Source organism: Corapipo altera, unplaced genomic scaffold, assembly GCF_003945725.1.
Source record: "Corapipo altera isolate COAL_440 unplaced genomic scaffold, ASM394572v1 52b, whole genome shotgun sequence".
NCBI classification, from domain to species: domain Eukaryota; kingdom Metazoa; phylum Chordata; class Aves; order Passeriformes; family Pipridae; genus Corapipo; species Corapipo altera.
The window spans coordinates 5,812,699-5,934,392 of NW_020884922.1; the positions used below are offsets into that span (position 1 = coordinate 5,812,699).

General features: G+C 38.9%; 4 protein-coding genes and 2 long non-coding RNA genes across 11 annotated transcripts; 3 read left to right on the forward strand and 3 right to left on the reverse strand.

The window, feature by feature from the left end:
* The first annotated feature begins 17,738 nt into the window (after window positions 1–17,738).
* On the forward strand, window positions 17,739–31,625 carry TRHR (thyrotropin releasing hormone receptor). The gene is made up of 3 exons (XM_027657208.1): window positions 17,739–18,871; window positions 25,607–25,993; window positions 26,822–31,625. The coding sequence occupies exons 1-3, from the start codon at window positions 18,077–18,079 to the stop codon at window positions 26,825–26,827; spliced, it is 1,188 nt and encodes a 395-aa protein (XP_027513009.1). The 5' UTR covers window positions 17,739–18,076; the 3' UTR covers window positions 26,828–31,625.
* An 18,644-nt stretch (window positions 31,626–50,269) lies between these two features.
* Window positions 50,270–85,337, reverse strand: NUDCD1 (NudC domain containing 1). Of its 3 annotated transcripts, XM_027657060.1 has the most exons (11): window positions 85,137–85,238; window positions 80,278–80,364; window positions 76,321–76,475; window positions 67,957–68,142; window positions 65,501–65,684; window positions 61,464–61,649; window positions 59,942–60,149; window positions 57,813–57,957; window positions 56,411–56,536; window positions 54,105–54,264; window positions 50,270–52,979 (listed from the first exon to the last, which is right to left on the reverse strand). In XM_027657060.1, the coding sequence occupies exons 3-11, from the start codon at window positions 76,426–76,428 to the stop codon at window positions 52,687–52,689; spliced, it is 1,596 nt and encodes a 531-aa protein (XP_027512861.1). In that variant the 5' UTR covers window positions 76,429–76,475; window positions 80,278–80,364; window positions 85,137–85,238; the 3' UTR covers window positions 50,270–52,686. The 3 variants fall into 3 exon arrangements, with proteins under 3 accessions (XP_027512861.1, XP_027512859.1, XP_027512862.1); XM_027657058.1 differs by lacking the exon at window positions 80,278–80,364 and having other exon boundaries at window positions 85,137–85,337; XM_027657061.1 differs by lacking the exons at window positions 80,278–80,364; window positions 85,137–85,238 and adding an exon at window positions 72,327–72,544 and having other exon boundaries at window positions 76,321–76,426.
* A 106-nt stretch (window positions 85,338–85,443) lies between these two features.
* Window positions 85,444–91,323, forward strand: ENY2 (ENY2, transcription and export complex 2 subunit). The gene is made up of 5 exons (XM_027657117.1): window positions 85,444–85,548; window positions 85,881–85,974; window positions 87,656–87,726; window positions 90,098–90,172; window positions 91,056–91,323. Exons 2-5 carry the CDS (start codon window positions 85,907–85,909, stop codon window positions 91,130–91,132), a joined length of 291 nt encoding a protein of 96 aa, XP_027512918.1. The 5' UTR covers window positions 85,444–85,548; window positions 85,881–85,906; the 3' UTR covers window positions 91,133–91,323.
* Window positions 91,324–92,873: 1,550 nt separating this feature from the next.
* Window positions 92,874–95,881, reverse strand: LOC113953631. Its single transcript, XR_003529957.1, has 4 exons — window positions 95,734–95,881; window positions 95,018–95,176; window positions 94,572–94,661; window positions 92,874–94,385 (listed from the first exon to the last, which is right to left on the reverse strand). It is a non-coding gene; the product is annotated as an uncharacterized LOC113953631 (long non-coding RNA).
* A 528-nt stretch (window positions 95,882–96,409) lies between these two features.
* LOC113953630 lies at window positions 96,410–101,143 on the reverse strand. Its single transcript, XR_003529956.1, has 2 exons — window positions 100,885–101,143; window positions 96,410–96,707 (listed from the first exon to the last, which is right to left on the reverse strand). It is a non-coding gene; the product is annotated as an uncharacterized LOC113953630 (long non-coding RNA).
* Window positions 101,144–101,172: 29 nt separating this feature from the next.
* EBAG9 (estrogen receptor binding site associated, antigen, 9) lies at window positions 101,173–121,274 on the forward strand. 4 transcript variants are annotated; one of them, XM_027656955.1, is made up of 8 exons: window positions 101,201–101,336; window positions 107,236–107,411; window positions 108,333–108,430; window positions 111,701–111,825; window positions 112,032–112,190; window positions 114,608–114,715; window positions 115,750–115,841; window positions 120,727–121,274. In XM_027656955.1, the coding sequence occupies exons 4-8, from the start codon at window positions 111,706–111,708 to the stop codon at window positions 120,845–120,847; spliced, it is 600 nt and encodes a 199-aa protein (XP_027512756.1). In that variant the 5' UTR covers window positions 101,201–101,336; window positions 107,236–107,411; window positions 108,333–108,430; window positions 111,701–111,705; the 3' UTR covers window positions 120,848–121,274. The 4 variants fall into 4 exon arrangements, with proteins under 4 accessions (XP_027512755.1, XP_027512756.1, XP_027512753.1 ...); XM_027656952.1 differs by having other exon boundaries at window positions 101,244–101,336; window positions 111,747–111,825; XM_027656953.1 differs by lacking the exon at window positions 101,201–101,336 and adding an exon at window positions 101,608–101,731 and having other exon boundaries at window positions 111,747–111,825.
* Window positions 121,275–121,694: the final 420 nt, after the last annotated feature.

The following is a 121,694-nucleotide window of genomic DNA, read 5'->3' on the forward strand; positions in this document are numbered from 1 at the left end:
ACCATTCTCATTTTCATGAAATATATTGACTTCATGAAAAACATGAAGTTGCAAGGTAGCAATGTGTTTACAACCACAAAGGCTGTCTCCCTTTGCCAACTTCAGATCACACAAGAGGAGTGATTTCCCTTGTTACAGGAACTGTTGCTAGTGGGACCATTCTTTCCATTTCTTTCAAACCTGTCTTATATACGATTTTTAATGCTGTTCAGTTTAAAGAAGAAATCCTGGAGTTTGGTTTTCTAAAAAATAAAGAAAAACAACAGCAAAACACAACGAAAGAGATCTAGTTCACAGTATTTGAGTAAATTTCAAATCTTCCTCAAGACATTGCAAAACCTACATGTAAAACTGTTTTGTTTCTGAAAATGGTTGAAAAGTCATTGCTTTAATTCTTTCATTAAACTGACACATCACATGGGAAAATGTCAACATTAGCTTAAAATCAGGTGTTATTTCTTATTCTCCTTTGAATATTTTGTGTCATTCACATTTGTCTTTGAGAAATATTTTATTTATCTGAGGTTTTTGGATGCATAAACTACAACTCTGATGTTATTGCACTTTTAGCCCAAAAAATCTTTATTCTTTTTTAGGAAAATAACAAATTAAGAATTGTCAGCACTGACTGTGCTTAAAGGTCATGATCCTTACAAGATTGGGATCAATGTATTTCATCAATAGCTCATGACAGCTGTTACAATCTGCTAAAATATTGCAGAAAGAATTTTTATATTCGAATGTGCCCTTGAGCAAAATTAAAACTCATACAAGTTAACTGTTGATGCCAAAACTGTTTTTATTAATTGCTAAGAGATGCGAAGAGAAAGAGGAAAAAATAAGAAAAGGTTAGAAAATGCTAAGATTACTTTTTAGAAGCATAGAAAAAGATTACCACCAAGAACTACCTATTCGTCCGAGCTGACTTGTGGAGTGGCGGGGAGAGGGAGAGAAAGAAGCAGCTTTCGCCTTTTTTTTTCTCTGGCTCCGCAGCTTTTCAGTGTGATGTTATCTCTTTAGCTGCAGGGGGTCTGGAATGCAGCCAGGATGTGGACTTCACTGCTTGCACCAGCCCTGTCTCAGGCTTGTGCAGAGGCCTCGGTCCCGCTGTACCTCTCAGAAATAGGGTCAAGGTGGAAAAAACTCACGCAGGTAGTACGGTGGGTCCTGGTCCGCTCCAAGACGGCAGAGGTCCAGTCTTCTGGTGACGGGCAGGCAGCTTTCGGTGGCAGGAGCAAAAAAGGTAAGGGCGAGGCGGGGAGAAACTCTCGGCTGGTAAAGCCAATTGTCTTTCTGACTCCTCTTTCCCCTGCTCTTCCCAAATTTCTCTTCAGCTTTTATAGTGTTCAAAGGAGGTAGTCTGTGATGTTTTGGCACGTAGCCCTGTTCAGATGTTCACAGAGATATGATAACAGACGAACAATACCAGGATCTTTTGGCAGGAAAACTCCAGTGGGAAAACTTTGGTGAGAACTTCTGGTGGAAAACTGACACAGAAGTTTTGGTAGGAAGTTTTTGACAGGCAGAAACAATGGCGAACCATAATTTTTGGCATTTGTATGTTATCTGTCTGTTACAACATCTGAATACCATTGGGTTTAGATATAGAGATTACATCTTCCCCTAGAGCAAGAAGAAGCTGTTTTCCGCTGTTAAGAGGTAATACATGATAGAACTACACAAAAAATATTGTTTAAGTACAGTAAAAAATTTAGAGATTCCTCTTCTTACTTCCTCTTTTTACTGGTTACTATTTCACCTCATAAGTAGACTTTTGACTGTGAAACCCACTTCTCAAAGTCAAGCAGAGAAGGGACTAAAATCTTTGGGTTTGGGGGAAATAGCAGGACCTAGTGTTATAGTTAGTGATCTAGGAAGAGGCAGTAAGCAGAAAGCTGGTGGGTCAGTCTCCCTGGGGCTATTTTTTAAGTAAGAACTTCTGCAGCCCACCTGAATAGAGGGCACATGGAGAAATTCAAATCACTGTGAGGAGGCGGAGTCCAGCTCTCCAGCATGACCCTTGACCACTACCTTCTGGTACATTTTTCACATTATTTTTTTGTTTAGAAGAAATAAGCCTTTTTTTGGCTGATAGATGTGTCACTGAATTGTTTCCAAACACCTTTAATACAAAGGAAAAAAAATCACAACAGTTACCAATGACATTTTCATAGGTTTCTTATTTTTCTGGCAGGCTGTGCTTCTCCCATAAAAGAAGAGGCATTTTAGAAGATCTCTTCATTTGTGACTCATTCTGCACAGTAACATCTTCATTGACTTGAGGTTGATAAAACATTTCTGTTTTCCTTTCCTATAAATGCATGGCTTTTGAACTTGACTCCAGGGCTTTCTTCCTTTTCAGAACTGTTTTTCTGCCATAATACCATGAAACTTTGTTTTGTTGTTTGGGTGGGGGCTTTTTTCCTTGATGTGGGAACTTTTGTCTGTTCAACAGCTCTGCCCCTTTCCTCTCCTGCATTTTTGACTGAAACCTTGAGTGCAAAGTCATGGAGATGTCTGCCTTTACTTTTCCTTGACCCTGATTTTTGTCTTTTCTTTATTTGCTTTGAGTGAATCACAAGTACCCACATTTCCTAGGTATGAGATGCTGATAAAGACAGATTAGAGAAAATATGCAAATTATATTATGGAGACTTCTCTGGAGTTACTTTCAATTTATTCTAATACCTCAATTTTGTATCCAAACAAAGCATTATCCTAATCCACTTATTACTGCATGATAAGAAGTGTGAAATAGACTTCACTCAGGATTTTTAGTAGCCATTTAAATTCCTCTGAAATAATCTTATCACTTCTGTCTAAAATTACCCTTCTCAGATCATTTATTCTGTGAAATGAATGATGTGCATACTGTAACTGGCTTTTATAAATGCCAAGTTTTGAGCACCCTATGATTAATGTGTTTATTCTTGTCAGCAAAATGAAGTTGCAGCCTATGCAAGTATCTCAGACATGCCATGGAGTAATTTCTAGAACATTCTGGAAATGCCTTTGATGCAGCCATGACCCACTGAGAAATAAAGTGGTGCAACAGTAACTGACAGAGAGGAGTGAGAATACGTGAGAGAAAGAGCCCTGTGGACATGTGGTTCAGGGAAGAAGAAGGTGGAGGGGGCGTTTCAGGTGCTGGTTCCTCTGCAGCTGCTGGTGAAGACCATGGTGAGGCAGCTGTGCCCCTGCTGCCCATGAAGGTCCACGGTAGAGCCGACATCCACCTGCAGTCTGTGGAGGATTCCCATGCTGGAGCATTTGAAGAAGGCTAAAGATACCTGAAGGAGGCTGCGACCCTGTGGGAAGCTTATGTTGGAGCAAACTCCTGCCAGGACCTCTAGCCGCATGGAGACAGGAGCCCACGCTGGAGCAACTTTGCTGGCAGGACTTGTGACCCTGTGAGAGACCCACATTGTTTCTGAAGGACTGTACCCCATGGAAGGGACTCAGGCTGGAGCAGGTTGTGAAGAACTGCAGCCTATGGGAAGGACTCAGATTGGGAAAGTTTGTGGTGGACAGACTCCTGTGAGAGAAATCCCATGCTGAAGCAGGGTAAGAAAGTGAGGGGTCTTGTGCCAGGATCAATGGTCTCTTCAGGTCCCATGCCTCTACTGCCAAGACTGGTCTCAGGGTATTCACCATGGTTTGGGACAAGGACTTCTGGAAGAGTGCAGTTGCTGAAAGGGACTTGCACACGCTGCTAGAGCCTTCACAATGCCAGCCTGCCTGTTCGCCACAAGATCACCGTATTTTGGAGCAACCCTGCATGGAGATGTAACAAGGAAAAAAAGCCTGAGCCCTTTGCTACTTCATCACTATGGACTCTCAGCAAAGCTAAAGAATCACAGAAATTCAGATGTGTGAGGGTTGCTGGCTCTACTCCAGCTCCAAGCACCTTTTCAAACAGTTGTGTCATGGCAGTACCGTGCCCACTGTACACATCCACACAGAGTTATTTTGAATCCTTTTGGTAGGTCCCATAGATTTTAGCTGCTGTTTTTCTGGTGTTCAAACAATAGGAATGCTTCAAGTTTTTATAACTTCAAACATTATAAAATATTGATGTAAAGAAAAGTGGCTGTTTCTTTTGACTGAGGACTCAGAAAACTGAATGACACTTCCTGAAAGAGACAGTGCCTTTTCCAAACAGATTACTCGTTGTAAGTCAGGGGATATTCCCAGTTTTTCAGGGCCAAGTGGGATGTCCTTGATCTGTATCACCATCAGAAGGGAGAGAGGAGGTCTGACAGATAGCTGCTGCACTTTTATTTTTAAAAGATAAGAGATGTGATACCTAAAACTATTTTATCTGTGTTTACATTCAGTTCTGTCTCAGCCTTGAATATGCTACCTCAAAGGCCCTGCATTTTGTGGGTCTGCTGTTATGAAGATACCTTGTGAAGTAAGATTAAATCTTCTGGAACCTGCTGTCTTCATGCCCCTACAAATTGCAGAGGATGCATATTTCAATGTGCTACAGGTATTTAGAAAATCCACAGAGTCTCCATGAGCCTTAGGTGTATGTATTTCACTATTTAAAATAATTTCATGTGTGATAAAATGATCTGACCACTAATGCTATGTTGTCAAGGAGATCATTTGAACTCTCTGAGAGTGAGTTCACTATGTGGAAAGCAAAAGGCTCAGAATAAGAAATTCATTTTAAAATACCATCCATGCATAATCATTGATACTGTACAAAAAGAAATATACAATAATTCCTTCTTTCTGTCTTCATGAAAATTGGATAACCTAGTCAGTGTTCAAACTGGATGGGGTTTGACCTCTTAGAGAACATCTATGACAAAGTATTATAGGTTTTTTTATACCTGTCAGGGAGCAGAGATAGGGAAACAAGCTGTAACTGCTTATTATATAGTGGCAACATAAGAGAATTTATGAGAATGATGTGTTATGAGAGCAGTCAAACTAGAAAGAAAATACATCTGATGCCCAAGAATAACAGGATAAGAAGTCTTTCTTTGTTTCTTTGCACAGCCAGGATCTGATCTGCTGTCTGCTTGAAACAATGAGAAAAACTCCCTCATACTTTGCATTTTGGGTCCAGTCTGTGTAGAAACAGGATCGTGACCAAAAATAACAACAAAGAAGACCCAGTCATGAAGAAATGTCTTTAAAATCTGTAAAAACAACAGGTTGTGTGTGCTCTCAGAACAACTTGTCCATTTTGAGGTTTTCTACCAACTTGTGGAAAGGAGAGGCAGCGCGAGGTTTGGATTACCTCAGCTCTGCCCTGCAGCAGCCACTGTTTTGACATGGTTAGCCACTGTGTGCTTCTCCCAATGCATAAAGAAATGCAAAACCAGCTTGAGATACCAGCTGCTCTTTCTACAGAAATTGTGGACTGATATATCCAGATTGCATAGATCAAAAAAAAAAAAAAAAAGGTATTTTCGGGTTCGTTGTTTTGTGAGTGTGAAGTGACAATAAGGTTCACAAGAGCTGTCTGAAATTGGCTAAAGCAGCTCTGTTTCTGGCAGTGTTAAATGAAGATGTAAATGTACACAAACCACATTCCACCTCAACATTCTTGGTACCGCTTCATCTAAAGGTTGCCTGTGCAAGGAATGGTTGTTGGGGCCTGGAGCCACAAGTTCTCACCTTCTCATAGCAGTGCATATTTTCAGACATATTTTGTGCTTGTTTAGTTTAAGTCCTGGGGTTTCTAAACTGTTTCTTTGTATGAACTATATTTCACATTTTGTGGTATGTGTTAGGTAAAGGTAGCTTTTCTTTGTTGAATGTAATTTTCCATGGCCCTTGCATCTACTGTGTGTGTGGGAACAGCAGTGTCACTTAACCAACTTGCTAAGGTAGCATGTGTGTTTTAAAAAATGGCCAAGCCTTGTCACCAAACTATGACTTAATTGTTTCTTGGCAATTACATGAAAAATAATAAGTGCTTGACAAAACCCCAGAATTTTATCCATCTGGCAAAAACATATAAGAAAAACTGAACTTACTACTCTGCTTGTGCTGCTCTGCTATGTTTGACTTCCCGCCATACGTGTGCTGTTGTCAGATCCTTCACTGATCCGATCTGCTCTGCACCCAAACACAGGTCCTGGCACAGCCTCCTGGTCTGAGACCCAGGAACACACTAGTGTCTTTTCCAACATCTCCCTTTAGAGTCATGGAAGCAGGCAGTTGGGAAGACATATCTGGAGATCATCTAGTCCAACTCCCTGTGCAAAGCATTCACAGGTGCATCAGACTGCTCAGGGTCTTGCCTAGGCAAGTTCTGAAAACCTCCAAGTTTAAAGTCTCAAAATCAGTCATCCAAACAGTTTCCCGTGGAACCTGCAGTGCACTGTTACTGTGGCTACACAGCCCAACCCCACCCAGCACCACTAACTCACTATTGATTTCCAGGAGGAAAAGCTGCGGCTTCCATCCCTTCATCCCAGGTGGCAGGCAGAGGACTGAGCACCATGTGGCAGTGGGATGTTGTGGCAATGGATTTACCATATGTAGGATGGAAGAAGTCCTGTCAGAGATGGACTAGTGGAGAAAAAGAAGAAAACCGCTCAAATGTTATAGAAACAGAAGTTTTCAATGTGGTTTAAACAGGTTTCAAAATGGCTTTTGCTTTTTTGCAAAGTCATTGCTCCCTTTTCCCGACACCCCCTGTGAGGGACTTGTCTCCGATACAGGAGTGTCCTGGGAAGATGTCCTGAGGTGTTTCTCATTGGCCTTTGTTAACCCCTTCCTATTGGTTGTTGACTCTTTACCTGATTGTTTTTTTCTATGTGACCCTGAACTTGTGATTGGTCCCCTTTTGACCCTCCTAAAAGCCTTATAAACCCCTACTCCACAATAAACTTCCTCTTTTGTCCATCCCTCCCTGGTGGTATGTGAGCTCCTTATGTGAGCTCCTTACGGGGTTATCGGCCCACGTGGGAAGAGCATACACCTTCCAGGTAATGGGCTGGTTCCCAGGGCCTGAAGGTCTCCCCCTCCCACTGGATGTGTTTCTCAAAGCTGAGCAGCCTTCCAGGTCTTCTCCATCGCCCTCTGTGGTGGAGCTGGGCCTGCAAATGTGGATGAGGTGAATGGGGGGAAAGGAAACCAACCCCAGACCCTGGGAGACGCTTGGCTGGTTTTGCTGGCTTTGTGCTGCACAGATGCTCTCTCCTTCAGTTCACCCACAGCTCAGTTTTCTTCCAGTGCTGCTGTCAAGACTCACTTGCAAACCAAGTTAGCCTTTTGTCCTTTTGTTGGTGTTTGTTTGTTTGTATTGTGGTTTGAGGGAGGAGGTGTTGTTTTATTTTTTTGTGTGTTTTTTTGTTGTTGTTGTTTTTCTTTTCCCAGTTTATTTATTTTCTGGCTTATGTGGCTTTCTTAACCCTCCTGTTTCTCTAAAAAATGGTCATCAACTGTATATCCTTTCCTGCTGCTTGTCCCCAAATCTTTTCCTCTAAGGATTCCTAGGCAGTTATTTATCATCCCCTTCTGCTGCCAGTTTAAAGTCTTCTGCAGAAGCAGGGAAGATCCCTCGGAACAGCCAGGCTGTCTCTTAAAGCTGCCTTAGTGGTAGATATCAGATTGACAGTGTCTGTGGGTGAGCCAGGTCACAGGGTGCTGCTGGTCTCACCCCTGGTACAGCTGCACACTCACAGCATGCAGCCTGGAGCAGGCAGGCAGGAGCAGGGTATGGAGCAGAGCCTTTACTTCTGCAGTCCTTTCCCCTCTGTAAAACATTTCCAGATTTCCTCATGGGCCAGCATGAGGAAGGGAAGGAGGAGCTGAGGTGCTGGATTATATATAAGCACAAGAGAACAGGACTCTCTGTCATGATGGGGAGTGTGGGATCCTTCACAGACCTTCTCCAAGGGTGCTACTGGGCTTCACATGGGGCTCACCACTAAAACTCTGTGCTAGTGCTCTGCCAGCAATTTATGGGAGGCTGATGCTCAGCCAGGCACAGGATTAACATTTCTTTCAGACTATTACATCCATTGTCAATGGTACCCATGTCCTCACTCACAGTTTCTTGTCTCCTTCTTCCTTGTTTTACTCCACTCTTATTTTTTTGTCCCTGTCCTCAGGAACAACATTAATCCCTTTAGATTCCATATGCGAAGTAGGAATCTGAAGTGTGAAACATTCCTTCTGTGATATGTCATACATTTTGAACTGTTCTTAATGGTTGCTTTTTCTCAGTAAAGCCATTTGTTCTCCCATGATATTGGCAAATAACAGGAACTGCTGTTTACATCCTCTCATGACCTCATTCATCATACATGTACACGCTGTAAGTACAAAGCAACATCAGGGAGAGAGTCTATGGTTCCCTGTTATGGCTCTGTTGGTGTTAATGGAGAATTGATTTTAGCCTGTGGTGCTAACATATATTTTTCTGGTAACAACTCATTACTAACACATGACAGCTGAGTCTGACAGTTCACCTTGAAGATACAACCAAAAGATAAAAACAGATGAATGAGGAGCAGCTCCACTGAACTCTTAAATCTCCATACATCATAAAATTACTGAAACAGCTGTTAGGGATTGCAGTGATGCTCATTCATTTCAGTGACTGAGCTCTGGATCATACAACCATACTTCAGTTTCTGTCCCATTTAAAGTGTTTTACTGCCTTTTACTTACCTTCTCTGTTGACAGGTTAAGAGGAAGACACACCTGAGCCACCAACACCCCACTGTGCTACTGATCACTTTGGAAACAAAAGGTAGAGCACTGTAATCAGCTAAACCTCCACAGCATGTAATACCAGGCTGAAGTCAACTCAGCAGGTATTTTTGCCCACTGTTTTCACTGTCTTCAACTTTGCAACTGAATGGGCAAGAACCCCACGTGCCCCTAACAGTATTGACCGCGTCACACTAGGGGGTTTATGGGGTTGGAGGGGTGGGGGTGGGAGCATGACAGACTTCTTTCCTGCTCCAACCCGCTGTGCTGAGAGCAGCCAGGGAAGAGGATAAAGGTCTCTAGCTGTGAATGCATCTCTGACAGTAGAGCCTCTGATCCTCCCTGCTAAAGTGGTTATGAAAAATATCCACAAAACATATGAGGAACAGCTGAGGTCACTTGGTCTGTTCAGCCTGGAAAAGAGGAAACTGAGGGGAGACCTCCTTGCAGTCTACAGCTTCCTCACTAGAGGAAGAAGAGGGGCAGGCACTGATCTCTTCTCTGTGGTGAGCAGTGACAGGACCTGAGGGAATGCTCTGAAGTTGTGTCAGGGAAGGTTTAGGTTGGATATCAGAAAAAGGTTGAAAAAGGTTCTTCATGCAGAGGGTGGTTGGGCACTGGAAGAGGCTCCCCAGGGAAGTGGTCAGAGCACCAAGCCTGACAGAGTTCAAGAAGCTTTTGGATGATACCCTCAGGCACATGATGTGACTCTTGGGAATGGTCCTGTGCAGGGCCAGGAGGTGGACTCAATGATCCTTGTGGGTCTCTTCCAACTCAGCATGTTCTGTGACTGTGTGAAATTGTGTTTTAAACCATGCAATCCATTAACAAGTCTGGTAAAAATAAAGCATCAACTCTTAATTATTAATTTCATTATAACATATATAAATACATCTAACACGCTCAGAAAGTGTGGTGTTGCCTATCTCCTAATGAAGATATTTACTTTGCCTAAAGGTTATTAATATAGCTGTGGTGTTATACAACAAATTAAAGATATTTTCAGATGCTAGCTACATACTCACAGCTCATTCCCAATACAATTGTAAGAGAAATGAAAGAAGCTCAAAAGGAACAAACTTACCACTTTTTGCACTGCTGCATTCTAAGCAATAAAAGATTATAAGAAAACAAAATCAACATTTGTTCAGCTTTGTCTCACAGGATTACTGCTTGAGTAGATTTTATTTGATTCAGACCTATTTGCTCATCTCTAATTAATAACATAAGTCATTTATGTGTTCCTCTGATTGTCTGTTATTGTAGTGGGGTTTTTATTTAGCAGTTTCACATGGATAAGTCACTACATGGCCTTTAAGATTGCACGTCTCATTGTATTTATCAAATCTACACTTACAAAATTAAGGCAGCAGTTGTCAGAACAGCAGAAAAAAAGTAGCTGCTTTTTTGGTGAAATGCATCTTTTACTTAATTCTCTAGTGTCGAACAACTCACAAATTCTGGCCCAAGTTTCTCCCCTATGTTATGGTATTGTGTATGACTCTCTCCTGTATTTGTTTTCTGATACCCCTGTTCCAAACTTGCTCCGTTTCAGATACTTCCATTCCTTTCTGTCTTTTATGTACCCAATTGTTCTAATATTTGTCAGCTTTAATGTATTTGAGACTGATAACCTGTCTGTGAAATGTATCTGAAGTTCATTAAAGCCTCTAAGAATTACTGAGGTTGAACAAATGGACAAATGAAGAGGCACATTCTCAGTCCTTTCTCATATCAGAATGAAAATCAGTGGGCTAGATTCTAATTTGGTGTGGACCCAAAAGAAGGCAAAAAAGCGCATCACGCTGTCATTTCTGCTTCTTTTGCTATGGACTCATCCTAATTTAAAAAACAACCACTCTCTGACTCCGCTCTACTGCATTTCCAAATCTACTGTTTGTTCTACTTTTAAATATAAATGAGTAAGTGATTTTGTGATTCACTGTTTGCATTAAAGAGCAAGCATACTCAGAGAGATTAACTGAAGTGAAATCAAAAGAGTTGTTTTCAAAACTTTTATGAAACTCAGAAGATACAAACAAATAGGTTTATATTTTCAACCATGGAACAGGATTCTTTTTTGAATTATTAAAAATACTTGAACATTTTGAAATGACAAAATGCAACTGCTATTTTTATTTCCCAACAAAAGTACTTTACTAGAATTGAAAATATTTGAAAGTTGTTTTGGTTATCCTGGCTGCATTTGTTTCTACACAAAACCTTTTTTGAGATCCCTTCACTTATTTATACCAGTAGCTCTGTCCCCTTCCAGAAATGCTGCCATCTAATGATGGGAGTGGTGTGTGCAAGGAGTCATGATATAAACCAGTTTTCCACTGCCTTTGCATAGTAGAGCATATAACATGAAGCCAAGGATGTAGAACGAGATATTGTTTTCATATGCTTGTACTAGCAGATTTCAGTGTTGAGTTTAAACAACCAGCCACCCACAGCCAACCATCTCAGACTGACAGAAGTCTTTTCCTAAGGTTTTTCACCGTGCTTTGGTAAAGATACCACTGGGATCACAAGCTCCCATCTTCCACATGAATGTCTTATGCTGTGGCTACAGTGATAACAGGAAATAGCTGAGCACACCTGGTTAGTCAAATACCACGTTTACCTGCCTTTTGGTATAATTCAGTTTTACACTGCTGGTTAGTAAGAAGTTACCAAGCTTTACATTAATTTGGGATTTGGACCCATAAGCCTCAAACCAATCCGATGTTCTCACTCAGTACTTGGGCAGCTGATGGATTGTCCTTCACCTGAACCCAGCCTGATGCTACACAAGCTGAGAGTTGCTCTCTCAGACGCTTTTTCTATTACCTTTTTCTAAGATTTTATTGAGCTATATATTCATCGCTTAGCTGTCAATTGCTTTCCAAGACCAAATGACTCAATCTCCTTCCCAACTGCTGGGTTAGCAGGTTGAACCCACTGAGCACCTCATTATGGATGTGCCAAACTGCCTGTTGGTAATCAAGGTACTCAGGTGAGATGACTAATTTTCACAGCTAGAAAGAACTTGCATTAAACATTATCAAAAATATATTATCTTAATGACCGATTTAGTATCCTTGTGTTGCATTTCTTTTGAACATAAAAAGCTGATATTGTGCTGCATTATGACAAGTCTTTCTACTATGAATTTAAATTAATGTCCTCAAATTCTGTCTGATCATTCGTTACTTTACCATCTAGAATAATAGACAGGCAACTATATTCTTAATGACACAGCTCTATGCAGAGTCATGGTAGAATTAGTATTTATTCTCCTGACTCCAGGTTCTTTAGAGACACAAGACAAATGGTATAAAATTGGTTTAACACAGAAACTAGGAAGTTGTGTCCTTGAAGTAAAGCTATGGGATCTGTGATATCTAAAACTTATAAACACCAAAAACAAGACCTCTGCTTTGATCTTTCAGGCAGTTATGTTTTCTGGTTGTTTCAAATATTGGATCTCTTATATAGGCACTTGATTTTAATGCCTATAACATACATGTTTGCTCATAGAATCTAAACCTTATAGAATGAGACTCCAGCATAATTTCAAAATAATTTTATTTTTATTAAGATTTTGGGATTATAGTCTACATTTTGCCCATAATCACAGAAGACTTTCCATGGTGTTTTTTACAATAGGGTCAGCAATTTTAATTTAAAGTACATATATGAAATAAAGCAGACTTTGAGAGTATATATTTTCTTCTTTGAAATTATGCATTATCAAATAGCATTAATAGATGTGTTTAAAGGATGAAAAGACATCATATAAACCAGAAGAATGCCCAGCTTCTGCAGCAATAATTTGCCAAGGTTGGCAGAGTTTAGGCATTTCTCCTTGCGCTGAACAACGAGGCACAAATGTTGTGACTGGACTATTCATCAGATACCGTGGACCTTTTTCCCTTTTATTGGAGTCCAGGGGGTAGTTTAGTCTTTCCCAACGTTCACCTGAGGGTCTTCCAAGACCCATTTAAAATATGAGTTCCTGTGTCCCACTTTTCTTCTTAGGAAGGCACAAGACAAATGAACACAGGCACGTACAGAGGTTACAATGACAGAATCAGAGGGCACCCAGCCCATCCTACTGTTCCCAGAAAGAATCAACCGTGTCTATTACAAGTAGTTTTTTGCTCATTCTTAATGCAGAAACCTTTAGCTTCCCCCCATAGTCTATTCCAAATCCTCTTTACTGGTAAATTCCTCAGTCTTTACAATGATTTTTCCAATGCAGGTCTTCCCTGTTGCTGTTTCAGATTATTATTTCCATCATGGATGTCAAAAGCAGATAAGTCATTTTTATTTTGCAGCTTCAGCCTTTTCTTGTGAAGGGTAGGTGGCATACATTTGTTCATTGTTTTCCTATGGGTCTTGCTGTCATAGATAGATCTTTCCTCTAGCTCTTCCAAGTTGTATCCACATCTCAAAAGGTGCCACCCAAAACTGGACACAGTCCAGTGAGGGATGAGCTCATACATCATATTGGAGATGCTCCTGCTGATACACTCCAGATGAAAGTTTGATTTCACACCAGCTTCTTGTTAGCCCTTCATTCTGATGGATGCATGGCTTGGGATCAGATGAGCTGCTTCTACAGAATTGTTCCTCTTCCAGTTATTTCCCATCAGGTTTGTGTACTTGCTTGCCCCCACCAAAGTGTACCACTTTGTGTTTGTCCCTATTGAACTACACCCCTTCTTTCTTCAGATCACTTTTCTGTGGTGATTTTGACTTAGCTGATCGCGCTTTAAGAGGCAAATCCAAGTGAATGCAAATAATTCACCAAATAATAAAATCATAAAAGCAGTTTTCCTCTCTAAATGTTTTTTGAGTGATCTTTCTATATTTATTTCGGCAAAGTTCCTGCTCCTTCATCAGGCTCTTGTACAGTTTATCTCCACCTGAGTTGGTAGCAGAAAAGTATAGACTTCAAAGTCCTTCCAGCCACCTTTGCCACATGATCCCAGTTCTGTCTCAACAAATCAGTGGTTTGGTTCAGTGACCTTGCTGACAGGCAAGAGATGAACCAAATTTCGCATGTGAGCCAACTGGTTGCTTAAATCCATTTTTTGTAATTTTCTTGTTTTTTCAGAACAATTAAGTTACAATTCCTTATTATTTGCCTTGAGCCAACACCAGTCCAAGCTGAAGATTGAAAGAAAATAAATATAATACAGTAAAACTCACCTTTGAAACAGGATTTGCACTCTCGTGGAGATTAAAAGCCCCTAAATCAATAGAATTTGTTGAGTATATGTAAGAGCGCAAGAGTCTCCAAATCATAATAAGTCCTAAACCACTTAGGCATTTTTGGAAAATCCACTCATGATTTTAGCAGTACTTCAGTGTTCTTCAGTGACAGACAACAAAAAAGTATTTAAAAAGAAGGATCACTGTCTTGGGTAATGAGATTTATCTCGCAGAAAAGGTGTCTGGTCTCCTCACAGTCTTTACTCATGAAAGGCTTTTCCAGGTACAGATTTCTCCCACAAACCAAACACTTATCCACTGGCTCACTGCATCAGCACAAAAACACAGCCATGTGGTGCAGCAGATGTAGGAGGATAAATTCTAGTTCACCACAGTTGCTACATTATTTAACCATCCAGTGTAAATCCCAAACACGTTTGGAGCTGATCATGCCAGTAGCTCGATACCATCTTTAAAAGCCAGCCTTTGGATGATACCGAAACAATTACTGATGGTGGCTTTTGTTCTCTACAAACTGCAGCCATGGAAACATTTGTACAGAACTAAGTGCTCAGCAATTCATCGGAGGTGGACAGAGTAAAGAATCCAACTTCACTGTGATTTTTCATGAACCCTGAATACAGGCAGGTAATAGAGTATGAAATTGCAGAGTCGTTTTTTGAAACAGAAAATGCCAGCTGGGGAAGTGATCTGAGTTAGAGAAACAGAATTAAGAATAATTTGTAACTATTGGGTAAACTGTTTACAGTGATTCAGTGTTCCATCTCAGTTTGTGCTTAGGGTTATGAGACAGTTTGTTATGTGTTTGTTGTGAGTATGTCTGCTCAAGTGAGTAGAGATACATTTTAATTGAGACAAATGGGAAAAAAAATTGGGCACAAATACTGTTGGCTAAGCGGTACACAGCACAGGTGGTGTCAACATGATGCCTTCCCCTCTCCCTCCTACCCAAGGAGCTGTACCAACAAAAATGTACTAGCAAAACCCAGCACATTTCCAGGTCTTGTTTTTCTAGTTATTGTTGTTGACTTGCTGACTGCATCTGTCCTCATTAGTACATGCAATGTCAACTGATGCCTGACCAACAGGTATGGGTATAAAATGGGGTAACAGATACGCAGTAAAAGCTTCACAGTGATCTACAGTCCATCTGCTGTCAAAATTTCCCTGGTAGAGCTGCTGGGCTTGCATGTATTCAGCATGTATTCAGCATGTATTCATGCTGAACTGCTTTTCAAACTAGCCAGTATATTTTGACTGTTGCATTAACACAGTGTTAATGGGGAGAAAAAGTTGATTCCAAGATTCAGTATCTGACCTCTGGCTGATGATCACTTTATATAATTTGAATGTATCAGGCAACTTGCATCATACGTTTCAGTGAAGTACACAGCACCAGGTGCATTTATTACACAGAACACATTTATCCAGTCTTGAAATTCCTTCTGCAATTACTGCAGGTTTTACAGAAACATTAAAGGTTGGGGAAGTACTGCATGGAAAGAAAAGGGAAATATTTCATATAGGATGTTAATACTTTTAAAATCCTCTAAATGCCTCCTATAGATTTACTCCCCTATAGCCATACAGTGACAGCTCTATACTTTTTTCACTACCAGAGTGCAACACTTGATAAAAAGACATAAAAAGTGACTGAGACAAAATGGTCTATCCCATCTCTGACACAGACCAGTAGCAGGTGCAGAGGAATGAGGCAAGCATCAGATACTATGTTCTTGCACATCTTCCAGACCTCTGACTGTCCCATGGCCTGTTAAATATTCCACAGCTTCTCTGCATCCCATGCCCTCAACCATGTCTTCGTGCACAACAAATGCTTACATACTCTCAGATGTGTTAGTTTTTAGCCTCAACTTAGGTTATCCATATTGACTACAAAAGTTAGCAGAATATGCAGAAGCATGAGGAACAAGCATTCGTGGTAAGACAGTGTGGCAAAAAGGTGTCAGTCACCCCTGAAAGAGAAATCAGTCTAAGGAGGTGTCAGAACTTTCCAATTCAGCTGAGGTCCCTGAGGATTAAGGGGTTTATCCAAGGTGCCATTTAACTCAGTTTCTTGTTTTGAACTTCGGTTCAGTGTCCTGATGGGTTTGATCCCTGCAGGGTCCCTGAATGCTGACACTAACTCTGTGATCTTTCACTACTGGGCTACCTTGTGGTGTATTTAATTCTATGGGGTTGAACATCTGTAGCTATCCCCACTATAGTCACACAGCTTTAAAAGCATGGATTGCTAAGGGGTAATCTGTCCAGTTTGAAGGATAAAATGTTGTGCAGCTTGAAGGGGCTGGGAGGAATCCTTTTTATGACATCCAGGCATTACAGCAGTGCTGACCTTCTTTCTCTTTCAGCTGTGTGCAAAATAACAGGTTCTGAAGATTGTATAGAGGAGAATCAAGATGAGACCCATGACACATTTCTGCTGATATACTGTTGGTCAAGCAAGCAGCATCCACTGCAAGGCCAAAAAATCTGATTCTTTTCACCCATGTTTCTTCATCTGTTAAACAGGAATAATGATATTTGCTTTACTTCGCTAAATACTCTTGGGTCTACAGATAAGCATATGATTATGACTGAAATGTGAAAAGGCAAATGGAAAAAAAAAGACTAGAAAACTTTACTGAGTGGCTTCAAACCTCTGGAATTGTTTGAGTCTGTTTTCCTTCTCTGTTTCGGGTGATACTGCCTTTTTGTCACCACCTGTCATTTCAGTCTACTTAAAAATCCTAATTTGGCATCAGGTGCCTCTGCTCATCCTTCTCAACACTAAAAACCGTTCTGAAATCCAAGTTGCCCTTCCTCAGTTGTGCAACACTGTATTTTGTTGAACCCTTCCTGAGCAAAGAGCAAAAGCACTTGCCCTAACTGGAAAAAAAGGTGGATTTTAAGGCAAATTTACTCTTTAACCTTTTAATGCAATAGCAGAAGAAGAAACTATGAGTTGAGGGGTTGCGGTGGGGAGTTGACAAGGGCACTTTCACAGAAAGTTTGCTATTGTTTCATTCACTGAGGCATTTAGGTTGCCAGCAAATGAGACAGGAAAGACCTGCATTCATCTCCAGGTGCAGCTGGGTTACTGCATCGGTAAGGCTTCATTTGCATGGCTCAAAGCAGTTATTTCCACCAGTCTTTGATTCATCTGTGGTTTTTCCCAACCTGACTTATCATGGAGGAATTTATTCAACCAGGGGAGACTCTTCCTTAAGGAGATGGTGGGGAGTGTGTGTGTGTGTGTGCGCACATGCACGTGTGTGTGACTGATCTCATTAAGAAGCAATTTGTGCTGTGATAGTTTTATTGTTGCTTTGCTACAATTCAGAAAAGACCGGAAAGGGCTTGGGAGCGATGACAGCAATAGCAATAGAGGTTTTGAAGAGAATTGTCTATAAACCACATTTTTTTCCCTGTAATTTTCAAAAGCTGGGATGCGTTTCTTTCTAAGCCCTGAAGTGACTCTTACAGACCCCTGCAAAGTAGGAGGCAAATGTAAATTACCATTACTTTCACAAAGACAGGGACACGGGGAAGTCAGAATTTTAGAAACTGGTGTAATTTTGTTGCCTGTCATCTCTCCTTTGTCTGCCAGTGTGGATCAATATGATCAATATGTGAGATAGCCATCTGAGAACAGAGGGGAAAGCGGTGTGAAGCAGTAAACCTTTACAAATCCCTCTGTTTTCACGTCCTGCTGCTGTCTCCACCCTCGGCGCTTCGTGACTCCTCCTGGCAAGCGGTGATGCTGGTCTGCCCGGACTGGATCAGCTCAACCCTGTGCGGTGCTCAGCAGCTGGCGGTGCAGGAGGGCTCTGCTTTCCCTGCCGCTGCAGGGAGGAAACTCCCACCTCCACACACTCGATTTCATGAATGCCTCAAATCGGCTACGAGAAAACATCCTTTTAACCTGTGCAAATAAGCTGGAGTCTTAGAGGGATTAACCTGCCTGGTAGTTGAATTTACAAAGACTGAAAGTCCAGGTGCTTTTGGGGGAGTGGAGGATGACACAGGAATGGGACTGTGACTACATGGAGAATGTGCTTTGGAGCTGCAGATCACCCACACTCTGCTCCACTCACCCTTTTGCATGACCATGGAGAACAGGTGCTGAGATTGAGTGCTGGGTAGAAGCAGCAGTGGGCTGGTGAAGATGGAGAATGGCACAGGGGACAAGCAGAACCAAACTGTGCTGCCACTATCAAGCCAGGAGATCATTACAGTTGAATACCAAGTGGTTACCATCGTCTTGGTCCTCCTCATCTGTGGACTGGGCATTGTGGGCAACATCATGGTAGTTTTGGTGGTCCTCAGAACCAAGCACATGAGAACTCCCACTAACTGCTACCTGGTGAGTCTGGCTGTGGCAGATCTCATGGTGCTTATGGCTGCAGGACTACCCAATATCACAGAAAGCCTGTATAGATCCTGGGTTTATGGCTACGTGGGGTGTCTCTGCATCACTTATTTCCAGTATCTAGGCATCAATGCTTCTTCTTTTTCCATTGCTGCCTTCACCATTGAGAGATACATAGCCATCTGCCACCCAATCAAAGCCCAATTCCTGTGCACTTTTTCAAGAGCCAAAAAGATCATTATTTTTGTCTGGGCTTTCACCTCCATATACTGTATGCTCTGGTTTTTCTTGCTGGACATTAATACAGTAGCCTACAAAGAGACTACTGTTGTGTCCTGTGGCTACAAGGTGTCCAGGAGCTATTATTCTCCTATCTACATGATGGACTTTGGTATATTTTATGTTGTGCCAATGGTATTGGCAACTGTGCTCTATGGCCTGATTGCTAGAATACTGTTCCTGAACCCCATGCCTTCGGACCCAAAAGAAAACTCTAAGACATGGAGGAATGGTGTGGCTCACCAAAGCAAGCCTGTGAATTCCAAGATGACTAACAGAAGTTTCAATAGCACTGTTGCTTCTCGAAGGCAGGTAGGAACAGCAGTTTGAAATGTCTTTCTGAAATGTAAAGTATACTTGTTTTAGAGTTCACTATTCTGAAGCTGTGGAAAGAGGTAAAATACATTCTCTCTTTTTGCTAACTAGTCAAGTTGAAACTCTGTGATATGTATACACATACATATAAATATGTATTTTTTCTTGCCTATTCATTATTACCTACTGCAAGGACCAAAAAAGAAATAGTATTTTATTTCCCATATGAAAAAGCATTTAGGAAACATCAATTATGAATGAAATATTTTTAACTATAGTTTCTTTATTAACAGCCTGTTAGTAATCTTGTCAAATATAGAGTGACTTTTGAGTAATTTTTGGGATCTGAAGAGTAGGATCTAGCCTGGGAGTTTGGGAGACTTGAGGTTTGGTCCCAGCTAAGGTAGCATGACACTCAGCAAAACACAATCATGTTGCCACTTTTCCTGTCTCTAACTCTCCTGCAAAACGTCTGTTTAAGGAAATCTGTATATAAAAGTGCTTTGTAAATGCTAAATATCTTTGTTACTCTGTCTCTCTTTTTATGTATTGATGGCTCAAAACTGGTGTATAGGTTTGACTAGCTTCTTTTTATATTGTTAAATATGTATGCTGACCTGTGTCATAATACCAGTAGAATATAGTTAGTAGATTGATGCCTGGCTATTTGCAGTAAATCACACTGCCTCATACTCGCACAGCATGCAGCAAGTAGCACAGCTGCTGCAATGCTGAGGAACACAGGGTGCATCCTTCACAGCTGGCTCTTGGGAGCAGGCATCCTGATGTGAGTGTTGGCAAGCAGTGCTCTGTGCTGAGTGGCTTGGCTCTTGCCCCTGTATAGTACCCCAGTGGGTTGTTTCCCCAAGCTTCTGCTTCCCTACGCTGTACAGCTCCCTCAGGAAGCAAAACTGAGCTGTGCACCTGCTCAGACAACCTGAATGCCCCCCTTGGGTGATGAGTTGAACTTTATATTCTTCTTATTTTATGTAGATTGCTACTGTTTAATGAGAGGGTCCACATTTTCTTATTACAGAGATGGCACAGACCTCGAAAGTTAATTGAGCTCCTGCTAGAGCACTGAGTACTTACAGAGCACTAGAGTCCTGTTTTGAAATGCACAGCAGAAACTTGTGGGCTAGGTTATATTTAATTATGTTGCAAATTATAGTTAATAGTCAGATAAGAACTGTTTAATGTTTTTCTTTAATTAATTAGTAGAAGAAGATAATCTGATCTTGAAGTTCTCAATATCACTTGAGTACACATGCTTGATTACATGTGCTTAGCATCACTTGAAAAACAGACAAATCTTTTACGTTGAACACTGCCGAATATGGATACTGCTTTATTATGAAACCAAAAGGTGAAGATTATAATGTGATATCTTTTATGTCTTGTAAAGACAGCAAGACTTTTTCTAAAAGCCTAAGTAACCTGATTGCTTAAAGTAGCCTCATTATGAGTAAAGCCTGCATTTACATTCAGTACAACACGGGAAGCAAAGCAAGGATAGTGTGGCATTATTAGTAATATTTTTTATATAATAGCAGCATGAAAAAGACAGCTAGTGGTGTAAAGTGAGAAAACACAAGTTCACACTGAAAAAAATCTAGCACCTCAGAAGTTAGTAAGACACACAAGTGAAAATTTCCTGCTGCGCTGGCAAAGGCAGGTGTAGCTGACAGTATAGTTTGGCCTCATGGTGAGTCCTGCTATCATGTGAAACTATCTGTCTTTTCAGAACTATCCTTGCATTACAGGGATTGAGTTGTATACAATACCCAGCATGTGATCTGGAGAAAATGTGACTGAAAATGTGGTGTACACTTTCTACTTCTGTGGCAATTCTCATATTTATCCATGAACATTTCTACAAAATTAAATTTACGCAGGTTTCTGTGATGGGTTGGCTCCTCCTGAGGATGGGGAGAAAAGAACAGGCAGACAAACTATCAGTTATTGTTATAGGCAATGTAGAGTTGACTTGGGGAAAATGAATATTGCCAATTTATTGCCCACTGTTAGTCACAAGTTACACTCAGTCCCTTCCCTGAAGCAACCAGCAGTGTGGGCCAGGGAGTATTACAGTCAGGTTGCAGAGGTTGGTCTCTTGTCACTCTTTCCTTCTCACTCTTTTAGTGTTTCAGTGTGGTTCCTCCACTGGCTGCAGTCCCTTCCAGTAGTGCCAGCCTTGCCAAGAGGCACCTCCTCCTCTGACTTTGGTGTTCCCCTGCTGTTTCTCATTCCTTTGTTCTCTTATCCCCTCTTTCTCTCTTTCTAGCATTTTTGCCATTCCTTAAACATGTTTTTGCAGAGGCACCACCAGCTTTGCTGATGGGGTCAGCTGTGTCCTGATGGATCTGTTGGAGTTGGATGGAACTGTTTGTGTCCAGCTCAGGCAGTCTATGGCTTCTTATCAGAGAGGCCACCCCTCCAACCTGCTACTGTAAAACTTGGACAGGGAAATTCAGTACAGTTACATTGAATGCTTATAATTACTACTACTACTGCTACTACTTAGTAGTAGTAGTAGTATTGTCATAATTATAAATATAATTAACCTACTATGAACTTACACATATAATACAACAGAATTAAACAGTAAGTTAGACAGGTTTCTTCAATCCTCATGAAGGTTTAATTAAGGAGTTTCATAACCATTTTTTATGATTAATCCAACATGGCAGTATGTAAAGTCATTTCCCCCCCTTAGTCTGACCTGGATTGCTTGACTAATCTGGATTAAGCATGACCCAACTGCCAAGTCGTGTAATTTTCTTTAATTTTCATGGCACTTTCCACTGTATCATCTATGTTTGGAAAGTGGTCCATTGTTAAAAAAGGTCAAAACTTTTTGACCAGGGTAGGAAAGCATTTTCTCTTTGTCATACAGTGTTTTAGTTGAAGAGCACTATCTGGAGCTGTTTCCAACTCATGACAGAGACAGACTCTATTGTCCAGTTGTTTTTTAGACCTTTTTCTTTTTAACCTTTTAACTTTTTATTGTGTTAGCACATAGCTAACATATACAGCATATAGCATATATATATGTATATAACATATAGCATACTTGTGTTTCTATGTCTGCTTCCAAGGATTAGACAGTCAATACTTTCTATTGTGAGTCATACTGTTGTACAATTTCATTTGTTTTCTCCAAAAATGACAATACCTTACTTATGTTGCTAGTATGAGAGTTAGTCCAGAATTAGGAGCTGATGGACTAAAAATGCAAAGTCCAAGTTGGAAAACATCCTGAATTCAATACCTAGGATGCTTCCTCACACAAAGCACCAATGCAAAGAGCAGGTCAATGGAGGAACAACCCTGATATGGCACCTAGAATAGCTCTATGCTCAAGGAAGAAGAAAATATAGAATAAAATAACCATTTCCTTACAACTGTGGAGGGCAGCTACCTAAGCTGAGGTAAGGAGCAGTGGGAAGCTCGGCATATGCATAAAACATTATATACACACACACACACACATATATATATATATATACATGAACAGTGGGGAGTGAGGTTCTATTCCTGAAGGTGAATGGATGGACCATATTCAATTTCATTAGAAAGGATATTTTCAGTCTCTGATGTAAACAGACATAATTCCAGCACTGAATAGGGGTCAAGAGGGAAAGCAAGGTGTCAGTTCATTAATAGAAAATGTGTTATTCAAAGCATTCAGAGCAAATTTTGCAATAAAACAAACGTTCCCTAACAAGTAACAGCAGCCAATATTAAATGTTTTTTAACAGCATAGAGTACGAGGGACAAAAGCTATGTTTTTGGAGGGGTGCTTAAATTTTCTAACAGTGTTTCTTTTCTTCTAGCAGCACAAGTACTAGGATCTCTCAGCATTTCTAAAATTTTCATGTTTTTTCTTCTGAAAATCTGAATAATTTTGTTCTGCTCAGAATCAAGAAAGTGTCCTGAAGACCCACGCATTGTCACAAGGAAGACAAGAGAGAGAGAACATAAAACTGAAGGGTATAAAAAGACATACAAGAAAACTTTGAAAATGTGAGGAAAATTAAATCCTTTTTTTCTAGGAATGTCTCTTCTTGAACTATCTTGGCAAGCAGCTCATTATCTTTTAAAAGAGAGCAAGAGGACATGGGAAGCCGGTGGGAAGACAAGGAGGGGACCTCTTTTTATAGCAGCTAAGAGTCCATACACTCTCTGGCTGATGTGCTCAAGGAATCACAATCTGAGTTGTGTGCTTCCTTTTCCCTTTTGCACATGCTCCTCATCTGCCTGGTCCTCCAGATCAGATCTTGGTGCTGGCTGTGTTGAGCTCTCCCACACTTCCACTTTATGCCACATAGCTCAGCTCACAGATCCCAAATGTTTTTCTTGTGTGGTCATAATATGAACACTGAATTACATATTTGCAGGTAGATTTCATACTGTCCCCAAAGGAATTCCTAGTTTCCTCAGGTATCAAGGGGACTGTGAAAAATAAATACAGCCTTAGATCACAAACATGTTGTTTATACTTAAGGTGGGATCCAGCTCAGTTAACATTATGTGTGTCTTACAAAGTTAGTTGTTTAGTCCAATCAAATCATCTAAGGTCATCATGGCCATCATGGTCAGTTATAACTGGCAGATTGCTCTCTAGAGAAAGTCCTGTCTTAGACAGTGGTGCAGTCTGCAATGACTGCTCCCCTGAGAAATCTCTCTGTTCTGTCACAGCAGAGCAAGCACAGATTTCAGCTTGCAATGCAAGATAAGTTTTGTAAGGCTTACATGAAATCCTCAGTCTTATAATTTGGTTTCACTTGTGGTGTTAATCTATCAAGACCTTAATCCTTCTATTTGTTTAATCCTTCTCTTCATTGCATAACTTCCTTTTTATTACAAAACCATGGACTAGGATATACAATCTCTGTGCATTGCAAGGAACACCACCAAGCACAAGAAAGATATTAGTACATGCCTTTAAAACACCAGTGTGATTATCACTTTTGCCTATCAATGTAAGAAAGATTAGTGTTCAAAGGAGAAGGAAACAACTACCAAACTCTGAATACCAGTAATGAAAATGTCTAATAAAAACACTTCCTTAGAATGACAAGGTTTTGGAGCAGGAAAGAAAAGGAGAATACTAGTTCAGAATTAAAATATTGGGAATCTATTTAGTAAAATACATTTTAAATATTTTTAGAACATTCTCAGAAATAAAAAGATAGGGTTTGAAGAATGTATGCAACCAGCACCATATTCAGCCTCAAGCACTTCGTTACCATTCAAAATATACTTGAAATTTGCACTAAGCTAGATTTGCTCAAAGTCTTTTAATCATGTTTTCAATCTCCCTAACTAGGAATAATTTGTACTCTGCGTGTAGGATATGCAGTGCACATCCACAAGAAAAGAGCAATCAGTGTATCCTTGCCTTCACCCGAGCAATGAATGAGGATGCTAATTCTGCTCCTTTCAGAGAGCTTTGGTGTATATGCTTATGGGTAATAAAAAGTATGTTCTTTAAAAGTTTGTCCTCTTAGAACTCCACGACGTCAAACAATTAGTCCCCTCCCAAATTACATTTAGTTCTATTTCATATGAAGTGATTTGAAAAAGATATGGCAGTTTACCTAAACAAAGTGGACCAAAATTTCCTCTAGACTATTTCTGTGCAGCCTCATCCACATCAATAAAGATTTTTGGTGTGGACAGAAAGCAGCAATTTTTCCTTAAAGACATGCTCAGGAGAAATGTGAATCGCCAGTGATTGGTAACAAAGTGCCCTGCAGAGCTTCTGGTAGTAAAATACTCTGATGCTTGTGTAGACTATTATCTACTGAATGACTTACCTGCTGCAACACATCTGTTAGTTGGGCTCAGTCCAGTTATTCATCCAAGCTCCACAAATAGTTACTTTCTTCCTTTAGAAGAAAGTGTGGATTATTTTCTATGATGAATGATTATTCTCCATTGAATGGATTTGCTCAGTTTGGAGGCACAGGCTGAAGCTGAGCCAGGGTGAGTTGAGGAGTCCTGAGACTTCCTGAGCCAGAGCAAGTCAGTACTGAGTCACTTCACTGCTTGCTGCAATTTTCACAGGAATTGCTCTTTTAGAAGTGATTTGTAGATAAGGAAAGATCATCCTTTGAGCTACCTAGGACATTCACATTTGCATTTTTTTTCTATTACAATGTGCAATAGAAAATTAGAAAAAACAGTCTATAAGTCATAATTAAATGTATCAGGTGACAAGAAAAGGAGATAGTATTTCTGTCTCGTTTTTTACTTCTACTGAACACAGCTGTAATGAAATCAAAAGTGAGGGTGAAGGGAGTAGAATTATAAGATAAAATTGTAGCCTTTGAATATGTACATTTGAAGACAAATAGATAGATATGTCAATTTGTAGAGTAACTTTGCTCTTCATCACATTCTTTATCATAATACCTATAACAAAACCAACAAATTGACTTTTATACATATGTGTGAGAAGTTGAAAAATCTAAGGTCTACAGCAATTATCTGGCTCTGATATCACCTGGAAAGAGTAATTTAACAAAAACTAGGAAGAATTGGGAACCCAGTTTTTTGTCCTTCTTACTTTAGAAAAACTTTCTGAATTAAATATTCATTAGAAATTCCCACTGAAAGGCCTGTCCATAGTTTTGCTTTGGCTCTAGAGGTGTAGGAATGCACATGTTCATTTCAAGGTGAGTACTAACCCTCTGCCCTCTTCTGCCTACCTCTGTGTTCCCCCAGGTTACCAAGATGCTGGCTGTGGTTGTGATCCTATTTGCATTCCTATGGATGCCCTACCGCACACTAGTTGTGGTCAATTCCTTTCTCTCCAGGCCTTTCCAAGAAAACTGGTTCCTGCTATTTTGCAGAATCTGTATTTATTTAAATAGTGCCATCAATCCTGTAATTTACAATCTCATGTCCCAGAAATTCAGAGCAGCCTTCAGGAAACTCTGCAACTACCAGCAGAAACAGGAGAAGAAGCCTGCCAGTTACAGTGTCGCCTTAAATTACAATGTCATCAAAGATTCGGATCACTTCAGCACTGAGCTGGAAGATATTACTGTTACCAATACCTACCTGGCCTCCGCAAAATTGTCCCTTGGTGATACATGTTTGTCATCTGAGGTAACAGTTAATACATTTCAGTGTTTTGTGTGGAGTCCTCATGAGCTGGAGCATGTTGCTGGGCATGTGGGTGTGCTGGGATTGCTTTCAGCTGGGGCAGCACCACAGAGGGCTAGGAAAGGCTGAGAGTAGCAGGTGACGCACCAAACAGGGTATGGCAGGGAGGGAGTACTGCCCAGGTCTGGAAAGGAATGTTTTCAAAGGACTGTGTGCCAAGCATGATAGGAAGTGGAGGATCTGCAGCATGGGGAAGGAAGGATAAGAACAAACACACAAGTTAAGCCTTATTTTCTGAGGAGCAGAGGGCAATAGTGGAGCATCAGAAAGTGGAGCTCGGGCATGGTGCCTCACATATACCACTGGTAGGAGGGTGATGTGCATGTCTGAGCTCAGTGATTCGTCCGGGTGTGCTCTGGTTGCCTGCAGGGAGGGAAACGGGGCATTTTCTGGGGTCTCACCCCCTGGCTCCAGCTGGGAGTTAACTAGCCCAGTGCCACCATGCAGCTGGTGCTAAGAGAAGACAGGGTTCTGCACACCAGCACTCTGGTCCTGAGAGTGCTGAAAGCACTACCCACTTCCGTGCCAGCAGCAACATCCCCATGCGTAGCACTTCTCTCTAATCCAGCTCTTTTCTACATCATGATGCATGTTACTGATTTCATGATGCTTTTTTACACAATACTACTTAAATGCTGATTGTAGACCTGTATACTTAAGAACTTATAAATATAGATGATCTATAGAGAGGATTAGTTTTTATTTGTTTTTGCAGATGGTATGAGAATGAAAATTTTTTTTTCAGTTTACTTCTTCTCTCCTCATTTTCAGGCCTGAAACACACCTTTTTCTGTTGTACACAGCCATATAAGACCTTTGGATGCTTTGTTCCTAATGAACTGTATGAAATGTAAAGACATTTCTGCTCACAGAATTGCAGGGTTACTATATATCTCTACACATCTGCTTGTACCCTACAAGAAAAAACAGCCTCTTGGGGAATGAAAAGAATATACAGCTGAGACTAACTGAACAAAGCACTTAATACAATATAACTTCAGGAGGGTGAGTTGGCTTCCATGGAATACCCAAATACTTTGTCTCTTTAACTGGCCAAAGAGTGGTCTGCATTCTCAGGAAGAGCAAGGCTTCCTAGGATACATCCATGGATGCAGAGCAGCGCAGTGGTTGATGCTCCCAGTGAATCTGGGAGTCAAGGAGAGGAGCTGCCCTTCTGTGTGGCTGCACTGGGCAGTACCAGCAGGGCCTGAACAACAGCAGCCAGAACCACCGATAACAGTAATTACCTGCCAGTGACTCCCTCATCCCACATCAGAGCAAATCCAATTGTGGGCATCATAGTACACTTCAATAACAGGTATCTGATTGCAAGGAGTGAAAAATCTTTCTGTTCTTGAGTTTATTTTCACCTTGAGCAGCATGAAATAGGAAGACCATTGAATGAATTTGCAGCAGGGAATAAACAAAAAGTTATTAAGAAGCTTTTAAAATATCTTGGTTTTTTTTTCAGCAATCTAGTTTACAGATGTACCACTTTAAATGTAAGTCTCAGCTACTATTGAATTCTGTCAGAATTTGACACATATTAAAGAGTATTGGACAGGCTTTCACCAGTTCCTCTTACCTTGGTTCAATAGCAGTTTTGCCTAAGAGCGCTGCAGGGCAGTTATAGCATCAATATAGGTAATGTCTAGGGAAAAGAGGAAAATGCAGTGAAAAATGACAACTTTAAATTTTTTGTCTCAAAGTTTATCTATTAGAATACTTTAGGACATAAAGTATTGTCAGAACAGAAGTCACCATGGCTTCTCACTTGCCAGCATAGTCGTTTCCATGCTCTTCCCACACAGAACCATGATAAGCAGCCTGAGGCCACAGTCTCCCTGTTGGAGCTGCTGACAAAACAGCATATACTGCTTTGGCTTTGCTCCAGACCAGCTCTTGTTCTTGCCAGAATTATATTTTCCCATTTCTGTGCAGCAGAAACAGAAACTGAGGAAGGTGCCTCGTTTTTCATGAACACTTTGCGCAGCTCTTGTACATGACATTTAGAAACTCCAAAAAAACCTTTCTGTTCTAGTAAAAAACCTATCCAGAGTGGGATGAAAGAGCCCCTCCAGCATTGTAAGGCTTTCCTGTCCAGTATTACTTTGCACACCCTGCCAGTTCCCCATCACTTTCATTTACATTCAGCCATACTTGCAAACTTAGAGATCTAAAAATACCCTGATAGGCCTCCAATTTAAATGTTAAACTTGTGAATTGTGAACCTGTGTCTGCTGCATCCAAAAGATTCTATTCAACACTCTCTGTATGGGAAGAAGAAAGTGAATACATTGCCCAGAGATGTTGTGGAGTCTCTCTCACTGGAAATATTCCAGAACCATCCAGACGCAATCCTGTGCTATGTACTCTAGGATGACCCTGCTTGAGCAGGGAGGTTGGACCAGATGATCCACTGTAGTCCCTTCCAACCATTCTGTGATTCTGTGAACAGTCTGTATCCTGCTCTGTCTGCACCCTTGTTTTAACTCCTGTTTTAACTTTGCAGAGCTCCACAGGGACTTTCTAGCTTGGCAGAGTGATGGCAAGGACAAGGGAGAGACCAACAGTAGGAGGTTTTAACCAGCAGTATAGGACTGACTAACTTCTAGGAGCTGGCAGAGATTTGGCTGGAGCAGATCCAGCTACAGAACCCATGCAGGCTGTGTTGCAATCTTTCCTAAATCCTCTGCATTGTGGCTCTTCCTTATTTATGGGGGGCTGAGGCTTGCCAGCTTGTCTGCCTCAGCAGCACAGACCACCAGGCACATCCAGTGGGGTCTGTTTCTGTGCAGATGCTCCAGCACTGTGGCATCTGAACACCCACATGACTGGAAGGGGGCCATCCAAACTACTTTTGAAATAATAAGGAAAAACTAAAATGACAGAGTAAGGCACATGGCACCCAAGTGAGCAAAGTTGGCTGGGGTTCAAGAATCAGAGAGAAGGATACCAATGTATTCTTGAGTTAGTACCTAGCAGTTGTCTCATAAATAGAATTCTATAGCTGTGACATACACTTCGAATAAACTTTTGCTTCACAGAGCTTGATTTGAAATGACAGGGTGCTATGGCACTTTACCGCTTATGTGTGCTTAAAGCTACAGTTTGCCACCACAAGTAAAAGTCAAGGAGAGGTACCACCACCCGTGTAACATTTCCTCCAAAGCACCTGTCAGAGAGAAATTAAATTATCTGGGAACCTTACACAGGAATTTATGTCTGCTTAGCCAAGAGACATATTCAAAGTCAAAGCAAGTTCCTGTATCTGACTGAGCAAAGGCTTTGTGTCAGTGAGCCAGTACCATTTGGAGCTGATGAGAGAAAATCCCTGGATCTGAACTGGAGGCAGAAGGTGTGGAAGTGGCCACAGTTGGCGCTGGTGTTGGGAAATCCTTTTGCTCTTCACATACTGTTTTCAGTCAGGCACCTTTCAGAGCAGGCTCTGCTTTCCAGACTTTTTAAAGAGGTAGTAGAACTAGTTCCTTTTCTTAAAAGGTGAGCAGATGGGCAGGACTCACATCAGGCAAAGCGTGCATTACACAGAATCCTGACTGTCCAGAGAGGAGCAAAACTGCCAGGATAAGGACTGAGCTCAGTATTCATGTAATGACAGTAACACAAACGCTTTTATCTCAATGCTTTTCAGAGCACAGACTGAGCTACAGCTTTTATAGACTGACAATATCAGAAGTCAATTCTGCTTTCTCAGCCTCTCTTCCATAATTCTTTTTTCTTGTTTCAGATGTTCAAGTGAGGTATTAAAGTCCATATTCTTAGTGAGGTTTCATCAAGGGCTAAAATCTATGTAGATGGTTTTGTATGCACCATCACTTGGAATAACAAATGAAATGGAATTTTTTTGATATTTATTTGTGCAAACAGACATGATGATGCTTGCAAAATTGTGTGCAAAAATGCAATATGTAAAATTGCAGATTTTAGTTAAGGTGTGATTTGAACTCCTAACATGCTGTGACTGTGTCTTTATAGATGTTAATTATGAAATCCATGCTAATTATATACTGATTCCCACAGCTAACACTATGAAACTTTGTCAGGTATGTTAATGTGATTTTAGATATGTTTCTGTGTTTGCCCTTCTGTTTATAACAGCAATCAACCTTTTTTCTTGTACCTAGATGTTGTAAATTAGACATGTGGGCATGTGTCTATTTAAAAATTTGCATGGTTTTAAATTTGTTGATAATTATATCAAACTTCTTTTACTAGAAGTGAAAGTGACTGAATGCCAACTACTGACTGCAGTAATATAACTATCTACTATTTATAAGTATATTTGTATACTTATTTTGTGGATAGTAAATTCCTCTGACACATTTAGTTTAAAAATTGTCTGATTGGTACCAGTATTGAAATCCATGCCTATATCCTTACTTAATGTCTTTGATGCAAGAGATTGCATTCTTATTGCACTTTTATTTGGAACTTTACCCAGAATGTAACAGAAGAGATGATGCTGTAGCATCTGGCTTCTGGAGCTATGCTGCTTCCTTTGTGAAATACTGAGATTTCAGAAGCTTCTGTGTTGGTAAATTGTCCAGATGAGAAAGGTCAGGTGTACAAATTTAAAACACACTTTGGTTCGAATTATCATGTGACCTCTTCGAGGTCAAAGTTAAGGATATATCAAAGATATTGAAGCAGCTACAATGTATTGTGAAGGTGTTTATGACATTCCTGTGGAAGTAAGTGGCATAAATCAAATGATTCAGGTCTCATTAGCATCTCTTCAAAAACAACTATCTAAAAAACTGTCCCAGAGGAATGATCCTACTTCAGGAGCTGCTGCTGTAACTTCCCAGCTACACAGTAAAGGCTCAGATCAGTTACTTAGCCTTTGGAAGTAGACAAATTTTTCTTCATTGCTTTTTATAAAGCTATTTAAAAAACATCAAAACAACCAACCAAAAATCCCCAGATCTGAACATTGTCACCGGGGAAAAAAAAAAAAATGATTTCAAGAATGTGCAAAGCTAAATTGTTCTTTCAATGATGCTGTATGTGCTTATTCATTTCTTAACTATGTGTTTGTACAGTTGTTTCATTTGGTGCAAACTGCAGTGAAATTTAAAAATGACCTTTCAGTATTTTGTAATCTCTTCTTCAGACAGAATTGTTTATTTGACATTTTCTTCTTTTCAAGAAGAGTTTGTTTTCTCCTGAATCCTTTGTTACTACTGAGATAAAGTGATACTTCAAATAGCAGTGAATTGGCCCAGCCAAAGTGATTTAAATTCCGGAATTCCTTAATTTGGGAGCTGAATCCTGGAAATCTGAATTCCCACAAACCATGTAAGAGCGACTGGTTTAGAAGGAATTTCTTTTTCACCTAGGCAGAATAATTCTGATTTCATTCTGACACTGCATGTGGTTTATACATTTATTTATTAAAATGACTGTGAAATTGTGCAGAGAAATGTACTATCGATAAATGTAGAACAATTTTTGTTCAAAAGAAGCATTTTGTAATTCTTTGGTGCATTCCACTGCTGAGATTAATCTGTGATGGATTTTTGTTGCTACTCTAATAAAATGTTGAACAAGATAATTATACTGTAAGTCTAATTTTTTGAACAACCACTTGAATGCATACCTTTTGTCTTGCTGTCCTTGGCAATGGACAGATAATATAACAGCATCCTTTGTCATCTGTAGGGGAATGAGCATCCTGAAAAAAGCAAGCTTTGTTTCCTGAAGAAAGTGTAGTTTGCCAGTAGCATAGTAGTAGTTACAGTGCTTAAATGGGTGAATCCTTGCCCCTGCTACAAGGATTATTTATGCATTTTGTTGGACAATATTAAACAAAATAAAACAAAAAAGACCCAAACAGACCAAATAAACCCAAATCACTAAACCAAAAAAAAGCCAAAACACCAGATCATTGGAGTAGGGACAGAGATCAAAAGCCACTTTTTTCTTTGATGACCACTGTCAGTGTAGTTGATTCCTGTACTTGATGGGTATTGCCTTGCTTTTCTGGTGATGTCAGCCACCTGTGCTTGCACCCAGCCTCAAGAGGATGAGTAGAATTACGTGGTCTGCTCTGATTTTCCTCAATGTAATGCATAGGAAACTCAGTTTCCTGGGAATCGGGATATACACAAACTCTGAGTTCCCTAGAGGCTGGACTAAAGCCTAATGCATGTCTCTCATTTTTTGGGTAAATATTCTATGCCTAGTGAAATAAAGACAAAGGGCTCCATCTCCATCTTGCTGATTTTTGTGAATCCCAGCTAGTAGGTTTCTTAGTCTTTTCATTTGTACCCAACTCCAGTTGTCTACATGGGGCTGGATAACCCATACATTATTGCATGGTGGGGGCTGACCAGATGGAGAGCAGCTGTGCAGATATGAGGCACTGTGGATCCTGGTGAACAGACTGAGCTTGAGGCAGGGAAAGGCCTCTGCAGCAGAGACAGGCTGCACTAGACAGAGCATTGCCAATAGGTCAGGGGAGATGATCCTTCCCCTCTGTTCAGCCCTGGTGAGATACATGTGGGGTACTGTGCTGTGCCTCTCAGTATGCAAGAGAGATGGACATCCTGGGATGAGTCCTGTGCAGGTCCACAGAGGTGATGAAGCAACTGGAGCATCTGACATATGAGGAGAGGCTAACAGAGCTGGGATTGTTCAACCTGCATAGGAGCAGGCTCAGGGGGATCTTGCCAGCAGGTATAAATATCTGATGGGGAGAAACTCCAAGGCTCTTTTCAGCAATGCTAAGTGACAGGGCAGGAGGCAATAGCTTCAAATTAAAATACAGCAAATTCCACTTAAAAATTGGGAAAAAGCTTTTATTGTGAATGTGGTCAAACATTGGAGCAGATGTCCCAGAAATGTTAAGTCAAGCTTAAGTTCTGCCCTATAAACTTTACTGTTTAGCTTTCCCTAACTGCTCTAGATTGTATCAACTGAGTGTTTATTTGTTACCACTCAGATGAATTTTTTTGGTTTGGTGAAGATGCATAATTGCCCTATTCCTCTGCAGTACACTGCATTTCTCTGTCTTTTATTGCAAGCGAAAGAGGTGATTTTTCTAATTGTTTTGAGTCTTTTTAGAATGTTTATAATACATGAATTTTTATTTATGATTTGATGTATAGAGCTTAGCTCTGCTTAGCAGAGCACTGCAGTGGGCACATTCTGGTCTCAGCCAAGGGCACTGGGCTGCTGGTGGGGGGAGAAATGCTCAGCAGGATGGGGCAGGGTACTGGTGTCTGGCAGAGCATTTGCCTCAGGTGGGATCCTGAGGGCCTTGGCATCCTTCAGCCACATAGAACTCCAAGTTTTAGCCCACACCTCACTGAATTTCCCTCCTGAAAACACGAGCTTACATTCACCACTGGATGCAGTTTCCAAAAGCAATACTAATACAATACCCAACACTCTGCAGACATGCATTATGGCAGCACTGACCTACACAAATTACAACTGCCTGATGGAGCGTTCCTCTTTCATCAGAACTCCTCAACCCTTCTCGGGCATTTGGAGTCTCTTTCAGCTCTTGATTTCAGGAGGGAAAAATTGAGGGAAAGCTAAACTGCATCTGTACTGGGAGAGCTATACCCTGACTGCACGTCAGACAGTGAGGTATTCCTGCTCTGCACACGTTTAGGATCCAGGTAGAGGAGAAAAGTTCTTGGTCTGCCAAGGCTAAATCTTGGGACAAACAGACAGAATGCATGAAACCACGGAAAATAATAACAATCTCACACGATAAACTTCTATCGTGTATAAAGTATATGAATGCTCCTTCTCATTGTTAACAATTATTTATATCTTATAGCTTGTATATATCTAAATAGGGAATAATGAAAATAAGATTATAAGTAGAGACTTTCGCCCAAAAGCTTCACTTAACTCACAACTTCCAATAAAATAAGTACAGAAAAAAAGTAGAGTCTAAATTAAGAAGCACCCATCCAACATTTGTGAGGTAAGAGATATCATGGGCATACCTTTAGTTTATATCAATTTCAGAATGTAATTGTGCAAGTCTGCTGCCAGCTCCAAGGATGTAACAACGAAATAAATCCCTGTTGATCACAAACTGATTTTTTTTTCTACTTCTGGACAATAACTACATGAAAGAAAACAATAATATGAGGCAGCTCCCAGTGTCTGAGGAAACTACAGGCAGCAAATTGGGTTAACAGATTTGTCTCATTTGCTACTGATTTTTATCTGAAATACAGCAAAGGATATTTAGAAGGCAATTATGGAAAGATTTAGGGTATCTAGAAATGCAGGTCACACTGTGTTCAGGCAGGCATTGTCATTCAGGAGGAAAATTAGCAAAAATTACAAAGGATTGCTAAGTTATTTAGGGTATAGGACACACATTTAGAAGTTAAATGAGAAAAGACAGCTCTGATGGAAGGAAGCCCCTTCAAAAACTGACTCTTTATGATGCAAACATGAAATTTTAAAATATAATGATGGATCCTATCCTGTTTATGCAGAACAACACTTAAAAGAGTGAGCAACACTCTGAGAGGATAAAGTGGATGTGTGGGAGAGGCAGATGGCCATGTCTCCAGTAAAGTGAGAACAGGTTAGTCTAATTTTTTAGAAATCATGTCTAGTAACAAGTTGCACATCAAAGAAACTTCAAAAGCTATTGCTGTTACACTAAAATAGCATGCAATAAGATCTTGAAAGAGACTGCTTTGGCTGATGTACTAGAAAACATAAGGGGCTGTGGCATGAGCTCAGACAGCAAGATTGCATTTTTAAATTACAAACTCTGGTTTCTTTTCCCCAGTGCTATGCCATTCTGGAGTGTCAGATTGAAGTTCAATAGACTTCTTCTGTTTTAGCTTCTTAAAAAAATATTTTGGTGCTCAGGAATACTATTCTGCAGGTGATAACTATGTAGTGAATAGCGGTGAATTCAGTGGCAGCTCAGGATGGGCTCTGTTCTGCTGCTACCAACACTTAAGCTGTTGTACGGTCTCTGGAGCACATCTAGCCCCTGGCAAGTTACACTTTCACAGGGAAAGGATGGGAGTTAGCCTGGCCTGGCAATATTCCAAACAAGAACTTTGTGTGTTGCCACCCCTTTGTTGAAGGTAAAAGAATTTATATGGTACAGGCAGGACCATGTGGTGCCTGTTGGGTCTGAAGCTAGTGAGCAGATGGTGGTCTAGTTCGAGTGTTAGCACAGGCACAGCCACTCTTCCTCATGGGAACTAAGTGACTTACTATTTTTTATTTATGACTCCTCTTCTCCGAAACGAAGTTAAACTTAAAGTGTTTGTTTTGTTCTCTGCCAGCAGCTTCATCCTTTACATCCAGATCTGAAATTGGATTTGTGTTCTAGAAAATTTGGAATTTTATTTTTCATAGAATAAGTGTTTTATACTATTTGCAGATTGTGCCGTTCACCAGAAGCTAGTAAAAGGACAAGAGAAATGAGCTGTATAGAGCAAAGAAAGAAGACCAACTAGACATGGTTAAAAAGCACTATAGAAGGGGTATATGGCGTGTAATTATGGCACTAAATAACTTCAATTTTGTAAGTGCCTTTCTCAAAGATTCTAAGCTTGTGCTGAAGTGTTATTTAAGTTCTTTGTATCACCAAATTGAGTAAACACAAGTATATGCTTAGTGACCTCTTTGTGCTTTAGAGCTTTGAGGAATAGCATTGGCTTATTAATTACAAATTTATTTTTAAAATCGTATTCCAGTGTCATTAATCCCCTTTGCTTTTCACACTGTAGGTCAAGCTCACAACTCCAGTTGCTGCCTCTGGCAGAAAAAGCCTACCACTAGTGCCCTGTTTTCTACCACAGAAAGCACAGAACAGCTCCACCTTGATCAGCTCTCGAGATCATGACCCCTTCCTGAGATCTCTCACTGCACACAGGGAAGCATCACCAGTGCCTACATGGAGATAGCACCTCTGCAGACAACACCTCCCCCTTCCTCCCACTCTCCCATGCTGGTGTCATGAGCATGCTACAGTGTGCCTGGATAAAACAGGAGTTGTGATGCTACCAGCAATGGCAGCACCATTTGTCACATGCCTATAGTGAGCAATAAATGAACTCTGTCTTTTGTTAAAATTTAAGACTAAATCTGGAAATGGGGGTTATTTTCTCCCTTTGTCTCTGTAATAAGACGTGTCAAACTTTTCAAGCCTGATGGAATCTTAGTCCTAAACACTAATCTCATTCTGGGGACAACTGTCACAGTAAGAGAAGACACTGGAATGAATTTTCCTACTTAATGAGAGATGTCTGAAGTAAGATTTTTCTGATTATGGTTTCAGTAAAATAGCTGGACTTCTGTCAGTATTTCAGAAATCTAATCTCTATGACTGTGCCAGAAGCAGCAAGTCTACATGAGTGTATTAGATGCACAGTAGGGGAACAAGACTGCATCGAAAAATATCTCAAATGGGAAATAAATGCTTTTAATTCCTTCTATTTCAATACTCAAAAGACACTCTTTGAAGGGATACATCTCAGTAAACCAAGTGAACACATTGGATATGTAGGACAGCTGCCATCAGTGAGGTAGAGAAAAGTAAATTTATATTGTATATCTGGTAAGGCTAATCACTAAAATCTGTGTTTATTAATAGTGGATGTAATCCACATTGGCATCAGTAAGAGAAATGAACAAGAGGTAATCTCTGAAGCACGGATTTAATCTCCAGACTTTTGAGTGAAGATGTTTTTCTCTCTAGTCTGTTCAGAAGGATTTATTTTTTATTTTTCCCCCAAAGGAAGCTATCTCATTCATCCTTTCCTTTTTGCTCTAGGCTGCTTTTCATCCCTAACTGTGCTGTTCATGCTGCAAACCCCGTTTGATGGTTTGTGGTTGGGAGGGAGTTGAAGTTTGATTTCTGACTTAATTTTTTTTCCTTTGTTCACTAACACAAAATAGTGAAACTCTTGGGGCACATAAAAACTAGCACAAGCCCCCACAAGCCAAGTGTCCCTTTTGCTCTCCAGAACATCCTCTTTGTGGAGCTACTTACATTTGACAGGTATATGTAAATCATATGCCTCATTTTCATGAATGATGCTACCCTCTTGATTTTGGCATCAGTAAGGACATTGCAAGGACATTGTCCTGTGATCTGTGCTCTCTATCACTATGGTTGTAAGAATCAGTGAGTCTTTGCGGGAATACCCATGCAAAAACGTCTTTGAGCATTTATTTCCATGTGTGCTGCTCTGATGTTTTGTAATCTGGTTATCTCAGTCTCTGAGAAGCTCATGGTCTTGGCTGCACTTATTGCCACAGCCCAGGCAGAGAGAGGCCGAGATTGTGCCTGTGATGAAGGCACAACACATTTATAACCAGACACACAGGCAGCTTGCAGCATCCATTCTCAGCCACAAATTGGTTCTGCCAGCACAAGGAGGGCTGTGGTGGCCAAGTTGCTCACATCCCTCAGTCCCATACCACAGGGCAGAGTCTGCTACTGAGGCATTGGCAGAGCTCCCTGTGTTGGGGTGCCCTGTCTGTGTAAAGATCCTGAAGAAATCAGCTTCTTGGAGAGTTTTCCTGATGCCAAATGAGGAGTTGTATTTTAATGCAAATTCTTCTTGCAGTTAAAATTTCCAGTTATCTCAGTGTCTTTGTATTATTTCCAACAGAAAATTTCTCCCAGTTTGTTCATTCATTTTCAGGACGGTTTCCACTACTTAGAGAGGCTGTATAGAGCATTTCTTTATGTCCTGTGTTCTATTTAACTTATTTTCTTTAGTTGTTTAATTGTTGTTTACCTAACAACATGTCTGGAACAGGTTAATATATTAATTGCAAAGTGTATAGCTAAATAACAGAATCTTTGCATTAACAGGGACTGTGTTTTTATGAGGTTTGAGTACTTAAAGTTTGCAAAGCTCCCATGGGAAAGGAGTAATAGAAAACTGATCATCAGTAAGCCACCCTGCTACTTGTTTCCCCAGGTAACAAGTCTGTAAAATAGAAATGAGGATTGAGGGGGAAAGGGGTAAATTTTCTTATTAATTAAATTATAAACCACTGTAGTGGTTGAAGTGCTGTGTTACTGTGGCATCTTTTGCAGAATGACTAAGGGGTTTGAAACCTAATTTTTGTGACATGAAGAGAGAATATCACATGAATCATTCCCTGCCAGCAGAAGCAGGAGCTGTATCAAACTTATCCATCATTGCTCCAATCTTTAGAATGTCATTTTCATAGTCCCTCTTTTGAGGAAACTATTTGAAAATTAATTAAAATTAATTGAAAATTAAAGTAATGTTTTACTGATCAGGAATGGAAGGGCAGGGCAAAACCACCTTCTGCTTCTACATCTGTTACCATGAATCCCACCAATAAACAGGAGTAGGTCAAAAATTGTTTTGAGATTTTTTTAAGTTTCAGAAGTTGGTTGAAACAGGCAGTATTAATTACTGTCTCTTGTAGAACAGCATTTGTAGAACAGAATTTGCCTTTCAGAATGAGTAGTTTCAGAAATGCAAAGTATTGGAGCAAGGGAAACAACAAGATTGCAATACACTATATGTCCTTTAATAATACCACATGAAATTGAAGGATAAAGTTTGGTAAGAAATATTTTTAATCTGAATTTTATATCAAGGACATGGTTCAGAATTTGCAAACTGAGGAGACGAGTGTCTGGACCTAACTCCCCAAGATCTTAAAGGTGCCAGAATCCTTCACAACATGTACCATTTCCAGCTCCCTTCAGCTTCCTCCTTTCAGCTGCCACTGCTTCTCGAATAGCTCAGCATGAGGACTAGTCAAGGACCATCCTTGATTATACATAGACTGTTTCTATTGCAGGTTCTTTCACATCAGAGAAACAGTAGATGCACTCTGAACAAAACATCTGTATAGTTCAGAAATTTCTTTCTTCAAGTAACACATTTTAGCATCTCCATGATATAGCACCAAATGGGCCAGAGCATGTCAGGTCTCTTGAGAAGAAGAAATAAACCTTCATTTCTGTTGTTTTCAGATCAAATATTTGCCTTAAGTTTGCTACAAATATAATCTTTCTGTATTAAAACTGGAAACTCTTCCTAACTGGGTGAGTAATCAAAGCTGCAAAATGCTTGTATTTGGGTGGCTAATCAGAGCTTCAGAGTGCCTGGTTGCTTAGAGCTAAACATACTTTCATGTTCAACAAAATAATTAAAATGGAATGTTTTTCTGTGCAAAATGAGATACTCAGGGCCTAATTTGCAAAATATTTAAGCATTAGCAGCTTGAATCCTCTAACAAGATAAAGAGGAAGAACCAAAGAGCTTTGTAAGTATCTAGGCTTTGAATTGCCGGTGCAAGTTTAACTTTTCAAAGTAATCAAAGCTGGGGGAAGATGTCTCCTAAAAAGTACCTGTGTGTCTCAGAGATTCCATCTGTTTCAGCTAGGAAAGATTAAAAATAAATTCACACAATCAGGTGCACTGCTTCAGTCACAGCAAATATCAAAGTAATGGAGGACTTGGCAATTTTTGTCACCAATGCCTGGTTCTTGTGGGAGTGCTTTTCAGTTTTGAGCCCTTTGCAAGACTCATTTTTCATCATTGGGAGGTTATGCTATAGACTGGGCCATAAAAGTGTCTTCCTTTTGGAGTTTGAGAATACGTGACTCCAGAGTGACTTCTCTCTGATTCTCCAGCTCAAAGTACAAGAATTTTGACTGATATGTTCAGATCCAAAAATAAAGTGAGATTTATAGGCAGAAGTAGATACTCAAAATATTTGAATCCCAATTCTACATATGGAAATTTATACATCGACAATTTAAAATTTTCATAAAATCTCTACAACTTCATAGGTTGCATGGAGGCAAATTCTACTGGGGTACAGAGCTAAAATACCCAAACTGGTGGCAATTCCTCTTCAGACACAGGAATTTCAGGTAAGTTCTTTTGGTGGAATTGCATATAGCCTAACCAAGCACTGTCAAAGCCAAATTTATGGAGCTTGAGACACAAGAAGGGGGAGTAAAACACTCACATATGTGGCAGAATCCCCACAGACGTCAATGGAACAAGGATTTTCCTCATTTCAGTGTCACCTTACTTTCACTGGAGCGAGTGACAGGCTTTACAGATTTATGAATGAACACCAAGTAGTAGAATTTACAACTGTGAATGAAAATTTCAATGAAATGCATTCGTAAACATTCCTCCATAGAAAACTATACTTTGCAACAGTTCAGCGCTTTCAAAAGACAAAAATTTCATATTACCTTTGGATATGTCAAGGTAGCCCTCTGATTTGCAGTGCCCTGTAACTCTTAGTCACTTCAGACACAAAACAGGGTCACGGGCAGGGTGGATGAGCATGGGGGAGGAGACCTTTAAAGCAGTTCGATGCATCATCCAAGTCCTGTAGGAGAAAGCAGACAACATCCAGAACTGAACTGATGAAAAACAGATATGAGCAGCAGGGGAGGAAAAAAACCCAAACAAAACCATCAACAGGCATCTGGGTCAGGACCTGAAAAGGCAGAAATTTAATTAATTTCAGACCTGGATAATTAGCTAGATTTTTAGCCATGATAATTTAGAGTGTAATTTGTGATGTCTTCCTGTCATCACTGCTGAAAGTGAGCCTGAACAAACCCACTCTCTCTCAGACAATAAAGGCAAGCCATCTGAATGAACAAAGAGCACTCAGGTGCTGCGGTGTTTCCTCTTCATTGTGTTTAGCCAAGCACTAATCAAAGCAGAGGTACTCTTGTTTTCTACTCCTTATCTCATGTGAAAATCCTCCTGCATTTCAGATGTGCCAGCACATACGGAATTCATCTGTATGATGGTGTTTCTGCCCATGTAAGTTATTCACCTGCCTCAGGGTATTCTATCAAATGTTGAGTTTCTAAGATTTCCACATACAGGCTGATCCAAGGCCAGTTAGAGCTAATATGCACCAGCATCCTGTTTAAAAACTTTCCTCCAGTATAGGTCCATATTGTCCAGGAGCCCAGTATCCTTTTCATCTTCATGCACTTTCATGCTATCTCTGCAATTCAGTCGGGCTCCGCACTGACACAGACTGTGCCTGTTTGTTTTTAAGTATTTAGCTAATGATATACACATGCTTGGGAACAAATTGTTCCACAGGTATTAAGAACAGAGAAATAATTTCTGTTCCATAGAAATTTCTTTGAGGGACTTTCTGGAACTGGTATGAAAGAAAAGTAGCTACGACTGATGCCTTTGCCTAAGCTGTGGCATTTCTAGGATTTCTTTCCTCTTCCTAGCAGCTTACTTTATTAAAAGTTACAAAAATCTTATTTTGCAGAGTTCTTCATGTCTCTGCTGAACTGGGTAGAAATCAGTCAACATAGAAAACCAGGCAAAAAATAAACTATTTTTTCATTTAGTTAGAGAGCATAATCAAGCTGAAAGCATCTTTACATTTGGTGAAAAGATTTTATCTCCCAAAAATTCAGTGTGAGACAATTGTAAATGGCACTTGAAAGCTATGACATATCAAAGGATTAAAGATTTATGTCATAGTGAACTAATGGCTTGTGTGCAACACACTAGATGTAGCCTTTGTGTCACTGAGAATACAACAGAAAACACACCAATTTCCTTCTGGGGATAAAAAGATGAAAAAAAGCGAGAGAGGATAAACCAGGCTGCTGAGATCCACCTTTTTTGATGTAGCAAAAATAAAAAAAACTTTCAACTTGAGTCTTTCCAAGAGCCACAGAGAAAAAGGTAATAGGTTTTATTACTACAGAGGTGATAATTCTAGGACATGAAAGATCTCCTATCTTTTGTCCTCATTCTCAGGTTTGGATTGATCTTTTTTCCCTTCTCTCCTCCAGTCTTTCTAGTAGCCCACTGCAGGTGCCAACCTCCTCAGGCAGACAAAAAGTGAGCTCTCATGGGCTGGTTTGCTGCCAGTAAAGACATATGAAAAACACAAAAAATTATGTCTCAGTTTTGAGTGTCTTAAATATTTTGTTAGTAGAGAATATTCCCTTTCTGCTGCCACAACAGAACAGAGAATTATCCCTTGGAATGAATCCACACCTGAAGGTCTCTGAGTGAGGGTCTCAAAGTGCAGGATAGAGCTGGGAGGAACTTCCCTGACTCCACAGCAAATGGCAGCAGGGACAGGTCAGATCCATGAATAGAACCCAACACACTGAAAAGGAGAGCTTTCCAGAATAAGTGCATCTTCAAATTTAAAAAAAACCACACACCAAAAAAAAAGGTCTAAGAGCGCTGTTCAACCCATCTCAAAACAAACCTTTGCTGTGAGCTTCCAGGGCTTTCTAGAAGAACACAACAATCTCTTTTCAGCTACTTAACTGAGGAGCTATTATAAAGAAACACCTAAACCCCAACTGGAGAACCAATTGGAATAAAGGGTCTCCAGCCTCCATTCATGGCATAAGTTTTAGCACATCTTCAGTTATGGTGGAGCTGAGTATTCACCAGAAGAACAACTGCTTCACTAAGAAATGTTTCATACTGTAAATCAAATGCCTTTTTAAATATAATTTATTGAGACTTATATCCAGTTCCTTAGTTCTCCTTTGGCCTCATCCTAGAAAGACTGACCGTAAATGAGTAAGTATGAATCCTTTCCAGGAAGGAGAAATCCTAGCAGCTGCAAAGTGCCATAATCTGGCATGAGACACTGTGCTAGGTGTGTCAGAGCCAACACATGTTAGGGAACAGGCAACCCATGCATGCATTTCTCCATCTGACTCAAAAGCACTCACATTGTTCATCTCAGTCAATGCCAAGCAGACTGAAAAAAGCAAGTTTTAGCATTTCCCCTTGGGATAACTTTTTAATCCTGCATCAATAGCATTTGAGCCTAAGGGAAAATCCAACCCAATACAATTTAGCATGAGAGCTATGGCCTAATAAAACTGGTGCCACCCCTGCCACCAGAGAAGACCTGTTTTGGTTTCACATACCTGTTTTTTAAACCTAAAAATGAGAAGAAAAATAACAAGCTCTGCCAAGTAAGACACTGATTTCATATTTATCAGAAGACACCATAAATAAATGCCTCTGCATAAATAAGAATCACTGGATCCTCTAGTTTAAACTGCCAATTGGAAAACAGTGTGAGGTTGTAGTTCATCCTACATATTAATCCTCAGTAAGTGGTAGCTAAGCATTTCTATTTGTATGTACAGCTGAGTGTACAGAGTACCTTACAAATACATGGATCCCAAACAGCTCATGTTAAGGCCTGAACTTGCCAATATTTACTTTTTGGCATGCAAGAGAAAACCAGACAAACCCCCAGAAGCAAAAAGAAGTGACATCCATACAGAGAATATGCATTGAACCGAGTAGTTGATGATTTATGTCATATCCTTACCAGAAACATCTTTCTATCCATATTGGATCTTGACCTATGTTTTCACACTGTTACCCTGAAGACTTCTAGGGATTTTGAGTCTTTACAGTTTGTTGAGGAGACTACTGAGTTATTGAGTTCCTGGGCTTTGGCATCAACAAAGCAGTTCAAAAAATTAATCTGTCTAGTAACAGTAATAGACACACAAGTCTATGGGGCCAAATGGGACCTGGCAGAAGTGCTCAGCAAGTCACTTTCCATCATTTACCAGCAGTCCTGGAAAACCAGGGAGGTCCCAGTTGACTGGAGGTTAGCAAACTGACACCCATAGACAAGAAGGGGCACAAGGAGGACTCAGGGAACTACAGACCTGTCAGCCTGACCTCAGTGGTGGGGAAGGCCATGGAGCAGATCATCTTGAGTGCCATCACACGGCACATGCAGGACAACCAAGGGATCAGACCCAGCCAGAGTGGGTTTGTGAAAGGTAGGTCCTGCTTGGCTAATCTGATCTCCTTCTGTGACAGGGTGATCTGCTTAGTAGATGAGGGAAAGGCTGTGGATGTCGTCTACCTGGAATTTAGCAGCTTTTGACACCACTTCCCATAGCATTCCCCTGGAGAAACAGGCTGCTCATGCCTTGGACTTGCTGGAGACACTGAATGCTGATGGTTGTCAGTCAATTAAGATCTGATTGCATTTCCTTATAAGTCTAATGATACCACTCTCCACTCTCACATGAATATGATGTGATTTTTAACATTCCTTCAGAGTAGACCTAAACAAACAGTGCGATGCACTATTGGTGTTTACCATGCCTGTTTGTTTTCTTTCCAGGAAAGCACAACATTAAGAAGTCCACCTCAGGCGGGGTTAGGGCACAAAGGCCTTGTAAAGCCTTGGTTGAAGTGCAAAGACCTTGCTACAGAGGAGCTTTGCTGGGCTGTTTGTGTTCTGCTGGGGAGATAGCTGAAATATTCTCCATACAGCTCCCACCCTCGTGCTGTAACAGTTTCAACATATTCCCCCAGGGAGAATATTATCCCCAACAGCAAAGTAAAACATGTCCCTCATAAAATGGATATGTGTCCTGAAGAAAGAACTCCAAATATCTTTCCTTTGAACTTACCTTTGTGCAGTTTCCAGTGCATTTTTTTCCTGATAAAAGTTTGTGGTTTTGACAAAGACACAGGAGAAAGGAAGGAATCTTGTATAAAAACCTTTATAGTTTTTATGAAAGGGGAAAACATGTATTTTGAGTAAAAGTGACTGATATGTCTAAAGGATTTTTTTAATTACTCTGATTCAGTACTTAAAGATGGTAATATTGATTTAATAAAATATTTTTACAGGGTGAGACAAAAAAATGTAAACATAGGAAACATACTTTGTAGCTACAGGGTAGCATAAATATATAAAGATAAACAAGCTCATTTTAATCTTACTTGTATTTCAGTCTTAGCTGAAGCCCAGACCTTTTTGGTAAGTCGTTTTTAATGACTTCTCTCTGAATTTTTAAACTTGGTGTTGGCTTAGTGTTTTGTTTTTTAAATGTTTGTTTATTGATTCAGCTGGTTTCTTAAAACACAAGCATGAGAACATCTGAACCCCAGCAGGCCCATATATATCACTTAGAGTATTAATTTCCCTAAGCAGTACAGCCATTTGTAACCCACTACCATATGGCTCTCTTCTCTCCTCATCTTCTGTGCACATTTTCATACATATAAACACATATGATACTCAATTTATTTAAAATATATGCTTATTTTTCTCTGAATAATTTCCTCAGTTGGCAGCAATCATATACTCTGTTTCCACTCAAGTATTTTAATGTGAAAAAATCAAAACATTTTAAAAACCAACACACCTTCCTTGGCCTGGCTTTTGAAAATTTCTCTGAATCTGGGCTCTATGCTGCCATCACAGGAACTCTAACCCACACCACATCTGAAGGCACAAAAGTTTCCTCCATAAAAATGAAGACAGAATAACCAACTGAAAATTAAATACTAATGAGAACTGCTAATTATCTCCAGTTATGAATTCATGTTCACATATGTTAATCTACAAGTCTGTGAATAATTCCACTAGAAAATTTGAGTTCTGGGAAGTCATTAATTATAAACATTAAACAACCTGAAGTCAAAATCATGTAACTGATTTGTCATGGTATAAATCACATTTGATATAGAAATGTATCTCCAAGAATCTACTGAGTGCTCTTTCCTTCCAAAGTAGTTAGCAAATCAGTTAGCAAGTTAACTTACTTCTGCTATCATAGAAAATAGATTTGCGATGTCAGGTAACTGAGTAAGAGCACCAAAATCTACAAAGACCCATCGGATGGGTTCACACAGTGAAACATTGTGCTAACTAGCCCACAGCTCCCTCTTTGGGTATCTGAGACCTTCCAGTATGTTGAATCACATGGACTTCAGAGTCTGCAGCCATGCAAACAGATACAGTGAATCTCGTAAAAATAAGCTGACTTCACTTTTCCCCCACTTCCCAGTGGAACACCTAGCAGTTTAAGCAACTTGCACACTAATTTTTCTCTGAAACACAACTGAGTCAGTCACAGGTACACTGCTGTCCCCATGGCATTAAGACACACCAGGATCAAACTTTGAGGATATTGCATCTGTTTTTTATAGTACAGGACAAAGACTTTTAAAAACAGAAAGAAAACAGTATTTGCCTACTTCCCAGAAAAAACAGTGAAACAACAGTAAAGCAACCTGAGTTTTAGGTGTTTTGAGGTGTTTTTTATATTTATTTTTTTTTTGTTTCTTTGTTTGTTCAAGGTGTTTTTTTTTTTTGTTCATTTGTTTTATGACAAAACTGTGAAAAGGCAGATTTTATCAGACATCACATTGGATTCAAAGAGGTTCTGAACTGTGCTGCTACCAGTAGCAAATACTTTTTGCTTAAATATCTTGTTAACTACTATCCTTGTGAATTTTTCAGACAGCAGCAACCATCTGGAGCTGCATCAGGCAAGAAACAGCACAAAAGGAGTGACTCCAATCATACCAGCATCCTGGCAGTTTTGCTGATGACTTATCCTTGCCAAATGCATAAAAATGGCAACAGAGGAAGACTTGATCACAAACGTTCTCTTTCTGATTGATCCAACTGCTTTGAATGCAGTATAAGATTTTAAAAGGGAGCCTGTGTGTATCATATCTTGCCTAAGCAGGCTTATTCTCCTGTGAAGGCAGGCAGAGAATGTTGGGGTTGTACAGCCTGGAGAAGAGACGGCTCCTGGAAGACTTTACAGCATCTTCCAGTACCTAAAGGGGGCCTATAAGAAAATTGGAGAGGGACTTTTACAAGGGCATGTACCTATAGGACAAGGGCTTTAAACTGAGAGTAGGTTTAGATTAGATAATAAGAAGAAATTCTTTACTGTGTGGGTAGTGAAGTGCTAGGACAAGTTGCCCAGAGAAGTTGTGGATGTTGGTCCAGTGAAGTTGGTCCAGTGAAAGGTGTCCCTGCCCATGGCAGGAGTGTTGTAACTGGATGATTCTTAAGGTCCTTTCCAACCCAAATCATTCTACGATTCTATGATGATTCTGGACAGATTCCCATATTTTTACTCTTTTTAGAATCTGACATTGCAACTCATCAAAAATGTCTTCAAAGCATCAGTTTTTATTATTTTTTAGATGGTTACCAGCCCTTGATCAAATCAAGAGTCTGAGTTTCCAGTCTCTTTTTGACTAGATGTATCCATCTTGTACCTCATGCATGCATGTTAGATAGTCCATATGCAAGTCTAATTCAGTTACTCAGAACATTCTCACAAATTGTTAAAACTAAAATTACCATAAGGTACTCTATATTTATTAGAGGGGAATACATGAAACAGGGAGAACTAATAGCTTCAAAGAGAAAAATCATTAAAGGCCAATCAGCTCCAATTTTCATGCCTGAAGTGACTGAATTAGTATTCAGTGGATCTTATTTCTTTTCCCGCTAAACATCTCTTATTTTGATAAAAATAAATGCTTATTATTCCTGCATCATTTCTGCCAACTTGAGGCCTCTACTCAATACTTCGCCTCTGAGCTGTTTAAGTTTGTGTATAATGAAATATTGAGATATATCATATTTAATCCTCAGCAGAAAGAAAATGCCACAGGATTCACGACTGATGTTTTCACATAAAGCAGTTACTATGACATTGCAATATATTTATGTCAGATTTACAGGTGTTTGCATTTTGATGTGGGGCAACATGTACAGGAAAACCTAAACAGTAAAAAAGATAAACCCAAATCATTGCAGTGCAGATTCCAAGGGCCTTTGAACTAACAATCAGCATTTATTCACATTCAAGAACTTATTCCCAAGTGTAAATCCATGTTTTAGAATACAGCAAAGTATTTATACTTAAGCTTCACAACAGAGTCATGAACAGGTTAATAAAGAATCTATGCTTTGCTGTCAGTAATGTTAAAAGATTCTCCTCTCTGGAAGCCACTCCACCCCCCCCCAATACTTTAAGGTAGTATGGATACATACAAGTGTGTGCATATATAGATGTAGATGAAAATACCAATGTGCAGACACACACAACTCTGGCACATTCAGAATGTAATTAATAGATTAAGAAATGTATTAGTGGAATACACTAGTAGTTAGGGTCTATTCATCATAGCATAATGATGAATTATGTGACAGTCTAAAATGATTAATTTTTAAAAAATTTACATTCCCCTGTTGTTCTTGACAATTCTTTGCAACTGCCAATTGAATTGCCAAATCATACTGAAATATAAAGGATATTTTGCCTAGAGCATTAGATTAGTAAAGATTACAACAAGTATTTTCCAGGTCTGCTTCTGAAATTGTTAATTATATCTATCATCATATTTTGATACTCAGCTATCACTTCATGATAAATATCTTTATGAAAAAAAAAGTAATTTTTTCAGGAGTAGCTTAAACCTTTTATAAAGTAAAAAAAATATTACTCCAGCAAATACTTCTCCAAGCAAAAGGGACTAAACTTTGAGTTTGAAATGCCTGCAATAGTCTTTGAGGTAGAAGAGCCAAGCTAGCCTTTTGGTCAAGACCAGTTATCTTTTGACTTTGCTGATCTTTATCCATAGCACAGATAAAAATGGGGAGGAAAAACAAATCCCACCAGATTTCCACAAAAATGTGTTACAAATGGCACATAGGACTGGCAGCACAAGTTTTTAAACCAAACTTAATGTGTGATTGACTGCAGGCTTCAAGTTCACCTAAGCTCCATAATGAGAAGCGAAAACATAAATTGACAGAAGGCAAGGAAATTACAAAGTTCTAGTGGTGCATTATTGAAACAAAGTACAGAAAACAAATAAAATATAAGCTTCAACCTTATTTCTACTCTCACAGGGTCTACTGCTTCATTAATGAAGAGCCACTTTCTGACACAGGACATACACACAAATCAAATCCTTCTTCTCCTTCACTTTCCTGCAAAAAAGGAAGTGCTGAGGTGGGGGAGAGGAAGGAAGGGCAGATCTCCCTCTTCCACCTAGAAGGGTTTGCCCAGATCATTTGGGTATTGTACACAAAAAAAGACACAGGATAAGAGGTGCAATGTGCACTTTAAAACAAGAATATACCTGAATACTTATCAACCCCCTCCAGTAACTACCTCCGTAAATTTGTATGTTGGCAGAAACGGAACATTAACAAGATTTCACAGAGATAAGCGAGGAGTGCAATAGTGCCACAGTCCTGCAGCAGACACCCTTTAGAACTTTCCCCTAACAGAAAGCTCCTTAATGTAAGTCTTACTTTAAGGATTTATTTCTATTTTTCTATTTTATTTCAGTAGCATAGGAAGGATACAGATTAGAAATTAACATAAATCCTTTAAAATAATTAAAAACTCCTTTATTAATAAATTTTACATTTTTTCCATTTATTTAAAGTTGTAGAAGAATACATGATACATTCCAAACATGCAGCCAAGGAAAGCACTGAAAAAGAATACTAAAAGCAAATAATGCAAATCTGTAATAGTCAAATAATTTCTCAGAAATTCTGTAAACAGATTGTGATTGGGACCTCTCTGGAAGAACTGTCTCTTAAAATGTAAGATTTCAAGAAATAAAATCCTAGAAAAATTGAAGCACGATTCTCAGTTCTCAGAAGACCATTTATTTTAAAAATCCACATTCTATACTTTGTATAAGCCTACTCATGATATGCTGAACAAATGAGCCTTAAATGTAAGTGAACACAGAAATGGAAATACTGATAGCGAGTGCATCCCAGTGGCTTGCAGCCCTTTACTTATTATTGAATGGTTGGGGTTGGAAGAGACCTTAAAGACCATCCAATTCTAACCCCCCTGCCATGGGCAGGGATACCTTCCACTAGACCAGGTTGCTCAAAGCCCCATCCAGCCTGGCCTTGAACACTTCAAGGAATGAGGCAGCCACAGCTGCTCTGGGCAACCTGTTCCAGTGTCTCATCATTCTCAAAGTAAAGCATTTCTTCCAATACCTAATCTAAACCTACCCTCTTTCAGCTTAAAGCCATTCCTCCTTGTCCTATTACTACATGTCCCTGTCCAAAGTCCCTCCCCAACTCTCTTGCAGGCCCTCTTTAGGTACTATAAGGTCTCCCCAGAGCTTTCTCTTCTCCAGGCTGAATAACCCCAACTCCCACAAGCTGTCTTCATAGCAGAGGTGCTCCAGCTCTCTGATCATCTTCGTGTCCCTCCTCTGGACTTGTTCCGACAGGTCCACGTCTTCCTTATGTTGGGGAGCCCAGAGCTGAACACAGCAGCACTCCAGGTGGGGTTTCACCAGGGCAACTGGTTTCACATTTTCACCTGGTTTCACCAGGTGAGTCACCTGAATTGCCAGGTGATTCAGCTGTAATCACCTCCCTTGACCTGCTGGTCATGCTTCCTGTGATGCAGCTCAGGACATATTTGGCTTTCTGGTCTGTAAGTGCACATTGCCAGCTCATGTCCAGCCTCTCACCCACTAACACCCCCAAGTCCTTCTCTCCAGGGCTGCTCTCAATCCATTTCCTGCCCACCCTGCTTCTGTGCTTGGGATTGCCCTGTAATAGCATGCCAGGTTCCTCAAGATAACAAGTCTTTTAAATAATAAAATATCCTTAACTCTCACAGAAAGCAAAATAAGAGAGAGAGTATTTAATACATCCCTTTTGAGAACACCATGATTGCAAACAGATGAGTAACATGGAAAAAGAGATGAACCTTTTCCCTGTGTTATTTCCAGAGGTAAACAAGAAGTCCCTTGAAATGGACACACATTTGGGCAGAATGTGAGTTTTAGTCATTACATATTGTAATATAGCCTCTGAAGAGGTAACCATTTTATTTGTTTCCACTGTTGCCTGAGACAGCAGAGCATGTTTCCAGATATATACCTCACAGCAAGATGAATTTGACAAAGCTAAAATTCTCATCTATATTGAAGCTTCCTGCAATAGACCCAAGGTGACAAAATCATGTTGCCTATGAATCCTTCACTCCTCCGTTTCCCAAATATCACGTTCTTAACTCCGTGTTCACAATGATTAAATCTCAGGTTACTAAGTAATACTCATATACATGTAAAAGCACTTACTTTATGCTGCAAAGTAATAAGTTATATCAAATCTTTTCTACAGGACCTCTGCAGGAATTCTACCACCTTGTTTGACACTACTGCCCAACAATTAAAATTTAGATGCAAAACAGTCATGAAATGGTAATACATTGACTGAGCCTTTTGAAAAAGCATTTCCAAGATAGTTTTAAAAGAGCAAGGAAAAACTTTTCAATATTAGATATACAACATAACCCTGCTGTAAGGAGAAGGAAAATCAGGTTCCTTGGAAAGTTTCTGCAAGGTACAACTGCTTGCCTCCCTATTAAATTCTCACTCATTATTTAATCAGTTCACCAATACAAGTCTGGAGAATTTACAGGAGAGTAAAAATAATCACAACTAAAGAAACACTTATTTTTCTCTCAATACTCTTAACAGAGTTCTGAAATGATATCAGAAGAGAGATGCAAACTAGAAGGCCACTTGTATTTGTGACTCTCTCAGTGCTTTGGTACCACAGATAACAGCAGCTTTCCTGCCAGTACACAATATATTAGGCATTCTTTGTTACGGAGTTTTAAGCAAACTATGAAAAAAAACCCAACCCAGGGTGGAGCTGTCACAACTGACCCTTTGGTTTAAATATATTGACAATGCCAACTTAAAGAAAAAAAAAAAACAAAACCAAAAATCTTCAGACACAACTATTCAACTCAACCACAGCCATTTGTTAAACCAAAGCATCCTCACTGGCCTGAGTACTCTTACGTTGCAAATATACCCCACCGGACTTGAGCATCACAGACAGAATGGTTAAGTAATAACACAGCATTTACAGTGGGATCAGAGGCAGAAGTAGCACTTCTGAGTTTCCCATCCCAGGTTACACCACCAGTGCTTTTTACAATATTGGTGCTTTTTCTGTCAGCCATTTTCTCATTGTAAATGAGTCACTTGAGATGAAGTACAAAGTCAAATGAAAATGGCACAACTGAGAGTATAACCAGGCCTTAACTAATAGCATTCAATGTGTATTTGCCAGCTATACATTGACCCTTACTTTGCTTCTGGAAAAAGCTACTAGAAGGTATTCTAGTGTCTCTTAAAATATGAACAGATTGCACTGCAAGCATAAGTAAGTCCCAAACCAATAATCTAAATTGTGCATATGCCATGAAATTGCTCCACTTAAGTACCTGTATAAGATACATAACACTCCATTAATTTCATTCACATTTTACTCAATACTACTGAATGTCAAAATATCAAAAGTTTTTGGTCAAAAGTATTTGAATTGGGGATTTTTTTTTAATGATACATTCTACTTTGCACATCACACGCTTGTAACTCTTTATCTGACTACTTTTTTCATAGGTAAACAGTGGCATTTAAAAACAGAAGTGAATTCTCAAAATTCAGAATAATAGCAAAGTCATTTGGAACAAACAATGCATAAACCTATTCACATGTGCAGTAGCAGCCTCTGACAACTGCTTTGACAAAACTGTTGATGCAGAAGACACTTTCCCATAGCTCTGAAAAAGCTTATTTCAGTGGCAGCAAAGTTGAAAAACTTTGTCGCTATCTTACAGACATATGCTAATGAAAAAGTTTGATTCCCCTGTAAAACATCCCCTTTTTGAATTTCAGCAAATTGCACTGAACTTGTCAGATCATCTACCTATCCAGTTCTATAACAAATTGTTAACACAAACTACAGCAGAGCACACTGAATAATTAATTTCCAGAGTTCACCTTTATTAAAAACAAGGTTTTTGTTGTGAGAACAAATAATCTCTCATTTGTAGCTTGAAAGCCTAAGATAGGATCATTTGATTCCAGGGTTGCTACTAGCTGCTTAGCAACCTGTCCTACTTGTCTTCCTTCCTTCCTGTTGTAGAGAACTGTGGCCAGAGGAGTCGGCTGACGATAGATGAAAACTCGTCGCAAGCACTCGCAAAGAGCAGCGTAGGAGTAATCTGGAGCACAAGCCATGAACTTCTTGTCTTGCTTTGATGCTTGGACATAACCTGTGTAGCCCAAAACCAAGCAGAAGGGATAAGTAATATATTGGTTTCAAGAGCACTTTAACTGGCCGATACAAAACCAAGCTTAACTTAAAAAATAATATGCAATTAGTAACAAAAAAAAGAAGAAGATATAGGTTCTTATTACATAAGGTAACAGTCTCTGGAGGGATGCATTAACCAGTTTAATGCCAATATGCAATTCTTCTGTACACCATCTTAACTGGTGTTTTTTATACATATGTATGTACAGCTATATAAAAGCCCCTCAAGGTCTTTTATTTTCTCAGCAGGATCATAAGGCACAGATATGGCCCATAAGGGCAATCTTGACCCAATATTAGCAGAATAACTCTTTTCTTTCCCTTTTATCTCCTAGTGTGTAATTACATTTAAATTAAGATTTCTGAGCCTCTCTAATCTTGAACACTTAAAACCTGTTTTCTCTTTAGAACTGACTAAAAAAAAGAGTTATTTTTCAACACACTGTAACTTCCGTTAATATTCACTCAGAAGGAAAAAAACTTCCTTTTTCTCTTTCATTACAGGACTCTATTAGCAATCAGACTTATTTCAGACTGATTTCTTTTCACACTTTTGTAGAGGCTTGAAACACAATCTTTGCCAGATGATCTACCATCTTTCTGAAAGGTTATTTGCTTCACTCCCATTGAACAATGCATGGCAATGGTTATGACATGGGACAATGAGACAGTAAAAATCTAGAGGTCTCTTATTAAAACATCTTACCTTAAGTTTACATATACCTAGACACATAATCAATTAACTGTAGCTATTTCCTGGATGTTTTCTGTGTGGGTGTTAACATGGTGATTCTGCTTTTCAAGTCTCTAATTCAAGTTCACTTATCCAAGGAACTCTCCTTTTAACTGTGCAGTACTGTGGTTGCATCCTGTACATGGTCTGAAAAGGCTTATTTTCCTTCCAGAGCATAAACATTTTATTTCTATGCTCTCTTATGTCTAAAACTAAGCTACCACGCTGCTATCAACAAAATTATAGTAACTTCCAATTCAGATTTAAGTAAGAGAAATATCAACAGAAACCATACCAAAAGCATTCAGATAGAAAAGTTTCAGGTGTGTGACACAGAAGTTAATTTCCTACCTAAAGCATTAAAAGTTGCAATGTGTTCCCACATGTTCTCTGGTTGGTCAGAGTGAGGTTGCCAGAGAAGAGCATCAACATCGTGTCTCAGGCAGAAGCATGGCATTTCCCTGGGATTCACAACAACTGAGAAAAGATACGGGTTGCTTCCAAGATTAATCTGAAAACAAAACAAATATTGATTCAAAGCATAAAAAGTAGATTCTGTTACACATATGCTAAAGTTAGATGATCAACGGTTTCATGTCTGTTAGTTGACAAAATGTTTGAATACATTATGCTGCATCCCCACTGGTCAATAGCTCAATACATCACAGATACCTAACACATTTCAAACAGATGCAATTAAGTTTTTTGGGATAATATTTAGAGAAACATTACGTCTAATATACAAGCAAATGGGAATGTGTTTTGTGCAGAAATGGTTTTCTAGGATAGAGGATCCTAACCTGCAACTTCTAATGTTAGGAAAAGATTCTCTCTAAGTAATCACGACTGGTTTTCTGCAATGTCAACAGGGAAGGAAATACTGAAGTATTACTGAAGCTGGTAAGCACTGAAACAAGGGTTAGTCAGAGTACTAAAACTAGAAAATGTCAACATTTTTAATTTAGTTACAATCAAATAATTACTAAATATCAGATTGGAACACTTGTCAATAAATATGTTTGTAGGAGTTGTGGGTGACAGGCTGTACCAGCCACATTTGTGAAGGAACAGGCTCCTGAAATGCTAACAAAAAAACCCCCAAACAACTTGAAAGAAGAACTAAATAAAAATGAAAATACATTTCTGTAAGCTGAAAAATACACTGAAATACTCATATTCCTACAACACTCCAACAAGGACCAAAACCACAAGTTCACATAGATGAAGTTGAAACAAAAATTTCCTATCCACAGTAACTGTCCTTTGTCCATAATGCTTGACACACATTAACCTTTGAATTACTTTTACGCCACCCATTTTAAATACTGTTTACAAACATTTTGTGGAGTTCAAACTTGCTCCATAATATCTTGCTGCCTGCTAGAAAGCAACCTTTCTTGATCCCATGATCTCACGTTCCTCCTGATCTGGGAAATGTCTCTGGGACACAAACTTCTCACCCTTCAGAGTGAGAAGCAGTAGTTTAGGCTCAGTTATTCAGGACTGTATCCAGTTTGGGCTTGAAAACCTCAGGGACAGAAGCTGCACAACTTACTAGGCAACCCAATCCATGCTACAACAATGGTTGTTTTTCCTCTTATTCAGTTTGAACCTCTTGTTTCTACTTATGCCTGATGTGTTTGGTGTATCACTGAATAGCTAAAATCCCTTTGAAATGAGTTTCTGTAAAATGTCCTCCTACCAATAACAGATTTTATCTACTGACAAATGTCTGTCTATCACACCATATCCAGAAAACAGACTATTTTCTTGGTGGAGCCATGTATCTGTACTGCCAGAGAAAAAAGATAAGAAATTAAAAAATAATCAAGGAAGAAAGAAACCCCAAACAAAACACCAAGCTCCCTAAGATACAGACTTCAGACTTCTTCTCTAGCTTTTTCAGAGGAAACAGAAAATTATGAACTGAATCAAATCTTATCCTGTAACTATGACATGTTTGTACAAAACAGGTCATACATGTAATTTGTGTGACACAGGGTAGTGATGGGATGCAAAACCAATGTTATTACAAGCTTTATAGAAACATCTTGAAAAAAACCCCAAACAACCACAAGACAATGAGTTGATCTGTAATGTTTTTGTAAGATTTTGCTGTTTCCCACTCTAGCCAGATGACCAGATCAGGTTCTAATTTTACTGTTAGTCAAGGTTGCCTACAGCCCAGATCAAGCCTATTATTAAAGAATTTTGCCTACAATCTGTTATTTTTAGTGAGATTGACAAAGAAGTATCATAAAGTGATCTATGCTCCAGCTTCTTAGCAAAAAGGGTCCACTTTCTACCAGGCTATCTGAAAAATTACTAAGAAAAATGCAACCTAAGCCATCTAAAGAATATTATGCCACTGAAAAAGACCCTTTTCTTATAATTATTTTGACATAACTTTGCTTTTTCAAATGGCTGACTTGTGAAAGTATATATATTTTTAAATCAGAACAAAAGGAGCCTTGTTTTTATATTAAAATGACATTGAAGGACACATCTGGGTGGATGATTTCTGTTGCTACTGTGATATGATGTTATGGAAGAAATTTACGTGTTTTCAAGAGTTTGCAATTTTTCTACCTATAAGAGAATTCAACTTGCATATTAAAATGTTTTAAAGTATTTCTGTAGTAATTTGCAGTACTTACTATATGAGTGACTTTCAAAGTATCGCCATCAAATCTGCACAAGCTTGCGCCATCTTCAAGAAAAGCATCACATTCTTCTAATTCCTGAGCGTTACAAGGTGGTTTTTCCTTTTCAGGGTTTGGATTCTGAAATAAAGACAATGGACTACACTGAAAATCCAAACTACAGAAAAAAAAAATAAATCTCTTTACATAACAACAAAAAAAAATCAATAGAACTGGAAGAATCATTTGCCTATCCATACATACTGAAAGATTAAGCTATTATGAAATTATTCAAAATTAATAGAACTGTTTCTGATGTGGAGGATAGCATGAGTGGTAGGTATAACAAAATCCATTTCAGTTTGAGGAAAGGTACATAAGCCACTAAAACATGGTCAATAAATTCCCTTCTCTAAGTAGCAAAAGTATACAACCCTGAAAACCTATGGACATTTAGTAAATGTACACCAGTGTAAGCTGTTATTGAAAATGCTATTAAAAAAATTGATTAATTAATTTTGTGAGGAGCTCTCAACACATGCTTCCTTTTAGCTTTGCTAATAATAATTTTAATTTATTTAAATATATTTAATGTTTTTTAAATTAATGAAAACTACGATAAAAAAATCATCATTTTAACCTCAGTATAGGGTACAAAAGAAAAGATATTTGAAGTTCCCAAAGAATCTATAGTCAAAAGATATACTACAATATTTTACTCACAAACAGTGAGGGAGAGAGGAGAGAAATCAATTTGAAGTAGTAAACAGAATTTAGTAACACTTTTCAGCCTTATTTAAAAAAAGTAATAATCCATAACTGATCCATCAAGAACCACAAGGAATCACACTTCAAAAATTTTAGATGAGATGCCATTTTCTAATTAAACCAAAAGGGGAAGTATCAAGCAAACAGCAGTTAAAAATTACATTTTATTTTGTTTTAAGTAGAGTTCCTGCATAACAATAATGCCAGAAAGTTCATGAGTCATGTTTTTAAACATGTCATTTACACTCACAGTATGTAGGTCAAATACAGTATCCCTAAAGTATTGCTAACCTATTGATAAACAAGAAACAGACAGCCTCCAAAATCAAATTAACTGCTTTAAAACAAACGGTCACATCCTAAATGGTGGGAACAAAGTTTATTTTCAATGTTAAATCAGACTTCTGTTTGGTGCACAGACACTATCATGTAAGCTAAACTGAGTCTTACAGGAAGATGATATTACTGTTCAAAATACATTCACAACTCTAGTCCCATTTGTTTAACAGTTTCAATTAAAAATGAATGTAGTTAGTAGTCTGAATAGTAAATGAACTAATGAACCAGGTCAATGAACTGCAAATTAGGATATCAAAAGACAACATGCAAATGTACAAGAACTTTGAATGCTTTATTTTCAACTCTTTACCATTACTTCAGAAGTCAGATGCATCAGGCTTTCAGCTATTTCGGAGCATTGGGAAGGGTCCATAATGAATTCCCCTCTTGTGTCGCCAACTATTAGCTCTGGCCACCGGGATCCCTCATTTTTCTTAATTAGAGAAATTTCCAAACTAAAATGCAAAGAGAATACAAAGAGTAGCACATGAAAACACCATATCCATTTGTCAGATTAGTAAAAAAATCCTCTAGATTAGAGCACTTCTCTTCAAGCTGAATTAATAATGAAAATCAGAGAAACCATTAGCATTCAAATTATAAAATAAACCATTCTAAGAAAAAATATTCTGAAGAAAAACAGATCAAGGATTGATTTCTGAAAGCCTAAGCACAAACCTCAGGGTTTTCAATGTAAATGCAGTTTCCCCTGAAGCAGACTCATTAAAATATTTCATATACAGCAGGAGATCACCTGTAAAGCATTTTTTTCAAAGACTACCAGACTTTTACTACAGCAGTTTATATGAAACATAAGTAGTGGTTCCTAGGGGTACTTAAGTGTGGACATCTAGGACAAAAATATTTGTTTTAATAGACCTCAGAAATACTACAACAGTTAATTATATATACTGTTATCTAAAATAATATCTCAGAAGAAGTAAGATTTCTGTAACATAAAAACCCAAACAGAATAATAATTTCTCAACAGAGAATAATCATTAAATTATTAGGAATAACTAATTAACTACATGCAAAATAAGACACTTAGCCCGATGCACCAACACAGCAATTCCATTTAAATACTCTCTTAGACAAACACATAGATATAACCATAAAATTAAAGTTAGTTTTATTACACTCAGGTTTTAGATACACTTACAGGGTCTCCAGCAAAAACCGCTATAGTGTTTCTGACAGAAAACCTTTTAAGTTACTAACTACTGTATCATAGCAACAACTATTTGGTGAACTCTGAATCAGTTTCTGAAGCAATTTCACTGATATTAGAAATAGCACACTTTTACAGAAGACATTTGGAGCAAGTTTTAGACTTTTAATCAACAGATTTATAGCGGTACTTCAGTATAAACATTAAGAACCGAGTGCAACTAATTACACTGAAATATGGAATTACTATTTCTCATTAAAGTAAGCCTGAGATTCATGCAATATCACTCACTTGATTGAATAAAAAAATTGAGTTACTCAGCTGAGTTAGTTCTCAGCATGATACCTAATAACCAACAAACATGAAGTCATGAAGTTTAATATACAGTATTAGTATAATCTATATACAAACATATAATTCTTCTGGAGAATTACTGTTTTTTACATTTAACCTTTTGGGGACCTGATCTTGACATAAATGGTGGCCTTTGCTGTAGATAAACAGCTATCAAGTGTTAAGTGGATCAACAGGTGATGTACATGTTTCTCCTTGAGTTCATTATAAGAGTGTGAATATCTCCCTGAGTTAGCCCGACCAGCGTGCTGAGTGAATATATGGCTCAGTCCAGGCAGAGTGTGAAAACAAGACAACTCAAAAAGAAAAATCTGACTATGTTTTAGGGAGATCTGAATTATTTCCCCCCCCCCCATTATTTCGTATTTTTATTTCAGAAAGAAATCTAAAATTTACTTCTCAAATAAAAGCATGAATATTTCTACTTGTGGTCTACACCATATTAGTTTCACACAGACTCATTTTCTATAATGTACATAATGTATAATTGATTAGGAAAGTATAATAAGGAAATTATAAGTCAAACCTAAAGAATTTCTGTTACATTATTACTAAAAAAGCTTGTTTGTGGAAAGTTGAAGTAAAAAGAGAAATTATTAACACAAACAACAATATACATTCAAGTTGACTCTGCTTACAAATCTATGTTTAACATTTTGCTGTTTGAGTGTTTTGTTTGGCTTTTTTTTCCTGGCAAGTTAATTGTAAAAGGAGGGGATTACTTTACAATTAGATAAAAAACCAGCATTGTGAGACAGCATTGCAAAAGACAGTGAACTGTTTTCAGCAGAGGAAACAGATTCTTGCAAGAAGGGACACTGGGTGTAGCATTAAAAGAGCCCATTCCCAGAGAATACGGTATAAACTCTGAAATCAGTTCCTACCAATAGGAAAACTAAAATCATATACAATACCTTTTGTTCTCTCTAATTATCCAAGTGCAGCTTTCATGGTCCACAGATGAATAGAGTTTTCCTTCCATTAAAGGAGGCTGGTCTCTCAGCGTAACACACATGTTATCAGGAGAAAAACGTACTTTTATGTCATCTTTAGTGATGTCTTGAGGCAGATGAACTGTTATGGTCACATCATCTTCGGTCTGCTGCCAGTAATAAAGAGGGTCTACAATTGGAAACATGCAGGAAAATACAAACTAGATTATAAGGATACAAGGATTACTGGATCCCACAGCATACAATGCTGAGACATATGAAATTTTGTGAAAGAGTGGAAATTAACTTTTACTCTGAACAATTTACACAAAATATATTCTGATCATAAAATGAAGAAACACTTTTTTAGCAATCAAGTTTGTCTGTGTCCTTCATTTGGAAATTAATTTATATTCATGTCTATACTCAAATATGCTGGTAGAGTTATACAATGGACATTAACTATTACTCTTAAGTTTACTGTAGCATGACAAAATTGATAGCCAAAATGTACTTAAATACACTGAAACATTAATGATTAATAATCTGGTTGAAGAGACATCAGGTGCAGTGGTACTTATAAGCTACTGAATGTTCAGAAGTATATGCCATTCAGAGATGTGAACATGTTTTCTTACATATTTTGCCAGAGGTTATGCTGACTATTCAACAGAAATGATTTTGGAAGACCAAGTAGTCTTAATCTGCTGCAGCTAATGGAGATGAAATAAAACTGCCTGTCCAGAAGTAGTGATTGACTTTTTCTACTTGGTCTAAAATCTGTCTGATATCTTTCTTTACTATTAAACTACTAGAAGAAGTGGCCTTTTAAGGGAAATGTTTATACAAAAGGAAGGCTATGGCAACATGACTGGGTAGTGTACAGTTGGTCACAGAAAATACAAATACAGATGAATACATTTTCTAAAGAGCAATCTTGTATGAGTGACCTTTCTATTTGGAGAAAAAGTACAGTACTGGCTCCCTTTGGGAGCTCTCAAGTTCTCGCAACACAAGGCAAGGTTTTATTGATTTAAGCTTCATACCAGCAACTGTGACACTGGAAGGATTCTTGCTCTGTTGCCCACTGCCACGAGTTTCCTGTTTGCAATGGATCAGTCACAGGTGCTACAATTATACTTTGCAGAAGCTATTAGTATCTGAGACATGACAGCCTTCAGAATTAAGATTGGATTCTTAATTTGAGTACTTCAGCCAGATGCATAAATTTAGGTGTTACCAATCCAACTACTATCAAATACTTAGTATAGTTCTGTTTCCAAAATAGCCTCTTTCTTAAGACAGAAAAATTGTGTCTCCTATCCAAAAAAGCACCTCATACAGGTTTAAGCAAAAAACAAACAAACAGAAGAAATAGCCAATCTGTCTAGAAGACAGATACTAAAACAAACATTTATAGCTATAGTTTCCAAACAAATGTTAAACTGACAAGATATTTTCTAAGCCAGAGAGCAGCCTACATAACTTGCCAGGTAAGTCTTACCTTTCTTTTCATTTAATATTTTTGTATCATCATTTTCTTCTAATTTGTCACTTTCACTTTCCATAAATTTGAATGGTTTGTGGGAAACAATCATTAGACCATCTCCACTTTGCTCTATTGCTGCATAATGGGGGACTGATTTTCCTTGTAAAACTCTCCTTTTAATGATTTCATATTTATGAACACCTATAAAAAAAAAAAGTGGTAATATTTTTCTGGAAGACAAATTATTATCTGAGAAACACATTACACTCAAAAACACTATGCAAATCTACTGCTTAAATCACAGTACCATATTTTAAAAGAAAATTTCTATTTCCCAATGAGTTTGTTAAATATTGGATTATTCTAAGATTGCCTTTTATATTTATGATGTCTTTGTTGATCACAGCTAGCCCAGCACAGTCTCTGTACAAACAAGTTTTCCAAATAATTTTCAAGCTGTTGTAAAAACCTGAGAAACAATGAAATAGCTAGTGGTAATACTTTACTCATAATGGAAAATGCCCATATTCCTCAACTCTTTTAAGGCACTGCTCTCTAAAAGGGAGGTCCCAGATGTCAGCTACTGGCATCAAGGACCGTGTCACTCCCTACAGTGCTCTGAAACACATGGGTACTCCTGACTCCAAACGCCAGTAAAGTCACAGGTTCTAGCACATTTGTTCTTTCTCCATCAGAATCTTACTGCCCACAGTCTTCACGAACAACTTGATAAAATTGTCACAGGTGATAAAATCATCCCCAGGAATTGTTTAGTTTTTCACATTTCTGCTTCATCTCTTCATTAAAAGAAATCACTGTACTTGTAGTTACGACTTTACTTGCAAGAAATTAGGAAATCATTAGCAGATACATTAGACAAGACCAGAGATTATAATGGTAAAAATCCTCTATGTCCCCCTAGCTCTCCAAAATGGGTTCCTGTTTGACCTCAATGTTAAACGTAGAGAAACATCAAAGTCATAGGAGAACACAGATAATAATCACAGAATCACAGAATATGCTGAGTTGGAGGGGACCCACAAGGATCATCAAATTCAACTCTTAGCCCTACACAGGACCATCCATCCCCAAGAATCACACCATATGCCTGTGAGTATCATCCAGGTGCTTCTTGAACTCTGTCAGGCTCAGTGCTGTGACCACTTCCCTGAGGAGCCTGTTCCAGCTCCCAGTCACCCTTTGGGTGAAGAATCTTTTTCTAATACTGAACCTTAACCTCCCCTGACACAACTTCAGGCCATTCCCTCAGGTACTGTCAATGGTCACCACAGAGAAGAGATCAGTGTCTGCTCCTCCTCCTCATAAAGAAGTTGTAGACTAAGGTCTCCTCTCAGTCTCCTCCAGGCTGAACAGACCAAGAGACCTCAGGCCCTTCTTCAGCCCGCTTCCCCTCAAGGCCTTTAACCATCTTCGTTGGTATAACGATAGGATAACCCAGGTATAATTTAAAACCTCTCAATTGGTTACCTTCTTTGCTAAGCAAGAAGTGGATTAAAGGTTAGTAACTGGACTATAATGTAACTCCGATACTTAATGGTGTTAATTAAAGCACCACTCTTTTTCTTAGAAGCTTTGGTTGGACTGGAGGGAAGGCAGCATTAATTGAAGAGATTCAACCCTTCTAATTAGAGACAGAGATCCATATAATCAGAAGACTCCGAGTAAGAGGGTAACATGCTTTATAACATTAACAAATTACTTTGGCTTAGATACATAACCAAAAGGAGCATGTTTTTGTTGCAGTGGGCAGTTAGCCACTCTGTGAATAAGTTGTTTTAACTGACAGAATCTAACCATGCACTGAAACATAACAAATTACTTTGTATGTCTCTCCTACACCATTTGCTCACTGGTTAAAAGGCATTACAATCTCACAACTTACCATTGTGTGACAAAACCTTTGTAGAGTATTTTTAATCAAACATCAGAACTTCAGAAAGTTTTAAGTAAGTCTTTATGATCTTTCTGGTAAGTTTATACTGAATGATTTTTCTTGTAGAGAAGGTCAGAAGAAAGCTAATGCCACATTTTCTTAGCCTGATAAAGCAGCAAGGTGGTTCTTCATTTCAAGCTTTTACAGTAAGGATTCCTAAAACATTGGTTAGCTGAAGAAAATAACAAAGTTTGAAAGGGTATACCTTTGTTACAGTCCTCTGAGGTACTACACAAGATGTGAACAGACCTTATCGCTCCCTCCCTTCTGATTTATTTTCATACTTCCATTTTTTTTGTTCTTAGGTAATACAATAGTGGTGGGTGTGACTACTTTGTCTGGCCAAGCAGATATGGCAGAGATTCTCACAGTTTTTAGTGTCAAGAGACATAACTATGTTTTAAGGCTTTGCTTTGATGAATCACAGATTTTGGCAATTTGAGAAATGGCTTGTTGATTAACTACTTACTCTTACCACAATATGATTTGATAAACTGCACCCACAGGCAAAGTTTCAAGAAAAGTTAAGCATAGCAATTGACTATGGATGAAAGAGGATGAAAAGAATTGTAATTCCTCAGAACAGTTTTGTCTTTGAGACTGGTTCATACATCAGTCTGATTTTTGAGTTGTTTATTTAAATTAACTCAAAACTTACTTTTCTCTTCAGTTTGCTTTGAATCTTGTTATTTACATCTCTACTGACAATAATCTCAAAAATTTTGTCTGTTTCTTGGAAATGCTGGAAAACTGGCAAAACTTTTTGAAAGATTTTTAAATCCACGTCTATGGATTCCATGACTATTTGTCATAAGTTATAAAAATCACATTGTTAAAAAGAATTTGTTCATGAAAATGTACAGTATTAGACAACATAATAAAAATTTGTGTTACTGCTTTTACTAAGAAACAGTCTTAGACTGACCGTGTTACTGATTTAGTTTGTCTTCTAAGTTATAACCAGTAATGTTCAGAGTTTTCTTTTTCTTGTTGAGCTGGTCACAAAAGCATAAGGCAGTCAGTCTCATGTGGCTTTCTGTCTCTCTGAGATATATTGGCATTACCCACAATAGCAGAAAACATAGCTAAAGGCACTGAGGGCAACACAGCTGATGAAAGGGCTGGAAGGAATATCATATGAAGAGTGGGTGAGGACTTCAGGCTTGTCTAGTTCACAGAAAAAGAGGCTGAGGGGCCACCTCTTTGCTCTCTACAGCCTTCCTGAGGAGCGAGAGTGGAGAGCAAAATGCTAAGCTCTTCTTCCTGGTATCCAGTGACAGGATGTGTGGGAATGGTTCAAAGCTGCACCAGATGAAGTTCAGACTGGGCATTAGGAAGCAAGAAGGTATATTAATTTAATCCATGCACCTTTAAATCAGATAGTTAAGAATGGGGTCTTCCACCCTTTATGTAAATCATGATATTAATGTATGTATATATGGTCATATTGAACATATAAAGTACCATTTGCCAAACTTTATCAGGATAATATATTAATAGGTATTAATACACTAACTAATATGTTTTTAATGTGTAGCTCTAAAATTAACGTAATAACTTCATACTCTTACTGCAGGAAAACCTAGAATATGCAGCATTTATTTTTTTATGTTACAGCTGTTATATTTACCTCATACTAATTCCAATCCCACTGTGTCGTTAATTGGAAGCTAGAAAAGAACACCAAGAAAATCCATAACCAAAGACACATATCCAGCTGTACAACATTTTGAAAAGTAAACCAGAGATTAGTTAGGAATAGTTTCGTATAACCTCAATTTTACAAGACCAAGCTACAACAAAATTTCCTTTCATAACACCAAAGTAAAGTTCTATCTTGTTTTCTAATTATCTTCACCACACATACATAAAACTTTACTTCTTCCTGCTTTCCAAATGTCTGTCAGAATTTAGGCCTACAACCAATAGCTTGATCCCAAAATCTAAGAAAAAATTACCTATGTAAAACCTAAATTGAAGTTTTGGGGAAAAGAAATATCAGCAGTTGTCGAAAAGCAACTTCTAAGACAAAAAATAAAAGCACGATTTTTATTTTTTTAAACATTAATCACCAGTAATATAAATGTAAAACACTTACCCTCTTTGCTTATCTCTGCAATCGTAACCCATTCCAAGGTAACATGAAATCCACTTCCTTTTGTGTCCAATTCATCTTTTTCTACCCTAAGCAGCAGCACAGCTAGTGAATTTGTATCAGATTTTACAAATGAAACACTGTGTGCTATAATAAATGGACTCCCTAGTTCTTCATTAAACACAATCTAGAAGACAAAAATATAGAAAAAAGTCAGACAGTTAAACCTGGAAGCCCTGATCTTTCACAGGAAGCAGTGAAAGGTTTCAGTGAATATCAAATTAGTAGCAGTTTGCCTCCCACAAACCTCTCTGCCAATATGAATCCATGAATGTCACACATTTCTGGCTCCTCCTTCTGTGACTGTCAAAATACTATTTTCAAATGTTTTTAGTTATTATTGTTTATATTATACAATCATTATAAGGGTCTATTAAGCAAAGCACAAAGATCTCCAAACCCATCTGCATTATGGCTGTTTACTACCACATATGTGGAGGTACAACTGATCCATATGGATCCTGAGCACAATGGGATCCATAAACACTGTCTATCAACTGAGGAAACAGTCTCATGCTCAAGATGAAATTAGAGGCATTTCCCCAAGGCCCTCACTGCTTCTCTAGACACCTCAACATTCTGAAAATCTTTGTAGATCTTGACATGTGCAAACATGAAGATAAAAAGGTCCAGTGCATCACTGGACCTGCTTAATTATCAAAAATAAGGGGAGGAAGAGTCTCTTTATTTGGCTACTACCTTTTGCAAAGAGATTCCATTCTCCTTATTTATGAAGTACTATGAAGGAAAGTAAAAAAGAAAAACCTACAATGAAATTAAGAAGCTGGGGTTAGAATTCTTTTAATTTTTATTTATATATACAGATAGGAAAAGTCCATCCAATATCTGATAGGCCAAGTAGATAAGTATTACTGCCATACTGAAAGGCTAATAAGCACCACTGTGAACATGAAATAATTAAACACAGAAGGACTCCACATTTTGTAGCACAAGATATTTAGCATTTGGTACATATAACAGGAAGTTTTAATTCTAGAAACTACGTATTTCAGCTTTTCTCAAAAAAGTATCCATTCAGAAAAACCACCGGGTGCTCTACATACTCAGGAAATCAATTTAAACGATGACAGAACCTCAACATATAAAGCTCATGTTTTTGTTACACTGACAACTCCAATGTAACTTGTGACTCCAGTGTATCAGCATTCTCATACAGAACAGAATAAAAACCAGTTGGTATTTATTACCAAGCATCCAAAGAACAGGATGACCAATTTCCTTTACTGAACTCTCAAAAAGTGTAGGAAAAGGAGCTAATCCATCATCCTGAACTCTTCCACTTCACTATATACACCTATATTTCTGCCAACAGTAGAACATCCTTGATTACTTAGGAAACTTCCCCCCTAATTAAGAAAATAGATGCAAAGTGCAGGCACTTCATAACAGATTCATCTTTCATGAACAAAAGAGGAGTGCACCACTGAACAGGAGACTCACAGTTTCAGGTAGGAATGCAACTTACTTATATTTGTTGTGTCCAAGGAGGATAACTAATACCATTATTAATGTAGAGATTACTTTGATATGGATACAAAAAAAAAATGCTACTTATCAAGACTCCTTAAAAGAATTAATTATGTAAATAATTTAATCATAAGAAACATAAAATTCAGCATAAGAAACATACAATCAACAATTTTCAATAAAAATTTTGAGCACCAATTATTTTCCAGAGCTAAGTACACATTATGAAGAATAAGCCCTATGAGAGAGGTGGAAATAATATTGCTTAAACACTATACCTACTTTTAAAGTAACCCTCAGGGTTACTTATCAAAGTTTCTAATTGGCACTTTTGTTCAAGTTTCATTCTAGTCTTTGTGGATGTATCTTTAAAATAGGGCAAATTAAACGGTGAGTATTTCAAGCACAATTACATCCATGGAGAAAAACATCATGCAGACCAGAAACCTTGTAACTTAAAAATGAACATAGTTTTTAGCTTGGTTGAGAATAATTTCAAACTTAAAAAAAAATATATTATTCCAGAGGCCAATGGAAAGACTAAACAATAAGAGGTGAAAAGTGTGGGGAGAATCCCGGACAGACACATATGAATGGAGAAAGGAAAGGAGAAATGTTTTTCAGAAAAAGTTTAGCTAGATAAGCACCTAACCACCTTTTAGAAACACTCATTTTACTTAGATTCCTCTTCAGTCAAAAGGCTGTTCCCTTTCAAAAACTTGAATTTCAGGTATTTTGTTTATAAAGAAATCATTTAGTAATTTAGAACACATTTCTGTATCAGTGATACAGAGTTATGATTTAAAGCTTAATTCTTCACACATTACATACATGCAATTCTCATAAGAAATGTGACAATAAGAAGTACTTGGTAGACATACAACTCCTAAATATGTTATTGCAGGACTCACCTCCCACTTTTCAGATGCACTGTTTCCACGTTTGCCTGATTTAATTAAATACAGTCTTCCTGTACCATCAGAAAGGGTCACCTGTGTGGGGGATGAGAAGTGTATCGAGGCACAAAGGCGATTATCACACGCAGTCAAGTCTGAAGGCAGCCTGAAAACTTCTCTTGGTTTTTGTAGAGCAGTGTCCTATAAACAAACAGTCATGAACTAAGAGTCGGTGAGGTATTTATTAGTTTCAGTTAATATTACAGACAAACTAAGAATCCCAAATTTCAGCAGCAATGCACCAGCTTCTTTGTGCCATTAAGCATTTTTGGAAAGAAGTGGCTAGCAAGGGTAATTCCCACATATGTGGAAAAGGTGGTGGAATTTCAATAAATTGGTTTCTGTGAGCGTTCCCTAATTGATATTTCAGCACTCTTTTTTTTTTCTTTCTATTTTACAGCATTAATTATATTTTGCATTAAATCAAGGCTTTTCATTTCTTTTCCCCTAGCATTCCCATATAATTAATCACTTACCTCATATAATTCTAGTCCCAGTAAAAATGTGGAGACTTAAAAATAAATTAACTTGGGGAAGAGAGGTTGGAAAGCAGCCCAGTGGAAAAAGACATGGGGGTGCTGATCTACAGCTGCTGAACATAAGCCAGCAGTGTGCTCAGGTGGCCCAGAAGGCCAATGACATCCTGACCTGTATCAGAAATAGTGTGGTCAGTAGGACCAGGGCAGTGATTGTCTCCCTGTACTCAGCACAGGCGAGGCTGCATCTCAAATCCTGTGTTCAGTTTTGGGCCCCTCACTACAAGAAACAAGCCTGAGGTGCTGGACCACATCCAGCAAAGAACAGAGCTGGTGAAGGTTCTGGAGCACAAGTCTTATGAGGAGCAGCTGAAGGAGGTGGGGGTGTTTAGTCTGGAGAGAAGGGGGCTTATTGGTCTCCACAACTACCTGAAAGGATGCTGTAGCCAGGTGCGAGTCTGTCTTTTCTCCCAAGTAATAAGTGACAGGATAAGAGGTAGTGGCCTCAAGCCGCACCAGCAGAGGTTTAGATTGAGTATTAGGAAAAACTTCCTCACCAAAAGGGTTGTCAAGCATTAGAACAGGCTGCCCAGGGAAGTTCGTGGAGTCACCATCCCTGGAGGTATTTAAAAGACACGTGGACGTGGCATTTAGGAACATGCTTTAGTGGTGGAGTTGGCAGTGCTTGGTGATTCGCTGGAGTCTATACTAAAGGTGTTTTTCAACCCAAACAATTCTATGATTCTACTACCCATCAGGATAACTTTATTTAGCATTCTCTTGCAAGAGAATGATTGCACACTGCAATCTTTCCAAAGCAAAACTACAGATAGTTTTTGAGCATGAATAAACAGACACGACAGTGAACAAATTGCTCAGATGATGTGATTCTCCAATGAACAATAAAGATATGCAGATTTTTAAAAAATTATATATACCACTGTATTTAAAAAAACCCCACATTTCCTTCTGTATTATCTTTACACAAAACCTCATTCAATAATAGTGCAAAATGAATGCTAGATAACCAATTTCATCTTTATTTCCAGTAATTGTTCTCAGAAGTCCTGCTTTAGTCTTGCGATGTGTTATTTATTTCCTGCTAATTCTAACAGAAAAAATGGCTTTCCTGCTGAAAATTGGATTTCCAACTATTTTCATTAAGTACAGTAGTATGTCTTCCAGGGTATCTTTTAGGGATTATTCTTTATCTTGTGCCTTCACTCTCACGTACAGCTCCTTCTCAGCTGAGTAAGGCTTTGTAACTCTGCTCATTATTTGGTTCAAGGAATGCCAGCAATGCCTTCTTAGGACTAAAATTTACCTACTTTTTTTGCGTTGAAATAATCTCTGAATACCCAAGAGGCTTGTTGAGGAAAAAAACCTGACAAAATCTTTATGATTTGAAAAGAACTTGGCATCACAGTTTAAAAAAACCAGTCAGGACATCCTTAATCAGCAATACAGCTTGATCTGCTACTCATGATGTTGATCAGGCTGCAGTATTAAGAGCACAAATAAAATATTCTCACAGAAAAATATAAGAAGTAAACTGAAGATTCAGTAACATCACAGTCACATCTCTACAATCTTTCAAATAAATGAAATAGAACTTAATTGCTTCAAGTTTTTCAACTGAACTAATCAGCTGTTAAATAAAATGGGCTGGCAGTCTGTCACAAGTGGGGTCCCTCAAGGATTGATACCAGGCCCCACACTGTTGAACATCCTCATAAATTATCTGGATGATGGGATTGAAAGCATCCTCACCACATCTGCTGATGATGCAAAAGCAGGTGGTGACACAGACATGTTATAAGGGAGAACCATCTGGCACAGAGAGCCAGTCAGCCTGGAGGAGTGGGATAGCAAGAACATTGTGAAGATAAGCAAAGACAAGTGCAAGGTCCTGCACCTGGATTGGAACAACTAAAGAGCCCAGTACAGGCCAGGATCTGTGTGGGCACACCAGGAGAAGTTTCATCTAGACATAAGGGAATTTTTTTAGAACAAGAACAATCTGTGACTGGAATAACCTCATCAGGGACATGGTAGAATCTCTCTCACTGGAGGTTTTCAAGATGTAACTGGACAGGGTGCTAGATAATCTCATCTAGGCTCCTTTTGCCATGAAATCTATGATCTTTTGAGATCCCTTCCAATCCTGGTTGTTCTATAATTCTAAAATAAACTCCACACCATATTTAGCACCTTGTCCCTTTCACTGATTCATAGACTTCAGGATCTGATTTGAAGATGTCAAATAGGTCTTCCAGTGATAAGAAAACAAAGGAATTCTTGTTGTGTCTTTTCTATATCTTAGAAGAACATTTCTCACTAAGTTATAGTCCTTTCCCCTCATGTCACAGACAGTTTTTCATATATATATATATATATGTATCATAAATGGAACAAAATTAGATGCAATGGGTTTCATACATATTTTACAAGCTAGTGTACCACTTGTATTTGAACAAATAAAGTCAACTCTGGAGAAAAAAACAACTGCCTGATTGGCCTTTAAAGATCAATATTTCCCTTTATAAATCCAATTTATCTTTTTAATCCAACAACAAATAGACTATGTTGAGAACATAACTAGTGGTCATAGAGCTAACTAAACTATTTTCTGTTTTATTTCACTAGGCTCATTTCCAGTCAGCTAATCTACAACTATTTTTGAAGCTCCACAAATCAGAAACCTCTGTTAAAAAAGGAAATTCTTCCCTTGTTACTAAAATCTGCATTAGTGTCACAAAAAAAATGTATTTAAGTAGAAGTATATTTATAAAAACAGAAAAACAGAATTTGAAAAATATTACAGGGACAGTTTTGAAGATATTTACAAGTATGCAAAAGGAAGCACAAACAGAATAATATTTTTGTATTGAAAACCTAGGAGGGAAACAAGTAATTACTTTTGCCACACAAAATATGTCTTAGTCTCAGGCTCATCTTTAATTTAATAAGGCATGAGACTAAGAAATAGCAGTGAAAACATAAACTAAATTCAGCTGCAAACTGGCTAATCATCTTCTGTCTCTCTATTTTCTCTCAAACTATCAGTAGCTTGAGGGGGGGAATAATCTGCATTCATATCTACTTCTTGCAAAAGAAACTCACTTATTCTGCACTGTGAAATAAGCAGTGAAAAATACACATACAAATCACCATTTCTAAAAGAGTACTTTGCACTTGGGTACGTGCATACGATACAGAAAGAGCACACTTGTGAATGCAAAGCACGCCATGGTCTCATTTGTTGAGAATCCAGCATTTGAGGGGATTTCAAATCCTTCATGCTTTCCAGATGTTAGTAACATCAGATGTGCATTTAACAAATGTTCAAAGGTAAGCAAGAGAAATTGGATTTGGGTAAGTACCATTTTAATAAGCAACAGGAAAAAAAGACCAGATAACAAGCAGACAGCCTGCTTGCCTTTTGGGCCTACTGGAATTCATATTAGAGATTACTGTGTGCTACATAAAGGTTATGAAACCTGAAATGGAAAATATGCAAATTTGATTTTTAATTATTGGAAGCATTCAGGGTCTGTTTGTAGATTCAGTTGTATCATTACACCCCTTGAACTATTCTAATGATTTTAACACATTCAGTAGGGAAGAATGAAAGAATTAAAATGAAAAAAAAAGCAAATAGACCAAACCTGCAACCCCCTCCCAAAAAAAATCACACAAACACTAGATATCAAGAATTTGGCTTACTCATATTTTACTTAATTTTTAGATTTCACTGAAAGGAGTCTTTTCTACAATGAAGTTGTTCCATGGTAACTAGCAATGACTACTGAGCCTAGGAAAAAAAAGTCAAAATCCCATGTATCTTATCATGAAAATAAGAAGCAGCATTCCTCTTAACAGTGATTTACAGGGCTATATTATATAACATTACAGAAGACCACATGTTTGTTAGCCTTCAAGTGAATCTTAACAGTAAGCTTCAAAGAGTTTTGGATGCAATTAGAAAAAGAATTATCTACTACTTTGTCTTCAAAGCTCACATCAGATTTATCAGCACTGAGCGGGAATTTCAGAACTCAATAGATCTGAAAAAATGAAAAACAATCTTCATTACAAAGCCTTTCTCTCAATAGGCAAGAAAGGAAATGCTCTTATTCACAACCTTTTTGTATAATAATTTAACCCTAGGCATTTATTAGAACAGTTTTTAATCTCATTCTGATGATGAAAAGGATGGTCTTCCTTGAAGCTGAAACAAAACCTGCCCTCAAAACCCTTGTGTCAGATTTGCTTTGTAACTTACTCTTTCTTTGTTTACCAGCTTATTAACTGGTGTTAATAGTAATTCCCTGCTTCAGAAGTATGAGGGGATAGTGATGTTCTATGGTCATGTATTTTACTAGCAAGAACTGCTAAAACAACTTCTGCAATTTTAGCAGAAGTCAGGTTTACTCACTGCAATTAGGTTTAAATGGCAGTAACACAGTTTCTTTAAGAAAAAACTAGGTACAGCTTCTTGTCAGACTCAGTTTTTCATCTCTCTTCAATTCCTACAAAGATTCTTCCTTTGTTTAACTATTTTTCACTCCCCAGTCTCTCTCTTACCTTTTGCATTGGCCTTTAATTCTCACTTTGCCCACCTCTATACTGCTTGACAGTGCATTCTGCTTCCTTTTGGCCTCTGTTGTTCCATTCATCTATTCCAGATTTCATCTGGGTGCCTTCGCTATTACAACTACCCCTTTGCTTTAAACAGTTCATTTGCCTCACCTGCCTATGACACTAATCCTGATTTTGAGCCTTTGAAGAAGCCCAGGTTTCAAGTTTGTGTAGAAATTCTGAGTAAATTGTTCCTCCACAGGCAAAGTCAGGCAGGCCAAGCCAGGCTATGCAGGTACAAGAGGCAAAATGTAAGACACAGGCTTAAAAAGTCCCTCTACTGTTCCTGACTCCCCCATGTCAGGTCCCATTTAAGTAAGCATGTCTTACCTTTATAATTAAGTAGCGACATTTTACTTAGTTTCTTTGGCATGCCTGTAAGACTTAAATTTTTTAAGTTGCATTAATAAATTGAATTATTGTTCCAAAGACACAAAAAGTTTGTGATGCAGTCCTGGTTTCAGCTGGGATAGAGGTAGTTTTCATACTAATGCTTTGTTCTGGATCTAGTATGAGAATAATGTTGACAACACACTCATGTTTCAGTTGTTGCTAAGCAGTGCTTTCCCCGAGTCAAAGACTTTTCAGTTTCCCATGCTCTGCCTATGAGGAGGTGCACAAGAAACAGAGACAACATGGCCAAGACAGCTGACCCCAACTGGCCAAAGGGATATTCCCTATCATATGGCATAATGCTCAGCATATAAACCCAGGGGGACCGTCCAGCAGGGACCAATTGCTGCTCAGGGATGGGCTGGGCATTGGTCAGCAGGTGGGGAGCAACTGTACTGTTCATCACTTGTTTTTCCTTGAGGTTTATTTCTCTCATTTTGCTACCACCCTTTTCATTATTATTTTTGTTGTTATTATTATTATTAAATTTTACTTTATCTAAAATGCTAAACTGTTCTTATCTCAACCCACGGATTTCACCTTTCTTCTGGTTCTCCTTCCCATCCTACTGGAGATGGAAGAGGGCGAGTAAGCAAGCAGCTTCATGGTGCTTAGTTTTCAGCTGGGGTTAAAGCATGATACTTAGTGTACAAACATGTGATATCGCATAAAGGATTTAAAATGAAAATGAATTTTCCAAGGAAAAGACAGGGAATGAGAAAAGACAAAATATACCAAAAAAGAAAGGAAAAATAAAAAATATAAGTCATATGGCAATTCCCACAAAATAGCAATAACAAATACAAAACTTTATATGAAAAATCAAAATACCTAGGCATTTGACACATCTCTCTAACTGTGAAAAAATGTCCATACCCTGCACTCTGAATAACAAAGAGACAAATATTTAAAACCCTGAAACAGAACACTAAAAGATTTTGTTATTCTTTACTTTATCTGCTTCCTTATTCTGACTTATTTTAAACAGAATTCCCCACATTGTGCCTGGTGCCACTAACAGTTGTTCTGAATTGAAGCTAACTGAAAGTTATGGAAACAGTATTCCACAGCTAATTCTTCTTGGAATTCAAAAAGATGACAAAAAGATGATTCAAAAAATATAGACATCACTTAGGGTTTTAATTAAGCATGAAAAGAGTTCCTGGCACAATTTCTTGATTTGATTATTTGAAAAAAAAAAAAAAGAAACAAAGTTGTCTTTGCAAGAAGAGCTTAAGGTCAAGAACCCAAATCCAAGTATTTCACTGTTAGAGGAGAAAACTTTGAGTATTTTCCAGCTATATTCAAGTACTACAAACATCAAGCAAACAAAGTTGAGTCAGATGCAAAAAAATGCCCAATCAAAAAAACCCAGCTCAGTAATCCTGTCACTGCTCTACTCATTGGGTCTTTAAAGCAAAGTATCAATCAATGCTTCTTATTGAATGAAAGAAGTCCAACAGCTGTAACAGCAGAATGTTAAAGCTATTATACAGCATTTCCAGCCAAATTAGGGTAACAACTTCCTCAAGCTGGTATAAAAAAAACCCACCTGAATACTCATCAACCAACACTGAAAAACTGCTCATGTTGATCACTTTTCTTTTTTCAATTATGTGTGATTTTGAGCAAGCGGCAAGGTATTATAAACACCTTTTCCCTTCACAGATGACATCTTTCTAAACACTTAAGTTGCAAGGATAATTCATGCTTTATGGATAATCAACACACTGTTATATTAGAATCAAAGTTGCAACAAAAATAAGAAATAAAACTGGAAATAATGTGTTAGCCTATGTGTTCTTTCACTCTGGATTTAGGATGAACTTGTTAGTCTGTTCAATCTTCTGTTTTAATGAAGACTGAAATTAATTTTAATTGTAAGCTATACTTGGTCAAAACCAATCTTACTTGTAATATACATTTGACTAATATATGACCAGGCACATTTGTAATGCAACACCTTGTTGATGTTTCTGAACTCATATTCCTTTTTATACATATGCAAACATGTTTCCTTTGCAAAACAGCACTGTACTGTGTATTAGGACACAAGATAGTGCCTATTTATTTCACAGTTTAATCAGTTTTATTTCCCAGTTCAGGTGGAACTGAAACTTGTGACAAGTGCCATTATCTTGAAATTGGTTCTGAGGAAGAATATTTCTTATGTCAATTTACTGCCTGTTGCAAAATCCTTTATTTGCTAAGAAATAAATTTACACACACAGTGCCCTCCTAATAAAGGAATGTAGAGGGTGTCTGTGTTGTGCAGGCAGGGGGGGCCTGCAGAGGTGGCCTCACTGGGGAGAGGCCAGGGCTGTCCCATGCCACTTCCAACTGGCTCCACGGGAGTCACCATCGGGCACAGTAGAGCCTGTCAGCCAAGACAGTGGTGGGGAGCAGAGGTTTGCCTGCAGCTGTCCCCCTGCAGCCCACAGAAAACAAAAGTGAGGCAGATATTCACAAACCTCTGTGTCTTATTTTCTCCCCATCTTTTTGAACATGGGGAGTGAGAGATTGTCTGGGTGGATATGCAGCAGCAAGCCAAGGTTAACCAACCTCAAGGATAAAACACAAAAAATGAGATTGTGACAAGCCACTGTTCACAGAAGGCTTTCCCTGGCAAGTTCCTTTCTTTTAGATGTTCCTACTAGGAATCCAGATGAGTTCAAAAGATTTGGAAGATGTCCTAGAAGATTATTTTGCCTCAGTAAGAGTCTGCCAAAGGCCCCAACTGCTTCTATATTCTATGAAAAGCAAAGGAACTTTTCAAATTCAATGATTTAAAAAAAAAGTTTATTCTTACCAGAGTCACTGACAAATTCATAATCCTTCCAAACTGATCAACATAGTAGACATTATCCTGGTACCAGGAATCAAGGTGAAGATAATTATACATGCCAAAAGCACGCATGTGGTCAAGGGTATATTGATCATCATGAAGTTGCACTTCTGCTACAGCTGGAGGGAAAAGAAAAAGACTATTTTAACAATTACTTATTTACAAATTAATAATTTAAAATTCAAACTAATAATTTAAAAATATTGATTCCATTTTCATTCCATAGGTCTGCTTTATTTAAAAAAAAAAACAAAAACGTATACATAGTTTAAAATTTCACCATAAAGTTGGAAAGAAAGTCATCCACCCTGAAGGCCACTGCAGTCATTGGCTTTGATCGTGTAACAACTCCTCCCATTTACAGTGGTCTATTGTGGTGGTTTCACCCTGGCTGGATGCCAGATACCCTCTGAAGCCATTCTGTCATTTCCCTCCTCAGCTGGACAGGGGACAGGAAAATATAACATAAGGCTCATGGGTGAAGATGAACACAGGAAGGGATCACTCACCTATTACTGTCACAGGCAAAACATACTCAACCTGGGGAAATTAGTTTAATTTACTGCCAATCAGAGCAGGGTAATGAGAAATAAAACCAAATTTTAAAATACATTCCCCCCCTCTTGTTCCCTGGCTCAATTTCACTCCCATTGGTCTCTCCCTCCTCTCCTCCAGTGGCACAGGGAGACAGGGAATGGAGGTTGTGGTCAGTTCATCACACCTCTCTGCTTCTCCTTCCTCCCCATCTTCTTCCCCTGCTCCAGCACAGAGTCCCTCCCACAGGAGACAGTCCTTCACAAGCTTCTCTAATGTGAGTCCTTCCCACAGGCTGCAGTTCTTCACAAACTGCTCTAGAGTGGGTCCCTTCCACAGGACCCTCAGGAACAGACTGCACCAGCGTGGGTGCCCCACAGGGTCACAGGTCCTGCCAGCAAACCTGTCCCAGCATGGGTTCTTCTCCCCCTGAGTTCACAGGTCCCGCCAGGAGCCTGCTCCAGCACGGACTTTCCATGGCATCACAGCCTCCTTTGGGTGCATCCACCTGCTCCAGCATGGGGTTCTCCACAGGCTGCAGATGCATCTCTGTTCCACTATGGACCCCCATGGGCTGCAGGGGCAGCCTCACCATGGTCTGCACCACAGGCTGCAGAGGGCTCTCTGCTCTGGCACCCGGAGTGCCGCCTCCCCACTCCTTCCTCACTGACCTTGGGATGTGCGGAATTCTTTCTCTCACAGTCTCATTCCTCTCTCTGGCTGTGGTTGTTCTTGTACAGCAATTTTTACCCTTCTCAAATACATTATGCCAGAGGTGCTACCACCATGGCTGATGGGCTCATCCTTGGCCAGCAGCAGGTCCATCCTGGAGCTGGCATTGGCTGTGCTGGACATGGGGGAGCTTCCAGCAGCGTCTCACAGAAGCCACCCCTTGTAGCCCCCCTGCTACCAAAACCTTGCCACACAAACCCAATACACCTATCCTGTCTCTTACTAGCATGTGTTGAAATAACCCTCACAAGACGAAACACATATGCAACAACAATGTGAAACCAACTTCTAAGTTTGTGCATGGTTTGTACAGTAAGGGAAAAAAATTCTGCTCTACAGTAACTCCAGAAAATAGCAAGCGAAAGAAACATAACTACATATAACTACATGGCTTTCACAGTCTTAATTTCTGAACAAACATTTGCAAGGCAAAAGATTAAAACAGTACAAATCAGTATTAATTCACGGTAATTAAAAAAAAATAACAACCAAAAAAAATATCAAAGCCAAAAACCCCCTGTGTCCCTAGTACTCCCACTGAGGCTGAAATCTTCAGGAATGTTCAACATAATATCAAAATTTCAGGCTAAGTTTTTCTAATTGAAAGAGGCTGCAAAGAATGGCTGTTCACTAGAACAGTACCTTCTTAAGGCAGGAAGTATGCCACCTACAGTCATCCACCTGAACAAGATTTTTCCAAACAGAAAACCTCTACTCAACTAACAGTAATCAAAACTGGGTTATCTTACAAAGACTAATCAGGTTTTTATTTAAATTATCTGCAGCTCTTTTTTTCCTATTCCCTATCTAGCAGAGATCGAACAGTTGTAGTCCCAACATCTTAAAATACATTAGCAGAGATCTAGTCCATCCTTCTGCAAATAACAGATAGACCAGAACTCCATTTCACTCTCCACTAGTTATCCCAGGATCCTTAGTTTTCCTGCAGAAAACTTATCTTGAACTTCACACAACACGCAAAATCCTTTAGAAAGTTATAAGTAAACTCTCTCAGTCCATGATGATTAGCACTCAAGCCCAGAGAATGGGGAAAGCACCGCAAGGCTAATTCCTTTCATAGCAACAGTTCAGTTATTTTAGTTCCTAATCATCCAACTTCTGTTTTCTTCTCTTTTCTGCTGAAAAACAGAGCAAGGAAATATTTCCAGCATTTCACTTCCATCTCACCCCATAAGAGGGACCACTCACAACTCTGTGCAGCAGCACTCAGATTTCTTAGGCTCTTCTATAGCACCCACTTAAAACCTACTGAAGCAGAAGTAGTTTACTCTACTCTGTCAGAACACCAATTACTGCAAAGAGCTGTTCATTTGGCAGTGCCACGGCACAGCTATCACAAACCCAACGATCAGACAGTCACTAGATGGCTCAGAATTGACCCCATTATTGACCCCTCAGAATTGACACTGGCTATTAACATAAAAGTGGTTTTAGGAAACTATGCAAGATTATACTGCCTGATTAATAAAAAATCCAGTCATACTATACAAAATGCTTTCAAAATGACAGTATAATTAGCAATTAGTCTCCTAATCACTGTTGATATTTGTAAACCAGTAGTATTAATTCCACTCAGCTCAAATCATTATTCATATTCACCACACAGGAGGGATTTCCGTACTTTGCAATTAATAAATTACTGTTCCACAAGCTATGGCCTTTCAAAACAAGCTAGAATATCAACAAAGGAGTGAGAAGAAAATACACCTGTCATAATGGCAAAGACTGCTACCCATTCCCCTTTCTATTTTAACTAATTAGAATATTTTACAGTAAATTACACTGTAAAAAAACTTAGAAGAATATATTATGAAAGTGCATTTTAAAGCTGTTTATATAATCAAGCTTTATCATAAGATATTTTTCCCAACAGGACAAGAGATGACAAGATACGAACATTCTGTAAACAATTAAAGACCAAAAGAAATATAATGCAGGATAATTATTTTCAGTGAAATCAAGCACGTAATCTACTTCGTGCATAGCTACATTAACTGATCTTCTGAAATGAGAATATACATGCATAAACACAAAGATTTTTAGCATAAAAATCCTAAAATTGTAAGGCTTCCTCTCACCACTTCTCCCTCCCCACTTCCCTAGATATGTTGCTCCTGTCAGAACTGCAACTAAAACACATACAAATAGCAAAAATAGTCCAAACTAGATGAATGTATAACTTTTCACAAAAATTATGGGAACAATATACTAGTGATTAGCTGATTGTAATGTGATGAACTTTATAAAAGCAGGAAGAACATGAATAAATTCTCTGTCCTTGAGTTTTCCAGCCTGTAGTCCTAATAAGCCCTGAATAATAAGGGGGGGGGGTGTCAGGAACAGGAGAGCCAAATCCCTTGTATTATTGCAATATGTAATTAATTCCACATAAACAGAAGTCAGAGACTATACAATTTGTAGGCAATTTTAAACCAGGAAATCAATCAAAGGTATACTGTCCTGTCATGAAACATTTCAAATGAGGTTATCAACTGCTTTCAGAATGTATCACACATATATGTTCCATATATGTCAAGATGAAGCAATTAAAGAACCTATTCCATCCTCTATTAATTGAACCCCATATTGTGATCAAGTGAAATCTGTGCACAGCTGCCATCTGCTATCACATACCATGTGCTCAGATAGTTTATGGAAGATTCTACACTAGGATGAAGTTCATTCCTTCCTTTTTACAGCCTTCAAGGTTTCTTGATGGTCCTTGGAAAAAAGAAGAGAAAACCAACAGAGCTGAGTGAAAAAAAAATAAAGGACAAAAGAAAGAAGAAATGAAGACTTTTACTGAAGTAAATTCAGAGAAAGATAAGTTAATATAAATGGAAAAGAAGAAATACTTCAATCAAATCATCACCTTATTCAGTCTCACAGTTACACAGTTTTGCAGGTTTTTATTTGGTTTTCAGTCAGGATTTTTTACTGATTTGTTGCTTCATTTGGGGGGACCGTTGTTTGTTTTGTTTTAGGATTTTTGTTTGGGTTTTTGGGGTGGGAGTTTTTTGTTGTTTATTTGCTTTTTAAGAGTCAGACTAATTAATTCATTAGATTCAGCTGTTTGGGTTCAATTACGAAGCAGCAGTCAAAGGCAGCCATTCAACAGAATGATACCTGGCCTCTTTCAAATTTCTGATAAATACACTAATAACTGCACTGCTAAAACCCAGAAACATTGATTCATATTGTGTCACACCAAATTAAATCTCAGCTTTCAATATTATTTCCCAACAACCCTAGTTTGGTGGGATATTTTGGACCAGTACAAAGAAAAACACAATTTGAGAAAAGTAGCATGGTTATCTCCAGTTCCATGCTTTAAAAAGTCATTTGACTCAAAATAGTTCAAAGATAATTAAGCAAAGACTTTCACTCAAAATGCCTTTACTTAAAAGCAAAGGCACTAAATACAAAGCAATTCAAAACAATCAACAGAAGCAGTAACACATCCCTAACCTAACTACTATAATAAAGTCCCTAACTGGATATTTAATCATTATTGCTCTGCACTGAAAAAAAAAATAAAAAAAAATCTCTGAATGAAGAACTCTTACATTTGCCATCAGACACATCCCCCACCACAGGCCCTCCATTTTTAGATGTTTTACTGAATACACCAAAGCAACTTTACAACACAGCCAAACATGCAAAGTAATTATATCAGCATATTTTGTGGCTTCAAATATATGCTTGCATGTCATGCCTTGTTTTGCAACGCCACCCAGTGGAAGCAATCTTGTATTTCATACACACTGATCTACTGGTAGAAGAGATAGTTTATTTTCTAGTATCAGCATTCAAAGATCCTTCTAACCCTGCATTAATGCTTTCTTTTTTAATTTAAAAATTTTTTTTTTATTGTTAATGGCAGTGTCATCTCATTGCTGTTGTTGAATAAAAGTACAAGGCTTGTTTAATCTACTGCAATAAGTATGTTAATAGAAAAAAACAAAAAAAACCTGTTTAATGAACACGTAGCTTGCTGAAAACAAGCACGGGCTGACGGACACCATGTAACGAACTGGTTTTGCCTGATGAAGTTATTTACACAGGTGTGAATTCAACAAGATCCAAAAACTAGCAAGGCATTTGTTAAAGTATCACTATAGCAATGCCTCCATTTAAAAGCTGACTTGTGCCAGCTGCAAGAATCATTTTCTTTAACAGCAGTTCCAAGGCAGAACCTGCCTTTACATTATTTTTTTTTCCCCTCAAGAAATGAAAGCACAACAAAACAGATACACACATGCCTGAGACACAAACCTTTATCAACTACAGCTGTAAATGTCTGCAAGAGCTCACAATTTCTTACTATTTCCCATACATTAAGACTTTTTTCTATATCTAATTTTTCAAATGAAAATGGAAAATGAAAATATCCAAGTGTTTGAAACATATCAGTGCCTTTTGCTCCATAAAACTTCATTACAAAGCTCAATGCAAATAAAATGTTTGAAAATAAGTTACAGAAATAAACTAAAAAAAAAGTAAGGAGAAAGATAGACAAAATTTAGGATGAGGAGTTAGGAATTAAAGGCACAATAGTGTGGGACTCATTACTAGTTGAAATATGTTACCAGGATGAGAGATGAGACAAGAAATGACTGTGAAAGTTTAGAATTAACTAGGGCAGAATGGGTAGGAGTAAGGAAGAAATAAAAGAACATGCAAATCATAGTATTTAAAGGGGAAGGAAAAGTATCAGAATTCCCTCATTCTTCTTCTCTGTGATCATACATTTTAAGAAATTCACTAGAAAATTCTCTTGTACCACAAATCAAATAAATAAATAATTTTTAAAAATTTATTTCGGTGTCAGTTGCACATCTGAAAACAGCAAATTCCTGGCAACCACAGTTTGACAGCTGAAGGTAAACTAGAACTGAATACTAAGTTGAACACAATGGTCAGAAAACGAAGCTCACTGTTGTCCACATGAGCATGACAATCACCACAAGTTGTCACACAGTATCACATTCTGCTATCTACTTGCTCCAGTGGTAGAACCCTGCATTAATTCCATATGGCAATTTTTTTTATTTTATTTTATACCTAGTAGTGAAATAGATAAACATAAAAACACAGATACAAATATTGACAAAAAAGATTGATACTCTAAAACTTAATATGTAAGTTTGTAATAACATTGCATAAATACTTCAACTACAGTTGAGATAAAACTCAGTTTTACTTAAGAAGGAGCACCTGTTTCTATTTATTGTCATGTATTTCAATTACTCTAAACCTCACATATTTCTCTTACTGCCATAAAATTTGGGATGCCACACAGGTAGAACTTCAAATCTCAGCTCATTTGAGACAAGCACTCACAAAGTATTTTCCTGGAAAACAAACAAAAAACTCAACAGCCTTTCTAGATTAATCTTTCAGCCTTTTAACATTAATCTTCCAGATTCTACCACCATATTTGTTCAAATAGTTGTGAGTAAAATCAGAAATAATCATGCTGATAGATTTCCTAAACATTTGACATTTCTTTTAGCTTTTGTATTCAGTCTCATTTTGAGGAAATCAAATCAAACTTTTCACACAGTGACAGTTATTAATTTAATAACCCACAAACTACCAAGTTCTTCATCATGTTCCAGAGGCTTTGAATCTGCTCACAAATCTGCTGGAAAGTAGAAATTCTTTGCCTTCTCACACAGTATTAGTTTTTTCTCACATGCCATAATTTGAAAAAGTCACAGCCTCCACATCATTCATGGTCTCTACAACTCAGCCCATTGCTCCTGTACAACATAAACCCCAAGTTTTGGAAGGATACCCTCAATTTAGCACATGTGTAGACCACTGACACCGAGAAATAAAAAGTTCAGGTACAGAACACCTCTGCACTGTGAAGAAACTGCCTTGAAAAAAGCAGAAAAAAACCATCAAGGAGGAAGAGGCAGCTTGAAGGCCTAAGAGCAGACCGAAAACAAAACATCTGAAAGACAGCTATAAGGTCTGAAATACTTCCTGCTACTAATTTCCAAACAGAACAACAGCAAAACCTTTCCACTGTCCAGAGGACCTATATCTGTACTTATATATACATACACACACAGAGAACAGAATAAGTCAGTTAATGAGTCTGTAGGACAAACAAGTAAGTTAGACTGAAATGAGCCAGGGTTTTTGTGCTGTGAGAAATGGGGAAAGAAAATACAGTCACACATACCAATTCTCTATCACACCAGTTACTGTAACTATTATTTAATTAGATCCACCTGTCCATTAGCAACTCCATCATTTGTGTATTATAATGAAAACCTGTAATCCTCACAGGTGCACAACTGACTATCCAAGAACCACAAAGCTTGTTTGACCATAGGTAGAACATCAAATAAGGGACAAACTACATTACACCTACATTACACCATTGCCACCTTTGACAGTAAAATTGTCAAAATATGTAATAAAAAAGTCACTCATTAGATTTTCTACTCCCACCATAGACAGTACCACCTCGGTTTGTTCCCTTGTCCTTCAATACACAATTTACCTACAACTTCCATCTTACTGCTGACAATTCAGCGTGGCAAACATACCCTTCCGGTCCACTACTGATACAATGTATTCAACACAGCTAAAGTAACATATAATGGGTAACTCTGTAGACAGGTATATTGTCCAGTAAATATATAGAGACAGCAATTAGTATATTACGGTCTCAGCATTATTAAAAAAAAAAAAAAAAGAAAACTAAGTCATCCACCTTACAAAAGACCTACATTTCACGAATCAATAAACATAGAGTGCTGAAAGATTTCAAGGGGCATGTTGTAGGCACATATTCAACAGGCCTTAGCACTAATGTACTCCTCAGTGAATTAGCCTATTATTGGAGCACCATCTCAAATACTGATGGTGCTTGGCAGAGAAAGCAGGGCATAAAATGTACAGCCTGAGTATCCATCTCTGAACTGTGGGCAGAGCAAGAAAGAAAAACGGCTAATTTGCTGAAGTTCGTATAAGATACTAATTTCACATGCATTTATCTAAATTCCACATTCTCCGTTCACACTCCACTCTGAACCACCTCAGGTAGTTATCAGCCTCAGCTCGTCTGCACAAACTAAGATCAGATTTAGCACAAGGCTTTCCTCACCCATTTAGAAACTAAGCCAAAACTTCCAGAGCCAGGGAGCTGCGAGGCAGAGATCTCACAGAGACCTCGGCCCACCATGAACCCACTCGAGGCTGAGGGGGAGAACGGACACCACCGTCAAACCGCAGCCACTTATACCGAGAGAAGCCGATCGGTCCCTTGAGCCCCCACGGGGCCCCAGCGGGCTGGGCTGTCCCAGCTCGGGGCACCTGCACCCAGGGCCGCTGCCGGGCCGCGCCGCACCGCCGGGGGGACGAAGGGAAAGGCGGGCGGATCCGGCCTCCTGCGCTGCCCAAGGGATGCCCGACGGGATCAGCCCCCGGTGGGATCAGCCCCGCGCCGCGCCCGCCCCGCACTCGCTGCTCACCCGCGTCCAGCCCCAGCTGGTAGCAGGCCAGCGGCTCCAGCGACAGCTTGTATCCCTCGAACTTGGGGTCCAGGAGCAGGCGCTTGGCCTGCAGAGAGCAGTGGGCGGCGCCCGCCATCCCGCGGCTCTGGGAAAACTTCGGGAAGCGCCGCCAACTCCGCGGCCCGCGGGGAACGCGCGGGACCCGCCGCCGAGCTCCACGGGAAGAGGGTGCGCGGGAGCCGCGGGGCACACTGGGAGTCGTAGTTCGGGCACGGCGGCGGCCGCCAGCCCGTGGCGCGCCGGGAGCTGTAGTCGCCGAGACCGAACTACATTTCCCGGCGGTGCCCGCGCGGCAGGGGCGAGTGGCCCGTTGTGCGTGCGGCCCGACCGCTCCGCCTCCTGCGGTCCCGGAGCGGCGGCGCTGCGGAGGGTGAGGGGGGAGCGCTCCGGATCCGGGCCCTGCCCCGCTCCGATCCGGGGCGCCGCGCTCTGCGGGGGCGCCGCCAGTCGGGAGAGGCACCGGGAGGGCGGGCCGGACTGCGGGGAGGCCCAGCGAGGGGGGGCCGCGCCCGTGCGGGCGGCCCGGTGGGCTGGGGCAGCCGGGGGGGGCTCCACGCTTTGAGCTGGCGCTGGCGCTCCGGTCATTGCCCGCGGGGGTGTGTCAGTGCCGACAGCGCGGCGTGCCATTCTGCCTCGGTGACTTCTTTGTGTTGTGGGAGTGACACCAGCGCTTGTCGAAACTCTCCTCTGCTCTCTGTGCAGGTTTGTGGAAAACCCAGATTTCCAAAATGAATAAAGATGCCCAGATGAGAGCAACCATTAACCAAAAGCTGATAGAAACTGGAGAGCGGGAGCGGTAAGTTGGCGTCTTACTCCGTGCCCGTGAGAGGCTTTAAATACATCAAACATGAGCTACACCTAGAAGTAGAGATTAAGTAAACTTAACTCTAAATTCTTCAAATGCCTGCACGTGAAAGTTTTAGGCATTATATAAAGCCATTTAAAAAATGCCTTTTAAACAGTTTCATTTTAGTTTTACACTTGAAAAGAGATGCTGGGGAAGGATGAGGTAGTTGGCTAATGAACACTTATTCTGATATTTTATGTTGAAGTACCCTTGGTTCATATAAAAATCACCACTGTTATTTCCTGATTAAGAGAGTGAGACAAAACTTTCCTTTTTGCTTTTAAGTTTTTCTTATGTTTCTATCTCTTCTGATGTTAGGGAAAGAAATACATGGTAGAACACATAAAACAGCACTTGTGCAAGTCATTGTAGAGATATCGATAAAGACAAACACGCAAATTGGGCAATGTAATGTGGCAGCCAGTTCTTTGCCTTTTGTTTTCTCTTCCCTCTGTTTATTTGCATCACATTTACATATCATTAGCATGCTTATAACATTTCCCTCATTGTTTCACTGTGCTTGTACCCCATGCACCAAAAGCTCTGTTTCCTTAATTTTCAAAGGCTTGTATGAAGAGTTTTTTCCTGGGTCAGGATGTAGCCCTGTACCTGGTGTAACCTTTTGCAGCCTGATGTGGTATCTGTGCTCCACTTCTTTCCTGTTTGTGACCATCTCCTTGTAGATTGCACAGAGCTTCAGCAGAGCAAGCAATTTCTTGAAATGATATTGGAACCTATTTTATCCTAATTTAAGAGTAAGAAGAGTTTTAACAGAATGTCAAAAGCTGTATTATAAACTGGCTTTGTTAGAGCTGTACTGTGATCAGAGGCAGAGCACTCAGAATTTCTTTAATTAATATCCAGAAGCAGCCAATTTCACCTGTATTGTTACTCTGCTTTTTGTCATCACTTCATCTGCCCTCTACACAATTCACTGAATAAAAGTGATTAGACCTGCACAGTTCAGCATCTTGCTGCAATCCTTTCATTCATAAAACTGGAGTTTTGCCAAGAGTTATTTAGGATGATACAAGATAAGCAGGATTGCTAACTGATGGAATAAAGGGTAAAGATATTAAAGCTTATTTTATCATAGTTTATTTTCATTTTCCCTTCTGATTTTTAATACTAATTTACACTTTTTTAGCTTGCTTTCAATATTTTTTTTGGTATATGGAGGTAATGTGTAACTGGGGAGAGAAACCTGCAGTTGGAGACAGTCATGCAGAATTCTCTTTTCAGAAGGCAGGGGGAAGGTTTTACTTATTTTGAAGACTTGGTTTCAAGTGAAATACTCCCAACTTTGAAAGTTAGCATACATCTGCCACTAGAGTAGACTCGGGCAGTTCAAGTGATGCAAGGGCTTCTACACCTTTGCTGTGGCTGCAGCATCAACACCGCCTGAAGAAATTCTGTGAATTAGCTCCTGAGCCACCAAGTCCTCATAGTCCAATGAGGTAAACTGAAATTGGTACTTATTTGGTTTAGGATTCATGTGCTGTTCAGCCATTTCTGCTGCTGGTCTGGGAGTTCTTGGGTAGTAACTGTAGGCTTAACTTTCACGCTGAAGCATATTTAAGCTGTCAGGAGTGTTTGCTGTTCCTAACAAGTTTGGATATTGTCTTAACAGCCTTAAAGAGTTGCTGAGAGCCAAATTAATTGAATGCGGCTGGAAGGATCAGTTGAAGGCACATTGCAAAGGTAACTGTGGTCAAGTAATTAGTATCCTTTGTAGTCAACTGAGATGAAGGCTGCACTGCTTAAAAGTCAATTTAAATGAGACCTGGGAAAGAGGAAAGTATCCCTGGCAGTTAGTTTTCCATGCAAGAAAGCATTTTACTATCTTGGCAAAAAAAATCTTGGAAGAACTCTGATCTGAACCTTATTAAGCTTCTGAGAAAAGGGTAGAAATTGATTCCCTAAATATTCATGATGATACAGCTTTTTGTTTTGAGAGAGATGACTTCATTACTACAGGAGAATAAAAAACAAGATAAAGGAGAATTGAGCAAATACAGTGGTTTGCAGCTTAGAAACTCTGAACTTACAGAACTTGCAACTTACAGAACTTTGTCCACACATGGGATAGAAATAAGTGCATTTGGACTCTTTCTGAATACAATTCTTGAGAATAAGGGGATCTGCTTAGAGGAGGGAAAACAAGCAGATGAACTTCTAAATACCAAAAATCTTCAGTTTTGAGTTAAGTGTTTAGCATTACTACAATTTACTGATTTGTAAATCATATGAAACTGTTATAAATACTATTTAAGCATCCAGGAATATTACCATGGGATGAAATTTCCTTAAAGCAAATAAGAAATCCCTTGAGATTTCACTTTAATTCTGATTTGGTCTATTGTGCCTGGAAACTCAATATTCCATTACAAAGTTGTTTTTTTTTTTCTGTAGGGGTGGGTGTGTTAAATTGTTTTCGTAGGTTCAGCAGAGAAGGCTGAAATTATTCATGCTTGCAGTCCTCTGGCTGATGCCACTGCCAGAGATTATCCATTTCAATAGTACAGATAATGAAAGAGATGTTTATTTGCCTTCTCAGCTATATGCTTTACACTCTGCTATAGTAAAGAAATGTAAAATTATTTTGGCTTATATTTGCATTTACTTTAAAATGTAACTGCAGCTGCTGAGACTGGAAAAATATAAGTTAATTTGTCTGCTTTAAGAGCCTAATAACCTCCAAAAGAAAGGACAGAGAGACATGGAGCTGCTGGAGTGGGTCCAGCAGAGGGTGACAAAGATGATTAAGGGATTGGAGCATCTCTCTCATGAGGAAAGGCTGAGTGAGCTGGGCCTGTTCAGCCTCGAGAAGAGATAACTCAGAGGGGACCTCATCAATATTTATAAGTATCTGAAGGGACAGTCTCAAGAGGATGGAGCCAGGTTTTTCTAGGTGATGCCAAGCAATAGGACAAGAGGCAGTGGGCAGAAACTGGGGCACAGGAAGTTCCACCTGAACACAAGGAAGAACTTCTTTCCTGTGCAGATGACTGTGCACTGGAACAGATTGCCCAGAGAGGTTGTGGAGTCTCCCTTACTGGAGACACTCAAGAACCGTCTGAACACAATCCTGAGCTATGTGCTCTAGTATGGCCCTGCTTGAGCAGGGGGGCTGGACCAGATGACCCACTGTGGTCCCTTCCAACCTTAAACATTCTGTTATTGGGGAGGTTGTTTTGGGGTTTTTTTGTTTGTTTTTTTTAGCTTGTTCTAGAGCTTCTTGCCATTATGGATTATGACCAATAATTGAGCAATCCAGGATTAATTTCAGGGAATTCAGCCAAAAAAAGCAGTTTACAAATAGTTCATGTGATGTCAGTTAGAAAACATTTAGTGTCTTGGGGATAAACAATCCTATGTACTGACATACAGTTAAAAACATGTATGTTTAAATAATATTTTAGGTTCATGCTACTGAATTGAGATTACTTCTCAGCTTTGACTTCTGCATTCTTCAGTAGAGTGTAAGGCACTATAAGTAGACAATTGTTTAAAAATCGTACACTATATCTTAATCATCACATTTATTTTGCTATAGTTGTAATCCTTTCTTCCAGAGATACTTTTTGACTTTGCTGAAATATATAGAGACATGTTGTTTAAACAAGACAGGAAGAATAGTAAGGATTTACTGTCCGTGCTCTCCCTTTTTGTATGTTCCAAAGTCTTTTTCCAGTTGCATTTTTCTCGCTGTTATGTAAATAGTGTGTTCTAAGAGATAAGCAGCCAGCTTGTGCTACAACACTCCAGTAACAGGCACATCTGGTAATGCTCAGATGAGATAAAACTTTGTAATGTTTGCTTTTAAAATATGAGCTGAACAAGATGCATCAGAAGAGACAAGTTCCCATCCTTAAACCTGTGGCATGAGTGAGAGACTAATCCACTGTAAAATGCAGTAGGTACTGAGTTAATAACCTACATTTAGGTAATTTGCTACTTCATATTCTCTGATGACGTATGCATGCAGGTTTTGTATTCTAATCGCTGGCACAGGTTTTGTCTTCTAATGAATGGATTAAAAGACTTAAAATATTGGTCTTGGTCTTCCCAGATGTCATTAAAGAGAAAGGATTAGAACATGTTACTGTTGATGATTTGGTGGCAGAAATCACTCCCAAAGGCAGAGGTAAGAAAATGTATACATGGATGTGGTACTACATCGATAAACATACATGCCTCTATTTCATTAATGTTTTGAAAGCAACATTATGAACTTGCCTGTGTTGGATTCAAGGAAAAATGTTAGTAGCCTAATTTTAACAACAAATAAAACATATGAATATGTATTGTGTAACAAGTCATTCAAAATCTGTAATGAGCTGTGTGTGTAGACTACTTTGCAGGTTACATTATTTAGTCATGTCTGTATTCATCTTTATAATTGACTTAATGGTCCCAAGAAAAGTTGGAGTGTGCAGCACAGATGTTTTAAAATTCATGATCCTTTGAGATGGGAAATCTGGACTAACAGCTTTAATGTAATGGGAATGGGAAGAGTAAAGGACACAACATACAGATAGAGGAAAAAGTGGAATCACTTGTCTTTATATTGTTCCTCTTGGGCTCCCTAATAAACTTTGATGTTAGTGGGAGAAACATCATTTAGTTTTAAGTAAAAATAGGCTTTCAAAATAACTTGCTGGAGACCTTTACTCTGTTTTGGTTTTAAATTTGTGAAGAAAAAAGGTGGGATAATCACACTTGTTGTGGTGATTATATCCTGTTTACTATTCAATAATCCTTTCCCTCAAACTTTCCTATTTTCTGGACTATGACTAGGCAAAAAAACCTACCAGTAACAACAGTGTTCTCAATAGACCTCAATTTTAGCCTATTTTAATGGGAAAAATAGAGATGTGTTATGTGAAAATCAAGTAGTTTCAGTTACTCAATGTATTAACAGAACTGTGAGAACAAAAAAAGGATCGATGTCACTGTTATGAGAGTTCAGTATTGGCACATGTTTTGTTTTGTCTTTTTGACTTTTTGCCTTCTTATTTGTGTTTCAGCGTTGGTACCAGACAGTGTAAAGAAAGAACTCTTGCAAAGAATAAGAACCTTCCTTGCTCAGCATGCCAGTCTTTAACTTTGACCTTCATCTGCTTTACAATGTTTCTGTTTCTGTATTGCATCAGTTGCGTCAGGATTGGAATGCAGTTTACATACTTAAGGATGGAAAACCATTAATTTTTTTTGTATGACAAATTGAAATTTCTTTGCACTGCATTGATTTCTTAAACTTGGTGTTATTTTAATAAAAAATTTTGTGGACTCATGGCTCTAAGGCTCTTCTCTCTATGAGTGCACTGTAATACGGTGTCACCTGTTCCAGCTTTTAACAATCTGTAATTTTATACATTTGTGAAACCTTGCTCAGATTTTCAAAAAAGAAGCGCAGTTAACAAGTATGGTGACCACGAATGTGAAAGGGGGTAAAAATTGTGGGAAATGGAATATGACATACTACTGAGCATATACTTTCTGATGAAGAAGTTAAGACTACATGGAAGTGGTGGTGGTGTGCCTCTCGGTAACATTTTTCTAGAGAAGGAGTTGTTTGAAGGCTCTGACTTGTGTTACAAATATTTACTCAGAAATTCATAAGAGGTTAAATTCTTAAAAAGAAAAAAGGCAGTTTTATCTTGCATCAATAATGCTCTTCTTTTCACGTTTACTTTAATTAAAGAGTCAGTATTCTAATCCACAATAACTACAATTTTCTAGCATTGCCCATATTACTGGTAACTTTTATTTATTAGATCTTTGGGGCCTTCTGAAATTGAAGTATAATTCAGTAATTTGCCAGCATAAGTCTCTTAATGTGATAGATTTTAAATTCTTTGAGGTGTTTGATTGACTATGAAGTGGAGGAGAAGTATAAGCAGAAACTGAATGAGGAATTGGATACTGTTGTGTCTCAGTGGCTACTGTGAAAAAATAATTGACCCAACATAAATATTCATGCTCCTAACTAGAATACTCTAAAACCTGCCATTTAGAAAGCCATTCCTGTGGCAGTGGGCTGTGCCCGTCCCGTAGCCGCTGTGAGTCCCAGCCGAGGAGCCGCTCGGGGGCACCCGCGCCCCACTCACGGGGAGGGCGGCGGCTGCTCCCCCTCCGCTCTCCCAATCCCTCCCAGTCCCGCGGCTTTCGGAGAGAACAAAAACTGCTGTGGTACGGAGCCAAGTGTGTGCTGCCCGCGCTGGAGGCGAGCGGTGCTAAGCCGAGAGCATCACCTGCACTGGGCTGGGGCGAAACAGCAGCGGCAGGATGTCCGTGCCAGGCTGAGAGTGTTACAGTCTGCTCAAACTGGGGAATAGCCGGGAGAGAAGAGTCTGGCAACAGCCAAAGGTGAAATTTGGCACTAGACAGGAGTCTGTGTAACCAGGGCAATATCAACATCAATAGGACAGGATGTAATTGGTCATGAATACCTTTTGTCTACTCAAAACTGTAATATCACAGGAGCCAGGATCAGCGATGTGCTGAAGATATTCCTCCTGACAACCTAGGCTGTATTGTTTTAAATCTGTCTTCATGTCAGTTTGAGCATCCTTGCTGCATGTCACTGTCTCCATGCTGATAAATAATGGTGGGTGTTAGATATAAGAAAGTTCTTTCTTCCACTTAAAGGTCCACATTGTTTTTGAAAAAGTTTTTTTGCATTCAGTTATGTGTCATGGATTAACCCCAGCTGGCAACTCAGCCCCACACAACTGCTTGCTCACTCCCCCCTTGGTGGGATGGGGCAAAGAATCAGAAGAGTAAGTGAGAACACCCATGGATTGAGATAAAGACACTTAAACAGGTAAGGCAAAAGCCATGCACACAAACAAAGCAAAACAAGGAATTAATTCACGACTTCCCATTGGCAGTCGGGTGTTCAGCCATCTCCAGGAATGTGGGGCTCCTAAGTTATTCTGGAAGACAAATGCCATCACTCCAAACATCCCCCCCTTCCTTCTTCCCCCAGCTTAATGTGTTGAGCTTGTCATCATATGATCTGGGATGTTCCTGTGGGCAGTTGGGTTCAGCTGTCTCAGCTGTGTCCCCTGCCAGCTCCTTGTGCACCCCCAGCCCCCTTGCTGGTGGGGTGGGGTGAGAAGAAGAAAAGGCCTTGGCTTTGTGTAAGCTCTGCTCAGGGATAACAAAAACACCCCTATATTAACACTGTTTTCAGCACAAATCCAAAACACAGCCCCATAATAGCTACTATCCCAGCCAAAACCAGCACAGTATGTTAATTCAGTTTTTGACCGCAACTTCATTTGCTACAAGTGTGTTCTGTCTGAATTGCATATATGTAATTTTTTTCTGAGTTCTTCATTCTACACTTGATTTACCCAATACTAGTAATTGATGGAGTACAGAATGTTTCTTCACATGATCTAGCAAAATATATGCTAGCTGAGTGTGTTTTATATATGTCAGAGCTATAAAATACCATCTGTATTCTTGTTCTTAGAGGCCTTTGGTGATGTAATATATTGCATAGGATTTTAAAAGTCTTTGCTTGATGAATGGCTGCAGCATGTCATGGACACACAGCAACTTGCTTCAGAGTTTCCACTTGATTTCCTTCACTGTGGTGGGAGAGGCTGAGATTTAAGGTATTCATACAGTGAACTGTGGAAGGCTTGTTGTCTGATTAGTAAACATTTGAGATTCCACCTAGAACATGACAGTTCAAGTGCAATTGCTGTAAGTGCAGTGTAGTTCTCTGCAGGCAACTCATACTTGGCACAGAATGAAGACTGAACGCTGTATAAATTTTCAGAAAATTGTGCTGACCAATCTGAAGTTAAAGGTTTGACAAATAGCTCTTTCACTTGCTTCCAAAAATAAGCTGTAAAGTTCTGCTCAGAGTGGCTTTAAATGCAAAAGCTTTCAGAGACCCAGAAGGAACGGGAGAGAGTGACTGCCTTCCAGAGATACACCAGTGGCTCCTGTCTCAGGTAACACTGGCTGCTCTCTGATACAAGCAGCCCAATGCCGTGTGTTCCCCACATGAGTTCTGTCAATAACACCAGTGCAGCCTCCATTCAGCAGGTAGGCAAAAAACGTCAGACAACATGTGCAGACCCAAATTACACTGGACTGTGCTGGTCAGAGGTATCTTGATGGATCTTCTAAGAATGAAGTCAGATTGGGAGTGATATCAGCAATGGGAGATGGTTTCTTTTTACCTGTAGGTTTATTCTCAGATGCATAGGGTAGCTTGTTCTGCAAACTGTTCTCTACAGAGCCTCAGTTTCTACTCATTTGGTTGAGTGTTGAAAACAGTAACGTTCAGGAGTCAGTCAGAACATTGTCCTGATGAGGTTTTTTTTTTCCACACACTGAAAAATAAGATGATCTGTGTTGTTAAAGGTTCCATACCTGTAGCATATAGATGATAGATGCATTAATTGATTTTTCTTCAAAATTTCAGCATTTTCAGTGTCACTAAATACATTGGTTCCTTACAGAGGCAGACAGCACACAGAACTAGATAGCCAAGAAGTGACAACTCAGAACTGAATTACCTTGGCTGTGGGCACATACTTCTTTTAGCTGGCAGCCCAGTGTATATACATTTTAGTAGCTGATTTAGCCCAGTCTTTCTGTAGATAAGTCTGCAAAAAAAATAAAACCAGTTTGTAAACAGACAATGAAATAATGGGTTGGATAACAGCTAGAGTAAATTGGTGTAGCTCTGGATGCACATTAATCCAAATTCTATGTGACAGTGAATTGAATAGTTCTACTGCTGTCAATGAAAGGCCAATAGAAAAAAGTTAGCTTAGCCTCTCCCTTGGTTAGGCCCTGAGGGGTGTGAAGTGCACAATGAACTGAAATTGGTTAGATTCTGATTTGTTTGATAATTATTTTCCCATGAGTACTTCTCCATATTGACATAGTCCAGTCAAAAAATGTTACAAACCAGTGACATCAAGAAGAAATTCTACTGGCATGTCAAACTTACATTCACTTCTTAGACAGATCATTGTGATTTTGCCATCACAAGTTTTCCAGTTGGTTTTTTGGGGTTTATTTCTCTCTTTTTTTCCCCATTGTTCTTCATTCTTGTTTACTGCTATAATGTTTCAGTATGGACCTTTACCACTTGGAGAACAAGTACATCCGAAATCTGCTCAAATTCAGTAAGAGTCCATTAGTGCCATTGCAAAATATTTGCTGCTTCTCATTTCCCTCTGGAGGGTCCTTTGGGGTGACAGCTCTGCAATACCTTGCCCACGTCCTCATCTTATGGAATATGTTTAATTGTAGTGGCACCTTGAGAGCTTGGCTTTAACTTACTTAGTAATTAAGTTTTTATTGGAGCAATGAAAATATCCGGTCCTTCTATCTGCTGTATTTCTTTGGCTTTATTTAAATTTCTAAGTATTTGCAATTGAAATCAAGAGTTGAGTTCTACTTGGCCTGTTTTTCCTCAGCTATTCAGTTTCTAAAAGAAACAGTTGTGGCTGCAGAGCCAAATGTGTAATGACTGGAGCTCAAGATGAGGAAAAATAAATTCCTTTCCTCATAAATAATTTATACTTCACCACTTTAGTGTAATAAATTGGTTAATCAGCATTCTGCTTGGAATGACAAAAGGCCTAATCTCACTTCAGTGTATTTCATATTTACCCTGGTGCTTTCCACCTGAACAGTACTATTCTTAAAAATGTTCTTTTTGCTTACCTTATGACTAGTGAAGTGACTTAGTAGCAGATCATAAAAAATTTCTAATAAATCCCTGCTGATTCCTGTTTGTTGAAGTCACTAGGAAAGGGGGACCCATCCTTTAAATCATTGATCCTGAGGTAAGGTATAAAGTTGCTGCTGATAAAATCTGCATCTGACAGCCTGTGGGTGAATACTGACAAGGGCAGAGCAACCTGGCCTCTTCTGCTGGCTGGCTCTGATCCAGTGCCTGTGTACAAAGTCAGTGTAGTGCTGGGCTTTCTCATCTAGTGCGCAGGGCAAAAGCAACATGATTCCCTGGAAAGCAATTACACTGGAAATCATAGTGAAAAAATCACCTGTTTCCATGGGATCTTTGAATACAAATGAGCAGAGATAACACTGATCTTAGCTTTGCATGCTGCATTGGTGAGTCTGACACTCATAATGTACAACTCACAATTTTGAAAGGAAGAAGGAAAAAAAGGAATACTGCAAGAGAAAAGGAAGTTATTGAGGGCTAACACTGCTAGTTAGGCTTTAAAAATCTCCCAATGTTACTCTATTGAAAAGAAAGCTGATACAAAATATGGTTGTGATGTGTCATAATCTCAGGGAGACAAAAAGAAACAAAGGGCACTTTAATCTAACAGAGAATGGCATAAAGAGTAGCTGGAAATAGAAGCCAGACAGATTCAAATTTAAAAGTACAGTTGTTTAATTACTAGGACAAACCATAAAGAAATATGGTGGATCCTTCATTTTTCAGTGCTTTCCTGAGTACAACATATCTTTATGGAAGAACTTTCTGGAAATACAGTACTCGCCAATGCATGTTCCCTGGAGCTGGCAGCAGTTGCTCAGTTTCTTCCAGCAGAGAAAGGAAAACCAAAATACTTTCCATAAGGAGAAATGTTGCTCTAGCTGAACACAAGCAGAAGTTGTTGGCCTCAGTACCAGTGTAGCTGGGTGGAACGCAATGCCCTCGGAATCTACAATGAAAGAGACAGTAACAGTTAAGCATTACAAAATCTTGTTTTGTAACTTGGATTGGAAAACTACACCTAATGTTTGTTAACTTTTTCATGCACATTTCATTCTGAGATAAGATTCTGCCCAAATCCTGGATCAATTTGCTAACACTTGAGTTGTTCAAATCACGTTTCAAAATGCCTGTTGACATATATTTTGCAGGAGGTGTTTCATCAAATAGTCAATGGACAGAAGACGATTGTTCTTCCTTTGTTGGATAAAGATTAGAAAGAGTGTGATCTAAGCCCCGTTTCTGCCTACTGACTGCTGTAATGATAAAGATAACTTAAAATGCTTCTTCACCATCATACAGTGAACAGAAAAACTTGATAATGAAGGAGAAAATGTATTTCTTTCCCTTCATCATACCTCGTCTTTGATTGCTGTCGCCCCTATGCTGTGTATACATGAGGTTACAGAGCTATAATCAAAACGAGTTTCTGGTTTTTTCCCCCCATCAAAACTGGGATCTAGATTTTCCAATCCAAATTTTACTGAGACAATAAAGTTTGTTTGAGTCTGGCACTGATTTCAGTCAGATTTTGGGAACTCAACACTTCCAATGGCCACTTAGTCTTGATACATAGGTGTATGTATAAAAACCCAAGTTTTGAAGTTTTGGGGCTATAACATAGGTCTTTTTTGCTGCATTGATTTGTTTTAAAATGGGAAAAGGGAGAATTTTTTTCTATTAAGTTATTTTCCTAACTTTAGAATAATTATTTTGAAATTAGACAATAAGATCTGGCAAAGAGCATGAATAAAAGAAACTCATGTTTTACCAATAAGTAGAAATTCTTCTAACTAATGCTGAGGTATGAAGAAAAAAAGAACAGTTTCATTATTCTCTCCCCTCAAAAAACAAAGATACAAAACAACAACAACAAAAAAATTAAAAAGAAAATCTTTCACCTTCCTAAACGCATTTGCCAACAAAACTTCACAACCTTACCTTTCCATACTATTCACTCTCTTTTCCCTAAATGCAAATCATATACATGCAGGCATGAACACACAAGCATATCCATGTAGATAACTATTTTTATAAAGCTGTATGCTAGATACTCAAGTATTTAGAGGATTTGAATTCAAATGCTAACACAATGCCTAAGATGCAGCTTCTAATAACTTGAACTTACGTATTTTTTTCCTTGCTAAGAAACACAAGAAAGGTGTGTGAGTCAAGCAAGATTACTTAATATCTACATACTACAGGATGGAAAGAAAGATTTCCTATTTAGTAATGAAGTGATAAATTAGCTGTATAAAAAAGAGGTCCCATTATCCTCTCCCTAATTTGTAGTTGAGAAATATGAGGAGTATTGCAGGGACAAGGAAAACTGGGTTCTGGCACATATTCACAGCATTCTGTATATTAACTCACTAACACTAAGTACAGAAACACCCTAGGAAGGAGAAGCCAATGTTGTCAACAGAGAGAAGGACCCAAATAATATCCCTGGGTAATTTTTCAGCATCAGGTTAAAATCACACATTCTTCATCACCTCCAAGTTCTTTACAGCACTGAACAAACCAACCAACCTGTTTCAACCTGAGGTGGGTATTCTTCTAGGCTGACTGGGAGTTCTGCCCCACAAAAGGTCCTGTCAGCTGTCTGGGCTCCAGCATGAAGGTCAGTGTTTCACAGAGAGGTGCTTAAAGGAAGCAGGATGCTGAATCATTCTCAGGGGAGCAACAAAATTGGCCACTCCAGCAGAGGACGAAAGCTGCACAGTCTCCTCTGAGCTCAGGGAGATCTAGGCAGTCACTGCTGCTCTTTGGGCTCTCTTGGCCACTGCTTCCAAAAAAACTACTTGGGGTATGCTCCTTTTCAGTTTTGAACATGATTTTTTATATATTACATGCTTGATAAGAGTCAGTTGGTTGATTTTTCCTACAAAGGCCTCTCACCAAGATCATTGGCCTGGAAATTTCCCCTACAAGGCACATCAAGGTTTAGTGGGAATAAGGGAAGGAATTTAAGGTATGCTGGCAGACGCAGCAGAGAGTAGAGATTCAGCCAGGAAGACCTTTAGAGAGAAAAGAGGCTTTCATGAATACTTGACTACTTACTTGGGAAAGGGGTCATATTTTCTACAGGCTAGGATACGTACTTGCCTAGACTTAGTCGAACTCTTTGGAGAGTGCTTAGATATTACCCAAAATAGGTGCTTAGAAATACTACAAAGGAATGGAAAATGTATCTAACAGTAGAACTGCCTCTTCTCATCTAGAATTTCAACATGACAACATTCAAAGAGCAGAATACGAATTTGTACCAGCTGTATAGAAAATTACTTCTGAATTTTGTAGTAAGAACCTGTAATTTTTCTGTGATTAGAACTAAGAAAATCCTACTTTGGCCAGAATCAAACAGTTGTTAAAGGTAAAATGTCTTCTGGAAATGTGAAACTTGAGTTACTACACAATTCAACAGGACTGTAATTGAGGAAAGGTACCCTTAGTTAAAAAACTATTTGTAGCTTTAATAAAAGACTTAACAGCGAGAGAGCACACAAGTAAATGAAGTGCATATCCCGTAGGAGGGAGAATTCATATTGAAAGAGAATGTATCCCTTTTACAGACAGAATGAGGTTATTAAATAGAAACATGAATGTATCAGGATGATGGAACCATCAGCCTCTGAAATGATGAAAATTGCTTTAGATATAAAAGAAGTGACGCTAACAAACTTGCAAATTGTCAGATAATGTGGTTTAATATGTTTATGCCTTAATATCTGTAAAACAAAAGCATTAATTTAAAAAGAATAGTTCCCTCAAAAGTTTGATTAGTTTACTGTAGCAGAACTGCATTTGATGTGGCGATGAAATATCTAAGATTTCAGAGGATCTCTTTAGGAAAATTAACTGATCCAAAGGAATCCAAGTTTAAAACTTCAGAGCTGAGGGTTAATGAAATTTTTAAACAAAGAAGTATTTATTCCTGTGAACATTTCTTTTATAAATTATGTTTATATTATTACTCATTTTGAAATTGCATAATTATGTTTTTAAGAAGGTAGTTATTTTTCATTAGTGGTCTGCCAATTTCCAGGTTTTTTTCATTGATGCAACAGCCACACATAGGTCTGTTGTGTACTTGGGAGGATGGTGTGGGTGAACCACTCTGGCAGTTTTTATATTAAGTGTGGGTGTTTATGTGCATATGTTAAAATACTTTCTTCTCACTGTGTCATATTCCCTTTTGAGTATATAGACAGTAATGACACAACCTGAATGCATTCCCAAAAGAAATGGAACTGGCTATTGTCATAACCTAACCTTTCCCACTGTGTCATGCTAGCAGTTTTGCTTTTCTGTGTGACTGCAGATGAAGATTATTTTCCAGTTTTGGCTTTAGAAAGAAAGCTATACTGAGAGGTATAACTCTGCTACACAAATGCTTTTGAAATGGTCTTAAAACCAGAGTTTCTCTTATTGAAGGCAGGTTCTGCAGGCGTAAGCGTTTCAATCCCACGAGTAACACTGACTCGCTAGGGACTCCATTGATCTTGGACCAGCACACTGACTCTTGGCTCGTCCTCAGATCTGCTCATCACCAGAATCCTGCCCTGCAGGCTGGACTCTGAGCAGCCTCCAGACTGCCCTGCCCCCATCCTGGCTGACGAGGTCTTTGCCCCACAGCCAGCCATATCATGCTTGGCTCCTTGTCCCTTTGGGGCCTGTTTCCTGATGGGGAAATGCAGTCACAGTGTCTGTCAGGACATGGGACTCTATGATACCAGTGCCTTCTCACAAGAGCCATCCCCCTATCACCCATCTCCTCACTGCCAGAAGCCACGGTACAGAGAACAGCAGCAGGCTGGCTGACTGTACAAGCAGAAGAGGAAGGGTTTAAGGGAAGATGCTTAAACAGTGCAAAGAGAGCTGGGCATCATGGCTTGGAGTTGAAGGGAAATTATATTAGTGCTGCCCCAGAATTGACTAGGTTTCCCTGTGAGAAGGGGACAAAACCTCCCTTTACCCCATGTACTGAATGAAACAGAAGCGGAGACTTAGAGAGGTCTGGAAAATCTTAGGTTAGATCACTTAACCAGCCCGTTAGATCACTTAACACGGACAAGCACTTCTCGAATCACCTCGGTGAACAAACTGGGACACTGAGGCCGCACCTGTCAGCGGCGTTTGGTTTTTAGTAGCAACCAGATTTACAGCTCAGTATCCCGACGACCACACGGGAACCTTTACTGCCACGTGTGCAGCACCTTGAGTCCGCTAAAGCACAATGTTTTTTGATCGCAGTTCCTCCAAGGGACAAAGACCCCGGTGGGACTCCCCCGTGGCCCGGCGGCCGCTGTGCCGAGCCGCGGGGGAGAGGCGGGCGTGGTGAGGCCGCCGGGGGCAGCGCGGCCCGGCCGTGCTGCGGGATCGGGACCGAGAGGAGCGGCGCGGCCGGAAGGGGCGGGAGCGTCTCCCGGGTGACGGGGCCGAGATGGCGGCGCGCGAGGCGGCGGCGGAGCGGCGCGCGCCCGGCTCTGGATGAGGGGCGGCCGGAGGCTGCGGGAGCGGCCGCCTCGGCCCCTGGAGCCCCGCGCTCTGCGGCGAGGCCTCCCCGCCGGGGCAGGTGAGCGGGGAGGGTCGGTCTCGGTCCTGCGCCGCCGGGCGCCGCTTCCGCCTTTCCGGGCAGGGGCCCGGCCTGCGCGCCTTCGCGCCGCGGGGCAGAGCCGCCCTCGCGCTTCTGCCGAGCAGCGCCCCGGCCCCGCAGCGCCGGGCCCGCCGCTCTGCCCGGCTGGTCCGGGCCCCGTCCGAGGCGGAGAGGGGGGAGTCTCACGGACTGGGAAGAACGTGGAGCGACGGGCGAGCAGATAGGCAGCGTTTGGGGAACTGGGAGGCTTGGCACCCTGTGTCAAAGGGCGGGGGGCGCACGTCCTGTCAGAGCTGGCAGTGGGACGGCGCTGCTTGGGGTTACCTGGTCTGAAACTCTTCACTGTTCACGCTGGCCGGCAGGTTTCATAAAAGGTAATGTGAAGGTTTCTTAGCACACTTATAAAGTCTTGAGAATCTCTAACAGGTCACAGAAAAATTAAGTGCTACCATCTGGCTACAGTGATTTCTCCAATAACACTAGAGCCTGGCCTGGTCAGAAGAACAGTGGGGCACTGTTCCGAGGTCGTGAATTCACAGCATAAGTGCCTTAGTTGCACTAACTAGAAACGTTACTTTCATTTAATGAGAAATAGCATAGCTTGCTGCTTTATAGCTCTCTGGAAATACAGATATGCACTGCAGAAATTTCTTGTAGGCCGTCTTGTAGTGTACATTCATTGTAAATAGCTGGTTCTTGCCGAGACAGCATGCATTGCAAGGTAATTTTGTGGTAGTAGCAATGAGAATGTGTTAATTTGTTGTCTCTGGCATTCCATGTAGTTACAGAAAACTTAAGTCCAGGGTGACATATAATGACTGGAACAGAACTGGAGTCTCTTGAACTCTGGTTCTGTGTCTGAGAACTTTTTCAGTGTTGCGAAGTGAGTTACATGAGTTAGTGCATTATGTAAAAGACTTGTTGCAGAAGTTGTAGCGTAGTGTCATCGGACTGTGTTACTTCAATCTCTGTTCTGCATGGTTTTCAGAAGACAGCAGCATATATAGGTAAGGAATTGTCGAAGAATGACTGTGATCAATCAGTGGACATAAACTTTCTATTTTAACTAATGTTGCCTTGAAGAGTAGAACTTATTCTAATTCAGAACAGAAAGCTTCAAGAGTTCACAATAACAAGATTCGAGCTATATTCAGTGTCTTGGAGAGGAAGGGGTGAGATGTGGTGGTATTACTATGGTAGTTTTATGGCTCTAGGAGTGATGTTTAAAAAAGAGCTGAAACTCTGTATGTTTTATATCAGTTATATATATATATATATATATATATATATATTAGGAATAACTTAGGAACTGTCTGCAGCCACCAATTTTTGCTGCCTTTAGTTAGAGAGGCAAAATATTGTCTTGAATTTTGGTATCTTCTCCAGCTCTTAATAGTCTTGAAATCTCTTCCTGGATTTGAGCACCTTGGATGACTTTACCTGTGATTTGTAGGAGTGAGCTGTCTTTCAGCCCAGCTACCTCCACTGCCTAGTTAGGATGCTTGCACTGAAAGTTGGAACTTTATTGCTGAAACAACAGTACCTATTACAGAGATACAATCAGATAGAGGAGATGCCTTCTAATCTTCCCTTTGGGTTCTGCTCCTTTGTTTAATGGCATGGTAGCATGGCTTCGAGGTTCAGTCATGCTGTTTATCTACCCATTTATCAAACTCAGTGGTCAAGACTGTGGGTTTTTTTTCCACCACATTCAGTGTTCCTAATATTATGTTTCTATATAAAGAGATGAAAAAACAAACAAACAGCCAAAGAAAAACCAAACGCAGAAATCAACCAAGAAGAGGAAATTTGAACCTCTGATTAGGCTACAGGATCATGGTGTCTGTCTTTGAAATGCAGGAGATGCTGGTTGTATCTTTTAGTACCTGACTGACTGCGGTTCCTGAATCATTATGTTGCTGTTTTCAAAATACAGAATGTCTTTGTAGCTCTTGTAACGTACATGATTTGCAGGAGGATTTGTGTGCTTGAAAACAGGGTTTTTAGCTCTATCTACTAATTTTCATGAAATTCTATCTCCCTATAAACCTACTTGCTCATCATCAGATTGACATGGCCACTCTACTTTTGTAAAATTTCATACAAAATAAACTTCTAAGAAATCCAGTCCTTACCACTGAAACCTTACTAGGTTTCTATCAGCTGTTTTAGTGAAAACATAAAAGCACCACTTAACCAGTATGGAGTTTTGGTGCTGAAAAATGTAAACACTCAAGGCCATGTTAATCTTTTGTACTAGGAAGTGAACTTCTCCTTTTACTTTAGAAGGGTGAGGCTTTTTTTGTGGCTCCTTATGTAAATGTGTAAGTGGAGGGGAACCTTTCAGTTTCAGACAAGTTATTTTTAGTCTTGCTTTAGAAGCCATACTTTGGCTATTTATCTAGCTGTGTTTAATATGGGTTAAAGTCACTGATTCCAAAGTGTCTTCATGTTTTCATTCTAGAGTCACAGATGAGCTGATGTGAAAGAAAATGTAATCAATTCACAAGGCACTAGTAATTCAAGGCAGAAATTGTCTTTCAAAGATGATATCTAAAGTAAGCTGCACAAATCAGTTGGCATGGTAGAGGAACAAAGGAGAGCAGGATAGGTGCTGTGTAATGAGTATTTTGGCATCTTTTTCACTGACAGTAGTAGACGAGTCCATTAGGAGAAAAAAAGTTTCTAAAGCAATTTTAGTGCCACAAAGTGACTTTATTTTAGAATTAAATTTTGTCTGTTGAAATACTATTTATGTGGTATTTGTGTGTACAGTTAGATATGAAAGAGGAAGTGCTTCTCCAGGTGACAGTGTGCTCATTGTGCAGTGATGGTGAGTGAGAGCCTTGCTCATTGAACCATAGTTGACTAACCAGTCCATCTGGGGATGGACTGTGCTGGCCACTTCTAGTGAAATCAGAGGTGCCAGGAGTTCTAACGAGGCCACTGCTGCAAGCTGAAAGCACTGTAAAAATGTTTGTTCAATAAACTTCTGAACTTTCCTTCCCTTCATTCTGTTTCCTTTATGGATCCATAAAATGTATAAGTTGCCTCATTCCTCTGGCTTGGCTCTAAAGTGTTTAACATCTTGCTGCTGCTATCCTTTAATCCTTTCTTTGTTCTTCTTTATGTGAGCAGCTGCTTGACTTTTTACCAGTGGAAGGCAGGATGAGCTGCACAAGTCAAACTCCATCGAAATTTGACATCTGTTACAAAATTGTTGAGTTGACCACTAGTATTAATTTAATTAGGATTCATGTCTTGATTTATTTGCTTATTTATGTCTGTTGTAAGGAAAGTTCATTTCACAGTAAGTCTGATAAATGTAACACATTAGAAGCAATTTCAATAGTGGGAGAAGGAAATCTCTATCCTATTTTATAAATTGGAAGCTGAGGCATGAGGTGTGATTTGCAGAAGGTTGCATCAGGCTAACAGACAACTCCTATCAGATTTTCCAAATTTGTGTTTCACCTTTGCCTCTATCTGTTAAGAAATGTGTTAGGATTCTTGCTGCAGCACTGCCACTTAGTACTATGTCTCTGTCATCCTGTGTCATAGGTGACTGCTGAGGCAGTTGTAGTTCCTTTTGGGATTGTTTATCAAGGAAAGGCTTAAAAGAAGAAAAGGAAGACAGAATGTTGTGGCCCTGCCATTCATGAGAAAGGGAAGATAAATGGCTGTGCTTCTTTCCAGTGTCTGAGAAGGATGGACAAGAAAAGAATGAAAAGCTTGTTTCACATAACAAGTTTAGTGTAACAGTTTCAGGTGAATAAGACTTGCAGTGAACTGAGGAAAATTAGGGTTCTGTGTACATCTGTATTCATACAGCTACTTCAGAGTATTGCTTACCTTTGAGAAATTTAATTACCTTAAAAAAAATCCCAAACACAAAAAACTCCAACCCCAAAAGCACCAAACAAAACTCAAAACCTTTAACTTTTTGGGTAGTGCTGTCCTTAGAGCAACGATGCACGTTTCAAGTGCAGTTTCAGACACAGGGGACAATGCTTGACCTGTCCTTATCTTGAGACAATAATTGGGTCAAGATTGTGTTTTAAACATCTTTTAGCATATTGCTAAAATTAATGCAAATATACTGCTTCATATCTTAATTAGCAGTATAAAAACTAATATCACTGTGGTTACATGATAGCATATTGTTGCCGAAACTCTGGTTGTGCATCTGACAATTTCTAGTTTACAGAGCTTAATTGGGAAGACTGTAGTCAACACTCGGAGGAGAGGTAGACAAAACAGTGCCTACTGTCTTGAATCATAGAATCATTAAGGCTGGAAAAGACCTCCAAGACCATCAGGTTCCACCCTTGAAGGGCCTAGTTCTGCCACAGTTGAAGTGAAATGCAGCTCTAACACAAATTTAAGTGGCTGTGTGTGTCTTACCGTAACTCTGGAATCTTTGTGTGACACATGGAAAGTGGAGAGGCACTAGTTATCTGGTTGTTGTGGGGAATGACAATACCTATTGAACCCTGCCAAACAGGCATGCTGGTGATATTGGATGTAGTCACTCAACTATAGGAATGACCTGGGAAATGGATTAAAATGGATTAACTTCTGGTGGCTAATTCTTGTCAGCATTGGATTTCACAAGCCTGCAAGCCAGACTTCTTGTGGATTCTGTTGGGTCTTTTTTCAGTTGTTTTAGCTTTATATTGCGAATAAATCTAAAATAGAGTATGCAGTTTAATAAAAGAAAAAATAGAGATGAGTTGAAAAACTGGGCTTATAAATATGTATGCATATATATATATGTCATTGACACACCTGAAGGTTTTTTTGGTTTTAGTTTTGCAGTTAGCAACCTTCCTAGTCCCTTGACTTGCAGCATAAGTAATATTGAGTCTGCAGAGGTTTTTGAGTAATGGTTTCTTCCTAAAACAACCTTTTCAATCAATAGTTTGGGTGTTTGGTTTTTTTTTTTAGTTAAGCATCTGTCTGTACTGTCCAGTGTGGCAGTTAGGTAGTCTGAACAGGGAAAGATGGCTTTACTCTTTCAAATATTCAGTACTGTTCTGTGCCTTGTCTCCTGCCTTCCAAGCTGGTAGAAAAGTGAATTCTGCTAGAGTGGAGTGAGCTTCTAAACAAACTTCCTTTCAGAAAAGGTCTTCCTTCATGCTAGGTTCTAGTTATCTCTTCTAAAAATAGTATTTTCTTTCACCAATTCAGTGGTAGTTTACAGTAATTTCTACCCGTAGAATAGAAAAATTTCCATCTAATTACTATCCACTCTGCTTTCACTAACTTCTGTTATTTCTGAATCCTTCAAATTCTTGGCTGATGCATTCTTTGTCATCTAGATATTGTCAACATTGCTCATTGTGAAAGGTAAGGAAGTGCTTGAGCATGATATGAAATGATGGTCCAGTCTTTTAAACTAAAAGCTAAATGTCTTGGATGATGTCTGTTCTTGCTTCTTTGTGGGAAGTCTGGCTGCTTCCTATTTCTGTCAGATGAAGAGCCAACCCACTACTGTATCAGGTTCTCTGCGTTTTTAAGTCTCCCATGAAATGAAATAAGACAACAGTAATGTTGAAGTAGAGTTGACACGTGTCCTATGAGGCCTTTCTCCTGAGCTACAGCTCGGCAGTGTGGTCTGTAATTTGGTGGTTACTTATTGACTTAACCTTCCACTTGGCAGTAAAAGGGCCTGTTTGTTTAACAGCCACCTGATATGGTTTTTCAGTAGCAGAAATTCCTATTCTGGACTATATGTGAAGCAATATTTCCAGTACTATAATTACTGCAGTGTTTAACAGTAGTTACATTATGTAGCAAATGAGCACCAATAAAAATAAATCTTATGCTCCGTGAAGCTCACAAATCCCATTATGTACCTTTTTAATAAAATCCTCAGGACAGTATTGGAGCAGCCTACCTAATGATCCACCTTCCTGACTCTTCCTAACTTAAAGCCTGGAGTATAAAAAGTGATTTAAATGCCATAGCATATTTGAAATCAAGCTGTCCTTCCATGGAATACTCATGGCCTGAGGAAAATGTCACAGGGCTGCCTTCTCTTCTCACCAGGAGGTATGTTAAATTTGCAACAGAAAATGTTGTTACAAGTGTAGATGTACGTAATGAAAAGCTATTTGTGAAGCCTAACCTCTTATTCTTTACTCTGTCATGTTCACCTGTAGAAGAGAGAAAAGGGATCCTTGAATTGCAGCAGATTATTCTGAGTCAGTCTGTACCTATTGGAGGTGATCTGTTGGAATGATGTGGTATACTGAGTATAAATTCTCTAGATTATGAAATTGTCACTGAAAAATAGCTACCAACAGGAGTGGCTTCAGCCAGAGATTTTTTTTCTGGGCTGAGTTTGCTATCGTGATCCAGTCTGGCATATAAAACCCAATAGATCTGGGGTCAACTGGTGCTATAGTGCACACAAAGGAACAGTCTTTCTTTGATGATGATTTTTCAGTGACACTGATTCTAAAATAAATATTGTTTATTCTCATCATACATTTCCCTCAAAATTAAAAGTAAATTTAAACAGCCAATTTTGACTTTTGACTTAATGGCTAAATTTATAATTTGTATATGCAAGACATGCTCAAGCAAGCATGAGGTTCTCTCTGATGCTTATTCTGTTCTCCTTTCGTTGCCAGTGTTCAGTGTGACTGACAGTGTCTGAAACAGGTCAGCTGTGCCATCACTGCAACTGGTTGCCTGCATTCCCCTTTAAAAATGTCTTTAACTATGACTTTCTCTATGATTACGTGCTGTCTCTTTAAAGGCCATATATATTAGATACCTTGTATTATTTGCATCAGTGAAATGCTCTGATAGTAGGCAGGTAGCATCTTTGTTCCAGGTACCTCCTCTGTTTTCTTGCATTAATACAGTTTCACAGAATGCTCCTTGCTTAGCAGCAGCTAAGGTAGTTGGCTTTAAGAACTGTATAAAGATGTATAATCCTCTGCATCTAACTTTTTTCTTTTGCAGGAAGGGTTTCTCACCATGGCCATAACACAGTTTCGACTCTTTAAAGTCTGTACTTGCCTGGCAGCAGTGCTTTCTTTCGTTAAAAAGTTAATATGCAGGTAAACATGTCTTATTTAATTTGGTTGCATTTTCTTTTTCAACTACAGGTTCTTACACTTCTTTCCTTCTCCCAGCACCCACCCACCAATTTTCCCAGTTCTGATTTTACTAACTGCAAAACAATCAAGACAGATGAAAACTAAGTCAAAGTAATTCTTTAATTTGCATATTCCTTCAGAGTTCCAAAAGTCTGTATAGTGTGTTTGTGAGTGTATTTTGTTATATGATAGCTGAGTGAGGTTTTCTAAACAACTATGCTAGGGTTTTAAAATTACCTTTTAAAACTATTCCATGACAAACTAGAAGAAAAGCTGTTCGGTTAATGGCAGCATCCACCCTGTCATCAGGCAGTTGGCTTTCACTATAAATGTAAGCAATTCTTATCCTACTTTGCCAAAAAACGGTTGCCTGAGACTTCAGATTCTTCTGCCTATTGAAGATTCTTTCAAAAGTTTGGAGGACAGTGATGGAAACTCAGGGAAACTGGTTGTTTTTTTTTTTTTTATGGTGAATAATGACTTATTTTTTTGTTACTCTTGTAAGTCATATGTAGTGTTCTTTTGAGTTGTAGAGCTGTGAATGCAGCATTGTAATACTTAGAAACATTGTCAAAACCCTCAAGAGTTACAGTTGTGTGTTAGTAGAGTTCAGTAGTACAGTAGCAGAGCACCTGAGGCAGATCTTGGCACTGTGCTGTCATGAACTACTGTGCTTCTTGCCATTCTTGAAGCACGTTGTTTTACATGAACAAATAGCAATCTGGAGAAATGCATTCTCCTCTTGTGTATGATGATGACAACTTTGCCAGTGAGGTTAAAGCATATGCAGAGTATATAGTAGACCGAAAATAACTGTTTATTTCCTCTTCGCCTTTACTTGTTCCAAAAATAAGGGGAAGCTCTCAACTTGTTGGTGAATTCACGACAGATCTAGTGAAGATTTAAAAAGATACATTTTAATGCTTTATACAACTATATAGATTTCAACGTTAGTCTGTGATTTGAATCCCAAATTAAATTAAGAATACTTCTGTTCAAGTTCTGAAAGAAGTCAAAACACTAAGTTGATAACTTCTATATTATATGGGCTGCTCATTTCTCTAAGTGTTAAGATAGTTTTTGTAAGCAGATAATTGTTTTGTAGATGTAGTGACAGTATTTTCATAGTTTTTTTCAAATTCTGAATGAACTAAAACCTTGAAATGAACAGCTGAGAAATTGCTTGGGAGTAAAAAAAAGTAGAAAACCTTTTATTTTGTGAATAGCATTTAGTTGAAGGAATGAAAATTTAAAATCTTTCACATAAGCAAGTCAGTGGATCAGATTAATTCAGTTCATTAGCTACAGATGTTTCTCCTGTTTACTGTCAGCTGAAAAGTGTAGCTTGATAAATTTCTTGTTTCTGTAATGCATCCCTGCATATGAGTATGGCTGATAACCAGCAAATGTGATTTGATTAAATGTGCATCCTAATTCAGTGGATATGAGCTGGTACTTACTTAGATTATACAGGTACCTGTAGAGATTGTGCATCTTCCTAGATGAACCTAGAGCCCAGATGAGCGTAGAGCCCACATAGAGCATTAGTCATCTCTTCAGTGAAATCTTCTTTTGATAAACGACAGCCTGCCTGAATCCAGTTTCCAGGAAATAAAAGGTATAAGTATAAAAAGAGATGAAACGTCCATCTGTTTAAACTCTCTAGTTACTTCCTCCAGCTGAGAAATGTGGATGTTGCTGATTAGTAAGGAGAAACAAAACCAAGAATTCTTGTGGCACTTGATATTCAGAGCAGTGATCAATATCTCTCTAATGATGGTTGTGAAGCAGCTGTTCCTATAAGCATCTTGTTCCCTGTGTAGAAGTGGAGATACGTAGCCTTTCCTCAGCACTGCTCCATGTAGCATATTCTTTCCCATGTTGTATGACGAAAGGTTTCCTCCTACCTTCACCCTTGTTAGTGTAATGATTTTGACTAGATGAATGTTTGTTACAAGCCACTTGCTGGAATCTTCTAGTTCATGTAAACAGAGAAATACACGTAAGTGCAAAGCGATGGCTTAGAGTAGTATTAAAGATATGTATGTTGTACAGGTCTGAAGGAGGATGCTTCCAAACTTGAGTTTCCTTTAGAGATGTCACCTAAGTCTAGTCAATCAGAAGTCTCTAATGTGTTTGAGGGAACAGTGTTTTCACCTTCCTTTACCCTTAAGCTCTGTTGCTTTGCAGCTTAAAGGAATAGTTTGTAAAGGGGCTAGAGTGAATTATATAAAGCTTGAAAATTTGATGATAGCACCTGATCTTTCCTAAGGAGGAATCTATTGAACCTAAAGTAGAAAAAATACATCTAGTCACTTACCAGCATACAGAGAGGTGATATTACAAGCAATTCAGCTAGTCTGAGTAGATGGTAGTATGTTCTATAATACTAAAACTAATGGATAGAAACTACAAATTGAAGTTTCCCAGTTTTATTCTGGTCAGCAGTAAGAAACAAAACTTAACTTTTCCAAGCTGAATAAGGTCAATTACATGTCTCTTTTGCTACAGGAGCTTAAACTCCTTGGGGAAAACAGGAGTGTAAGCCGTAATTTCATTCTTTTGTGTTGTAAGGTTTTAAAATATAGTGAATGTCAGCTAAGAATATTTTAATTATTATTAAGTAAATATTTAGGTGGTTTATCTGTAATGCATTAGTGTTTGTTTTCAATTAAAATTATTTGATATAGTTGCTGAAATGCATTGAAACAGTATTCTTTTAGTAGAAGCATGAATTGAACAAAAGCTGTTGACTTGCATAATCTTGTATTACCTCTGTTTAGATTTTGAAGGAGAAAGGACTTTAGAAGGGCTTTCAAATCAAGCAGCTCAGAAAGCGATTTGTTAGACACAGCTTAACATCCAAGACAAATAGAAAAATTTCTCAGTACAGCAGAAATAGTTCTTTGACAAATGTGTATTGCTAGTGCTTGCTTTATAAACACTGACAACCTAAAAATTGTAACTGACTTATGCAAATAATTGAGTTAGTTTGTCCATTTTCATATTTCTCAGAAGTATGTCTCCTCTATTTCCACTGCAGTTAGAAAAATAAATTGCACTTGGAAATTCATGTGAACACCACTTTAAATTCATGATAAAATTCCTTTGCTTAGCAGACTTTTACAGGTAGTAGTTAATACTAAGGTAGTTGAAGCACTAAATGTTTTAGCCGTGACTATTTTCAGTAGTGCTGTTCTCAGACTTCCTTTTTGTTTTTTTTAAACTTAGTGCTCATGTTTTCAGAGCTTGGAGGAATCCTACATTTTTCTTTCAGGTCTGGAAGAGGGCGAAAGTTAAGTGGAGACCAAATAACTTTGCCAACCACAGTGGATTATTCATCTGTTCCTAAACAGGTAATTGTTAAAGTGGTAGGTGATTTAATAGATAATCTCTTAACAGGGTAATTATAGCAGTCCTACAACAGCATTGGTATATTTCCAAGAAAAATATAATACTATTATATATGCTGTATAATATTAAGTATATATCTTAGCAAGATATAAAAAGACAAGTTTTTACTTGCAGATAGTATTAACTTGTACCATATACTTCTATTCAGCCTGAAGTAGAAGACTGGTCTTCATGGGACGAAGATGCACCTACCAGTGTGAAGATTGAAGGTGGAAATGGTAATGTGGCTGCTCAGCAAAATCCTTTGGAACAAATGGAACCTGATTATTTCAAAGATATGACACCAACTATAAGAAAAACTCAAAAAGTAAGTATTGCACTTTCAACTATACTTATGAAGGGTTTTCCTTGCTTTAAAATAGGCTGTAAGTAAATCAACATATAGAATGTGCTTGTTGGTAAAATTAAGCTGACCTGTTGAAAGGAGAACAGATGCTTGTGTGTAGTCTAACATGTCCAGTTAAAAATGCTGACTTTGAGATTTTAACAAAGTGATGCTATTTCATGTTTACATCTTTAGTCTTAATGTTATTGGAAACTTAGGAATAATTTCATAGTCTGAAGGTTCTGGGAAGTATAGTGTGAGAACTCTCTAATAGTGGAACACTGCACTAAGATGCTTATGCTCATACCCTTCCATTATTTGAACAGAGACATTCCATGTTCTGGTCTACTGAAGTCTGAGGGAGCAGCACTGCAGTTTCAGAAAACAATGGTTACTTCTTTAATGAACTTATACTGGGAGGCTGGAATTAGGGGACTGATATTTCAAAATAGCTTGCTCTTCAAATATCCATTTCTATTATGGAGACAAGACAGAAGGTCATATCTACAGGAGCATCAACACTGTAAATAGATGCTGATTAAACTTCTAATAATTACAAGTTCTGTTTCTATGTGCAAATCTTTCAGCTGGTTACTTACCGGTCTTTGAGTCAGTTGGAAAACCTCACAACAAAGGCTGTCAAGTTCTGGAACAGGTTTCTAGAGAGGTTGTGCAGGCTCAGTCTCTGAATGTTTTCAAGCCCTAAGTGGATAAGCCCAGATGACTTTCATCAGCCTCTGAGCTGACAGTGCTTTGAGGAGGAGGTTGGATTACAGACCTCCTGAGGCACCTTCCAACCTGGATCTTCCTGTGGTCCTATGAACTGGGGGTGATACTGGTGTCAGTTTTCTGTATGTTCAGGATCTGCAGTATTCTGCAAACTGAATTCTTCTAATGAATGATTTTCATCTCCCAAAATCTGAGGGGCAGAGGAGAACTGAGGAAATTTCTTCTTTATATCTACAGACATTTTTTGCCTAATAGAATGACCTTCAGGTTCAGAACAAAACAGTTCAGAACAAAACAGTCCATGCTGTTTGAATACTGTATATTGGGTTTATTTTAAGTGTATCTCGGGATGACTTCATGCACTGTAAAGAATATTAACTTGGCCTACTTACTTAGATATGAATTTATGTTTGTATTTCCATCAAATGTTGCCTCAATATAAACCCCAAGATTTGAGGTAGAATCTACTCATGTTGCCACTCATCTACACTCACCTATTTGGAAATGGAACTTCAGTCAAATAACAGAGTCTGTCATTGCTAAATAAGACTGTCTAGTCCTGTTTCCTTTCTTGCATTGATACTAGCATTTGTACAGTCAGTGGAACTGTGAATCTACCTCATTGGGAAAAAGCAGAGACTTAAAGTGGGCAAAATGAGGTAACTTTATGACTTGAGGTCAAGACAAGGGAGGGAAATGTGATCTTAGCAACCATGTTAAATTTCATAGAATCAGAGAATCAGCCAGGATGGAAAAGTCCTCTGAGATCATCAAGTCCAACCCTTGATCCAACACCATCATGGTTACTAGACTATGGCACTAAGTGCCACATCCAGTCTCGTCCTAAAAACCTCCAGGGATGGAGAATCCACCACCTCCCTGGGCAGCCCATTCCAATGCCTGATTACCCTTTCTGTAAAGAATTTCTTCCTAATATCTAACCTAAACCTCCCCTGGCAGAGCTTAAGACCATGCCCTCTTGTCTTGCTGATAGCTGCCTGGGAGAAGAGACCAACCCCCACCTGGCTACAACCTCCTTTTGGGTAGTTCTAGAGAGTGATGAGGTCTCCCCTGATCCTCCTCTTCTCCAGGCTAAATTTGCTAATACACCTTTTGGGAGAAGCACTAGTGCATGTTTTTCAACCAAACCAGTCCAGTATGGGGCTTTACTAGATGATATGATAGGAATTACTTTGCAGCTATTGAAACTGTCTGCACAGATATGCTGTGAAAGTAGCTGAGAGAGCTCACACTGCAGTGCAGTGCAGCAGTGCAGACAGCACTGCCCTCAAGGGTAGTATCTTACAGTGATCTATCACAGAAGCAGGATTTCTCCAAGGAATATGTCATGTAGTTGGCAGCTTTTATGAGTTCTAGGTGATATTTGATCTGTAATTCTTTGTGCCCATTCTCTGTCTTGATACAGTCATAGGTTTCCATGTGACTAAAGAAGGAGCTAATGTAGGGAGGGGGAGTTCTTGTCTTTTGCATTTAGCATCTTTCACTTATCAGTTCATTTAGCTGTACAGCTTCCAGGACCTGACCAGGTTTGAGACACAGTGTGGTGGTGTGTAGCTGTACCTTCACAGGCACAGAGTTAAATGATGACCAAGGAATCTGTGTCGTGCTTTGATTTACTACTTTTTGCTCCTGTTTTTTAATATTTTCAGATAGTTATTAAAAAACGAGAGCCTTTGAATTTTGGGATTCCAGAGGGAAACACAGGATTCTCTAGCAGATTAGCAGCTACACAAGATATTCCTTTTATTCACCAGTCTGTAAGTATGCTCTAAGTATTGATCTTGTATTTGATGGTTAAATGAGTGTTCTGTAGGGGAAGGAATAGTCTATCTAAGGTATGCTGTGTGGGGAGTAAGAAGAATACTTGTGGAATAATGTAAATTGTTTTAAAACTGAGTCTTTGATTCAAAGAATGAAGTAGTTAGTCTAATTTTAACTAATATATTCTACTGAGAAACTCGACAGAGAAAAAGGTAAGAAACTTCCGTACACTTCTCTGCTTGCAAATCTGCTAAAGCAATGACCTATAGGGCTTTTTTGGTTCTGCCTAGTAAGTTACTAACAAAAGAGTGGATGGCTTTTTTGAAAGCCTCCTGTGTTGCCTTTATTTTATTATCTTGGACCCAGTTTTAACTTTCTGCTTTTCCCTTTCTGTAGGGATTGTATTCTAAGTCTGCTAATTTTTGCTTTTTAGCCTTTGAAAACATAGTCTAGTTACCTATCAGCATGACCATTTAGCAGGAGATGCTTTCCCTCCCTTGCCCTTTGCTGTCTTTAACAGTGCTTTGCTTTAATTAGCATAGTGCAAAAAGGGTCTAGGCAGGAAGCCATACAGGATGATTGTACCATCTTCCTGCACTGTCCATAATGAAAATAGTTCAGGAAAGGACTTCTAGTGAGTAAAAGCATCACTCAGCTGATATTGGGCATACTAACATATGGATATACATGTTGGTTTGTCCATGCAGCTTCCAGAAATCTTTTACACTATCTACTTATTTAATCTGCTCAATTTATCTTCCTCTTCCCAAAAATGCACTCCAGTACTTCCTTCCTGCCTTTGTCCAAAAACCCCTTTGACAACTGGAAAAACTCACTATTAGAGCAGGGAAAAAGGCAATAATAGACAATTAATAGGCAATAAGTTGAGAAGCAACTTATTAAATACTTCTGTAAATCTTAAGCACTAAGGTTAAAAATAGATGTTAAGGAAACTCCTGTCTCACCATCCAGGAACCACACCAATGTTTTTTTCTTTTTCCATGTGCTTAGAGCTTCTCTTTTGTTTCAGCCTGAACTGGGAGACTTGGATACTTGGCAAGAAAATACTAATGCCTGGGAAGAAGAGGAAGATGCTGCCTGGCAGGCAGAAGAAGTTCTTAGGTAAGTGAAATTGATGTGACACACGTGAAAGAATCAAATTCGTTTGCTTATTTAACACCTTTCTGGTAAGTGCTAAGAATTGTTAAACACTTCTTAATACAAATTATTTTTGTGCATCTAATCTCTATGTAACTGGCGGTTGGCAGAGGACATTTTGGATTTAATCAGTTTAGTGGATGAGATAGTAGGAAAAATCCAAGAATCACTGGAACATTGGAACAACACATTAACACATGCACATGCACATGTGCACTAGAAGCCAACCCAATGATGCCTCACCAATCCCAGTGACTTATTATGTGCAAATAACAGGTTTCAACTTGGTTAAGTAAAATACCACTTGATGTCCTTATAAAAAGCATGTGCTTAAAGTAAAAGTAGTTCAGGATAAAAGACAAAGTACTAAATATATTCTTGGAATCCCTGTAAGAGCTATGCTTTTCTAGCCAACTTAACTAAACTAGCTGATAAGGCTGAATGTAAAATCAAAGTCTTGCACAAAGTTAGAGTGAATACTTCATCTGTTCTGTTTATGTTCTTTTTTTCCCTTTTAAGAACACATAGAAGGAGTATGGAGGTTAAAGAGGTGCAAATTGAGTTTGAGTTAATCACACACAATGATTTCACTTTGCAGTGACTTAGGGTTTTATCAAACTTTTGTTGGTTGCTTCATCATCAGGTAACCAGCCTCAGGTAGCTGCAGCTTCCTAGACTGTTCTCATTTTACTCACAATATCACAAGTACATGGCTTCAGTGGTCCAGTAGTGATAATATGAAATAAAGACGTGATATATTAAAAAATCATTCTAGAACTGTGAATCTTTAAAGGAAAAAAGATAATTTCGGGAAAAAAAATTCCAATCAACTATTTATTTTAATGTTTTGAAAAACTTACTTTTTTCAGTCTGTGGAATAAGACGAGGGAATTCACCAGCACACTCTCAATGCAATATTCATAATTGTTTCTGTTTAATGTCTCTGTCAGCCTTGCTCTGCAGCAGCTTAACCTGAGAAAAAGATTGTACTGCAAATATTTTTGTAAACTTAAGCATTTATGTGTACATTCTGGTCCTATTGGGTTTTTTTTAACTTCAGTACTGTTTCAGTCTTGTCTTTCGGTAATGCATAACAGAAGTACAAGCTTTGCGATATGAATGATGTGTCTTTGGGCTGGTCTTGTTCCAAGGGTAGTAGTTTTTCCCCATAAAAAATAACAATAGGCTCAGTAAGATCTTTAATCTCTGAAGTGCAGTCTACTGGGACTTAAATGAACGACAATGAAAAATGCTGCTCTTTTTGAACTGAGAAGTAAAACAACTACTTTTGCTAACTGCAGAGGCTGCATAGTACTTTACTTAACCCTTGCCACATTTCATTACAGATGTTTTTAGGACTATCAAAAGTAACATTCAAACTTTCAGAAGCAGGGGCTTGTCCTATACAAATTAGCTACTAAAATGATCTGGTGTATGTATATGCCAGTTTGTCTCTGGTGTGTAAAATTTGTGCAATAGATATTTCCAGGATGGTCAAAGGTATATGTCTGCCAACTGTCAGGTTTGTGCTCTAGAATACTTAGGAAGAGAGATCTCTTATGTGGCAATAGCAGTGGGATTTTCCCTAAACCTTCACTTTTGAAAGTGTCATGTTATTTGGCTGAAGCTATTATAAAGATTTCAGCCTATCTGTATAACTGAAAGGCTTCAGCTCAAGTTATTAATTTTGATGAAATTCCTTCCTGGCCCCACTAAAAAGTATCAACCTTTACTTTTTATAGAAGGGATGTGTATGTGTCTAAATATTTCCAGTAGCTAGAACATGGTTGGAACTGTAGCTGTCTCTATGGCATACCACTTGGCTACCTCAGTACAACTGGTCATTGTGTAAGCTGTATCCCAGCTGTGTGAAGTAAAACCTTTGTTTTATTCATGACACGCAAATGGCAATGTTTATCTGTAAATGAGCAAAGTGCTGGCTGATTTTTAGCGAGATTGATAGGAAATACCTGCTGGGTTTATACTTTCTCTTTCAGTAGACATCTGTGATATATTTAACATCTGATATTAACGTAAAACTTTAGTGTAGTACTTGACAGGCCTGGCTCTGTTTTTGACAGACTGTAATAAGGAAGTGGTATGGAGTCTCCTCTTAATGCTGGTCTGCAAAATGATCTGAAGATCCCATGGCCTCTCTAGTGACTCAGTGCACAAGGATAACAGTTGAAAGAAGCGTGTGTAAGATGCTACTAAATGGAGGAGAGAGTCCTCCTAACATTCCAGAGTGTTAGTGTTGACTGTACTCCAGTGGTGCTTTTTGAGAATAAAATGAGTGTGCAGAAAAAGTAAAGGTCTCCCTCAGCTAGCTGTGTTGGTGCTCAGTTAGTGTTTAGAAATATCTTAAGACTAGAATAACTTTTGTGTAGTAATGGAGTGCTGATCAATCATGGAAAAATGGGCTGTGGCCTGCAAAATAGCAGAGAAGACTGTATCCTGTGGCCTCTCTGGTGACTCAGTGCAGAAGACTGTATCCTGTGGCCTCTCTGGTGACTCAGTGCATAAACATAACAGTTGAAATAAGCATGTACAGTAAGCCAAATGCTCTCTGCAAAGCATGCAGAAAGGCAATGCTGAGGATTAGGCTACTAGTGCCTGAGAACTTCCTATAGTCTCTTTTTTTCCCCACTATCCAGCAGGTTCTGGGCTGGGATACATTAAAATTTTCCAGTGATGGATGAATCAGTGTAGCAGATGATAAACTGGATTTTCAGTTATTTGAGTTAGTTGGAATTTGTCTGCAAATTTTAGATACTTATCTACAACTTAAAACTTTCTATTACCAATGAAGACTTCTTCCCAGTGGGAACAGTTAAGCTCGTGCATTTTTAGTTTATAGTAGCTACTTGTTTATATTTTTGGGTGACCTGTTGCTCTGTCCGAGGTGACATGAAAGGTCTCCCTCATTTGGGTGTAACCGAATACAATTTCCTGGCCCGTAGAGGGCGCGGAGGCGCCGCTGTGTCATCCCAGGGAAAGAAACCGGAGCTGCCGTGATCAGTGGCATTGCTTAATGCACATCTTATGTGGCTTTTTGAAACTACTGTCTCTGCATATTGGCTGGTGCACAAAGCACTTCTTCCCTTCTGCATCACTTCAGAGGTGTGGGGAATATAAGAAAATTTACTACTGTAAAGTGACAAATATTATTACTCTGCATATGCTTGACTGACAGCACTGTCAACTATCCAGCTTTCAGGTAGAAGGTAAATAGTGGGTGATGACCTCAAAAACCCCAAAACTTTTGAGCTACTGTTAACCTGGGAGGTAGATCCTGAATGACTATTTTCATTCTTCCATGACTGACAGCAGAGCAACTTAGTAGAGTATAGGAAAACTTCTAGCCATTAATAATCAGTCAAAGGAAACAAGGTATTAAATAAGTGCAGTCTGTCTCCTGTTCAATACAAAGATAATATGTAGACTTTGTACCTCAAATATTTCCAAGTTTTGTGTGCCCAGTTTGTCCATAGTTGGAATCTACCAGAGAAGGTTGCTTCAGGTGATGATACTTTTTAACTCTGAATGTTTTACACACCTAAGTGGATGTGCTCAGGTAATGCAGATACATTTAAATTTAACTCCCTCATCAATTAGAATTCTTTATTCTCTTTTAATAAGCAGTTCTTTATTCATACTAAAACTGTGTTAAATTTCACCTTTTCAAGTTAATAAAGCTTCATTTTTGAACTCCTCTTGCAAGCAATTTAGGAATTTTTTCCATATCTAATAAACTGAATCCAAAGCAGGAGTGACCTACTTAGATAATACCGGAGAGAGCTCCAATGTGTCATTTGGAGTACGGATCCAGTTGTTGGTCCTGCACCACTCAGTAATGTGTTCTAGCTGAAGCAGGGGAATAAAATGAGTGAATTTTTCTGGTGTTCCTTCTTTCTTTGCTGTAGTCAGCTATATATTTGTTGAAATTGCAAGACAGATTCTTTGAGCTAAGAGAGTGATGTCTGGAGTTTTATAACAATTATAATAATGCTAAAAGGATACCCAACTGAAGACTTACTATTTTTTTTTATTTCCATAAAGACTATTGTTTATATTTGTAGCAGACAATAATGTACAATACAGATCCTCAACTCCTGATGGGGAGTATTGGAAGTTACCATCTCATCTGATCATGACAAAAATGTTTGCAGTACTTGCATTACAAAGGGAGTCACTACTGATGCTTCTACTGAGGGAAAGGGGGGACAAAAGTCACTGTTGTAGACAAGTCAAAGTGGTTTGGTCTGAATTTGAACAGATGGGTGCTCTTGCTACTGAAAGCAGTACATAGATTTTTATTTTTTGCACTAGCCCTTATAACTGTCCCAAACTCTCACTGATTCACTTTGAGAATTTAGTGGCTTTTAGATTACTAAATAATTGAACAAATATTACTGCCTAATACCAAATTGGATGAGGTTGGATATTAGGAAAAGGTTTTCACCCAGAGGGTGGTTGGGCACTGGAACAGGCTCCCCAGGAAAGTGGTCACAAAACCAAGCCTGACAGAGTTCAAGAAGCATTTGGACAATACTCTCAGGCACAGGGTGTAACTCTTGGTGGTGTCCTGTGCAGGGCCAGGAGCTGGACTTTGGTGATCGTTGTGGGTCCCTTCCAACTCAGGATATTTTATGATTTTAGATTAATTTGAAAAGAGGACTTCAGCACCATAAAAGAGTAATTGTTCTGAGCCTAACAACAGTAGACTGAAGCTCTGTTTTTATTAGTTATAATAAACTATGTATTGACAGGAACTTAAGGTATGAAGTCCTTATCCATGCTGAAAATTGGATTCCTGTTATTTAGCAATTCATGTTTTCTTTAATTGCAGACAACAGAAGATAGCAGAAAGGGAAAAAAGAGCAGCAGAACAACAGCGAAAGAAAATGGAGAAAGAGGCACAAAGGCTAATGAAAAAGGAACAAAACAAAATTGGTGTGAAACTGTCCTAACAGAAACCAAGCATCAGTGGCAGTGCTGGTGAAAAGAAAATTTCAACTCTACAACATACATATGGGTATTGATTTAACTATTTATAGGACTTCAGCGCAGTGCTTGGTTTCAGTGCATTCTTCAGATCATCTTGGAAACCAGGACTTTCCCAAAATATCTTGAACTACTAGTACATGGTTCTTAAAGGAGAAAAACCCCACAGAAAATCATGCCTTGATGGAATGTTTCCTGCAATAGTTCTATTCCAGCACCATTCCTTGGAACAAAAGTGATTGACAAGGATGTTGATTGAAAAACACTTAATGAACAGCTCAAGCCTAGGGAAAAGAATGTAAATATTGAGTGGTGGGAAATCTACTGTATTGTCTGTGCTTACCTGAAACATGTAATTAAACAGTTTTAAAGAACCCTTTGCTTCCTACCTGATAAAAAAATGTCTGCTTTTGCCTTTTTATCAATGTATTTATAAACATTTCAGAGTTTTTCATGGGAGATCATACTGACCTGTGCAGGAGAAAATAACTTGTTATGGATGGCCTGCAACTCAAAGTGTGCTCCTGGTAGGTTATGCAACAGTAGAGCACAAGTTACAGCTGAACACTAAAAGCGAATTTCTTGTCACTGTCACTTGCAGCTTCCTGTGCTCCCTTGTGCATTTACATGTGACAATGCAATGGCTACCAGCAGTGGCATCAGTACACAAGAGTGGTGCACCTTTTTTATAAAGGCTGATGTTGTGAATGTAAGGGAGTGTTTTAATCACTTACTTGTGTTGGTAAATTTGTATTTCTGGCAGAGATTCTTATACTTCCTACAGTTAAGGAAAAAAATCTTCACCCCTTACAC

What these genes read in the sequence shown, in the direction of transcription:
- TRHR (XM_027657208.1), top strand. Translation starts at nt 18,077, where the DNA reads ATGGAGAATGGCACAGGGGACAAGCAGAACCAAACTGTGCTGCCACTA. An exon ending in CTGTTGCTTCTCGAAGGCAG is followed by an intron (nt 18,872 to 25,606) that starts GTAGGAACAGCA and finishes GTGTTCCCCCAG; the next exon opens with GTTACCAAGATGCTGGCTGT.
- NUDCD1 (XM_027657058.1), bottom strand. Translation starts at nt 85,254, where the DNA reads ATGGCGGGCGCCGCCCACTGCTCTCTGCAGGCCAAGCGCCTGCTCCTG. An exon ending in TGAATTTGTCAGTGACTCTG is followed by an intron (nt 68,143 to 76,320) that starts GTAAGAATAAAC and finishes GTTTGTTTATAG; the next exon opens with GACACTGCTCTACAAAAACC. An exon ending in GTGCATCTGAAAAGTGGGAG is followed by an intron (nt 65,685 to 67,956) that starts GTGAGTCCTGCA and finishes TTTGTCTTCTAG; the next exon opens with ATTGTGTTTAATGAAGAACT.
- ENY2 (XM_027657117.1), top strand. Translation starts at nt 85,907, where the DNA reads ATGAATAAAGATGCCCAGATGAGAGCAACCATTAACCAAAAGCTGATA. An exon ending in GAAACTGGAGAGCGGGAGCG is followed by an intron (nt 85,975 to 87,655) that starts GTAAGTTGGCGT and finishes TTGTCTTAACAG; the next exon opens with CCTTAAAGAGTTGCTGAGAG. An exon ending in AATCACTCCCAAAGGCAGAG is followed by an intron (nt 90,173 to 91,055) that starts GTAAGAAAATGT and finishes TTTGTGTTTCAG; the next exon opens with CGTTGGTACCAGACAGTGTA.
- EBAG9 (XM_027656954.1), top strand. Translation starts at nt 108,348, where the DNA reads ATGGCCATAACACAGTTTCGACTCTTTAAAGTCTGTACTTGCCTGGCA. An exon ending in CTATAAGAAAAACTCAAAAA is followed by an intron (nt 112,191 to 114,607) that starts GTAAGTATTGCA and finishes TAATATTTTCAG; the next exon opens with ATAGTTATTAAAAAACGAGA. An exon ending in CAGGCAGAAGAAGTTCTTAG is followed by an intron (nt 115,842 to 120,726) that starts GTAAGTGAAATT and finishes CTTTAATTGCAG; the next exon opens with ACAACAGAAGATAGCAGAAA.